The sequence below is a fragment of the Agelaius phoeniceus genome, chromosome 3, assembly GCF_051311805.1.
Source record: "Agelaius phoeniceus isolate bAgePho1 chromosome 3, bAgePho1.hap1, whole genome shotgun sequence".
NCBI classification, from domain to species: Eukaryota; Metazoa; Chordata; class Aves; order Passeriformes; family Icteridae; genus Agelaius; species Agelaius phoeniceus.
In genome coordinates, this window is record NC_135267.1 from 101,026,061 (window position 1) to 101,132,335 (window position 106,275).

At 45.8% G+C, this 106,275-nt stretch overlaps 1 protein-coding gene and 1 long non-coding RNA gene across 7 annotated transcripts; one reads left to right on the forward strand and one right to left on the reverse strand.

Annotated features, from left to right (window-relative positions):
* Window positions 1-11,520: 11,520 nt before the first annotated feature.
* On the forward strand, window positions 11,521-90,710 carry SERTAD2 (SERTA domain containing 2). Of its 6 annotated transcripts, none has more exons than XM_054630197.2 (3): window positions 11,523-11,816; window positions 68,211-68,368; window positions 85,229-90,710. In XM_054630197.2, the coding sequence occupies exon 3, from the start codon at window positions 85,233-85,235 to the stop codon at window positions 86,175-86,177; it is 945 nt and encodes a 314-aa protein (XP_054486172.1). In that variant the 5' UTR covers window positions 11,523-11,816; window positions 68,211-68,368; window positions 85,229-85,232; the 3' UTR covers window positions 86,178-90,710. The 6 variants fall into 6 exon arrangements, with proteins under 6 accessions (XP_077032099.1, XP_054486172.1, XP_077032098.1 ...); XM_077175983.1 differs by lacking the exon at window positions 11,523-11,816 and adding an exon at window positions 13,284-13,533; XM_077175984.1 differs by lacking the exon at window positions 68,211-68,368 and having other exon boundaries at window positions 11,521-11,816.
* LOC143693620 (uncharacterized) lies at window positions 85,407-92,932 on the reverse strand. The gene is made up of 2 exons (XR_013181516.1): window positions 92,599-92,932; window positions 85,407-86,452 (listed from the first exon to the last, which is right to left on the reverse strand). It is a non-coding gene; the product is annotated as an uncharacterized LOC143693620 (long non-coding RNA).
* Between the last annotated feature and the right edge of the window lie 13,343 nt (window positions 92,933-106,275).

The following is a 106,275-nucleotide window of genomic DNA, read 5'->3' on the forward strand; positions in this document are numbered from 1 at the left end:
CCCAGAGGCTGTGAGGGTTTGCCTCCCTCATCATTCCTTAGTCGATGACAGGATCATATGACAGGGATCCCAAATGCCTCGCTTCAGTGCCATCCAGAATTATAGCATCGCTTGCAGCATCCCAAAGATGGACTAACCAACTAATTATGGATTCATTGGGTCTTCAAGTGTAATACTTCCTTAGGTGACAAAGGTCCTTCAGGACATAGGACTCAATTGTGGCTTCTGGTCTTGTGTCAGTTGCTCTGACTTCTGATTTTGTGTCAGTTGCTTTGACTTCTGATTTTGTGTCAGGTGCTGGCTTTGAGGGTCCTTCCCCCAGATCATCATCATCGATCACTGCCTGATCGGTTTGGCTTGGGTGCTTCTTCCCCACTGTGACTGCTAGTGGCTTAGGCTCACTGTCTGGTTTAGCTACAGCTTGAGTAGGTGGGATGTTGGCTGCAGCCTGAGTGGCTGTGGTAGCTGCTGCTTTATCTCCCTGCCCCCCTGCCTCTATCTGCTGCCCTACTGTATCTAATAGTGTGCGATAAGCATAGGCCAGGTCCCAGTTTATTGCAATGAGCCTTTTCTCTTTAGAGACACCATGGCACTTCTCTTTCAGGTATTTCCCCACCTCAGCTGGGTTCTGAATTTGTTCACATGGAAAGTCCCAGACTATAGGGTCAGAAAACGCCTTCAGGGTTTGGCCCATATCCTCCCATTCACCACACCACTCAGGATTTTCCACACCTGGGTCTACTCCTGGGTCAGGGGTCTCATCAGCTCCTCTGGACATCTCAGCCCTCATTCTAGACAACCTGCAAATCCAATGGAGGAAGTCTACCAGACTAAATATCAGGAAGGTAAACTGAACATTCTCAAAAAGTGACGTAACAGATTCAAAGGAGAAGAAGGAAAGGAAAGGCTGGAAAGCCTCATCTCCTGTTCTGCCTCTGACAAACTGGGTGCAATTACTGATAAATCCCCAAAACATGCTGCTGGAACTGGGATGCAGGGTAGGACGAAGAAACCATAAACCATACAAATCTTGAACAGACTCCAGTACCTTTGTAAACTCCCTGTAAACCATTATCACCGAGCCCAGCACAATAGCTGTTTTAATCCATGCCCCTCTACTATAAAAGCTACCTATTAGGGACAATACTGGAGCTATTTCTGGATAAGAAAATAAACATAGGGACCAGAATGGTATTAAAACCTCAAAAACACCTAGGGACCAGAAACACATGAAGGCCTCCACCCAGAGAGACATTATGAATTCAAGCAACATGGCTACTGACTGCTTTTCTGTCCCAATACAGAGTAAGTACAACCAAAATACAGTCAGTACAGGTTTTTTCCACTTTCTCAAGCCACCCTCTAGGTGCCAAAAAATGTATTTGTCCTGGTTTAGGGCAAATTTGGGAGAAAATCTCCAAAGGAGTTCCTCTAGAAAGCAGATTCAAGTGGCCCCTCCCCCAACTGGTTCGCAAAAAGATTGCCTTGGAGAAAAGTGGAAAAAACCTGTTCTTTAACAGGCAAAGCATTCACCAGCACAAAAAATTCAACAATATTAAACAATAAAACCCCTTGCTGCTCTAAGAGAGATGACAAACTCAGAAAGTCCTTTCCATGGGCTGTAGCTCAGCTCACTCAGTCTCTGATCAGTCCCTCTGGTGCTGGAAATGCCGCGGCCCAGGCCCGGCCCGGTGGGCCACAGGTGCGAGGTGCCGGTGCTCTGCTGGTGTTCAGTCCAGAGCAGGTTTGAACAGGTCCAAAGAAAAGAGGAAAAACCACAGTCCAGGGAACTTCTCTGCCTCAGTTTTAGCTAGTTCAGCTAGCTAAAACTAACTGAAAGCAAAGGAGAGCTCTGTCCTGCCATCTGTCCATCTGCAGACAACACAGTCCAGGAGCAGGATGCGGGGGAGCGAGTGCAGCTCCTGATAACAAACTCCATGCTGCTTCTCTCCCCTCCTTCGATCTCAGAACCAGTCTTAAAGGTGCAAAATTTATTTCTGGGCTAAACAGACAAATGGGAATACAAGCATCATAAAGTCACCCCAGGACACTGGTAAACCTACTGGCTATTGAAATATCCTGAGAAAACTGCACCTCCTTCTGCAGAGGCTGTTCTTAGACAACTCCACACTGCTCCAGAGCTTCACCATCTTCAAGGAATTTAGGAAATTAGGATGCCTGAAGGGGTCCCAAGTTGCTGGGTGCAGAGTGATGTCACAGAGGGATGGTTCCTCCACTGGACATTGATGTGGCATTTTTGGGCCCCATGGAGACCCCCGAATCTGGGAGAAATCACCACCTTCCTTGGAATGGAGCACATCTCAATGCATTGGCTGATCAGAAAGACCTGTGTCTGCCTGCCTGTGACCTGGCATCTTCTGCTTAACAGGTGGATTTTTAGCAAATAGACCCATATAAGAAGAATTTGTCAGCAAGTTACTCTGCTTCTTTCCATTGGATTGTTGTGAGACCCTTCAACAATGTCCCATCATTAAGAATTTATTTTGGAAATGGGTGGAAAGCAGTGAGATTTGGCTAGTCCATCCTCATCCTTTTATCGGTGACATTGTGGGTCTCTGAAATTTAGAAAGTTAAGAAAAGATAAGGAAAACACCATTAACTGGGCTCCTTCAAATATATATCAAATTGCCTGCAAGTTTGCCAAACCTTCCAAGGAGGAATTAAGGAATACAAAAGAGATGGAGAAATGACTGATAAGAAGCAGGTCAGGTGCTCAGAAAATATAGCATTGTTGCAAAAACCAAAAACGAACATACAAATAAAAACAAACAAAAAAAAAGGGGGGTAAATAATTGGAGTCTTATTTTCATCAGAATAAAAATTCATCTCCATGATTATGCAAGCATTTTATACTGTCTTAGATACAAGGTCTGTGGAAGAATTGCTTTACCATAGCTTGCTGCTACAGAGCTGAGCAGGAGCTCAGGAAAGCAAGGGCCAGGTCCTCTATCACTCCAGTCCTGAAACTGGTTTAGACAGCAATGGTTTAAAAGGACCAGGCAGGAGCAGCAGCTTTATTTATGGGAGGGTTGTCTCCAGTGGTGTGGAGTGATGGTGACAGTGATGGGAAATTTGGGCTACAAATGCTCACTAGCATCCCTGAGACGTTTGCCTTTAGTCAGCTTTGAGAGCAGCATTTAAACCTGCAGAGGAGGGATCACTAACAGTGATGGCACTGAACCAGCCTGTGCATCTTGCCCACCTTTAGCTCCTCGTCTTCCTCCTCTGACCTTTTACTACGGGGAGGGGAAGAGTGAGCTGGACGAGCAAACAGCAGAGCAGGGCTTCAGAGACCCTCCCAACGTCCAAGTCAGGAGCGACATAGACCTTGAACACCCATTTATCCGAGCAAGGAGCATTCATCGGTGCCAACCCGGCAGTCGCGAGAGAACCAGAACACGCTTTGCAACACTCGGGCGAGGCGAGGCAGCTCGCAGGGACTCGTGGACCATTTCCCCCCTTTACTCCCCGAGCCTGCCTGCGGCAGACGGCGCTCAGCCCCTTTGCCCATCCCGGCCTCCCGCTGCCGGCTCCATCCCGGCCAAGCGCAGCTGCCGGGCTCGGGCCCCGCCGCAGCTCCCGCTCCGCTGGCGCGGCTGCAGCGCGGCGGGGCCGGGAGGGCCCTGGTGACGCACCCGATCGGTATTAGAAGACTTCACTGGCTATTTATAGGCCCCCACCGACCGCAGAAAGCTCTTGGCCTCGCTTTTTCTCCCTCCCTCCCTCCCTCTCGCTCACTGGCTTTAGCTCAGCACAGGAGGGGGAGCAAAGAAATGCTGTCAGTAAACCAGAGAGTCCAAGCGCGGCATTCCCAAGCACAGCAAAATTTCTGCCCCTCCGCTAGTGGATTCAGTCTGAACAAATTATTTCCAGCATGCTGGCCTTTCACTCTGGTGTCCTTTCCTCCTTTTCAGCATGGATTTCTTTCCCGTTTCGCTGCCTTTTTTTTTTTTTTTTTTTTTTTTTTTTTTTTTTTTTTTTTTTTTTCCCTCTCTCTCTGCGCAGTTTCACTTTCCAGTTCCTGGCATTGGCTTGGCTGTTCCTCAGCAGGGGTGGATACACACCAGAGACGGGGAGACCTCTCTGTTGAGCTTGGCAGATTTCCCCCGTTCCTGCCAGGAGCTTCCCTGTGTGTCTCTCTCAAACACCCAGGCTGAGCCCTGACCCTTATTTTGGCCCAGCATATCTGATGCTTTCCTGACTGCAGGGCCAGGCTTCAGCTCCCACGTTCACCCTCTGAAGGACAAACCCATGGGCCCCACCCTTGTCACCCACACATCTCTCCAGCCCCTGCCCTGTTCCTGTGCTGGTGGGTGAGTCAGTGAGGACTAAGCAGAGCTGTGGATGGAAATTGTACCTACACATCGACCCTGGGTGCTTCTTCAGCATGGATAACCACAGCAGTAAGTTTTAAAGTGCTGTTGTTGCAAAAGCACAGTCTGCTCCAGTCTGGGGCAGAGGTGGCATTTGGAAATGTGAGTTAAAAGTTCAGTACACCTGGATACGGGCAGTGAGGTAAAAACTATGCCTAGTGTCCACAGCAAAGGCACTGATGGAGAAGTGAAGCCACCTATAATCACTTCAGTGAAGTGAAAAATAGAGGTCACTGGAGGTGCACATCCATTCTTTTTTTACCAAAACAATGCTGATTTTCACAATATTTATTGTCAGAAGCATTTCTAACAGAAACACTCCCGGTCTGCATGCAGGCCCTCAGGTTTATAACAGAGGTAAGAGAGGATGACTGTGGGAATTAAATCTGGAGCAAGCTATTCTTCTGCTTTGTCAGTGAATTAACCATTGCCCCACCTGAGAGGCTCCGTTCCTTGCAGCTCCATCAGCACTTCAGGGCTAAAGCAATCAGGGAGCGGGGTGTCTTCTCAGTCTTATCCTTGAGTAAATCACTTTATCTCTCAGTTTTTGTATGGCACCCTGCTCCTTGCTTATCTCTGTGGACTTGCAGGCTCCAGGGCTCTCTCCCACTGCAGGGCAGGATGTCCAGCACCAAGGCTTGCAGAAACACTGGCAGACAAATAACAGGCCAGGGTCTTTCTCTTTGGAGAGAAATGGCACACCCAGCTGCAAACAGCTGGTCCCAAAATTAATGCATTATGCTTTTCAAATTTATTATTATTTGTAGTATTTACCATGTCCAGTTCTGGGCTCCTCAGTGTAAGAGACATTGAGCTCCTGGTCCAGCAGAAACAAAGGTGATCAAGGGACTGGAGCACCTCAGTTCTGAGGCTGGGGGAGCTGGGGCTGCTCAGCCTGGAGAAGAGACACTGGGAGGAACCTCATCCATGTCTGTCAGTGCCTGCAGGGAGGGGCCAGAGCATGGACCAGGCTCTGTCCAGAGGCAGTGGGACAATGGGGCAGGAACTGAGGCTCAGGAAGTTCCACCTGAACATGAGGAAGAGCTTCCCTGTGCAGTGCCCGAGCACTGGGACAGATTGGCCAGAGGCTGTGGAGTCTCCCTCGCTGGGGATTTTCCAGAAGTATCTGGACACACTCCTATGCCATGTGCTGTAGGACAACCCAGCCTGAGCAGGGAGTTTGGATCTGATCCCTGTGGTCCTCTCCTGACCCATTCTGTGATTCTGTAGCTCATCAAAATGAAGACACAGGAAATTCACTTGAACCTGGGGATGGTGTTTAACATTTGGCCACAGAACCAAGGGCATTCTTGACAAAAATTACTTTTTCTTGACAAGCTTGTCCCTTTGTAACTTTCTGATTCCATTTCTAAACCCTGATGTGAACGAGACTCTTGCTATAGTTGTCTTACAGCTGTGTCTTACTCATGACCAGGTCATCTGGGATGTGTGGGACTGAAAACTGAGTAAGAGAAAGGAAATTCTTATTCCTTCTATGCTGTTTCTTTAGAAGCTTCACAGAACTGTGTTTGCTGTGTCTGCCAAGGCGAGCAGGCTGCCAATGATCAAAAACAAGGGGATGGGAAAGGGATGGGAAGTGTTCTGGCAAAGGGAAAGCACCCCTTCTCACCTGACCATGCTGGAAGGTGCATGGTGTGGTACTGAAGAGTCATGTACCCCATTGACCCCTCTCCTCACACTACTTCTCTGCAGAGCTGAAAGCCTACAGAACCTTTTTCAGAGGCAAATCAGTACACATGGATTCCCCTTGCCACAAACGACAGCTGGGACACTTCATTTTTGCATCCTTCTCAACTTGGAGATGCTCTAGCCCTGAGAACTGCATGCTTACCCTGGAAATGTGGGATAAGCCAGTAAAATTTCAGGATGCCTCTGGAAGGCTGTTTTAAAAGCAGATCAGAAGCAACAGCCTGCACAGGAAAGTTTTGATTTATTCCTTAGTTCCTACTTCAGTTTTGGAGAGGCACATTTATAAACCACAAAAGCAAATTATCCCTCCACTGACAAAGACCCAACCTTGACCTTTCTGCAGCGCAATTAAAATGTAAAAGCATTTTTGCCATATGACTAGAATTGTTCCTTTCATTTACACCTCATTTTCTGCCAGCACCAATGTGTAAGGTGGTCATGACTCACAATAAATGTCTGGTAGTTCTCCTACAATAAAATCCTGATTTTGAGGAACTTCCAACTTGAGCTTGACAAAAACCTCTTAAGATGTAACTTACTCTTGAATTCAGCATCCTGGTCCACATACAGCTTTGTTTCCTCTGATTTTTGTGTGTGAAACTTTCTCACCAGGGGTATCTTAGAAGTAAATCTTGTTCTCATGGATCACACAAAAGCAATCCTGCTACAAGTACCTGATCCTTGGCATTTGACAGAGGAATGTGCTTGATTCACTGCTATCATTTATGGCATTTTTGCCAGTGCTGCAGTTGTGCCACTCCATTCCTAAGCATGAAAAACCACACAGGCTCTGCCTTGGATGGGCTGCAGTGAGATGACAACTGGTAATGCTGAGATGCTGCAGGTGGCACACATGGCTGGGCAAGTTTGCACACAAGCATTCATTAGGCATTTCAGAGCTCTACATAAAAGTTCTGCTAATTTCTACAATAAACCCGTGGGGGACAAACTCCATATTTAAATTGCAGTTCCAACTTTGGACTTAACACTATTGTATTTTAATATACTAAATGTCATGTGGCTTCTGGTAGTGGAATAATACAAGCAACTCAATGTGTTATGCATTCATGGATTAGGTTGTAAATGTTTGTAAACGAGGCAATAAAGCTGTATGAGCAGAAGCATTTAAAAGATAATAGTAGAGTAATTTGAGTTTTAAAATTATGGGAGAAGTTGGTGTTTGGCAGTGCTGTGTGGGGAGACAGACATTGGACAGCTGAAAACATTATAACCAATAGAATAACACAGTCCAAGGTGAAGAGCAGCTTACAATTGTGTATAAATGGCATGATTTAGGGATAAAACATTACAGATTTTTTTGCCTTTACAAAAAGGAGGGTCTGTTTTCTTGCAACAAGACCTCTGGATCTTCTCTCCTGGTTATTTGCAAAGTAAAGGGATCAGGAATGTGATGCTAAACTTTTTGACAATGAACATGAGCATGATTATGTGATGGTAGTAATGACATGAAACTTAAATCTCAATCTGTCAAACAAGACAAATTGTTTGTCCTATAATAAACCAATTACTTTTCACATAACTATTTGGAAAGACAAATGTCATTTAAAAAAAGCAGGCATATTACACTGGTATACCTTTGTTTCCAGTTCTACTTCACAGAGTAGTAGATCAGAAGCACCCAATATCAAAATGAAATTTATAAAATGGCAATTATCTCTGTTTCAGCACACAGTATTGTTATTTCTTTGCTAAATACAGCTGGTTTCCAAGAATCGATAAACTCATTGCAGCTGGACAATGTTTATAGGCCTGTGGCAGAGGATGGTTTCCAAAGGAATTTAAATATTGCAGGGAGTGGTTTTATATTCCAGGGCCCCAAGTTTGCTTTGTGATAGCAGTTTAGTTTCACTGTTGCTCAAGAAAGAAGCCCTCTGTTCAAGAGGGAAATGCAGAAGGTGTGAACAAATAAAATGTTCAGCTCTCCTTGCCTGGCACAGAGGACTAGGAATCAGGATGGCGGAAAAGGAGACAAGACTGGATAAACAGCAATGCTACAAATCCTGAACAAATCAGACACGTAATACTGGTATCCATTCCCAGAATATAAATTAACACCTGGTAAGATGACTGTGTTTTTGAGATAAAATTTTGCTTTCCATTAATACCCTCTAAAATGGGCTTAAAAATCTTTCCATAAACATTTCTATCCACTAATCTAATTGATGGGAAAGTGTTCAAAAAGTAAACATAGATGAAGGAAATTCACTGCTTTTATTCACTTGAAAGTGAGTATTTGCAGGTTTTTAAAGGTATTCCCTAAGGTCAATAACTAACTAAACAATCTTATTTTGTAAACAGCTGTGGTGCAGTAAAAAAGCCAGGCTCCAAAGGTCTTTGTGTGAAACTATCAACAAAATAATCTCAATTATGCTCAGAAGAACAAATATTTTTAGCAATTGTTCCCCTCAACATGATAGACACCTTCTGATGCTCCCTAGAAGATGTAGTTGAAAGTGAAGTTTATGTCAGCAGGGCACCTGCATGGGATCAAAGATTTCTGGCTGCTTGGGATGTGCATGGATGTGAGCAAGGAGGGGTCAGGCCATCTTGCCAGACCCTGAATTGATTCAGGTTTTGAAGCTTCAAACCCAGGAGCTTCAGGGGAATTACTCCCTGCTCACAAGGGTCCCTGGGACCTAGCCCAGCTTCAGGCACACTGCACACCTCAAGCAGACCTGCTTGCCCAAGCTCCTTCTGCTCCATGTTTTGTGGTTTGGTTCTCTCAGGTGAAGCCAGAGCCAAACCCATGACACACTTCCTGCAGTTTTACCCCACACCCAAATTACAGGGGGAGAGCTGCTGGATCTCCAAGCCAGGACACCAACTATCCCTGCAGAGCTGATCCTTGTCTACAAGGCCCCAGTTTAACTGTGAGCATTCCCAGTTTGGTAGAAATGCTGTAACTGCTAAGCCCAGTCTCGCTGAGGAGCAGCTTAGCTCTGTTCAGCTGAAGCAAGTGCAATCCTAAACAACCAAATGTGCAAAACCCAAACCAAACCACCTCAGACAGAAATCACCTTTGGCAGGCAGGCTGCATTTCCAAACTATTCTCCGTAGCTGTGAAATTGAGACTTTAAAAATAAAAGCCTTCATACAACTGCTGCTTCCCTGCCAGAGCTGGCCCTGAAAAAACCCTGCTGCATATTGGGAAAACTGCAGTGCCGTGATGATGTGAAACATTCCCTCGGCTGCTGTCTCTGAAGGGTGTGCAGAGCCCCTGTGCAAGGCTGTACAGCGGCACAGGATGAGTGCTTTTAGACTTCCACCAGCCACAAGCAATCGTGCCCAAACTCACCAGCTCAATTTCTGTGTCAACTCTGTCAGATTATTGCTGCTAAAGAAGGTACAGCTACCAAAACACAATTGTCTGCCCTGAGACTCCCACCCTTTTCAGCTCTTTGAAGAAGGGTATAGGTATATATATGGGGTTTTTTTTCATCTATCATTGAATGGTGAATGCTCTGTTCCTTCTTTTTGCCAAATTGCACAGGACCTGATGCAAAGCCCTCGTTAGTGCAGCATTCAGAAGTCTCCAAGCATGAGTCAGTGTGAGCACTGCTGAAGGCTGCAGAACCCTGAAACTATGTTAACCTCTTGCTAATGGCAAGGGGGGGTTGAAAGATGACAGATCCTAAATTCTCTGCTTTTGTTATCAATTCAAAGATGGGAGTCACCGATAAACATCCTTCATTATTCCCAACGATCAGTCGAAAAGAAAATCTTACCCCCACCATCTTTTTTTTCTTCCCTTTTTTATTCTGACAGGATGGCTTTAATGGTCTTATTTTCTTCCCCTTTCATATTAGAGCAATTTGTGTACTGTCCATCCTGGATTCTTGCAAGACACTATGGCAAGGATGGCAGAATGAGGCCTTAGATGCTAAGGCACAAATCAGAGAGCCTTCTTTTGGTGTATGGTTTAACAATTCCTGCTTCAAATGAGGAACTGTGAATTCTCCCTTCCAACTCCCTTGGATTTCAATAAAAGCAAGCAGGAAAATACTGTAACTAGTCCCACCATTTCTGAAGTGAAAAACATGAACAAATTATTGCAGGTTACCATTTTTCAGCTCTTCAATTACTGTGGATGTCAAAATAAGAAAAAAAAATCTGTATTTATAGCAGTCTGTTGATGGAACAAGTTTTTAAAGCAAACAATATTGTATTTTTTCAGCCTGTGAAAATGCCAATGTAGCCCTTATTCTGTTATCTCACTATCTTATAGAAATCTATCAGCTGTTTTGTGCTTTTACTGCAAAAAGCAGGTCTTAGTATAAGAGTTAGTATGTAGAGATGAAGAGGTGAAACACAATTTGAGTGTCATTTCCTTCACGGGAATTAAAATGTTGGTAAGGTTCCAGTATTTGTTGGAAACTCCTACTGGGCATTACTTCCTCCTCGTGCCCAAAATAAATTCCTCAAATATTAATCATTTCTGATAACAGCGTTGCTTTTTTACACCACTGTGGCTGCTCCAACCTGTCAATTCCCCCCTCAGCAGCAGGAGAGAGGAGTTGCTATTGCTCTCATTTTTTTTTCCATTCACCTGGTTAAATTCTGATACCGTACGGGATCCCGGGATGTGCTTTGTTCTCTAGAAACCTGTGACAATCAAAAAACAGCCGAGACCTCGAGCCGCGACACCTGTCAAACACAGGCAACAACCCGCAGCTCCCCACTTCCAGACGCCCGTGTCCCGAGGGAAGCCGAGGCTCTCCCAGCCCCTTCCCCAGGCTTTTCACCGCCGCCGGCGGGGCCTCCCCGGCTTCCCCCGGACCAGGCCCCGGCCCCGCTCTCCTTCCTCCCGCGGGAAACGACCTTGGCGGCGCCGGGGCCAGCCCCGATTCGCCCCGGCCGCCTCCCGCTCGGCAGGCGGCTCCGGGCCGAGCCCTTCCCCTCCCCGGGGTCTCGGAGGCGCCGGCCCTGCCTGGCCCCGCCGTGGTTCCGCCGCCCGCGGCCGCCGCCCCCGCTCCCTGCGTGACCATCTCCCCGCCGCGCCCCCGCGCGCTTCCCATTGGCCGCCCGCCCCACCAATCAACCCGACCCTCGCTGCCGATTGGCCGTCGACCGGGCCGGCGCGCGGGTCCCGCCCCACGGGGCTCCCCCCGGCCCTCCCCGGCACTTGGCGGCGGAGTGTCCTCAGAAGACTCGCAGGGCCGGAGGGGCCGCTCCGCTGCCGGCGGCCGGCCCGCGTTCCCATTGGCCACCCACCCTGCCAATCCGCCGGGCCGCGGTGCGCCGTTGGCTGCCGGGAGGGCGGGGGGCGGGGCGCTCCCCCCCGCCCCCGCCCGCGCGGTGCCGCCCTGTGACCAACTCCCGTGTGTGAGTCACGGCAGCGCCGTCAATGCCGTGTGCGGGCGGGCGGCGCTGCCTGGGCTGCCCCGGCCCCCCTCCCCCGGCACAGGGCTGGCGGGCCGCACTTGTCACCGTGTCACATCCTCCCCGCCGCCTGCCGACCCGGCTCGCCCTCCCCAGCTCGGCCGCCGCCCGGGGCCGCCGCGGCGGCATGGGATAGAGCCGGGCACAGCCGCCCCCGCTGCTGGTTTCACGTTGACCTCCCCGCGGTTTAAATCCTCCCCCGCGTGTCCCCCCCGCCGCCTCCTCGCCTCCCCCGCGGCCCCTCTCTCCGCCGAGCCCCCGCTCCCCCGGGCGCCTCCCTCGCCGGTCCTCGCCGCGGAGCCCCCGGAGCGGGTGAGTGCCGGGCACGGCCCTCCCGGGCTCGCTGAGGGGGCTGGGGGTGCGGGGGCGCGGGCCGGGGCAGCCCCGGGCCGTGCGGGGCGGCCCCCGACAACTGTTCCAAAGTTGGGGCATTTCCCTCCCGGCACAGCCTGGCGCTGCCCGCTCGGACTGCAAAAGAAGGGGAAAAAAAAAATTAGTGTAACCCCCCGGCGTCGTTGCCAACTTCTAGTGCGTGTCGTGCTGCCGGCGAATGTAATTTTGATTTTATTTTGGTTATTTTCCCCGCCCTGGTTGAGGCTGTGGTGATGGTTGACGTGCGGGTATCCCGAAAGCCGCCCGGGTCGAACAACCCCTCCATGCCGGGGTCTGGCCACTGTCCGTGCTGGAAAAGCGGGGAAAGGCACCTTTTGTATTTCTAGGTGCTCCATCCTCTCCCCACCCTGTCAGTGCTGGGTGTTTCGCTATTACCTGGGCTTTACTTGCCGTGGCAGGAACATGCGTGTTTGGAAGGGGGAAACCGTCCTCCGCAGCGGGGAGTTTTGGTGTTTTGGCTTGGTATTGGGAGCGCTTGATGTGAACTGGTTATATCTCTGTTTCACTGCTATTGATTTTCCTTTTCTTTTTTCTTTCCCCTCAATGTATTTTTAGAACATGAATGTGGTGTATGTTGTCGTGTGCTGTACGTACAGAGCAGCTAAAATAAAGCAGAGGCATGGAAAACCCCAGCAAATAGAGCAGTGCTTCCATGCACAGGGCATCCAAAGCCTCAGTACTCTGCCAGGTTTATTTATTAATGTTAATTGCTCGATCTTTGTAATTTATATCATAGGAAAACTAATTGCTGAATTGAAGGTTTACCAAACCTCACAGTGCTCCAAAATCATCTATCTCAGGCATCTGAAAAATAAATCCACTGAATTTTTGTTAAGAGGAAAGGCCAGCATCATTCTGGGAATCCTCCACATGAAGTTTCTTTTTCTAAAGGCAAGCACTCTTGTAAATAAGTCCTGATAAAGAATGGCTTTACTCAGTGAGCACTCAAGTGTATGCAGAAGGTCAGTGAATTTCTAGAGAAAATTAAATCTTCACTAAATCTTGTCTTGCTTTTATCTATAAATAGAGGGAGGGAAACAAAAATGAATCAGCTGTGGGATTAACATGAAATAGAACATCAGTCCTTTTCCCAAGGGGTAACTTGCCCAACATAACCTGAAAATTTCAGAAATTTTGCCTTTATGGGGAGGGGTCCTTCAATTGCATTCTGTTGAATCAGTATGAAGTGGGCTTGTTTCTCCTCTGGAACTGGCTTGGCACCAGTGTAACTTCATTAACAGAGCAGATTTGCATTAATGTGAGGAGCAATCCAGAAACTCACGTTTTGAGGAAGGCCCCTGTAGTAATGACGTGCCAAGTCGTGATTCCTCCCCTCATCAGACCCAATTACACCACCCTTACTCACTCTGAGTGGCACTTCACTGCGCAAGTGCTCCCTGCGATGCTTCTGTGACTACTTGTGTACTACAGTGCCAATCTGGGTGAGGTGGAGTGGCGCTTGTTTTTCTCATAACTATTTTATTCCCTTGCCTTGAAATGACAACGTGTTGGATAACTATTTTTTCCTTGGGCCACGAAGAAAACTTCTGAGGATTAAATGTAAATCTGCTTTGTTAAGTGACCTTACCAAAACCACCCTGTTCGAGACTTCTGTGCTGCCAAGTGAAACGGGCAGGTAAGTTTTCTGTGTGTTTAGCTTTCCCTTGTTTCTACAGCAAGTAGGAAAAAGATTGGTGGAAAATTAATTATCTTGTCCTGAAATTCGTCTGCGCCTGTGGGATTCCACACCTATATGCGGTGTTCAAGTTGGAGTTGTTTCTTACTTCCCCTCTGTCTCTAGAACCGCCCCCACCCCCCAAACATTCACATTGCATTGTTAAAGTGTTTGCTGTTGAAATCGCTGGCAGAAGGATCAGGCCCTCGGCTGGTTTTCTTAAAAGCAGTTGATAATGACTTGGATGTGATGTTGTAGAAAGATAATATTATCTGGTGTGTCCATAGCTCAGATCCACTGTTACTACAGTCTCAGAAGAAAGCTCTGTGTTAAGCAGCCTGTAAAGAAAGTGTCCAACAAAGCAGAATTGTCTTCTGCCTTTCTGTACTTATTTATAAATCTCTTGAAAGTTTGTTTGATACTCTTTCAGAACAAGACAAGATCCCTGCATGTTTGTTTCATGTTTTCACTTCCTCCTATGACTGTGTTCATTGCTAAGCCTTTGTGTCACTGATTGAGATGTTATTGTAATTAACATTAATTATGCAAACTAGATTGTTTTTAGAGGCTCTCCAACTCTGTATTGATACTGTCAACTTGTTTGTTTGTTGAACAAAAATCCACGCATTTCACTATTTTCAGAGGAAATAGATTAACCGATTCCAAGTAAATTTATGCATGGGAAACCATAGCAAAATCAAGTTATATTAGCTCAAATGGCACACTGAATCTTGATGGATGTGGTGAACCAAGTATGGCTGGATCTGAACTATCAAGGCAGGGCAAACAGGGGGAGCAGGAAAGGGGACTCTAGGTACAGTCATTCGGGGAGGGTGTTTACACTGCAGAGTTCCATTACATTTTTTCCAGATAGACAGTACTAGGATCAAATGGGCTGAATTTTGCCATCCCTAATTGAATGAAACTCTCACTAAAATATACTGGAGCTTCCTGCTTGAATTTTTTTGAGAAATGGAGAAAAATAGCAGAGTTTAATTCATTAATTATTTAGGATGTTTTTGATTTTAGACTTGGAGAAGATATTTTCCTTAAATTTGGTTTAGAAGGTGTTTCAGGGTTGTCTTTTTAAAATAAAAGCTTAATAAAAATATCTTTGAAATATACATCCCTGTAGCAAGGGTAACATTTTATAATTTTTTCACAATGTTAATTGTAGTGACATCCACAAAAGTCTCCATGTCTGATTCCGAATCACCCTCTTGAAACCCTTCTGAGCTGAGAAGGATTTTAGAATTTCTCCCTAGAAGTCAAAATTGTTGCAATATTTGCATGTTGTATTCTTGTGTACTCTTAGGAAGAAAAATAATAGAGGCAGGGAGAGTTTAAATGGGAATTGGTTGTTATGATATCACATCTGAAAATATATGCAGACTGGCAGATTATTCCCTGTCTTAAAAATCAAGTCTCTCTAACTTCTCATTTAAATAAGCAAAATTTGGTTTGCAGTTTGCTTTGGGTAATAAAAGAGATTTTTTTTTTTTTGTTTCTACTTTTGGTACAGTGGTCCTCTGGAAAGTTAGAAACAGCGCCCTGGGGCTCAGCGAAGTGGAGGGTGTATAATTATATGGGAAGGCTCCATAGCATCAGTGAATTAGCATTAGCAGCTGAGTGAGTTTGTTAAGTTGTAGAGATGGCATTATGGAAATCAATAAAATGCTGATTTCTTTTCCTTATTGCAGATTCCATGTTAAAAGGAAAATATGCTATTTGTTTGTCTGCCTTTCATGTAGGCTTGCCAAACCATTAGTTGATATGGAGAGGCAGGTTTTTCAGCTCTGGCAATCAGCAGTCAGGCTTGTTTTGTTTTGCTTTTTTAAAACTCTTTTAAATCTTTATTTATTAGATTGTCTTCCAGAAATCACACTAACATCTTGGCCTGCAAGTGGCTTCACGTGCGTCTGTTTGTCAGGAGAGCAAGAGGGAAGGTCACTTATTTTTCTTATGACATGCCCGTGTGGCATTGTCTGTTGTAGCCCAAATGCTCTGTGTGCCTGATATTCCTGTTTCTGCTTTAAATTAAGTTCTCCCAAGGATTTGGAGGATACTGATGCTGAAATCCACATTCAAAATAAAAGAGAGAGTGACCTTAACTATTTTCAGAGGTGTGTGTCAGGAGGAATGATATTAAGCACTGTAAGATGTATGATGTGCATTGGCCTTTATTTCTTTGTCTCAAAGCTTCTCCTGCTTTTATACCAGAGAGACAAGTACCCAGATCATTCATCACACTGAGCTCTTACAGAGACGTGACAGACCAGCAGCCTTATGTTGCATGCTGTGGAACATGTACAATGCATTAGGTTCTGATGATCTATATAAAACATTTTAATTGGGAGGAGCTGTAAATGGGAACGGCTGTCTTCTAATCCTAAAGGGCTTCACTTTTTCTTCTCTTCTTCCCGATTGAAATGAAACTCAAGTTCACCATCAAATTATTCTGTTTTAATGTAGCTGTATGCTATGACTCCTGATGAAATTGTTTATTTATTGCTGAGGTACAGTTTGGGGGGACCTCTCTGCCTTTGTGGTGGATTTGGTGGACTTTCTGGAGCTAAGAAGGTCCAACCCTGTGCCTTCTTCAAGGATGCTGCAGCGAGCATCTGTTCTGTGACATGTGAGCAGCCTGTGTAACAGAGTTCAGATATCACAAGGCTTGTGGAGCACATTCTTGTATGAAGAGATGCAGTCCAAAATGCTGGGTGTATGATGCAGGCAACACTAAAGATCAGCAACCTGGAAAATTAATACTGTGGTTCATGTTGACGTTTCAGAGGGAATTCTGATGGAGGTGTGGTCCCAGCAAAGGTAAACTCAGGGGTCCAGCAGCACAGATAAAATAGCAGCCTTACTCTTATCTCTTTGGTAACCCAAACCTGTTTGCTGATAACCTGGCAAAATTATGTTTATAGTCTCCCTATGCTTTGTTTCTGCTAATCTCTAATTAAGTAGATCTAGGGAAGGCCAGCATGGTGCTTTTAGTGCTCAACTACACCTTAGAAATGACACTCTGCTTTCTAATGATTACAAGCAGGTGAAGTGACAGGAAGGGCAGAGATGTTGGAGTAACGTGATCTGCAATTAAATTCCTGATTCTCTGAAATATTTACCCATAGCTGTAGTGATCCACAGTACTTCATATCTGACATTGGCCATGTGTGTCCAGATAAGGACTGTTAAAAAGCACAGAAATACGGGGGGGGGGGAAGAAAAAAAGATAAAGAGATCTTAGCTGAACCCGAACAAAACCTCTTTAGCTCCTACCATTTGAAATGGGGAGGAATCCCAAGAAATAACGAGGGTAAAGTCTCTCACAACTGCAAAATTACTGTAGTGATTGTGACTCTGAAAAAGCAGGTTCTAGATAGAGAAGGAATTGTAGTTACTCTGTGGTCTTGTCATAACCTTGCTAATATGGTTAAAGCATTAGTTCTGAAAACAAGTGCATTGAGACCTTGGAGTATTTTTCTTTAAAATGTACGAATCTATATTGATGTATTTTCTGTGGAGCAAAATAAAATACTGCTTGTTGGATTACCTAATTTCAATATTCTTATTAGAAAAAAGAATGCACCCTGATTTCCACCTGTCAGATGAAGTCAGATATTCCTGTGGATGCCTTTTTCTCTTTTATCTTTTTTTGTTTGTTTGTTTCCTTCTAAGAACCTTTTCATCATCTGCTTTCCTACTTTCTGTCCTACTGAATTCCTTTTTCATTGTTGCTTTGATTGCTTCTACTTCTTTCTGGATAATTTTTTTTTTCAATTTGTTATTGTTCCTTCTAGCCTTAATCAACTACCAATGTTGCTGCTTGCCTATAGAATCACAAGGTCCATGCTGAGGTGTGTCATGCCAATAGTATTTGGTGTTCTCTGTCCTCAGCAAGGAAAAGGTTTACCACTGCCGTCTTGTGAAGGGAGAGCCTGTTGGAGGGGTGACTTGAGTCGGTGCAGTCATCTGGGAGGAGCCAGGGCCACAGCCAGAAATTATACCCAGGTGTCATCAGCTTCCAGGCACGTGCCCTGTGCTGTAGCAAAGCAGGTTTTTTCTTCTTCTATCCTTTGCAGAGCTCACTATTTTTTTTTGTTAGTTTTTCTGCTTCTCTGTATTTGGCTGTCTTTTCTAGTTTTGTCTTTCCTCCTCTGTAATATGTAATAGCTACTAATGACCTCTCAAACTACATCACAGGAGTGTTAAGGCTAGTGTGTTTTCCCTCATCCTGTCTGGAATATTTGGCTGTTGGCAAAGAAATTGAGATCAGAATCCGGGTCTCTTTGAGTACCGTGCACCAAAAGTGTACGTACATGTGTTGAAGATACCAAAATACTGTTACAAAAAAATCAAACAAGATTTGTAAAGTTAAAAAAGCTAATACTTGTTTTGAGATGCAGTGTGAGAACTAAGGTATAAAATGATATAATGAATAAAGACAAAGATGGAGCCTTTTTCAGAGAACCTTTAAACTATTAAAACTTTTTAAAGGAGCACATCAGTTCTTCGCTGAACCTACTCAACTGAAGGAAGGTGAGCCATCCCCCTTCCTGTGGGAGGGAGCAAATCTAAAAGGAAACTTCCAGAACAGAGCTGAGGTCTTTAGGCCTGGTGGAGGTGATGGCTGTTGCCTGATGTCAAGTGAAGGAAGTAGTGGCAGATATGCAGTGGGAAAATGCCCAGGAACAGGCATTCAGCCAATCCAAGGAGGCTGTTTTAACTGTCCTTTGATTTGGAATATTTTTAATTTATTCTCTTTTCAGATATTTCAGTGCAAATTCTAGAAAAGGCAGTTTCTTGCTTTTCAGATTGGCAGATTTTTGTAGCGTGCCTATCTTGAAAATCCAAAAGAGGGAGGAGGTAAAAAAGTAAATCTCAGATACAGTTTTCTTCTGTTCCTCCTGCCATGTTCAAAATGATATCTCATCTTGTTCTTATCCTTGTTCAGAATAAAAGCTGTGATAATCCATTTCCTTTGCTGTGATAATCCCTTGCCCAAATGTCCTGGTAGCATAATTTGATTGCGGTGCTTGGACAGCTATCATATCACTCCTACAAAGCAACAGTAATAGTTGTTACAAACAACAATATAATCCAAGAAATCCAGAGTTAAAGTGCTTACAGCAGAGACTAATTGCATGCTAGAGAGTATTACTGTATCTTCCTGATTGATGTCCCTCATTGGCCAAGACAGACTTGCAGATGAGTTCTTAACATATTATTTAACAAGATGGTAGTGTTCTGTTTATAAATTGCTTGTTGTTGTGTTTTTTTTTTTTATTGCCCCTCCCCAGTGTGGGGTTCAGAACCTCCTTATTAGTTTTATGGGAAAGCTACAGATCCAGATTCCTTCTGGAACTATTGCAACGTGAGGGAACAAAGTGTAGGGAATTTTTCAAGAGCTACTAAAGTTGCCTGTGCTCCTTGCCCAAGGAAAGTTAAAGAGTCCTTATAATCGCTGGGGCTTTTTTGTGGTTTTTGTTTTATTTTTTATTTTTCCCTTGACTTTCTTTCCCACTTGAACCCTGATTCTGAAGGAGCTGGAGCAATTACCTAGCCTATCTTACATCTTCCCATTCAGAAGAGGATGGAGTGGGAAAGAAGGTCTGCATTGGACCTCAGATATTCTCTCTAGCCCCTTTGCCACCCCTAAGTCACACTATTTCAATCTGAAAAACAGCAGAGGAAAAATTCCTGCTTGAACACTTTTTCCTGGCTTTAATGAGAGATTTTTACAAAGAGAGGAAATAGTGTTGGTGAATGCATTTAGCACCCTTTAGGAAAGGGTCACCACCACAGGGATGCTGCTGAAAAAGGATGCCAAATCCTCCCAGACTCTCTACCAGACACTTTGAAAGGCTCCTATGAAATAAAGAAGCTATATAGCCAGTATGTATGTATATTTCTGGAGGTTATGCTGGATTTCTGCCATGCCACAAACCCTGATTAGAATAATTTATAATAAAAAGTGAGGCATGGATTCCAGAAATGGATAAAGTGATGGGGGAAAGAGAGAGGTGAGTAGCAGAGAAAGCAAATCTGGAGGTTTTCCTGGTCCATAGATGTACCCCAAAGTGTGGATTTACTGCCACTGTCTGTAGGAAGAAGCTACAGTCCCAATTTTTGATGTCAGAAATGACTGTTGTATGGTTGGCTTAATATACATACTATGCACTGCTGTTTGTTTATTTATTTATTTGCAGTCAGACTCGGGATATTTCAGGTACTTTCCAGGTGCTTACAGATAATTTCTGCTCCAAGGACTTCACAAATCAGAGAGGCCAGAGGAAAGTAAATGGGTGGGAATGGAGTGCTGAGCAGCAGAACGGGATTCTCAGGATGCAGGGCCCTTGAGAGCAGTGCAGGTGTGTGGCAGAGGTGCTGTGCAGCTAAGATGGGGAGGAGGATGCCTGCAGTGGCCTCCAGGAAAGAAACAGGCACTTGGTGTGTCTGGAAAAAAGAGAGATCCTTTTGCTTTTCTTCTGCATTGCAAGTCAGCCTGTGGTCAGTTCAGAGCTCCCAACTCCTGATCTCTCTCTTGGATCCTTTCCCCTGTATTTGTGATTGTATGATGTGGTGGCTTTGTAAGTGGAGTTATTCTGTCATGTTCTGTGCAGAGAAATGCTGTGAAAATGGAGAGCAGGTGACTGAGGCACAAAGGTGTGTGCATGCAATATGAGGCTTGACATGTCCAGAGGAGAAGTAGCATTGGGGTTTTGCACAAGCATTCTTTGGGGCACAAAGTGTCATCATCTTCAGTTCATTTTTTTTGCTGTGATTAAGGCCCTGAGCATGCCTGTAATGCAAAACAGAAAACATAAAGAAAATGTTTTCTCTTCAGCCATCATTCTAGCATGCTTATGTGTGTATGAATCATTCCTCCTCCATCTGGAAGGATGAGATGCAGAGCTCTTTTCTAAGGAGGTATCTAAAGTACATCCTCATAGCAGCCAGCAATTGGCATGACAAAAGGGTTATAGCAAGTGGCTGGCACTTTTCCCATCCATCTTGCCACTGGAAACATAATGCTTTTGCAATGTGCTTGTTCTTCAGGCACCCGTGTGCAGAGCCAGTCCTTGGGACATGCAAACGGAAAAGTTGCATGTTGTTTGCTTTTGTTTGTGGCACCTCCTCAGCAGCCCAAAAACAGGGAAGAGGAAATAACACTGATAAACTGTTTTCCTTGATTTAAGCATGATATGGAGTGAAAAGGAACAGTGGGGTACTCATGGAACATCCCCAGGTGTGGGAAGATGGGCAGCAAGGCATCTGGCACTGCCAGTGTAACATAAAGTGTGGGTGAAGACTTTGTTTTGCTTCTTACCTTGTATACTTTGCACAAAACAAGGAAAAATATAGTAGTGTTGAGTGCACAAGTAAAAAGGTTTGATTTTTAAAAATGTCATCTGTTGTTCATGTAAACTATCTTGTATGTATTTTGTCTTTCACTTGATTTGCAAGAAGGCCAAGGCCCTGAATCAATTAATTTAGTCTTAAGTGTTCCTGTGATGTCAAGAAAGGGTTTTACTGTGCTTTTTTTGGGTAGAGGAGTGTTTAATGTGGTGTCAGAACAGGCAGTAGATAGAAAGGCCTCTAAATCTCAGTGCCATGTTTTAACAACTCTATTCTTACCTTTCTCTTCTGCTGACCATGACTGGGAATGTCTTTGTCTTGCAAGCAGTGGCCAGCTCTGTATGTACTTCAAATGTAGAACCTGGCTGTTCTTCTGCTGAAGCTCTTTGGGACATTCTTGAAACTCAACAAATGCATGTCCGTGGGACTGGACATGTCTTTGCTGCTTCCTTCTTTTGCAGGGGGTTGGAGATGAGGTAGGAGCATCCAAGATTCATTGCCTGACCTCAGGTCTTTGGTGCAGTAATGAGCTTGTGTTCAGTTGTTCTCAGAGCTGGCACCAGTGGCCTTTCCACCCTGGGGAGTGCCTCTGCAGACAAGAAAAGCCTCTGTGCCCCCCATTCCTGCTCTGCTTTTTCACCAGTGTCTGTTCAGCAAGGCAGGCTCATTTTTGCTGCAGGAGCTGAGAGGATTTCTCCACCTCATGCAGGATAGTCTGAAGGTTTAGGGCACTGCTCCTGCAGGACCTCAGCTGACTTGGATCAGTGGGAATGGCAGGGAGGAAATCACCAGCCTGTCTTACTGGAGAGCACCAAGTCCTGTTGTGCTGCATGGAGAACGCAGGCTGCTTAGTGCCTTGTGTATGAAGCACTTCAGCTTTTTGAAGGACAGGTTCTTGCCTTAGTGTATGGATGGTGAAACTTCCTTTCTGCTGCTTTGCAAAGGGTGGGTTCAAGATGCAGCCCTGTTCTTGGCATCTCTTATGAGCTGACTCTACACAGTGATATGCTGACCTCAGGAGTTCAAAGTACTGTGCTCTTCCTTGGTATACTTTGGGTTTGGGGTAGAGGGAGATGGCTGGTGGGTCTGTAGGCTTTCTGCAGCAGGGCTCCTGTTCTGAGGTGAGAACAGCCATGCCCCTTTCCTTTGGAGCTGTTGTGACTGCAGGCAGGGACTTGAAACCCTCCCGTGCCACTGAAGCTGAACACTGTGTATCCCTGTCTGCTGCCTCCCAAAGTGCTTTTAGGGGGCTTCTCCGGATCAGGGATGTAAAATGTTTTAGAAAGCCATTCTGCCCTGGAGAGTGAAATACTCTAGCATATTAGGGCACACTGTTGGACTTTGTATCTGGAGAGAGCTTTTCTTTGACTATATCTCAAGCTTCTGTGTTTATCTTTTTTCAGATACATGATAGCCTAGAGAAGACCCTTCAGGCAGAGATGCTTTGTTACTTTCTTTGGCTTCATAATTGCTGTTTATAGTATAGTGTAATAAACACAATTAGCATTTTTGGCTTATTTCAGGGTGTTTGCTTGCATGTGAAAAGGATTGGATATGTTAACTCTGACATCTTTCTTACCTGTGCCTGAGATATGATCTGATTATGATCTTTCCTGATACATTACAGCTTTGGAAAGGAAGTAACACTCCCTATACTTTCAGAAACATTTCTGTAGCTTGATTCAGTATGCAGTACGTTGGTATCAGGGATGAGGGGTGTTATGTTCAGTCTCTTGCTTTGAAAACTGGCTTCTGGATCCTGTAGAGCACGGTCAGCAGGTGCGGGATGTTCACGTTGCACACTTCACCTGCAGTGTCCAGCTGGGACATGCTCCATGTGTATAAATTCAGTTTTGCTTTTCTCTGTGTCATGGGTCAGAGTTTACAGTCTGGGGACCCCTGAGGCAGAAGAATTGCTCTGCCATGTGTGTATGAGTACACTCAGCAGGTGTCGTTTGTCCTGTAGTGTTTGGTATTTTCTTGCCCAGGTCAGCTGTGGGGATTTCCACTAGTTGAGAGGCTGAAGACCAGGTTCCCATGAGCTAAATTGTGCCTAAGGCTCTGTGCTTGAAGGCCAGGAGTCAGATGGAAGGAAATAAAAGATACAGTGACTTAAGTGCAATTTAGGACATGTGAATCTGGCTCCTCCTCTCCTGAAATACCAGTGTGCCAGAAGCATCTGATGTAGGAAGCTGCTCGGAACAGGCCAAGCCAGTGACCATATTTCACTTTCCAAAGTATTTCTAAACATCCCAAACTAGACTTTGCACCTTTAACCATTTTGAATTCTCAAGGCAATCCCTTCAATGTTAGGCAGAGTAAAGAATCTGATCCAAGCAGCACTGCTGATTACTGGAAATGTCCTGACATCTCACTTTACCCTCTGGAGAGTAACTGGAGGGGTGGGGGAGAGGCCTGGAGCTCTCATGTGTTAGTACATGTGTTGTTTTCTGCCTCTGGGGATTTTTGTTGTTGTGCATTCTCTTGTTTGTCCATCTTACACAAAATCTGAAAGCTTGTGTTGCAGCTGTGGCCTAGAAAGAGCAGTCAATGCTCTGTTACCCATCAGCACCAGAGAGACCTGGTGATGAATGAGGGGGAATTTTGGGCTCTGGGACAGGGATGCTGAGGTTGCTTTGCAGCCTTCCATGCGTGCTGGGCTGTGGGGGACTGAGCCCTGTCAGACTTTGTGGCTGTGGCCACAAAGAGTGTGATCTCTCACTGTGATGGCCCTGGTAATCTCTGACTATCAGTCATCCTCTTCTCATTTGGAGGAACTTTGACTTAATGAGAGATCCATCAGCCTGAGTAACTTCTACTTGAAGATACTAAGCTCTGTGAGTACTGTAGAATATCGTATCCTAAGCTTTTGAGCCCTTCTGAGTGTAATGCAGTGCTGTTCTTGGAATGATTTGTTTCAACTATGGGGCCAGTTTAAATAGAACTATTGAAGTATATGTTGCTGTTCATCATACATCAAAAAGTGAAGTTCAGTGAATAATGAGTTACCACAGGGCACCACAATGAGATAAGAACTCATCATAGCTTTGCAATAAACGGCAATGTCATTAAAAGGAAAAAAAAAGAAGACTTTTTGTCTATAAGCTTAATTGGAAGAGCCAGGAATCTTGCGTGGAGATTTTTAGCATGCTGACCAACTGCAATATGTTGTAATAAGAGCAAATATATGTGTGCAGAGGGTGTCCAAGATTTTGATTGCTGCATGAGACACATGGCTTTGGGATATTTTCCTATGTATGCCTTTTGTGTAGATAAGTGACAGTACCTGATTTTTGGTCCTGGAGGGAAAATGTACACCCTTATTATTGAGCAGCTTTCCAAGATGCAGCAGTTATCATTAAAACTCAACAGTAGACCATGGAACTGAATTTGGCAGGTGGGGACTTTTTTTCCCCTTAAACTTAATGGCAATGACTTGCAATTTTGTCATGCTGTAGTTTTAAAGTGTACGAGGCACTTTGGCTCATTTATGTTCTCATTCAGGTTTCTAATGTGCACACAGAAGCAGCTACCCTCTGGGATTGCTGATAATATGGAATACAGTGAGGATGGCCAGCCCTTGGTGTGTACAGGGATATCAGGCACTCCCTCTTTCAATGAGTTTTGCAGCAAAGCCACTATGCTCCAATTTCCTTGTCTGCAGAATGTGGCCCCACCCTACAGTTTATAAAATATTTCAAATAAAAAAATTTAAGAGGAATGATGTGCAAGATTCATGTCACTTTTCATCCCTTTGTGGTGCTTACTTTAACTTATTGCTTTTAGCAAGTAGAATCACTGTACCACAGTGGTCTCAGGCACGGTTAAGCAGGACACCACGATCTGCCCATCTGCAGCAGCTCTTCTGGAAAGGTCTCATCCGCAGGAGCCCTTGTATGCTCTTAAGGATGAAATGCAATTGAGCATCTGGTGAAGTCTGCTCTATGGTAGCAATTAATTATAAATATATACCTGGGGATTTTTTAATCATTAGTCTTAAATTGATTATTTCCTACTAGTTGTAGGACTCTGAAGAACTGCTTTTTCTTCCATAAGAAAAAATACCTGTTTGGTGGGCAAATGCAATGCTACAGGGAAGATATGGAAACAATAATGCATGAAGAGCAGTGTGAGGAAAAAGACAACTTCCTGCTCTGTGGTGTTCCTGATTTTTTTTTCCCTAATTATATGGAGTTGGAAGAGTGAGCTGGTAGGATATGAATGTTGCCGTCCAATAATAAGAGTTGTGGTCATGGGTGCCATGCAAGCATGAAGCTTCAAGAGACTATGATGTGTCTTGGGGGACAGACCAGGAATAATTCAGGCCTGCATATGGCTTTCTCTGGTAGAAAGGTGAGTTAAGGGAATGTCAGCAAAGCTAGTGCCAAAGCTGGAATTGTGCTCCCTATTCCAGTTAAACCAATGTGTAAACAAACCAGTTCACTTGATGTTCCCATTAATTTGGACTGCTTACCTTTCCAGTTTTTCTAGCTTGTGATTTGAGCAGAATGAGCCAGTAGGAAAAATGACAGTCTGAAACCGGCTTGGCTTGTCTCTGGCTGTCCCCAGAAAGCCAGTTCCTTTTTTACCACCAAAATAGGGCCTGGCTCCATAGCTTTTGTTCAGGACACCTGAGACAGCAAGATCATCTGCCACTGCCTAGAAAAGGACAGCAAGGAAAAACTTTCAATCCTTTGCCAGCCCCTTCTGCATCTTTCTACCTGCTAAGGCCTTTCTCCACTGCGCAAATGGTGTAGCAGCTGTGGCTTGAAAATCCCTGGGGCTTTCCCCTCACCCTGGGATATTTGACTGTGTCCAGCCCTGGCACCTTTACAGGCACAGGCAGCAGAAGCTGTGTGTGGGGCCAGTGTCACTTCTGTGCCGAGCAGTGCTCTGCCTGTGCCTCCTTCCAGCACAGGCACACTGTACAAAGCAGGCTGGCCCCTGGGAAGACAGGTTGTGCCATTTTTCTGACTTGAGGCCTTCAGGCCTGTGATGACCTTGAGCCTCTTGTCCCTGAAGAAGGGAATACCATGAAGAAGCCTTTCCTTTTTAATGGAGAACCAAAACTTGGGTTACTGAGGGATCTGAGGGACCAGTTGAAGTAGGTTTTCGCACTGTGTGTGTGAGGGGGAATGGTAAGGAGAAGGAGATGGAGTACTCAGTACAGCATTTCGTTTGATTGTGTAACTCCAGTGTAGCATGCTCATGACGTGTGTTTCTGACTTCACCAAGAACCACTGAAGGTGCAAAGCCCCTCAGTGTCCTCTCTGTTCCAGGAAGTTCAGACAAGCTTCTGGCTAAGCATTCAATGAGTCCCTTTGGTGTTTTGATGCCTGTGGAAAGAATAGTTGGCAGTAGAACTAATTTTCTAGCTTTTGTTGCTGACTGTGACAAAAAAAAAGCTTTCTTGATCTGCAATGATGCCAAGGCTGTGTGCAGGCTGGAGAATGCAGCCAGTGGTCTTTCCCTGGTGCCTTGCATCTTTGGAAAGAGATTTTTTTTTGTGTTAAAGTAGACCATAACCTTCCATGGGATCTGGTTGAATTCAGAGGTCTGCAGCTGAGATCTGGGGGCTGCCTTCTGGTCAAGCTCACTTCACCATCCATTTTTAAATGGCTCTGCATGGGGCAGTAGTAGAGATTTTGATGTTCTGTATTCTCACACATCACTCCATGCTTTGGTATGCTGCCTGTGTATCAGTGGATACAGTTGGGATGTTTCCCTACTGAAAGTGTTTCCTTTTTTCCCTTGGTATTGCTAGAAGCCATTCTCAAATACTTTTGCCAGACAAAATAAAATCAAACCTGTGAATCCCAAACCCCAAGATTTACTGTAGGCTCTAGTGGGAGAAATGAAAGCAGATTGCAAACTCCCAGAAAGTTGTTTGAATATTCTGTGAGGAATACCACCTGAGAAAGGGGTATTCTTGCTTCTTCAGAGAGAATGAGAGATCAGCTGAGACCATTTTCTCTAGCCTTACGTAGCAGTGTAAAAAGAATTCATGGGAATTTTGTTTTTGACTAGTAAGCAAGTTGGGGAGTAGCAATAGAAGTTACTAGAGCCATGATTAACTGTGTTGCTTTCATCTTGTGGCTGAATCAAAACTGGATTGGTTTGACCTGAAACATGAAAAGTTTCTTTTGCTAACATTAAGATTTGCTAAAATCAAGATTTTGGCTAATCCTAAACGCAAGTATTTTATATTGTCTAAAGTCCTTTAGGTAAAGAGGGATTGAAAACAGTTTTCTAGTTTCAGGGAAACAAGAATCTCTATGGTTATTCACTGAATTCAAATTTATTTCAGTCCTCTTGAATCCACATTTTGCTGAATATAATCTGGGAGAGGGTCATGGAGCTGCAGTTCCCCCAGTGTCTCTCCTGTATCATGAGAATGAAATCACAACTGTTCAGCTCCCTTTTTCAAAGCAGTGCTGCACACATCTCTGTGATAGTCCTTCAGACCAAAAAACTTCCCAGCATTGATAACAGACAGACAAAACTGAAAGTCTGTCACAGTGAGAAACAGAGCTTTTTTTTCCCCCCAAAGAGCAGTGTGCATGTAGAAGGCAAGTGAAAATTATTCCCTAATGAAAAAGCAGTAAAATTGCTGAAGAGCACAGCTAAACAAAGGTCAAACTGCAGTCTGAATGGAGACAGAGGCTAAATCTATTTGCATACATACAGAGTGCAGTATAAAATGTAGGTAACCAGCCCAAGCAATGTTACCATGCATAGATAATACATATATGTGTAGGTATACTTTTTGAAAGCCTGTAGTCAGAACAGATTGCAAAGCACAGAATCCATGCAGGAGTTAAAAAATATGTAGCTGCAGAGCATAATAGCAAGGTCACCACAAAAACAGAGCATTTTTTCAAGAACAAAAGAAGACTATCAAGGAATAGTGGATTAAAGAAGTTGTGTGAGATACTGATACAGGTCCTGGCATTCCAGCAGTGCGTATGATCCATGCTGCATCCCACTTTTCCCTGAGATATGAAGGAAAAGGTGGAGGGGTAAAAGTAAGGGTTGACAATTCAATGTAGTTATCAAGCAAGTTATTAGCATATGGTTCTGGTGTACAGAAATAAATGTTATTTTGAACCGTTGTCTGTATACAGAAGGTCTGTATGAGGCCACGTTGAGAGTGTGGTTTCATGGGGAAGGTACAGAGATGAGGAGGCTTCCAAAAGAGGAAATCGTGTCTAGACTTCAAAATGCCAGTTCTCAGTTTTGTTTTAGGTGGTGATATCCTGTCTGGTATCTTTGAGGAGAAATAATTGAGAGGAAACAGTCAGTGACATGTAAGGAGGTGCTTTGTATAATTTCAGAGTGAAAGATCCTAAACTTTTATATTGAAAATTGTCACCAACCCTCAAAATTTGTCACACGAGAAAGGTAGCATGTATTTTATTGTCTGATAGAGTATCAATTAAATACCACTGGCCAGCAGTGATGGAAAGTGTTCTTGTGAAGGCTGTCTGAAAAGTCTTGACAAACTTGCATGCTGTAGTCAGTGTGCCTTCTTCATAAATTTTTATGTTAAAGGTTAAATATTTTGGCTTCTTTCATGTTTTAGCTGTCTTAGGGGTTGGAATGGTTATGCCAATTCTCAGCTTGGTGTTTTTATAGTTAACTTGATCTATAAGTAAAATATAGAACATTGGACCTACAGAGTAAAGTTCACTGTTTCTGATAGTTCAAATTAAGTTTCCCCTCTTTTGCATATTTTCTATGTGCACTGTACTTCTGATGTTGTGAGGGGGATCTCAAACTCAGTACTTCCCTAAACGAAGAGGAAAATAATTATTTATGTTGTTTGTGGTTAACCTACAGAGCAGTATTAATGGTCTGTAAAACCTCTTCAGATAATTGACTCAATAGAAACTTTTGAAAAATTATTTAAACTTGAAAGAAAAGTTCCATTGGAAGAGAGGACAAGATGGAGTTAAAATCATCAAGAGGGTGAGTTGGTGTGTAGGTGAAGATCCTTTTGTAATACATTCATGGGAAGTAAGAAGGCAGAGGAGTGTGTATTTAGGTGCTAAGGGGAAGAAGCCATTAAGTGGAACCAAAAATCTTCAGTACAGTTAATTCTTTCACCCAGCTAACAGTGGCAGTCCATGCTTCGATGCAAATACTGGAAACTTCACCTGAGGTGCCAATAATTGCTTTTTGTATTCCTCAAATTCAAATATGCTGGAGTGTTTTCCCAGGCAAAAATGACAGTGTGATACTTAAAACTTGAAACGGAATCTTACAGCCATTGAGATAATTATATTTGTGCCATATAAAAGTTGTGCTTGAAAGCAGGATTTGATGCTATTGTGTAATGTGTTCCTTTACAGAGAATAGCGTAAATTAATAAAAAATTATGAAAAAATCACACAGGGTTGGATTTTTTTTTTCCTCTGGACTATTAATGATTTTGAATGTTTTGATACAGAAAATTCAATTAAGTAATTGTACTTATACCTGAGCCAGGGTTTTCATAGTCTTAGAAGTGGAAGGCAATGAAGTTTCTCTGAAAGCTTATATATAGTCCTTGTAAAACTTGGCTATTTCTTCTGTTCTGTCAAGTATTTAAATTTTCACCTCAATCCTTTTAAGGATGGACAGGCATTAGGGTTTTTTAAAATTATTTCACTGTGTAAACTTCTTTGCAGGGATTTTGCAGGGATTTTTTAGGGGTATCCTAAGCTTTTAATTATGTTTTCATCCATACTGTGATAGTTCTTACAAGAAAACTGGCAGCATTTCCCTCTCTGTGCTTCTCTATTTCTCAGAGAAGATGAAGTGCCGTATTTTTTTTCTGTCATTGTTTTTATTTCTGGTATCTGAGTGGAAAATAAAAGCCAGTGTCTTTTCCCCACGTTTGTGTGTGCCCACAAGCAGACACGCGCGCACACTCTTCGCGTGCACGCAAGCACACACAAGGAATTCTCGCTTGTGTGCAGCCAAAAGAGGCTGGACCCGGCTGTCTTCAGCTCAGTGGAAATTGGCACCGTCCCATCTCCAGTAAACAACAGCCTGACGTCAGCTCTCGCTGCGGTGATAGCAGCAGAACTTGAGAGATTTTTCAACTGGCCGAGCTGTTGAAAGGCTATCGCTGGGTTTGATAATCTCTGGCTGCACTTGAGAGGATTTGGTGCAAAGGTGGGGGGAGAAATGGTTGGTTAATGACAGAAATAATAGAGCAATTCCTGATAACTTCATACGGGGTGGAGAGGTGATTTTTAAGTCTTACACCAGAGGGTATTTTGATTCCCAGCTCATCAGCTGCAGTCGTTCTCTTCAGGTTCTGAAATCCTGGCTGCTCTGTAGAATTCACATTTGTGCCCTGTTGGAAGTTGGAGCACAATTAAAGTGCTGTGGAACAGTCAATCAAGCAGATGATGAAATTTGACTTTTCTAATGTGTTGAATTAAGCACTTTTATTATGATTTCAATTCCTGATGTTTGCTTTATTCAGTTGTAGATGAGTTCAAAGAACCTGAGCCTGGCAATGCTAAGATTTTTGCTGGTTTCTGTATATTCCATTTCTATTAGTAGGATATAAGTCATCGAGGCCCCACATTGTGGCCACAACACCCAGAAAAGGTTTACTGAAAGATACTTGATTATTCATCATTATCAAATTGAGCTAGAATAAAGGGACCATTTTGTGGTACTGGTTTCAGATAAGGATTCAGAAAAGTGCCTGTTTTCCTGAAGTGCTGCAAGCTCCTTGACTGCAAAGTTAGTGAAGACTCTTGCATTTCTGAAACAGAGCCACTATGACTTAAATTTAATTACAGCTGCTTCTCCTCATAACAGAACAGTTGAAAGAGACTTTTCTATTGTTCAGTACTACCGCTGAAAACACATTTCCATTATGAACTTAGAGTTCTCCTATGCCAAAATCAACAGTTAAAAATGAATGGTTTGCTCTGGTAACAGGAAAAACAAACATGAAAATCATTGTGTTGTGTGACAGAAAATCAGAATGTTAAAGTAAAAGAAGTTGATAAACCTACAAGAATAACTATCTGATGGGCTGTTCTTGAATCAGGGACACTTCCAAGCTAGTATTTCAAGGACATAAATAATAGTGCATCAACTTCTGCTTTGTTTCTTGTATGGCTGCAAAGATAGCAAAAAGTTCATGTTCCATTTAGGTCCTGTCACCGGGGATTTAAGAGTTTTGTGAAACCCTGGAAAGGAATGTGAATATCTGCCAATATTAACATTTTCTAATGTACACATTTTTACATCTGCTTTTAGGGTACATTCAGACTAGGTTAATCATAAAGTCTGTCTTAGCAGGGAGGGACAAGAATGCAAGAGGGGAAGAAAAATTGGACTCTTTCTAGGACTATGTCTGCCCTATTAGCAGTTTTTGAGCCTTTTGACCAAATTTGATGGGGATGCACAAGTCTCAAAAGTTCACAGCTTCTGTGAAAGTGGGCAAGAAAGCGAGGACCTACACTTCTTGGTGAATTCATAGTCACTGAATATCTCAGAATGATACAACTGGGATTGCTGATCTTGCAGAGGGGAAGGAACGGGTGAGCAATGGGTCTTTAAAAACCAGGGAAGTCCTGGATTTCTGTGAGTCTGAGTGTCCTTGGAGACTCATGTGGCTACTTGACATCCTGTCCCCAGAGGGGCTGGCATGTGGCAGGGCCTGACTGTGCTTGATTTATGAGAAAAGCCCAGGACAATTTTAGACCAAAAGCCAAGCTGTCAGAAAGCTTGTGGTTGAGAGCTTGCAGTAGCAGAATAGTTGACAGCTCAGGTAAGGAATTTGTTCAAAAGAAGTTGGCTGGAGCAAAACTCTCAGACTTCCTACACTTCAGGGCCAACATGCAACTCCAGGATCACAGCTTTGGCCCTGTGCAAATGTAAACTTGCCAGCATGTAGGAGAAGGGCAGACCTCTTCAGCTGTCCTTCCTAGGCAGGTGTGACTCAGGCTGGGCACCATGACCTGTATACAAACTTGGGAACAGGTTGAGTTAGGTCTGTTTATGACCTCTTTCCTTCTCTGTGGTGGTAGGCTCTGAGACAATGTCTTCCCTGCAACCTGCCTCCTTTTCTGGGCTTGTGCCTGCAGAGGGAAAACTGGGACTTGTAGCCCTGTGAAATTTTTACAGTGGCTGTAGCTGAGCAGTGGTCTCATCCTAGGTCACTTCAGCAGTACTGAGTACTTATCACAACCCTGAGCAGAACTTCCCCTTCCAAAAACCAAACCAGCAGCTCACAAGGGTAGTTAATCTCTCAGCTGCAGCCTCCCTGAAGATGTTAGACCATAACTGGGAGGAGATGTGCAGTAGGAAAGGTCCTTTATGTTGTTGTTTTGGGGTTTTTTCTCCTTGCTTTCTTTTACTGTCTTTCATCTCATTTAACCAGCCTGCTAGTGCTCTAAATGGGGATATGAGGGGCTGGGAAAGGTCTCTACTCTTCTCTCTGCCTCCAAGTGGGTAACACTTGCATTTGCTGGCCGGGTAAGAGTTAGCCAGAACTGCTCACACTAGCCTTGACCTAACCCAGAAGCCAGAGACATGTTGTAGCATGTTTCCTCTTGCTGGAAACCTGCAGAATGGCCTTTGGGATTCTCAGCCCTGCTTGTCTCTGCATATAACAAAGTCTACTGGATGGCTGCTGAGGTTATGGTTCACTCTGTATCAAGAAAAGTTACATTTGGCTTTAGAGTGGGTAGGTATCCAATAATACACATTTATAATCAGTTTAAAAAGATCTTGAATTTGCTTTTGGTTTTATGGAAAAAACTGTTAAAGGGCTCCCAAATAGGCTGGTTTGCTATCAAGATGTGATTTTGGAATGGCTTTGTCATGCATCTTGAAAGGAATTATCCTATCCCAAAGATTCAGAAATACCTTGTGGTTAGCCCCTTCAAAATAACATGTCAAGGCTTCTAAAGAAATTATGCTGAGGGCGTCCTTTTGCTCTTAGATGATTTTGGATCCTTGAGGTTGATATTTTCAAGATTTTTGTTTAACATAAAGGGCTAAAAAATTGAAAAAAAAAGTAGTAAAGCTGAAGTTCTTTTCTAGTGGCTTCTCAGTACTTGGAAATGTTACATGCTCCTGCCTTTGCTCTTCTGTGTTCCTCCAATGTTACAACTTTTCTGAATAGTAAGGAATCATTATAAAGATAGCTCTTCCCCATGCTTGATCACAGTGTGAGATGCAATGCACAAATAGCTCTGGGCAAGACTGAGGGAGGGAGGATTCTTACCAGCCTCAGCCACTGGAGTCTTGCAAGAGCTGCTCCCAAACCTGTTCTGTGTCTGCTACAGCACACACATTAGTGACTTTAATGAGGCAGAGGGTAGTCCCCAGTAAATTTTGGGGATTTGGGGTTTTCTTGTTTAAGACACTTCTACAAAGTGAAGGAGCAAAATAACTTTGCAACTCGCACTGACTTTATCTAAACTCAAAAAAACCAAGAACGTTTTCCAGGCATGGTTTCCCACCTTGGTCATGTCCTCACATCTTACTGTATAAAACTGTATATATGTTCAGCTGAAGAGACCAAAAAGAGCAAAGGGAGGCACAGTGATCCTGTTTCACAGATTAGAGATGGCCACCATAGCTTGCTCCTTCCTTTTTTTATCCTCTCTAATTATTTCTCTATTTTTTTATTTTTATATTTTATTTTTATATTTTTATATTTTTATTTATTTTTATATTTTATTTTTATCTATTATTTCTCCTTTTTTTTATCCTCTCTAATTATTTCTCCCTAGTGGGCAGGGAGTCCTTTGGAGTGTGTGATGCCTTCGCATCCTCCCTTGTTCATGTCTCATTGAACGTGAGACCCATCCCACCCAGAGGGATCCCTAAGTTCCCCACAGACTTTTCGTCAGACTGGAAAGGTTCTCCTTCTTGTTTGGTCATTTTAAGGGTGGTGTCAAGCACAGGAAATTTACTGATTTCTTCTTGTTGGCAATGCCATGCCAGCCCACTATGGAGGAAGAAATCAAGAAAACCAGAGCAGAGGGTGGGGTAGACTGATGAGCAGGAGAATTTGGACTTTTATGGATCTACACTGAGCAGAACAGGGATTTGTGTGCTATTTGGACAGTTGGGTAAAATGCACAGCCCTCTGTTCAGCTCCATGGTACTGCTGTTCCCTGTTGAGGCCCCCCACTTTTACCTGTGCAAATTCCTTGTGGATTTTTTGTCACCTGAAATAAAATACCGTGATTGGAGGGGGGGGGGGGGGAACCACAAAAAAACCCATTAAAAAACCCCGAAAACCACACCCAAACACACATTAAAAAAAAGTTCTTGCAACTGAAATGTCTGTTTCTACCACTAAAAGCTCAGTTTTCTCATTACTACAATAACGTGTTGATTTGAAATGTCTGAGTGGCTTTAATTATAATACTGATTTTATTTTCCTTTTTGGTAGCAATAATAGTCAAGCAATGGCATGCCGACAAAGACAGCTTTGAAGGAGCAGCAATGCTGAGAGGTGCCGTCCTGCTCCCTCCCCCCCCGCCCCATCTCCCAACTCCTGACAAAGAAAACAAGTCGCTGCCTCTTCAAGACTTTTCTTGTCCTTTCTGTTCGTGACAGGCGTAAGTGTTAGTAACATCTGCTGGCCCGAGCTCGCTTCCTCCTGCTGTGCCGGGCTCTGGCAGGGCCGTGCAGAGGAGCCAGGAGCCTGTGCCAAGCACGGAGCGTGGTTTGCCGAGCCAGCGCTGAACGCAGCCGAGCTGTGCCTGCAATCGCCGGGCACGGGCTCCGTGCACCTGGCAGGGTCTGCCCGGCCCCTCCTGCCTTCTCCGGCCCCAGCTCTCACAAGTGGAAGGCGTGCTGGCTTTTGCTCCTTGTGGATAATGAATGTTATTTTAAGTAAAATAGCCAAGGGGGATAAACAGATCAACATGTGAATCTGATCACATCTTCTATGAGCTTTGACTTAGAAAGTTACTATAAGTTAGACGTTACAGAGAATGCTTTTCTTTCACAATTTATTCTTTAACTTGTTTCTGCCTTTCAACAATGTTCTGTGGTTCACTAGGTGGTGGGGGTTTTAGTGTTTTTTTCGCCTTTACTGTCAGATTTCCTTGGTAGCGGCAGTATTTTCCAGAGCAACCTGGAGGGAAAGTATATGTGTGTATAATTTCACAGGGACATAGAATCTGTAAAGGCAGATGCAGACCCTGCTTTATTTTGTAATTATTTGCTTCAGAGTTGGGTAGCTTTCCCTTTGGATAAAATGGACAAAAAGTATTTGGGTTTTGCTTTTTTAAAGTAAGGCATAGAGTTTATCTCTTAAGACTGGTTGGTTGAATACTTTTAATTTTTTTTCATCAAATTAAAAAAAAAAAGAATTAAAGGAATATGTGGAGATTTGGTCTATTTCCTGTCACGTGTGAGGTCAATGGGGAAAATTATGTGCATCTAAGAGTAAAATTTATCTCAGACTTGTCAGTTCCTAACAAGTTGTGATCTTGCTTCTTGCTCTTAGGTTGGCAGTAATGTGATGCTGTGCTTCAGATCTGTTTTTTGGGGGATGGACGGGGAGTTCCTGAGACTATTTTATGTGCCATTTCCTGATGTGAGAATTTTTGAAGACTCTTGTAATGATTTATCTAGATATTTTCTTCTAACAACATCGAAAGGCAGCCTGAAGTTGCACTATCCTATACTTCACTCCAATCAGCCTTATAGAATAATCTAGTTGTTTCTTCTTCTGAGTACACAAAGAGTGTGTGTGGCAATGATCCTGGAGCCTGCAGGCAGCTGCAACAGAAAAGGACTTCCGTGGTTTGCTTTTGCTTTCTCTTCCTGTCTCCTCCATTTTCATATATGTTTTTTAGAAGGCTGAGTTTCTGATAGACTACCTAGTGCAAGACCAGGGGAAAGTGAAACTGTGTTTTGGGGCTTGTTTTGTTCTTTTGGTTTTCATATAGTGTTCTATCAAAAGCACTGTTCTGTAATATTACAAACAACCCAGTGGATGGAAAAATTAAAGATGTCAGTCAATAAAAATTAAAATCTGAACTTTATCTGTAGGAAATACTAATGAGAGAGAAGCTGAGTATGTCTCCCCATCAGCCCTGCCCCCTGCAAAATGCCAAGCATCATCACTCTGGCATCATTTAGAAGTAACTTTGTAGTACTTCTAAGTAGCTGAAAGTGAAAATATTAGAAATCAGGTTGATGATACAGTTTCTTTTCAAATGCTTTCTTTAAATGTTTAATACTGTGTCCCTGAGGAAGTCCCATTATTAAAGCTGCGTGACTCTGAAATCACCTTGACTCTGCGGGGGCGATAGTTGAGAGTTCTGGGGATTTTCCTCATCTGACTCTCAGAGTTCCCTCTTGTTGTAAGGATTTAAAAGATTTTTTGTGAAATGTGTCCCTCTCAGAGTTTGTATCCTCTCCAGTCAAGCCAAATTGACAGGGGTGGCCAGAATTATCCCATGTACACTAGGTGTATAAACCAAATCGTGTTCTTAACTGAGACTAGGGGTTGCTGTAAACTTCTCCCAAAGGATTTTGGGGCTTGTTCACAAACAAACACTGAAGAGGAGTTTTAGTGCTTTCCAGGCACCTTTCTCCCCATGTGGCATTAATAAAACTAACAAAAATTACTCAAGAGTGCATACTTCAAATATATTCAGTGACAGAGACCCTAACACACTTTGCCCTGCGAATACTTGTAGAGGGGAGCTGTTCCTCTCTCCTCTGCCACAGCCTGGTGTGGGGTAGGACGTGGCAGCTGTGTCAGTGTTGGCAGCATACGAGGCATTGGGATGAACAGTGGGAGAATTTCACTATGTCCTGTAGAAACAGTTAAGAACTTAACCTGAAACAGGAGCTGATAAAGACATGAGAGTTTAGCAATTGGCTGGTTGGGAAGTTTCATTTCTCTGCAGAGTGCAGACTGTTGGTTATTGGCTGATTTTTTCTCTCCTGAGTTACAAAAACTTGCTCATTCTTTACTTCAACGTTCCCTACTCCAGGTTTGGTTATAGGGCAGGCAGTGAGCCAAGGCATGGGGTGTGCAGGGTGAGGTACAGGGTGCTCTGCTTTATCCTCTCCTCTATGGATAATGTGGTAGCAGCTTTGAAAGCGGAACTGTGTGTGTTGTCTAAGGGCATGTGAGGCTGTGAGGTGCCATGCTGCAGATCTGCACAGCAGCTTCCCTGGGGATAGGCAGTCCATGAGAGAGCAGAGCTGTGCTGCTACATCACTACTAGCTGGAGTATCTGCAGCACTTGGATCTTTCCCCGGGGGCCTCTCCTTTGCGTATTAACCCAATCTGACCCTGCTTGCCTTGCAGGAACTGCCTAGATCACAGCTAAAGGGGGTATGGCTGTAGGCATGGAAATGTAAGGTCTGACACTGATGGTATCAATGAGCAGGAAGCCTTACACTGCTCTATGTGTTCTTAATGAATGCTGAAGCAAAAATATTCATGCATTTCTTTTTTCATCTGTTACTGGTACAGCATGTTTAATAGCTTTTTGAAAACTGTGTGATGAAGAAGAAAGGCCTTAACTAAAGCATTTACAAAGCATTCTTCTTAATCTGTGTGGACATAAATATGGGCAGAATACCCTTACAGGTTTCTGACTGGGTCATTCAGCCTTAAATTGAAGTAACCTCATTCAGGGGGGATCCAAGGAGCTCAAACCTTGAATTTTTTTTCTTGCCATGGTTGCTGATGATTTTTATACTGTTAGCAAGACTTCTGGTGGATGATATACCAAAAAGCTTGCAGTGGCAAAAATTACTGATGAATTTAGTGAAGGAAAGCAGTGTGCATGGAGGTTCCAAGGAGAAGAGGATGTCTTTGGATTTTTGTTATTTCAGCTTGAGCTTTGGTGTGCAGTTTGTCTGGTCCTTTGAGCTGCCACTCTCTGACAGTGAATTCACATTCAAATTTCAGCTTTTTTTCAGTTGATTTGATGTTGCCTAACAGGTTGAATTTTTTACTTACTTATGGTCAGACAGTGCTGATGGGTTTAGGAGGGCTGATTTTGGAGTAAAACTCCAAGTGTAAAGGGACTTTTTGTGTTTCAGTATACATGAGCACAGAAATACTTTTAGTGACATGTGTTCCTTCTAGAAGCACATGCTCTTCTCAAAGCTTTGGGCTTGGTTGGTTGAATATACCAAAACCACTTTCTCTTCTGTTTTCCTCTTTCTGTTCCAGAAACTGGTCAAAGATCTGTTTGATTTCAGGTTTTCTTTTTAATAAAATTTTTAATGGACAGATTTCAGGAGTGGTTTGAAAGGAGTCTGACATAGAAATTAGGCATAAATGTCACAAAATTCAGTATCTCTGCATGATTTCAAATCTAAACCACAAAAAACTGAGATTTGCTTTCAGATTTGAAGACAACTCAAACTGCAAAGCAAGGCAAAAAGAAAGTCTGGTACTTCTAATGCTGCTGAAGTTCATGCAGTTTTTGAAGCCACTAGCTACTAAAACATGCTAATTACTCCATGGAGATGATAATGTTTTTGGGACGTCAGCTGAACAGTTGGCATGAAACCTGGGCTCTGAAAAGTCAGCTGCTGCTGACTGTGATGGAGTCAGTGTCACCTGCTGACCCTTTTTTAAAAAAGGGTTTAGGCATGGTGTCTAAAGGGGGTGGAAGATGTTTTCCTTCCCATAACAGAAGATATGGGTGTGTGACTACAGGAGTTGCCACTGCCCAGAGGCAGAGACTTGGGGTAATTAAGCAGGAGCACAGACACCTAAAGAAGGAGAGAATTTCCAATAACTAGACATACAAAATTAAACCAAACTGGTGATTCTAGTTTCAGGTAGCGACTGTACTGGTTTTGCCTGGCAGAGACAGTGTACACAGGGAGTGTTAGGTTATAGTGCCCACAGTAGCTTTCCAAATACCACTCAGACAGCCACAATTGATTGATTTTGTGCCTCTAATTCTGACTTCTTTTCATCAGTGGGAAAAACAGATTCCTCTAAGCCAAGGGGACCATACCCCACCATTTTGCAGTTGTAAATAGAGCTTGGTTCTCTCCAAACTTCATTGTGAGTTGTTGCAGTATGTGTGACTCATAGCCTAATGAAGCAGTCTCGAAAAGAATACAATCTCTGCATTAGTTGTGTTTTCACTAAGCATATCCAAGTATTTTCTATCTCTTGGAGAGTCAGATACATGGTTTTAAATCACCTGCCTGCCTGACTTTAGATTGCCAAACCATCGGTGATATCTGTCATGAATGTGCAGGACTGGGTTGTCCTGTGAGCATGCTGGATGGCTGCTTTGGAAGGAGAATTTCTGTCAAAAAGTACCTGCACTTAAATGTTAATTGGGCTTTCATTTCTTAGATGTGCATATCTATGTAAGTGTATGAGAAAAAACAGCTATGGAAAGTAATCTTATGGTTCTCTATGTGGGTATAATGGAGGAAGGAAGCTTTTTTTTTATTATTATTATATTTTTAAAATTTATTTTGCTTAGTAGAATAATGTAAGGAGGTTCAGCCCTGTGTTTTCAGTGAATAACTACTTGGTAGTGAAATGAAGTAATGAAAAAACATCCAGTTTTTGGGGATACTGTGCATGTGAAATAGAACATTTTTGCATACTGAGTAGGATGCTCCAAGGCATGTGTAGTCTTTGAGGCTTTTTTTGTTCCTTTTACATATGGGCCATGGTGAAAAGTCAGACCTGCTATAGGTAAAATTTCCATTTGTGATCCTCTTGCTTCTAACCTTATTGAGCTCCCAGATGTGCTAACTTGCCCCTTTGAGTCTCTGTGTGTAGTGCAGAGCTGTTTATGCATCTCACACTCGTGTTTGCTCACAAAAGCCATCTGATGCCCACAGAGGTGTCTTTCCAGGCCAAGGCGCTCTTAAATAGAAGACCCAATTTTGATTGTTTGGTACCTAGAGTTTTATGACCACAAACTGTTGAGAGAATATTGATAACTTTCGAGACTTTAATTCCTTTGAATTATCTTGAGTTTGGATGTGTTTGCTTTATTTCTTGTCTATGTTATATCAACATCCATCTTATCTCTGCTGCTCCGAATTTGTCATTATTATGCTATGCTAACACCTTTAGTTGGCTTCTGAAGCTGCCTTGTGTTGCTTTTGCATTTATTGGCTTCTTCAGAGGGGAGAACTTTTTGATTAGTACTTAACCTACTCAATAGCATAGGTACTTTGCAGAATAATTTTTTTTATAAATTCCCCCAAAACAGGTGTCTTCATGTGGACTGGAATACAGGAGAGGGAGAGCAGGGGGTGTGTGGGATGGGAAGACAAATCAGGAGACCTGAGCTGAGTGCCCAGCCTTTAAACATTCCCTTTGCTCTCTTGCATTTGCTGTTTAATTCCTGAGGATTGCATTTCCTTTTCCCATCCCTCTGACATATCTGTTTAGCTTGTAAGATGCCTGGCACAGGGCTGTGTGTCCAGACATGGATGTGTGTGCAGAGCCGAACCCCCATGAATCTCCGGGTTCAAGAGGAGGACAGCAGCAACAGCGTTGCCATCCTGGAGCTGCAGTGGTTGTATTCCCATCCTGGGAGCTCCTGTACTCGAGGCTGCTTGTCTCTAGGTAACTCCTCAGTGTAGGAACAAGAAAGTCACACTCCTCTGCAAGCTGCGGCAGCACATCCTGGGAGCACTGTGCCACATCCAGCCCTCTCCTTCCTGGGGCTCCCTGATCCCCTCAGCCCCCGTTACCCACACACCGTTTGGGGGAGTAGTGCTGGTTACCTGAGAGCCCCAAACTCCAGGAACCAGACCCACCTAGGTGATTCCTCTGTCTCTCCTTCTCTGGGGGGTTTTGGGGATTTGCTGGCCTGTCTGCAGGTGTTAAAGGCTTCGCTATTTCACCTCTGTCTTGCTACATTTTCCCCTGAAAGTGGAGTAGCACTGCAGCTGCCTCTGGCTTGGGCTGGTGTTGCCTGAGTGCCGCTGTGAGGTCTCCTGGGCCTCGCCATCTCTGGGCGAACTACCTCTGTCATAGTTATCTGCTGTAGCTGCCTTACAGCTACAGGATGCTTTTTTTCCTTCCCTTCCTCCTGCATCCTTCTTACCTTTACTGGGTAGCTAGCGTAGGTGTTCTCTGGAGTGGGTGCTTTCCTCTGTTCCCTCGCTACCAAGCGCCCCTCACATGATAGCAGACCTCACCCAGAGCCAGGCTGCTGCAATCGCAGCGCGGCTCAGCTGGCAGCGCTCCCGACTCTCCGGAGCTGGCAACTGTCCTCTTTTCTTTGAGCTCCGATAGCGGGAGCAGATCAGCGCTGGGAGCAGCCGGAGCACTGCTTTATGGGCCTTTACTCCTGTATACCTCCGGTTTTCCACAAATCTTGCCAAGTGAGTTTCCTGATTGTGGGCTATGTCATTCGCTATGCTCCCCTTCCCTGCCCCCACCCATTTCCTGACATCACTTTAGATCCGGCTCTAGCACTGGTCCGGTTCTGCTGGAGCACTCCACCCTGGACTTCCGAATGCAGTAAATCTTTCTGGCCAGGAGAGTCATACGGTGTGTGGAGCATGAAAAGCTACAAAGCTTTGACAAGCTTAGGAAAGAAATCCTCAAAAAATGAGGGAGAGTATTGAACTCCTTTTTTTTTTTCTCTCTTCTCTCCCCCCGCCCCATACTGTGTTGCCTTGATTTGGTGAGTTTGCTCTACCCTAAACAAAAATAAATAAACAAACAAAAACTTTAAATTTGTCTCTACTGCATTTCCTGCAGCAATTTTGAAATTATCTGGCATAAAGGAATAAATAAAGTACATTCTCATTTCCTTCAGTCTCTTTGGGGTGTCTTTCTAGGCTATCACTATCGTCATCTTCCGGAATACCATGGGTACTGTTTAGTTTACCAGTTCTTACACCATCTGGCCTCAGAGATTGGAGTTGGTCATTCTGGGGCTAAAACTGACCAAATCAAGATTTGCAGTGCTGTGATTGTGAATAACCTCTTGGCAATTTTGCTGCCATATACCTTACTAAAAAAAGCTTTTTTATTAATGAGGAAAGTGTTGGAGCCCCCACTGGCATTATGACTAGATATTTTTCTGCTGGAGGTCCCTAGGTTCCAGGATTTCCTCAAATTCCTGGCATTTGGGCTTGTCCCATTTGCTACTGATTCAAATCTCAAACAGCAAACACAGACTAGGTTTTGTACTTTTTTTGTCTTTTGTGTCAGCACTGGGAGTAAATGGACACGTCAAATTTTGAGATTGCTTTTCCCAGTGTAAAGTCAAAAGTCTTTCCACCTGCATAAAAGGGGGAGGGATCAGATGGACTTGAGTCCATCTGAGGTGTGTTCATAACAACATGCTCCTCTTCTAAAGAAAACTAATTTCTTTAAACAGTGGGCAATTGATGGAATTTATAGCCCAGTATGTTTTGCTGCAGGATTAATAAGCAGTGTCCTGTAGGACAGCTGCAATTTGCTGCCCTAAAACACTGCTTGGGATCAAAGTGCCCTTCTGCCATATTGCCCATGAGCAATATGTGGTGACCAGAACTTGGGTGTGAAATGTCTTCAACTCCTTTTTTCCAGGTCAGTTGTCTGAGGCAAATACAGCCACCCCTTCTGCCTATCTCTGCCTCCTCGCCTTTAGCCACAGTTGAATTTTTGCTCACTTTGTATCCGTCTAAAGATATTTGCCATCATAGTGTAGTGTAAAAGCCCTGGAGAGAAACAATGTCTGATGGAAATGATGTCTTGTGTGGACTGAAATCGCTTTGATGAATACTATAGAAAGAGTGATGCTTGCTGGTGAAAGTTTTTAGGGGAACCTGTCTTTTTCTTGCAGGAGATGTCACAGTTCTGCTGGATGCTGCACCATCATGATCAGGAAAATGCTCCTTTTCACTTTTGCCTCACTGAGGCTTTTGCACTTTTTTTTTTTAATCAGCTGCAGTGATCTCCTTTGCTCTGGGTTAAATAGCAGGATGGCACTTGATCTGAATTATTTTTATTAAGTCCTGTGGCAGAGCACAGTGGTTCATCATGAGCAGAGCATATTTGCATGACATCCCCAACAACTTTGTCTTCCATACTTTATTGTGACTCTCAAGTTACTCCTGGGGAAATTCCAGGGACTGGACATTGTGGGGTGCAATGTCACAAACGCTCTAGGACCAGTTTGTGTCTACAGTGGTCAATTCCTGTGTGTCCTCCCCAGAAGTGACACACAGTGGGGATTTTTCTGCTGTGGGTGCTGATTACACTTGCAAATGATACTGACATGGGAGGAGCTCTGAGTTTTCTTGAGAACAGGGTTAGAATATAAAATCTTGACCAAGTGGAGAAATCACTTGGAAAAAATAAGAGGTTATTCAGAAAAGGACAAGCACAAAGTTGTTAACTTTAGGTGGGAATAATGGGCTGCCCAGACCCAGAATGGGAGATGACTGGCTGAGCAGCAGCTCTGCAGAGGGGGGATGGAGTTGATGGTGGATTCCAGGCTGACTGTGAGTCACCGGCCTCATACAGTTGTGAAAAAGGCAAACTGAGGTTTATAACCAAAAGGGTACAGCAATCCTTCCACTCAGCTCAGCTTGGTGAGGTCTCAGCTGGAGTCTTGAACCAGTTTTCTGCTCACAGCCTTTAAAAACAGCAAAACAACTCAAAAGTGGGTCAAAAAAAAAAAAAAAAAAAGGAAAATAGCATGAATGGATGATTTAGCAGACATGACCTATACAGAGATGTAAGTATTGGGGTTGCTCAGTCCATGGAAGAAAAAAGTGAGGGGATGGATGAACATGTTAGCACCTGTAAAATGTGGGAAGGAATAAGCTGTTTATCATATATTTCAGGGAGAGGACTGTGTACTTGAGTCTTGTGGGAGCTTTGTGCAGAGCAGTCCCGGTGACAGGCTGTCACCAGAAATCCACGGGAGCCTCTTTTTAGCAAATGTATTTATCTGGAACTGTTTCTGTGGCAATGGCCCTTCTTCTCTCCTGCTTTGTGATGGCCAAGCCTGAGAAACACATGGTGGGAAGGGAGCCTGTGCTTCCCATTGCAGGAGAGCTGGCTCTGGCCTAGTGAGTGGAAGAGAGCAGGGCAGCTGCAGAGCTGTCCTGCACCTCCGATGGATGCCATCATGGCAAAGCTCACCCTGTGCCTCCGTGCTGAGGAGGCAGCGCCTTCGTGTCTGGGTAGGACCCCACAAGTGCTTGGTCAGAGGTGTGCTCTGACATCAGGCAATGTGATTTTTTGGCTGCTGGTGTAGGGAAGTTGAACATATATGCATTTGGCTTGCATGGAGAGGCCAGTCTTTTTCCTCTCTAAGGCAGGAGGCAGGAGAGGTGACCAGGGTAAAAGCAGGAATGTGGCTTTAGACTCACTGCAGGACTTGGTGGTCCTGCAGGGGCACCAGCTATCAGCTCTCAGGATAACTCAGATCCATCCCAACAGATGTCCCTTTAGCACCAGCAGCCAAAACATTGTGGTTGTGTTGTCCTGAGGGGTTTGTTCTCATCTTAAGGGAGATTTCTGTCTTGGTGATGGGCTTGCTCTGCTCCATCATGTAGCAGCTATTGCAGCAAAGCAATATTAGGAAGTAAGATTTTAGCTGTCTTCCATGTGATTAGTCCTGCTTGAGGGAGGGGGAAGGGCCTCACACTCCCTATTAATCATTTCTTCTTCCCTCCTCCCATCTGCTCAGCGATTCTCTTGCTCTTGCATACACCACTAATATTTGATCACTTTTATTTCTCTCGGATTCTCTGACTCCCTCCCTGTCCTTGTTGGTTCTTTCTTGAATCTCTGCCCTCTTTGCTCCCACATTCTTGCAGAGATGCTACTCAATGACCTAATTTTCTTCCCTAGCTTCCTTAAAAAAAATTAAAAAGGAAAAAAAAAAAGAAAGAAAAAATACTCTGAAGTTCCTCATTCCCTTCTCCATGGACATTACGCCTTTTCCCAGCAGTCAGCACCTTCAGCCAGAGTTGTAGAGCATGTGTGGGCAGTGCCTGTTTCCCTCCTCCTCCTCTTTGGGCCCTCCCCAGAGGGTGCAAGCCTGACTCCTCCTCCTCCTCCTTCTCTTCCAGCTGCTTTCACTAGCCTCCTAGCTCTTCTTGGCAGTGAGGAGCCTGGACATCTGTAGAAGCAGCTGGAAGCAAGATGGAGAGCCAATATCCTGCAGCTCATCACATCTCTACAAACCTCAGCTCAGGAACAAACTGCTTAATTTGCTGCGTTTTTGTACCCTTTTAGTTCGCAACGCACACTGCTCGTTCCTCACGATCCCAGCAAAGCTCCAGCTTTATTGATACACGTCATGGCACGGCTATAGCCTGTTGTTTTAGAAATATTGTCACCAATCTGTGAATCAGAAGAAGAAGGCAAAGTTAAGCTTTGTTTCCACTTGGATTTTCAGCACTACCTGCCATTAGCATCATATGGTTCCACAGACAGTAGTTAATCCTGTGTTAGTAAAATTTGACCTCTGTCAAACAAGCAGCAGTACCACAAATTCATAGTCCTGAGAACACAGCAAAAGTGGTTTTTGCTGGTTCTCTGTCACTTCCCCTCCTGATTTACATCAAAACCTTCCTGCCAGGATGACTGTGATATTCTGAAAGGTGACAGTCATCCTTCCCTGTAAACCCTGGAAGGCAGCGTTAAACCGAGCTCCGCAGGGCTGAAGGAGCAAAAGGAGGGGCAGGATCCCTGTGCCATTCCTGTGGAGGTGGGAGAAGCTGGCGGGGGCTGGGAGCTGCAGCATTTTGCAGCAGGGCGTTCGGGGATGGGCCCCCGAAGGGAAGCTCGCAGCCGCGGTGCCGTGAAAAGCCTCGCAGCGTGTTACATGATGCAAGCTCCTTGGCAAGTGCTGTAATTGTGTCACTGAAATGGCTGAGCCACAATGCTTAGGGAAAGGTTTTTCCTGGTGAGCCTGCGAGCGCACTGTTCCCTTCCCTGGTGCACGAGAGCGGTCTGGGAAGGCCAGGGATACCACAGAGTGCTGAGAGAGCTCGTGTTTGGGGAAGGGTTCCTGTGCTCTGTTTCGGATTTGAAATGTGCCAATTTGTGGCTGAGAGCACGTAACAAGAGATATAACTAGACAGATGCCTTAAAAATATTTTTCAAATTACTTGGAAATGAGTGTGACGATTACGGACACCATTTTCATAAAGCTTTCAGCCCAGCATCCTGTTTTACTTTCATGACAAACTGCAGTTATGCACAAAAACAGCTACTGGAGTTTTTAATATCTTGCTCCCTCAGCAGTAGCTGTTTGCTTTCAAATGCCATTATTTGCACCCAGAGCCGTTGGAGCACAGAGGTGCAAAGTAAAGGGATTTGCTTTAGAAATCAGGCTTTAGGCTTGGTTTGGGGTCAGTCTTCAAACCACCAGCTCTGACATGGCTGGCAGTGCTTTGCAGCGTGGGTGCCCATAGGTACAGGTGGGTGCACAGAACCTGCATATGGTGTTGTCTGGTGTCTAAGTCCAGTATAAAGCAAATACCATTTGCAAGTAGCCCTAATATGTCGTATTTTTTTCCCCCTGTCTCTAAACCTTTGCTGTGAAACAGAGCTCTCATATTTTCCATTCCTAATTCAAGAGCTGGAGGGATTGCTAAAGCCAGGTATCAAGTTACAGGAGAAAGAGTGAAGACATTTGGTTGCAGCTTCATTGGCTCACACAGTGTATACACCCAAGCAAACATTTTCATCAGCCCCCATGTCTCTGTTAAAACTCTAAGGAAAGTCATCTTTTCTCTAGGTCTGTCCTTGGGAAGGACACTGTCTGCAAGGAAAGTTCCTTTCAATAGAGGAGTTTGAAGGCTGGAAACAGGAGGAAGGAAAAACCCTGTAATGATCAAAAAGCATCTCGTCCATAGTACAGGAAATGTGTTCCTACTCATCTGAACTACCAAAATAAGGCAAACCAACAAGTTTCAACAATAACAATGTTCAAATTAAAAAAATCCTTTGAATGGGTAATGTGTGTAGCTTAAAATGTGACTCAGCCAGGAATTGTTACTATTTCTGGTACTGTTTTAGTTTTTAAGCATAGTCTACTTCAGATATTTGGCATGTCCTTAGTTGTGATAGGAGGCTGATTAGAGGTGGTGACTAAATATCCTTTATGGGCTGACTAATTCAAGCTTGGATCATTTTTGCTGAAATTGAGATTTGATACTCTCCAGGTTAGACATGAACTTGAGTGAACAATGCAGTGTGTAAAAGAAAGCCAAACCCCTGTTGTTTTTTTTTTTTTGCCTTCTTGTTATTACCTCCTATCTAGCATTTCATTTCTTGTTGGGGTTTTCAAGACCATGTTTCTTTTTCCTCAGACAGAACCTCTTCTCTGTGTTAGGATGCTTGCTTCAAACTTTCAGCTGCTTCTGTTTGATTCTTAGAGTGGTGGTGTGTGTTTGGCTGTTTCCTCAGTAGTTTGTCCCACCAGAAGAGCCTTCTCACATCCTCTTTTCCTTTCCTATGTATTCTCTTGGTCTTTCCCCTGTGTGCTGGTTTTCCTTTTGCTGATCTCCATGTGTTAGTCCTTTTTGTTGCTCATTTGCACTTGTCTGGCTGGGAATGATTTGCAGCAAGCTCTTCTGTTTCCCCAACATGCCTTTCCTTTGGTAAAGCTGATGGGAAATGCTGTATTTCCCCCTTCCCTCCTCCCTCTGCCCCCTTCCTCTCCTGCTTCCTTTGCTTGTACAGCGAAATGAAAAGCACTTAATAAAAAGGACTTTGGGTAAAAGAGGAGCAGAACAAACTTCAGTTATTTCCCTGTGTGTGTTTTCTACTGTTTGCCTGTGCCTGCAAACAGGCCCTCAGCTTTTGAAGCTGCATATTTTTGGGAATCAGTAGAGAGATTAATTTTGGGCAGGGTAGTAGTGGACTGACATTTGATTTCCTTATTTAAGTGTGACTGTTATCCATATGCTGGAGACCACACGTGACTTACAGCATCCACTCTCTGCGCTTCCTCAGTTTTTCTGCCCAACCTTCAGTTCACATTTTGTTGGCTACCCTTGCAGTGAAAAGAAGTAGAAATTGTCTTCTTTCCCACTGAAAGTTTAGGTTAAAATTAAAACACATACAAAGCTGCAGAAGCTCTGGGACTCGTCTCCTATAACCCAAAGGCTGCCTTTGAGGGTAGCCCTGGGGGCTTTTCAGAGAGCTGGAAAGGGGAAATTTCAGTGTTGTATACAAGGATTTTGCTTCTTGCTGCCCATGTGGCAGTTGTGAAGGTGTTCCTAAACTGTAGTAGTTGTCAGTGTGTGTTTGCTATACTGAGATACTCCATGAACCCTAAATGTGAAGCATGCTGAGATCAGAGGAGAACCATAAATGAATCTGTATTTTCTGTCTTTATTTTTTCCAGTTTGGTGGACAGTGATTTGTTGTGTGTGCTGCTTGTGTACCATGTTGCATGAACAAAGAGAGTCCATGCAATATGAAAGACACAAATAGAATTAAAACTGTCAAGTTCTTCCCCTCCTGCCACTTTTCCAGGCTGTTTTTTTTCCTGTGTGGGCTGTGTGTTGTTTGCGTGCTTCCGCTGCTGCTCAGTGAAACACACAGCACTTCTGGAGAACAGACAAAACAAAATTAGGTGCTTTGTTGTTGCCCATATGCCCAAAACTAAGGATAAGAAAAGACTCATCCCTTCTCACGGTGTGACTCCTAGGAATGGTTCTGTGCAGGGCCAGGAGTTGGACTTCACAATCCTTGTGAGTCCCTTCCAGCTCAACAGATTTTGTGATTCTGTCCCTCATCACAGACCTTCAGTGCAAGCAGTAGGAGTTTGAAGAAGTTGGCTGAAAACCTGAAGGGAGTCCAAGGTCCCCTTACACTTGTGTAATTCCTGGTGGGAGCAGTGTGATGTAACACTGAGCAGAGTCACTGTGCTAATGTACCTTTGGACCTGGGCAAGAGGAAGAAAAGCTGTGAGACAGCCTCTTGTCAGGAGCTTCTCCCTGCAGTCCAGATTCCTGAAAGACAGGTCACATCCTACCAGGCATGAGAGATGCTGAGTGAGGGTGTACAGCCTGTGGTCTGCAGGTCTGCAGACTGGATAGGTCCTTTGAGCCTTTGCCTATGAATACAGGAAGGACACACTATGGAAGGTCCTTTATGCAGATGCCTTCAATAGATGAGGAAAAAGAAAGCCCAAGTTATCTGCCTCCTCTTCCATCTTGCCCTTACAAATGCCTCCCATGGTTGCTAGCCCTTCTCTGGGAAGCACAACCCCCTTCCCTCTGAGGGACTGTGGACTGGAGGCTTGCTCTGGGGCACTCCAAAGAGGCAAATCACCTTTGAGAATAAGATAAGGCTATTTAGATCACACCTGCATGCCCTGCTGTGTACCCTGGTGCTCAGGAAAGGGTATTACTGGAGAGCTGTAACAGATGAAGCTCAGATGAGCAAAACCAGATGTCAAACATATTTTCTACCTATCCAAGCTGTCCCTTACTGTAATAGTGGCAGCAGGAGAAACTTTAAACCTTCTGCAAGTGAAAATGTAGCCCCAGACTTTGAATTGCTTGGTCAGCTGCTGTGTCAGATAGATGGTGTGGGATAGAAGCACACATCATCTTCTGTCAGCATGGGAGGCTCCCATAGCAAGGTGGACAGGATGCTTAGGGTGGGACAGCTTGGAAAGGCTCCCCAGAGATCAATCCCCATGTGCTCTTAGTCACTGCCTGTCCTTTACTCAGGCATGAGTTGCAGGCTGGGTGCTGTAGCTCACAGTCTGACCCCAGATGTGTGTTAATTATTTATTTTCCTCCACGTGCTGGCAGATGGTTGGAAGAAGAATCTGCCAAGCATAGTGCATGCTTGAGGGCAGTGATTTTGAGACACGTTGTTGAGATTATCTGATGTTTCACATTTTCTGTAATTTAGTTTGTGTGTGTGTGAAGGGAGTATTTAAAACTTGCAGACAATAGTTTGCTGGGTTGCAGGGAATGAAACCCCTAATGAATAGTCCATTGTTTACATCCATTTGAGGCTGTTTCTTTGCTGAATTAGTGCCATGAAACATAGCTGCAACTCTGTTGTTTTTAACTCCCCTCTCCTTACCCATCCCCCCTTCCTATTCCTTATGGTTGCTAAATCCTGCTGCTATCTTCTCTACACAAGTTTCCAGGCTTCCTACTCTCCTCTTGATTTTCTTCTGCTTAAACCTCTTGTCCAAACTGGGTCATCTTTTGCTTCTAGGATTTTCCCATCCTTGGCCTCTTGGATTCACACTTCAGTCCTTATTATTTTTATCCAGATGAATGTGGGGAAAGAAAAAAAAAAGCACCCGAACTGTTTTCTGCCATAATCAGGTCTAGATCTCCCTCTTTCCATTGCCTTTCCCTCCCCACTTCCTTGCTTTGGAGCTCTTTCTGTGCCAGTTTGCAGCTGTGTGTAGATATATAACTGTTTTATTTCATATTTACCTGCAAGCCCTCTGTCCAGTTTCTAGCTCCATTCAGGAGGCTTCCCCCCCTTGCTCTGTCAGCTCCACACTCTGATCTTTGTGCCTTCTTCTGGTGACCCCTACAATTTGAGGTAGCTCCATTTTCCCTGTCTTCAAACAGATAAGTGATCGGTTGGCAAAGCTGTAAGCTTTTTTTTCTGTACTCTGATTTGTGGATGGTCCTTTTTTTTGTGTGTGTTGCTAATTGATGCTATGTAGCTGTTTACCTGCATAATGCTGTGATTGCTCAGACTGATGCATACCACACTCTGGAACTGTTTCTTTTCTTTCCAACCCTGATTTATAGATAACTGGAAAAAGCAATTCTTGGCTGCCCTGTTTTGAAAACTGTTACACCACAGAAAAACTCATTACATGAACACAGCACCTGATATAAAGAAGCTCTCTTTGGTTTTCTGGTTTCCCCCATGAAAAAAAAGCTTCCCTTTATTATTGAAACAATAATTCCCCTCAAATTATATTTAAGGGATGTAGGGACCAAGGCTTGCCTGCTCGTCTAGGACTTCCTGGAAATTGGAACTGGGGATTTTTTAGTAATCAGTGGAGGGAATGGGGTATTTTGGAGAGGTTTTGTTTGTTTTCAGGATAGGCAGTGTGCACATGCCACATAATACAAACCCACCACATTTCTATCAGGCTTCTGTATAGCAGACGAAATGCTAGCAGAGGTATCTGCAAAGAATTCCCTGTGGATGAAGGTGTTGGTAGGGTTGGAAAGCCCCAAAGGTGTCAGGAAAGTAGGTACAGAACAACAGAGAGTCTCCTTTAATTAAAGGAGTGCTGTGCATGGAGCAAATCAAGTGCATTTGCTTCCCTTTTTTCACAACCTCAGTGGGATGCCCTCTGGACTGCAATGCTGTAAATTGAGGGCAATGCTGTAAATTTTGAAATACTGTTTGTTTGTGTAGGATGGTGCTGGTGTCCTTTTGGGTCAGCATAGCTGCTCTAAAATATGGCAAAATCATCAAGTGACAAGCAAACCAATGATTCTTCAGCCCAATGCCAAAGAAAATCCTGCAAGAGAGAATTAGCTGTGAAAATTTACCCTGTTGCTACGAAACTCATTTGGTTGCATATATCATGTCAGAGTTGAATGATTGAAGAAATACTCCAATTGGTAAATGAATATTTATGCTAGTTAAAGGACAGCTTATTCATGCATAAAACCTGAGACACCTGGTAGTGGTGTGGACAGGTTGTTTTTGAATGAATGTGCTTGTTGGAAGGCAGGGGAGGAGTGAAATGCCTTTGTGTCTTTAAAGTATTTCTCCTTTTGATGCCCTATACTGTTAAGGAAACCGGATTTTGGGGACATGTTAGTTCTGTTAGCAGCAAAAGTTTGTGCTTCCTACAGTGGGGATCCTTTCTCCTTCCTACTTCCACTCCAGATTGATGTTAAGATCCTGAGGCTGTGGGACTGCTTTTGTTTTGGCCTCTTACTTCCCTCTAAAAACACAGAGTCAATATGCATAATATGATCAATTCCTGATTTTTTTATAGCAATTTTCTCTTTTTCTCATCTCCATCACTAGACATTGCACATCCCTCCCAAACCAAACCCCTGTAGCCCAGAAATAGGTCACACCCCACCACCTGGACAGTAGTCATGGCTTGCGTCATTGCTTGGCGTGACGTTGGCGAGCACTCAGCGAGCAGGACCGGCTTCTTCAGGGAGCAGGATGTGAGAACACCCTTTGTGATTCCTCCAGATGGGCCTTGGGAGGTGATGGGGGAGAGGACTCTGTTTACACAGGGAGAAAATAAGGAGGAGGTATAAGCTAACATGATCAGCACACAGATTTTCTGCTGGTTGGTTTGGATGATTTATAGTGGTATACAGAGCTTTGTCGCCTTTAAGCTGACTTGTTCCACTGCTGGCCAGAGGTCAGCCCGTTGGCCTGTAAAAAATGAATTGTCGATGTCTGTGGCTTTTCCTGGTGGCCACAATCCTGGGGCTGTTGTCAGTCCTGCTGTTGAGCTCAACTGGGGGCTGGAGGGGGCTGTCCAGGATACTCGCTCAGCCTATTAGCAATGGTGAATTCGTTTTGGACATCCCTATAAAGTGTCCCTATGCAAGGCATATCCAAATCTCCTTTTTAGTTAGTGGGTAGAGGAGCAGCAGTGCCAGCGGTTGGACTGCCTGTGCTCAAAAATGTGATTTCTTGTTGCAGTGGTTACTTTGGGAAGCTCACAGGAAAGAAGCACACTTCCATTTTTCTTCAGATTTCAGTTGCTGCAAAAGGGTAGCTGCACAGCAGATAGGCACAATGGAATTAGCAGCAGAGGCTATCTACGAGCATGTGACCATTTTCGTACAACATGTACGTCGTGCATGAGAAATGCTGGGAACAAATTGTCATAGAAATGGAAAATACAGTTGGTCTGTTTTAGGCTGAGGCAAGAAATGAAGGCCCTATAGCCTGGAGAGATGTGTATGAATCTGCGTGGGGAAAATGCTCCTTAATTAGATGGCTTGACAGATCCTGTTTCTCCTGCTCCTTCCGCAGTTTGCAGCATTCAGTCTAGGAAACTCCTCCCAAACTCGCCCACCGCTGCCCTCACGGAAGGCCTGGCACACTCACCTGGAGTCCTCTGTGCCGTATGGCTGGACGTCACTGAGACCTGGATCATGACCTGTTTGGCTGGATGGACAGCTTCAGCCTGGGAGGGGAGCCCAGCACATCCCCTGCCCTCTGCACCCCGTGTTCTTTAATGCTCCTTCCCGGCAGCTGGCCGGGCTCTGTCCCACGGGGCCTGGCCGGGCGCTGGGGCTGTGCCAGGGGCCCTGTCCCCTCCTCCTGCACTGGGGAGCTTGCGGTGCTGCCATGCTGAGCGCTGCTGCTCTGAAAGTTGCTTAACAGATGATGCTTGACTCTATCTTGACAATACACCCTTTTCTTGAGAGAAATGAGAAATTTCAATTTCAGTCACTAGCCTGTTTTTCATTGACCTGTTTTAGTCAGCAAGTCATGGCTTTACTGTGCCAGTCTCTCAAACTGCCACTCATGAGCCTAACGAGACGGTGGAGCAAAACTCTTCTCCTCTGCAGAAAATGCAAGGAGAGAAGAGACAGTTTTACCCCAAATGTTAGAGGAGACTCAGTCAAATTAATGCTACAGTAAATGTAAAATATTTTTAATTTACAGAGTACTTTAGGCCCCAGTTGGGAGGTGGGTGGGGGAAGGATTTGGAGTGAAGTTAATAAACCTTATAAAACTTTTGACTGAATCTTTTATTCAGTGTTTGTATAACTCAGTTATCTGCTAGTTAATACCAGTATTTTTGATACCTCTCCAGAGCCAATACATGACAAACCTTCAGCCCTGTTGGGTATTTGTGCTACAGCATATTTAATAGCCATGACAACAATTCAACAATTGTATAGAAGCTTCCCCTCCCTGTCTGAGTGTTGCAGGCACCAGAGTGTCTCCATTGGAAAACCCCTAAACATACAGTTTCAGCCAAAACTGGCTTAATGATAGTCTACTGAGAGCTTGACAGGCGTTTTTTTTTCCTTTAAAAATAAAAAAGAAAAGGGGGCACTTTTTTCCCTTCCCCCCTCAATTTTTTTTCTTAACTTCTTCGCTGCTTTTGTGAAAGCTGCTGCTGTAAAACACAAGGCAAATTAAAAAAATAAATTGCTTTAAATTGCTTAACAGGCTTGATGAGACAAAGCCTGGTGTGTTGGAGTGGCTGCAGGGAGCTCTGCGGCTGCTTTTGTATGATTTCAGAGGTGAATTTAGATGGCTGGAAGATAGATGGGTGCCAGATGCAGTTTGACACAGATTCCGGCAGCTGCTCCTGCGCGAGGTTTCATTAGTGGTGAGTTAGCGAGCAGCAGAGTGCCGGCGAGGCCCCCAACGCTGTGCTGACAGCAAGAGCACTGAAACAATACAATATTCGCTAAGTGATTTTAATCTGGGAGATTAAATGACACCCAGTTGGTTTCCCGACTTAGAAAGCCAGCACAGTATAAAGCTGTTCATGGCACTCACTCTACCCGGGCCCTTGTCACATACATTTCCATTGAGAGTGCTTTCCCGAGCCCCTCACCCTGAAATGGGAAGAGAAGGGTTGATTTTGTGTTGCAGACATATTTTTCCATCCTCACTGTATAATGTGCTTTTAACTACAACAGGAAACATTGGCCTCACTTCAGCAAATGCTTACATTGGACCGAAGTGCTCGCGTGCGCCTGCTAAGCACAGGCGAAACTGTTTGAAAGATTAGGGCCACGGTCTGTAAAGTGAACGGCTTCCTTTTTAATAGATGGGCAAGTCCCAAAATCAGGAAGCAGTTGGTATTTACAGGCTTGGGCAATTGGGTTTGGTTTTAAATAAACCAGTGTACTACAATGGATGACTTGATAGAAATGGTGGAGGAGCTGCTGTTCTCCAGGAAGATGGAATTTTATTTGTGGAGGAACACTAAAGATTAGGACTTGGTGAAGGGAGGGAAAATGTAATTGAACTTATTTGCAACACAACCCAGGCTGACTTCAAGGTTCTTCTAGGGGGACTTTAATGGGCTGTATTTTGGGAACCCTCACTGTGGCACATTTACTGTGTGGTTATTCAGACTTTCTGTATTTTTTGTGTATCTCTAATTGCTTCAGCAAGTAAATCCTTGACTAGGAAAAAAAAAGGTTTTCTCCTCTGATAGATGGGGGAAAATATGTAGGGAAGCAAGCAAACAAGATCTTTCTTTCACATGTGCCACCTGAATTTTGCCTTTACATATTTAACTGCTGATGTCGAACTACTCTGTTCACTTTGAGTCATTTGCTATCCTCACAGTAAACAGACAAACTAGCCTTTTTTTTTTTCCTTCAGTAAATATGCGAGTTGGATGTGTATAGGCTGCTGTCTTTGGATCTCAACTGTTGTTTGTAACATTTCTGCATGTTACAATTCTGTTTCTAGATGCCTTTGGTAAATACCCCATGCATGGCTTCAATTAAGCTTTCTATATTGAGAAGGTATGCCTTAATTTATCAGGTTAAAGATATCTCTGTTACATCAATTTGTTCACAGTGTGTTGTGACCTAATCAACTAGGGATGTAAGCCATTTCATGAGGAGTAATTACTCAACAACAAAAAATGTCTCTCTTTCCTAATAGCTGTGAGTGAGTTGGCTAATTGGAATTCATTTTGGTAGTGGCAGGTCAGCAATCAGGAGGTGGCTTTCCTGGCTGGCTTCTAGGTGGGAGGGAGAAGGCAGCAGCAGCAGAAACACAGAGCTGTGGTTTCCTCAGGTCACTGGGAGAGCTTCTCTCTGTTGGATCAGTGTCACATGTGCTGACATTGGGGTGTCCTCGTGATCCCCTTTACCACCAATGCTGTGACAGTTTGGTCAGAACCCTTTCCTGGATATTTTTGAGGGAAAGAATTCATGAGTGGGTTGGAAATGCCAGATCTTCTTTCAAGACTTGCATAAGAGTTCTGGTGTTGTTATTGTTAGTGGGGGCAGGGGTCTGCAGTGATGTGACACATCTCCATGGCCTGGCTAGGCCTTGGTCAGGAGATGATGTGAAGTTTAGGGGGTGATGGCTCATTATGTCTCTACTCAAATCAACTTATGACAGCAACTGAGCAATTTTTGCTTTCAGTGCTGCATCACTTAGGACCGTGAGCTGCCAGTCCTGCTAAGGGTGATGTGCAGAGGCATCTTCTAGATGACCCCACTGGTTGCTGTCCTGTTTTCCTACTTGATAGATCATTGAGGTGCATTCTGGTTTTTTCTTCAATTTTTTTCCTCCCCTCCTTGTCTTCAAACCTTGCTGAGAGGGAGGTGGAGAGGAAAATCCTCATGAATTAACATTATTTCCCTGGTGGGCTTTGCTGCCATTTTATCTAATTACGCCTGCTGTTTTCCAGATCACATTGTAAGCATTTGCATGAAGGGGCTTTCACTTACCTCCTCAAGTAAATTAAATAACAGCCCTTAGGCTGGGCTGACAGCATAATGCATTTTCATGTGGGAGATCAACAGCTCCCATACCTTGAGATGGGAAATGCTGAAATGACAGGGAAGCTCTGTGCTTTTGTCTCGAATTAGGGCAGCTAGACGGAGTTAGGGCCACTTTGAAAATGCCTGCTGCTGGCTCTTCTGGTGTGTAGGGATTGGCAGGAAGAGAGGGGCACATAGGAATCTGCAGAGGGCCACAAAGAATAGACTCACAAGGATCCACAAGCTACGTGCAAGATGTGCAGGAAAGCCAGGGAAAGCAAGCCTGTTGTCAGCAGGTTTGAATGCACCGCCCTATTGGAAAGCGTGAAGGGATCTGCAAACTGTGGAAGATTGGAAACCACAGACATAAAGCAAATGAGAGGTGTAGGCCCTGCCCTGAGGATGTTTACAGCATGACTTCGTGGATGAGGAAGGCTGGACTTGTGTGGAGAGCTCAGGAAATCAAAACACACGGCCTTGACTTTCATTTCCACAATAAGCCAACCCGTAGTTTCCCTGTGCTTCATTTCTTCAATTTGCAGAATGAGGCAGTGGCTCTTCTGCTGAAATGCTGAAATGACAGTCCGCTGCTTTCCTTGCCTGACCCGTTACTCCAAACAAGCATCCAGCCCCAGGAGTTATCCTCCTCCAGATGTTTCAGAGTTCCCAGAGCCCTTCATGATACCTGCCTCATGGGATGATCTGGTCCCTTCACAGTCATGTGTGTTACACATCAGAAATGTAGATCAGCCCTTCCCTGGCTGTGGTCACTCCTTCATTCCTTTGCTATAGTTGGGAGCTTCTGAGGAGGAGAATGGATCAGGAACAAATGACCATGAGGAAATGTGTTTCTTCTGCTCCTGATCAGCCCAGGCTCGTCCTGGCAGAAAAGAGGATGTTGATGGGAAGGCAGAGAGACAAACTCCACCTACCCCAGCCATTAGGCTTGGACAAGCCTTGGGTAGCTCAAAATTCTGGTGTGCTCTTGTATTCTTTCTGAAGTGGGGACATGCCAGCAAGCGGGCTGGTGAGCTGCATGGTCAAACTGAGTCAGCACTTGGGAGTGAGGAAGAGAAGGAGATGGACCTCTACAGCAGGTAGGGAATTTAATCCCTACTCTGCCTTGCTGATGTTGGTCATGAATGGGGGCCAGCAACAGGAGAGGCTGCTTAGCTTGGGAGGCTGTACGTGACTTAAACAAAGCTCCCACCACATAGATGTTTCACATAAAGGAAGAAAGGTGATATGTGTTCATTTAGTTCACTGTAACTCTGTGGTGACAGTGACCCTCGCAGTATTACACCTCTAATGTTGAAGTGCCTTCTAGCTTTTGCTGCTAATTCCTTTTATCCTGTGTCATTGGTTAGGGATTAAGGAAATCATGCAGATCACTAAGATCTGCTTGAAGGAGTCTTCAGTGACTTGCTTTTGTCTACCGATCTTTGCTGAAGGAATGTGATTTACTTGTTTTTCTTTAGAAAATCAAGCTTTCTGTTCCATCAAAACATAGTTCCAGGTTGAAGGTGGAGGAGAGCTAGAAGTGTTAGTGTGGTGGGTGTGTAAACACCTTTTAACTTATATGTTAAAGCATCTTGGCTCTTCCAAGTAACTAGAGAACTACTTTGTGATGCATTTCTCTGTCTGAGATGAATTTTGAATGCCAGCAAGATAATGAGATTTATCAAATAAAAAGCCTGTCTTTCACTTTGTTCAAGCTTGGCCTCATGCCTCAAATACATGGAGTTTAGCTCAGAAGCAGCTTGTAATTTGTATCACAAAACCACCGTGTGTAATTGGTGATGGATGGTGGCCACTGGGCTGCAAGGGGAGGTTTGCAGTGGGCCGTGCTGACGGCTCCCGCTGACATTTGCGCCTGGTCGAAGTGGCTGCAGGGGGCAGGGGACCAGCAAATGGTCACCAGGAGGCCTCTGTGGGAGAGGCTGAGGAGGTGTTTGCCTTCATCAATCAGGGATTCAGGTTTAATGTCAATCATTCTTTAGCATGAACTTGCAGGATGTTCACAATGCAAGACACAGTGCTGCTTTTAACGTGTATGGGGAGATGATTCAGGACTCATACAGCTGCTTCAGTGATCTGGTAGTATACATCCCATTATCATTATTCACTCACATTATTCACTGTTAGAAAGCTTTCTAACAATTCATGATATTTCTCAAGCTCTCATCCCCTCCTCTCTCTTTCTAAAAAAACTAATTTAATTTTATTATTATTATTATTCAGATTCCTGCTGTATACATCCCCCAAGCAGGTGGGAGGGGGAGTTGGTGGGTGATGACTTGGCTTTGTTGGAACTTCACTTAATGCAGGGTGGGGGCAGAGAAAATGAAGCTAAATTACGCAGATCCTGAAGGCACAGCTAGTGCACTGCATCACTTGTGAGCATGACTAGAACTGAAAATGAATCACAGCCTTGTTAGACACGGTATGTGTCAGTGCATGTGGGCAGAAATATCATTCAGCGAGAGAGAGAAAAAGACAGAGAGACTACATCTTTTAAAGTGTGCTGGTCCCACTGAAATCTCTGTAGTATTTAACCTAATGGGTGAGAGCTGGGAAACAGTGGGACAGTTGCTCTATGATACTTCACCGTGTCAATTTTTATTCCTTTTTGAAGGTTCAGAGTCTGCATTCAGAAGGAGTCTGCATTTGTCAGCAGTGACATCTATTTTCTAAACAAGAAAAGGTTATAATTGCAAGCTCAAGTTTGAACCCACTGCTGAGGACTTTAAAATACAACCACCCATTTGGGGCTAGGTTTGAATGTGGAGTTGCTTCAGCCTGTGTGTTCATTGTGCATTAGGAACCAAATGTGATTTGCTCTTTGTGTAAACTTTTGATGGTTGCATGTGCACACGAACACACAGTACACACACGTGCACACTGAGCCAGTTCACATATTCCAGAGACAAAAATCCAACCTGGAACTGTTACCCTGGTTCTTGCAGCTGTATAATTCAAACATTCTATTTCTAGAATGGAAATTGGTTTGCAGTTCAGTGTGACACAGCCACATCAGGTGATTTGTTGGAGGAATGCTGGAATCAGCTGGCCACTAAAACCTGCTATATCTCTGCTTGTGTTCCAGAAGATATTTGCCACAAGTGATAGCAACGTTCCTAAAGAAGCTCTACTACCTCCTGCAGAGACCTATCCATAGCAAGCAGCAGCCATCTTAAAATTCCCCCCTTGGCACACTAAAACCACACTTTTTCTAAGTGTGGAACCAACAGTGTATTCTTTAAGGGATTTTGGTTGTGCATTTTTGAATGTTGTGCTTGGTGCCTGTGCTCAATCATTGGCCTGTTATGTGTGATGTGTTGTATAATTTAAAAGCTGATGAGTCTAGGCACTAGCCAGAGTTTTTAATAAGTGGCTGGAGATGTGTGTTTTCTCCTCTATCCCCCTCCCACAGACCAGGTGCTTTGTACTTTCTGAACATGCAGTGGTTTTTGAACATTGTGAAGGATGTAAACTGCAGCTGAGAACACAATAGTGCACCTCCCCTGGCCAAAAAAAAAAAAAAAAGAAGAAAAAAGGATCAAAACTCCACCATCAGTAGCTTTCTTAAATCCTAGTCATCATGTGGCATTCCTAGAATGTCCATACTTACTAAATGAAAGAGGGAAAATAGGGATAGCTTGTGATTTTCTGACTCTTAACAGGACTTTTCTGGGAGGAAGGCAAGGAAGGGATCCGTACTTGTGACAAGTTAAAAATAATTTTTAATTACTTAGAGTAAGAACATGTTCTGAAAAGTAAAGATTTTGGACTTAATGTGCATGGAACAAAAGGCCGTTGTGAGCTCTGTACGAGAGTTGCTGTGAGTTTGTATTCTGCCCTTTTTTTTCTGTGGGAGTTATTTCCTGTTGTTGACTAGAGTTCTTTATTTAGAACCACCTAGCTACTGAATGACGGCTCGCTTGCAAGAAGAAAAAGTGTGATTAAAACTTGCTAAGGCTTATTCCAAGATCTCCCTACTTCCATTTATTTAAGGGGAATCTTTGCTAAATGAAAGAAAGTGAAGTTCAAAACAACAAATGCATTTCCTTCTCATTATTGTGCCCACATCAGCTGTGGCAGCTAGCAAAAAGATCTTGGGAGCCTGAGGTCTTTCACCTGAACATCTCATGGAAGACAGTGTTTGTCTGACAGAGGTGATTTGGTTTGGGTTGTTCTGGTTTTAAAACTGAAACAAACCCATCAAACGCCAGGCCTCCCTTTTTGCTGGCAGGAGTAATGCACTGATGTTCTTGGGGGCAGCTCTTTCTATGAACCTCACAGGTTGAGTAAGGAGTGGGCACTTGCACTTTCCCAGCTGCTCAGAGAAGGAAGAGTTTCTTTGAAGAGCATTGCCAGCAAAAAGAAGTTTCTGTATGCTGACCTGCTTGGCAATAGTATTTGGGTATCTGTGTGGAGTCAAATTATCAGCAATTTGACAGCTGCCTAACTTCTTTTGCTCTTGTGGCAGGGTCTGAACATCCAGCAAGAGTACAGTAAAGTTAGCAGAAGAGCAGATTCTGAAGGAAAAAGAAAAAAGAAAAAGATTTAACATGAAGGTTAACTCTACTGTAGGTAATAGGTAAGCAAGCAAAGTAGCTGGGGTTTATTATGAATTTTTTGCTTAGCAGGAAACGTACTAGAAATGTCCCCTGAGTGTGGATGATTAGAAAATGCATTGGGGCATGAGTGATAGCAGATGGACAACCATCCCTCCTTGGCTTGGCTGGCCCCTTGCTGTGAGCCTCTGGCAGAGGGTGCCTCTTTCTGCTCAGCTCTTGCAAAGAGTCTGGTGCCTCTCTCTGCAGTAGCTGGGACTGGCTGCTCTGGCTGGGCAGGGACTTCACTCGGCAGGCGGGAGTTACGGCTCAGTCGTTAGCACCTTCCCTTTTACAAATGAATCCTATAGAAACTGGTTTGCAAAGTTGAACCTCTGTAGGAAAGTGATCTCTGTGAAAGAGAGGGGGGTTTGGGAGCCTTCTGCCCATCCCACGTGTGCTGGGAAAGTTTGTGGCTGGGAGAAGAAGCAGGGAAAGCCTCAGTGATACACCTCGTGTTATTTTCCTCTCCTGCTGCTGTGCAGTGGTCAAACGAGGGACTCAGTAGCAGCACCATCAACGGGAATGCAGCTCTTCCTCCTTGTTTCTTGGGTCCATTCTTTTCCCTTGACTTGTTTCCCTCTGTACTCCAATTGTGCCTCTGTTTTGCCCCCTCGCCACGGTTCAAATAAAAATAAAAGGAGTCAATTATTACTGTTTGAGCTACCTGCTTATGGCTGTCACAGAAAACCACCATAGTTTATGCCACATGCAGCACCTTCTTTCCTACCTCCATGCCATCCCTGCTCAGGACATCTCTTTTTTTTTTTTTTCTTTTTTTTTTTCATGCTATTTTCGTTTGCACCCCTGGAAATGTCCACACGTGCTATGTCCTATGGGTGTGACCAGGCAGGAGAGCTGCTTCTCTCCTCTTCCAGACCCTTTCCACATTTCAAGGACATTAGCACCCCGGAATCGCTGTGGGAGGAAGAAAGAGACCATTAAGAGGTGTGAAAGGAAGGGGACTCTGATGATAAATGGTGGATTTTCAGCTTTTTTTCCTTTGTCCTGTTGGTAGGACCTAAATGCTGGGTGGGTTTGCAATGATTTAGTGTTTCATCCTTGCTTGGGAATACTAATTAGGTGTAAACCTCTTTTAGCCTTTGGCTAATGGTCACTATAAATGAACAGCTTCCTTTAAAGTGAAAGAACATAAAAAAAAGGTTAGAGAAGAACCTAAATTAATTTGTGCAGTTCTCTTTTTCTTCAGAAAGATAAAATGGATTTCTGACGGTTACAGGGTGGTTTTAGGTAAAGAAATGCAGACATCACCCACGGTCTGTTTACCTGCATATGCAGTATGAGCTTCTGCTGACTCTTAGCCGTGCTAGCACTGGGGAATGTAGAAAGACAAAATGAATCATTACCACAGGCATAGTCACTAAAAGCATCTGATGTGCTCATTCAGTCTTTTTTTTTTTAATCTCCTCTTTGCACATAATCTAAGGAGTTACACATTTTGTGAAGGGTTAAAACAGAAAGATTTGTGCATTCACTGCATTGACTCAATGAGTTCAGTTCTGTATGAACTTCAATAATTTGTAGAGGAACAGAATGGCAGTGGGAGTTAATGCTGCTACATTTGATGTTCTTGTGCTAGGTTTTCTGCCAGCTCCTTTTTTTTTTTCTTCCTCTTCTGAATTTGGCCCTACAGATTCAACTTCTGTTTTATTGGGGTTTGTTGGTTTTGGCTTTTTGCTTTTTTTTAAAAGAAGTGGTGTAGGTCACTCACCGTTTATTTAAAATTAGACCCTCAGAAACCTCTGTCTGAAAGGAGTGCAGATAAACATCGTCTGTAAAGAATTTTGCACCTGGGACAGTCAGAGAAAGAATTTATCACTGCAAATTGGAATTACTTTGAAAGTGCCTCTATCTTGGTAAGCATTCTTTGAATCTAGAGGCTCTAAGGAGCTGCAGAAACTAGTTTTAAACAATAGGCCCAAGCCCCCAAATCTGCATAGGATCATTAATGTGCTTTACAGGTTGTATTCCAGCCAGCAAAAGCAGCTATAGGTGAGTGCATTCATTTGGATGTCCATGTATTAACTCATGTTTTCATATAAATAAGGATTGAGATAGCTTGTTGTTTGGTTGGTTTTTGTTTTGGTTTGTTTTTTTTCTGGTAATGCATCTGAGCACAAACACGTTTAACTCCAGTGACATGGTTTAAGTCCTGCTTAACATTAAAATGCTGTGCAACATCCTACATCAGCATTGTAGCCACAACACCATTTCCATTGTGCCCTCCCAGTCTCAAACTTCTTGTAACTGTTATATAATGCTTTAATGCAGCAAATCTGAGCAGGAATATCCACTTCTAGAAGCCTCTGGTCACCCCACTGGTGGCCCCATTTGGTCTCTCAAGCCTTTGGCATCTGAGCAGGGTTGAGCAGCTGCCTATGCACCCAGGCCTCTTTCCAACCTGCCTATGCACCCAGGCCTCTTTCAGGTTTCAAGGGTGTTTAGGGGCATCTGTGCTCCAGAAATGTATGGCTCCATGGAGAGCTTTGTAGGAGTAGCTTTGCTTCAGGAGAGGGCTGTAGTGTGTGCAGCACTCAGGGTAAGGCAGAGCAGTAGAGCTGTTCTCCCCTGGTGAACCAGGAGCAGGTGGTCCCTCAGCATTGGGGATGTGGTGGGGACCTTTGTGCTGAAGTGTGTGTGGCTTGCATGTTTGACAGCCCCACGTTGTTAAGATTTTCAGGCTCATGTTGGGTTTGTGCTCAAGGCTGGTGGGTGGCCCAAAGGCTTCTGGCTTGATTGCAGTGACATCTGTTTACACCAGTGGTTAATTAGGCCTGAAGACTGGCCATCTCTATTTTTCTCCACCGTTTCTGTGTTTTTTCTTGATTAGAAGTATTCCCTCCTTAGCTCTAAAACAGAAGCTTTGGTTTTATCTGCAGATTTTTTTCCTCTTGATCCACTGGCCCTGGTATGAGATGAATATCAGGACATCAGCGTAGCCTCTCTTCAAAAAAGTAACCAAGTGTTCCAGAAAAGAATGACTTGTGCTTTTGATAGAGACTGCAGAGTGAGCATTGAAAGGGAAAGAAAAGCAGCCTGAAATTGTTTAAAACTCAGCTCAGTGCAGAGTACAATTCACTGTGTTACAAGAAGCAGGATTGGAAAGGAGAGACTGTTTTAGGAGCCTGTGTGCCATACAGGCAGTGCCAGTGTGAACAGTCTGGCCTGGGCCAGGAATGAAGCACATCTTGCAAGGGATGCAGCCTGAATAGGATTTGGAAAGGAACACAGAGTTTTATTAAAAGGCTGAAAGATGTAAGGAGATACACAGTGATGGTAGGCAGCCAGAACCTCTGTCAGAGGACAGTCTTTCAGCTGGAGCAAAGATGATGCACACCAACAGTCTCCAGAGGACTGGGAGTGCACAGGGAATTACAGAGGGAGGGAGTCATCTCCCTGCATGGGGAATGCAGCAAAACCTCCTCTGACTAAGCCAGCTAATGCACACTGCTTCTTTTTTTCTTTCCTGATAATCCTGTTCCATAATATTTCCTTAATAATTTAGTATGTGAGGAGTAGCCCTTCTGAAAAACATCTAAATCACCAAATCTTACATTCAGATGAAATCTTGCTACCCCTGTCGTTTGCACGCACTCGGGATTTTTATTTGGTGTGGATATTTGAGAGTTATCCTGGAGTTAAGAGTTGGGTTCTTTCCCTTAATTACTTAATGAATTTACCATGTGGCACAACCCTTGGTACTGCCAAGCAATAGCTTCCTATTACTAGACTGTACAGGCCTGATCCTGCATTACCAAAGCCAAAAGCAGTATTTGGGAACCAACATTTTCATCAAAATCTGTAGGAAGCTTAGAATAACTATACAAAAGGGGTTAGTTGCACTCAGAATATTGATTCATGATCTCCCTCGTTTTTTGCATGGCTGTTCATTTTACCCAAAGAAGATCAACTGCCCAACTGGACATATAATATATGATACTGCATTAAAACTAAGGCTGCACTTGGTCATACTCATTAATTAAACTGATTTCTCCTGTAGGGTTTTTTTTTCCTAGAGAACTAACCGAGAATAATAATTAAGCACGTTATGCATTCTAGGGAACGGTGTTTCTCCTACTGCCACAAATACATTAAAGGACAAAAATATAAACTAAAGGAGAAAATGAAGGGGGGAAAAAGAGCTAAAACTGGAGTGACATGAGTGGATCATCATGGTTTTTACTGACTCCTGTGCTTTAGGACACATGGGACAGCCGTGTTAGAGTTGTAACAGCAGAAAATAAGAAAAAGCCATTGAAATCCCAAGGAAAGCTGCCCAGCTCCCAGGTGCAGCTCCTTGCCTGCTTGTGTACAGGTGCAGGCTGAAGTAATGCAGCACCTCAGTTTTTTACTGAGGAACTTGTTTTTTATTTGTGGCTGAGCCTCTCACATGAGAAGGGTCCTACTCCTGGAGGTCAGTGCTGAGCCTGAAGAGAGCCTGCACAAGGTGTGAGCAGTGTTTCACCGTGCCTTTGCTTGCAGCATGCTTTCTCCTTACCCAGGAGAGCCTCGCTGCTCAGGTGGAACAAGCAGCTCTGCTGTAGGCAGGCCCTTTGTCTAGCTTCTCCCAAGGTACCATTGCTGAGGGGGTCTTTATTTGCAAAAAGTTGTCTGCTCTGGGAGGCAGTATTTGGTGTTTGCCTGCCAGCTTCTGCATGCACCAAAACAAAGACATCCAGGGAGAAAATGAAGTTGTGTTGAACAATTACCTGATGAAATCTCATAGTATTCATATGTATTGCAATCAGAAAGGAAAAGGCCAAAGATGCAATTAGAAGCATAGGAAGCAATTCACTCCCTCTATTTTTGAAATATGCAAGGGATGCCAACATTCCAGCACAAACTTTGCCACTCTTTCCTAATTAGCATCCGTATTGATGGGCAGATTACCTGGCAGTCTGTAGTGTTTCTAATGAATTGATTTATGAAGTCCAGTGTCTGTTTCCCCATTCCCAATGTTTGATTTCTGTTTGTTCATTTATTACCTTGTTCATTTATTTATCTTCAATGCAGGGGTGGGTTTTGAATTATTTTTGTGAGACCTGGCCTCAATCAGACAGGCATTGACCATCCTTGCTCAAAGACAGGGCTGCACTCAGACTGTGCCTGTAGCCCACATCAGGTCGGTGCTGCTGCAGAAAGACACAGCTCAGCTCCTTCTCTTTTACTGTGTCATCTTCACATGTGAGCAGCTCAAGGGCCTCTGTCAAGGCTACAACTGCACAGCTAAACCTGTGTTACTACTCCCTGGGAAGCCCATACATACATGGTTCTGAAATGGGATGCATTTTGGGTGGCTCCTCCTTGCAGACGCTCAGACTATTCCCCCTCCTGCTCCCGCAGGCTCTGGAAACCTCTGCCGACACACTTCCTAGCACGGCATTTTGTGGCTCCATTGCAGGCTGCTTCTCCGTGCTTACTGAAGTGCTCAGGCAAACTGCATTTGGGTCTTGCAGACACCCTCTGGTAAGGCTTCTCCAGAGCTGCAGAGCAGAGTTTCTTGGCCAGAAAGGTCTCCCTCAATCAGGTGTGAGGCCATGTGAGGAGCAGGCAGCCGCGGGATTATTCTCCTTGCCTAGCCCAACCTCGTCCCGCCGCGCTGGAGCCTGTGCTGTGCACGAAGCACAGGAAGGAGCTGTATTCATATCGATTCGTATCGTGACCTATGCTCAGCTGGGAGTGCTTCTGAGTGTGGATGCAGGTTGTACTAGTTGTGTTCAGAGGCACAATCTGAGTTACAGCGTGACTGTAAACTCCTGCCAAGAAAGACTCGGGAGAGTTACAGTAGGAAACAGAAGGGGCGGTGAGCTTTTTCTTATGCTGGTGTAAAACTGGAGCAACCGAGCGAAGTCAGAAGCGTTTAAAACTCGAATGACACAGGCTCAGGCTTTTTACTGCCGACTGTATCATGGCAAGGGCTGTGCGCATCGGGCTGGAGCCCAGCTGCTTATTTAGCAAATGTTTGTGGTTCTGCCTCTGGTGCCGGTGATAGCGTGCACACACCCAGGCACGGGCACTGTAAACCTGCTGCGGACTTTGAGCTCCGGAAGGCAGGCGCTGCTCGGCTGGGCGCATCCACGGCGCAATTGCGCAAGGCCAGATCCCGCTGAGTTACAAATCTGGTGTAAAGGAGGGTGGAATGGGGCCCCGAAATTCAGTGAATCTGGCATGCAAAAAAAAAAAAAAAAAACCAACAAAAAAACACAACAACAACAAAAACCAAACAACCTAGCCAACAATGTGCAAGTAGTACAAATATTCTGTGTGGCTTTTGAGTAGGCAGAAGCCCACTGAACAGGTATCACTCAGGCCCTAAAGAAGATGAACCTTTTCCTTTTATTTAGTGATTTTGTTGTGGTAATTTAGTGATTTTGAAGCTGGTAATTTCAGGGAGAGACTAGTTTCCCCAGGCAGAGGGACCAAATTTCAGTGCCTTGCTGCTGGAAAGTATCCAGCCAGGGAGATTCTGGTTTTAATGTTTGCCAGCTCCTGGGCAATTCGCAAATCACTCGTCAAAATCTAGTAAATGGCTCGTGAATTGCTTTGCAGATTGGTCTAGGGCTAACTCTGTGCCACAGATAAGGGAGGAGAGAGCTTGGATCTCCTCAAAGGAATAGCACGGGTGGAAAGGGAAAGGTGTGCTGAGGCCTCCAAACCTGCAAAATAAAACGTCAGTTTTTAGGTCTGATGTCCTTTCTTTTATTTTTAGTGAGTTCAGCAGAGTGCTCAAGTGCCAGTCCTGGCGTTTTAACATCAAGGTGATGGGGCCTTTTCAATTCTAATTTTAAGAATCCATAAAATCAGCAGCTAGTCTCCTTTTATTTTGGCAGATTCACTGTTTTAATGGTTTGGTGTTGTTTTTCCTTTGTGAATTTTTGTCAGATACAGTTTCCAGAGCAAGGAAACCTTTCTTCTAAAGGTATCCTTTTCCTTTTCGGTTTTCTAACTGCAAATGGAACTTAGTTTCTAGTAAGACTATCATCTTGATTGATCACAAATCATTACAGACCGTTTTGAGCATAATACCTAAAAGAGTCGTGGTATTAATGACTAATAATCGCCTTTATATTAGGTCTTAAAGCTTTATTGTCCCGAAGTACAACCGGTTTAGTGGAACATGAAAGGCCGGAACGATCCGAGATGCCTGCTGGGGCTACAGCCAAAACTGTGAGGTGTTTGAATCGCCTTTAACAGCGCCGGCTGGGATTACAGCCCCTTTCAAAACTCAGTCATTGAGGTGACTTAAAATAATCATCTTCTTTCCAGATAGCGCCTGGTGCCGAGCGCTTCCCTCCTTCCCCCAAGTCTTCGCGCGCTCGAACATCTCCGTTTGGCCTCATTTTTGTGCTTCGGTGGTATCTGCACAGCCCAAATTAGCAGCGAGGATTCCACGGACGGGGGCCGCCGCCTCCCTCGGCTCCCAGGTGAGGTCCCGGGGCGGGGGGCGGCCGGCAGCGCCCCGGGCTTTCTCCGCATCCTCCCCTCGCCCCTGCTGTGCTTGGCCGGGCCGGGGGCTGACCGGAGGTGCGGGGGGGAGAATTTTGGGTTGTACCGGGACAACGCAGGGCCAGCCCCACGCGGGGAGCAGGGCTGGCAGAGCCCCGTGCCCCGGCCGGGTCCCCGCCACCGGATAGCAGGGATACTTGTCATATTTGCGGTCGGGGCGCGCTGGCACCCGCCTTTGTGCCGGCCCGGCGCTCCCCGGGGAAGCCGCGGCGGCGGCGGGGGCCGGGGCACGCGTGGGCAGCGCGGGGAGCCGGAGCGGGGGAGGAGGAGGAGGGGGAGGAGGAGGAGCAGGAGCAGCGGCAGCAGCCGCGGGGGTTGGGGGGGCGGGGGAGGAGGGCCGGGGCCGAGGCGGAGCTTTGACGCGGGCCGGAGGGTGAGGAGCTCGCCGGAGCCGCCCCTGTCGTCAGTGCTGGCGGCAAGTGCTGGGAGCCGGGGCTGGTGGTGCCTCCTCCTTCTCCTCCTCCTCCTCCATTGTATAATGCTGCGTGATCGCAGCCGCCGGGGCAGAGCGGAGGCTTAAATCCTCACGCCGCCTGCTCCTGCCTCCTCCTCTTTTCCTCCTCCTCCTCCTCCTTTCCTCCTCCTCCGCATCCCACCCGGCCCCTCCCCGGAGCGGCGCGGCGAGGAGCGACATATGGAGCTGCTCTAGGGCGAGAGTTTCCGACCTCCCCCTCTCCATGCTTTAGTTCTCAGGTGGAGCTGCATGTGGTGAGTGGGGCTGGGGGGCTGCGGGGCATCGGGGGGGGGGGGGGGGCGGGGGGCGGCGACACTCCTCCACCCCCTCTGGCTTTGCGAGTCATCAGGGCTTGTTATATCTCTACCTTTAAATTGGTGCCCGGGCAGAGGAGCCCGGGGTGGGGATCCTTCCCGTCTCCTCCGGGGTGGGGGGGTTCGTGCTGAGATGAGCAGAGGAGGGAGAGCGGCGAAGTTGACCTTAAAATACGCCCCCCTCCCCCGCCGGTGCGGGGGGATCCCGAGCCGAAGCAGGTGCGGGTAGCTGGAATGTACTTTTCTATCGAGGTGGCTGTTCCGGCCCCGGTAGCGCGGCCGGTTGTGCTCTCCGGAGCCGGGCTCCCTCCGACGCCAGGAAAGCCGCGCCACCCCGGTAAGTTCGCGTGTGCGCCGGGGAGCCCCTGGAGCCGGGGGCTGCAGCCCGGCTCCGTTCCCCTAGCAAGAGCGGGGGATTCGGGGAACCCCGAGAAGTGCGTCCTGTAGTGCCGAGGGAGCTAAAAGGGCCTGGGGGAGACTTTCACTCCGCTGTAGCAAAGCTGACATATGGCTGGGCAGGACCCGGCTGGCCCCGCTGCCCGGCCCTTTTCAGGGGTTGGTGTTAGGGCTGGGGATTAGCCTGTCTTTTCCCTGAGCAATAGCGCGCATGGGTCTTCCTTGGGAGCACCGCCAGCGCGGAGAGACAGAGGCGTCTGGGGGGAAATTTGTGAGTAAGGAGGTTCATCTTTTGGAAGCGACGGCAAAAATGTATATTTATTAGGATTTTCTTCGGGGTGGATCAACACTTGAAGAAAAATCCTTTTACGGTGCCACTTTGATTTAGAGCGTTGGCTGCTTTACTCACATCAGGATCTGGAAAAATAAGTTATTCCTAAGCATGAAAATAGAAGTACAGTTACCTGCTGTCATTTCTTGCATTTTGTGAAACACAGCTGGAAAAGCCAGGGCCACTTTAGTTGGAAATCTATGGAGAGGCTTGTGTGCTGTCCAGTGGGCCCCTCGGTGGCTGATTTACAGCTGTGGGTCAGCTGCTGGTGTAAAATAAAGCGAATCTGCCCATTTTATCTCCATCCGGGGGGGGCTGTCAGCTTCTCCAGCCGAACTTCAGTGCAGCACGCCAGAGCTGTTCCGTGTGGCAGCGTGTGCTCAGACACATCCAAGGCTCTCGGGAGCAGGGAAATCCAGGCTTTTTTCATCTGGTGCCTGGTGCAGTCATCAGGGTGACTCTCGCTGCCCGCCAGTGAGTGCTGGATTTTGCCACTCTAGAATGCACTATTGCTCAAACAACGGTGGGAGAGGACTTGGGTGCCCCAAACACCAGTTTTATATTTGTGTCTCACAAATGAATGAGCACTTGCAATGTGTGTGACTTCAAACAACGCTTTCTTAATTCTGATAATTTTAGGCATGCATCTGCACAAGTGAAGGTTCCTGTGTCTTATGGACTTCTCACAGGGTACAAAATTGACAGAGGCACTTCAGTTTGCATCTAAGGGCACAGGAAGCTTTCACGTGGTAAAACAAGCTATAAAAATGAATTGTGTTTTCAAGTAATTGCTATAGAAATTAACCAACTGATTTAGCAGTGTAAATTGAAAGTAGCCCTTTCTGGCTGAAGTTAAAATGCATGCCTTTGACATAATAGGATGGCATCTTTGGGCTCTGATTTAACATAATGAGCCAGGTGGTGGTAGAGAGAGGAGGAGGATTAGGAGTTTGTGCTGCTGGACAGGTACCCAAGAGCGTGTCCTTCGGAATACTTCCATTGTTCAGGCAAGTATTGCAGCATCCAATGTAACAGCTCTAGATAGTTCTCCTCTCGTGACTGATCCTGCTTCCATTTAAGTTGGTAGCAGCAACCACCCACTCCTTTTCTGCAGGAACTGGATTGGACTGCTGAACAAACGAAGCTAGACTTTGTGCATATTAAAATGCTGCTTTGATTTTTGTGTCAAGCTGATTTCTTTTTCTCTGAAGCTGATTGGAAACAAACAAAAAGAAACTTGATAGCCATAGGTCCTTCAGGTTTTGTCTTAAAGAGCATTAAATACATCTGTAGGTGCTGATTTATTAAGAGTTGTAATTGTGTTCCTTTATACACCTGTTCTTTTTTAATGGGAAAGATGAAATAAAGAGTTTCACAGGGGAAATAATAACATAAATATACCAAGTGCTCAAATTGTCTGCCTGAGAGGCATCAAGGACTTTGAGATAATGTCCTAATAGCAAGGAGACACTCAAACTTCATATTCAAAATTTATTTTTTTAGCTTCCATGAAGTACAGCAGATTTTATGCAGTATCTAGTTTGAAGGATTTTGTCATCATTCACACAAGCTGCTTTTTGTTTTTCAATAAATATTTCATTGGGAAAACATTTTTTTTAGGAACTCTTGACTTTTTTCACACTGATGTAAAGCACTCCTGGCACAGTTCATCTCTGGCAGTGCTAACACTAGACAGATGATCCAAAGTATTTGTGACTATTTTTGCTTTTATGTAACATCTTAAAAGTGTAATCTGTCAAACAAGGAGAAGGCAGTACTTTGAAAGTGCGAGTAGTCTTCTGGTGATCTACTTCTTATAAGGGCCAGGTAGCAAGAGAGACACCTCCTTTTAACTCAGCTCTGTAGTGTAACTGGCTCACAAGGAGACAGCTCCAGTTGCAGTGGTTCCTAAACATGCACACGAATCAGTGCCAGAAATAGCAGCTTTCAGTTACCAAGTCCAAAGATCAGGAGTGTTTCAAAGGAGAGAGCAAGGTCCAGCTTCAATGTAAGCAAGTTGGCACTAAGCAGAGATCTTTAGTCTTGATGAATCTTTTGCTAATTAGTGGTTTGTGGAAGATGAAATTTGCCAATCTGAGCACAGTGCTCATTTTCTTCAGGGGTGTATAATTGCATGTTTTCTGCCACTTCTTTTGATTTCTAAACTTTCATCAGTCAGAGAAACTGTTGTCATGAAGAGGTGCATGTTTTCTGTAAATGGAGAGAGACTCTCAACATGCGTTAGTTCTTTAATTCTTTTATAAACAGAGTCAATTTTTGTGTTTGCTGTAGTGGAGGCTTCAGGTTTGTTCAGCATTACTAATGCAAACACTATAACAAAAATAAGATAACAATGCTCGGCTGTTCAACACGAGTGGGGAGGGCAAGGCCTGTAAATGCTGTGCTAACGTTGCTCCTGGGTGTGCTGAAGTGTAGCCCAAACTGAGGTCCAAAGCAAACGTGTGGCTGGGAGACAGCAGAGTTTTAGTGGGAGAAACAGGCTTGTGTGTGTCACAGCAGGGTCCCTGCCCTGTCTCTTGGCTGTGTGGGTATTAAGCTCTGTGTCACTGTGCAGAGTAGAAACTGCACTGCCACCACGTCTGCCTCCCCGATGGCTCCTGGTGAGTGTGTCAGATGCTGGCTGTCATTGCTGAGCGGCCAGGAGGAGCTGTGAAGATGTGCTGGCTGGGACATTCCTCCAGCACAAAGGGGATTTTCGGGGTGGGGAAGGCCTGATTCAATGGGCATTTCCAAGGGAGAGTTGGGGCAATCTCCAGGGGTGATGGGTGCAGCCTCACAGCCTTCAGAAAGGGCTTTAAGCTGTGACTAGGGGTGGGAAGGCTTGAAAGGACCAAAGAAACTATCAAGTCACCAGAGAGCAAGTTTTTGGTTTTCATGTGTCTCTTCTTTGAGGGTGGAGGCTCATCTAGCTCAGGTGAGACAGCAACCACCACCACATCAGAGTGACACTGGATTCAGGCTGCTGTAGTGAAATTAAAACCATGCTCAGAGCCCTGCCTTAGGCAAAGTCAGACCACTGTTCTTCAAGTGAGGGGCCACGTTTGGTACCCTCCTCAGCTTGGTGCATAAAATCAGAGGTATTGCCATAGAATGTCTGAAGTTCCCAACCTGTATAACATGATCAGTGTTTTGAGTACCACTGGTTTTAAATTTCTCCTTAATATCACAAATTTCACCTTAATATCACCCTGGAATTGAGTTTTAAGTGGCATTGAATGACATGGCTCTCAGTCTGTGTAATTATTAGGAGCCAAAACCTGTTTACTTTGCTTTCACACCAGTATGGTGTGAAAGCAAATAAACAGTTTGTTTTCAGTGAAGTTAGAATAAAAATTGAATTCTTGATATAGAATACAGAGAGAAGAGTTCAAACATGTGTTGTTTTCTTTTCATGTAATTTTGAAAACTGGGTAGTATATGGAAGTAGCAGAAAAAAGAAGTTCCCTTTTTCAAGGAGTCCTGAATTGGTGGAAAGATCTAAACTTGCCCTAATACTTCCTCAGATGTAACAATTAAAACTTTTTCTTGATCCCAGGTTTTCCACCCTGGAAACCCTTGTACTGCTTGAACCACACTCACCTTTAATGGAAATGTAACAAGTATTGGCTGTTTTCATACAGTTTCTTGTAGTAGCCTCTAACATTAGTCTTAAAAAACCCTCCTGTTGTGCCAGGCAGGCAATAAGGTTGAGTGAACTGTGCTATAGCAAGAACCACCCATGATTGGAGGTAAACTATGCGGATATATGTTGGGGTGGAGATTGAAAGGAGCGTGGAGGGCATATTTGAAGCAGACTGTGCAACTGCTATAGCAGGTCTGACTAGTTTGAGATGCCTAAAGGCAGCTTTGTCTTAACTTCAGGTAGCTGCAAAATGAAGTTTTAAGTCCTAATTCAGAAATACATCATCATCATCTTCCGGTGCCTCCACAAACTTTACTTTTCATGTGTTTTTACAGGCACTCTTTCTCCCTTGGAAAAAAGCCTTTAGTAGGTACACATCCACGTGCATGCATATAATTTGCATATTTTTCAAATATACATTTCATCAAGATAGGAGACTAGCGTTTGTGTGCAAACCACAGTGTTTTTTTTGAACAGTGGTGGTTACATTTTGCTTTCTCACTGCTCTGAGGGCCTTGTGTGAGACAAGCCACTCTATTTCAGCACTTCTGGCACGGCCTGATTTGCTGTGGGTCAGGTCTCGTGCCTGCTCCTGGCTCTGTCGGAGCAGTGCCCTCAGCTCCAGGAGCCTGTGCTGTGGTCACAGGGATTTTGGCCAGGGTACTTCCATGTTGGCTGTCCCAGGGGTCCAATAACCTGCTTGGGTTACCCTGCTGGGACCTGGCTCCCCCTTTGCCCCTCCTGTTCCATCTGCTTGGCGAAATTGGCTCTTCTGAACAACCCTTCCACTTTCCTTCCCTAACTAAAGTGTTCCACAAATAGCCTGTGAATGAATAGAAGAGAGAGAATATTTTCTCTGTGAGTGACACACAGTGTCAAGCTTCCTGTCGCTGCTCTACTTCCCCTTGCTGGCAGGGGCACACACGTGATGTGTGTGTGCTTGGATGAGGACTTTAATTGTGGGGAAAATCAGTATAATATTATCATGGGTGAGGTGAGTGGGTTGTGCCTGACTGAATATGAAATAAAGTTTCAGGCATTTAGTTGCCAGAGCTGTACTCCTTCTGTATTTTCTGCTCTTGATTTCCAAATTTTCTAAACTAAAATTTAGTTTGTGGTTATTTCTTCTATGTTAGTTAACCTGTCCTAACCATGCTTCAAAACACAAACTTAATACAGATATGTGTTGTCAAAAGATGCTGTTAAAAGTGTGCTTTCATATAAGTTTTAATTATTTACTTGAAAATGTCTAAATTACTCCACATAGAAGAGACGTGGGTCCCATGGTGGCTGTTTTAAAGAACATCTCTTTGGTGTAGTACTTTTTGTTGTGAAATCAAGCAGGTGCCACGAAAAATGGAATCTCTTTTGTCTCTAACTCATAGCTATTACAGTTTGAGAATAGCTCAAGGTTGGCCAAAGTTCCCTTTAGTCAGTTTTCAGAAGGATCCTTTGTAGGACATGGAAACACATGTTGTATTTCAACAAATGCATGAGCTTTAGTGCACTGGAGTGAAAGGCCAGCAGTTAGCATCTTATCCAACATCATTTAACACCATCTGAGCAAACTTTCCTGTCAAATTTTAATTATGTTTTAAAAATTTGTTTTGTTTTCACTGGTGGTGGAGAAACATCCAACAGCTTTTTCACCTCTATAAGAGGAGCTTGCAGGGTGAGTGGATTCTTTTTCATAGAATGTATTTGTTTGCAGGGTTGTGTTCCTTTCATTTAAGTAAAAATGTTGAAAACAACTCATGTGCTGTTTAAGCTACTTCAAAAAATGTCAGAGAAACACCTTTCTTTTCTCCTAACTCTCAGTAGCGCAAAACTGGTTAGCAAATAAAATTTGCAGGCCAGAAACTAAAATGACTTGTCATTGCTGGGATTTGTATGATGCATTTGCAGTATATATTTCTTCAGAGGATTTTTTTTTTCCTTTCTCCTCTTCTTCTCTCCTGCCATTTGCTGCTTTTCAGTTTGACTGTGATAATTTATTCAACACTGTTTTCAGAGCAATAACCTACTTTTTGGCAAACCATTCAGTTCTTTCAATAGTGTGGGGTCTCCCCCCTCCATGTGTTTATTAAGGGTCTATGACAAGGGGGAAAAACAAGGTATCTTTGGGGAGAAGATGCTACGATAGGATTCAAACAAAGTAATTATACATAGGTGAGAAAAACTCCTTTATTATACATGAAGGGGTCTCGTCTCTCATGGGTGCACACACAATTCTCATTAACCTTTGCAGGAATTGCACAGGTCCAGTGGAGATGGGTGTACAGTGCTCAGTCCCTGCTCACACTAAAAATAAAAGGCAGCCTGTGCCACGTGCATGCCAATAGAGATGTCGTGTACAACACACCACAACGTCGCCGTCATCCATTGTTCTGTGCGCCCGTGCAGGGGAGGAGGGGTGCACAGCCGGGCTGGCTATTTCATCATTCTCCCTTAGAGCCTGACCAGTAGCATCTTGTCATTACAGACGTGTAATTTTAGCAGTGAAAAAAGTGTGTGTGTGTGTGTTTCCCAGCCTGTGTCACTTTCTGGTAGCTGTTCTAGGTCTTTCAGATGATTGTTTTGAATTTCATTTACAAGCGAGGTGTCTCTTTTTAGACAGCACTTGAGCTGTGCCGGTGCCTGCTGGCTCTGCAGTGGGAAGGAATGGAAGGCAGTCTTTGCTGAACTGGGCCCTGGAGCAGTACACAGCCATCTTAATTGCTGCTGCTCCACCTCTTGAGGAGATGGCTCTGGTTCTCCCAGCACAGAGTTGTGTGCACTGGCTCCAGCATGGCTCCTTGCCCACTGACACAGGAATTCATGGTGTCGTGGTGCTGTCTGTGGTGTGGGACCAGCACCTCCTGCTTCCATGCAAGGAGGCCCCGAGTGCTGCACTTGGGGGAAGAAACAGTGGTGTGGAGCAGGAAGAGCTTCTGGGCTGATCCCAGGGAGGCTTGTGTGTAGAAGCTCTTGCATTAGATGCCAATGCGCCCATATTTTTTTGGGTACCAACAAGCAGAGTCTGCTGAATCAGCTAATCACATAGTAAAGTCAGGGGATCTGGCCCAGTGCTCTGCCTGGTTTGCTTTACTGCAGCTCTGATTTCCTGCTGCTGATGCCCAGGTGTGTAAAGCAGCTCCTGGTCCTTCAGCAGATTGCTGAGCCCATGTGTTCACAGCACAGTAGAACTCAATTCACACTTGGCAGGCCTGGCTGCTTCTTTAACATTTTCACATGGAGACCCAAATTTCAAAACAGCCTCAGCCTGGCTCTTTTTGGTGTCTCTTTGAAGCACAGAGCCCAGGTAAGCTGAAGCCCAGGGAAGGAGGCTCCTGGTGGTGGCTCAGACACTGTTGTGAGCAGACCGCATGTGCAGCCATCCTGGGAAAGGATGTAGAGGAGATTTGGCACAGAGGTGACCTGAGATAAGGGCAGCTTTACCATCTCCTGGAAAATCTCTCTCCTCTCAGTAGGTAGCCCTAACAAAGCATCTCCTGGTAGTGGGAAGGGGGGACAGCTCCACCCTGATCTGACTCAGAGCTGGTGGCTGGTGGTCAGCAGGCCAGTGAAGGGCTGTGGCAGGGTTTGCAGTCATGGACAGTGTGATTCCTAAAGCTTTCAGTTAAGGATGAGACCAAAAAAGGGCAGGCTGGGGGCTTGTTTGCATCTTCTGGGCACTGTTTTATAAGGAAGCACACGGGAAGTCCTGTCTAAAGCAGAACATGTGAGGATTGACATTTTGGCATTGAGATCTTTGAGTCAGAAATTAGTTTCTGCTGGGCAATCCAAACCTGTTCTGCTTTTTTCCAGTAAAGACCACTGCCTGCCTGTATGTGAATGTTAAATAAATGTTTTTCAACCCTGGTGTGTTACCCTGATATATTCTCCCTCTTGCTTTGCACTGAAGAGGAGTTGTCAGAGTTGCACAGGGCTTTTGCTCTTGCCTTCAGCCTCACAGTGGTTTGCAGTGTGCCTTGCTGGCTTTCCATGCTCAGAACCTGTGCGGTCTTGTCCACTTTCTGGTTCTGCCAGGGCAGCCTTTAATGCTTTAACAAGCTAACAAGTGCTCCTCTGATTTAAACTTGCATTAACTTCTGCTACCCTGATAGAATTCCTAATATTATAAACACCCTTAATAACATGGCTATAATCTAGAAAACCTGCTGTCCTTTTTCCAAACAATTACTTAATGAGGCAGTAATTTATTCTAAGCTATATTTATTGGAGCCCATTCCAGCTTTATCAGACGTACTCTGGTTGGATGTGTGCAGTTAGTCAAAAACATTAAAACTGCTCCACTTCTTCCAGGGGAACATGTTACATTTAGCAAACTGACAGCATTAGAAACTGTTTCCAATTTAATAGAAGCATATGTTTCCTGCAAGGCTTAACACGCTGCAGAGTCAGAGATTGCCTTCGACTGCGGCTTTGCCTTTTTTTAGCGTGGTGAAAAGGAGCTGCAAACTGAAGGCAGAAGTGGAGTTTGTGTTTTTGGTTGTTTTGCAGAGATCCTTCTAGCAGGGCTTCGGCGGGCTGCAAGTTTAAGAAACTCTCAAGAAAGTGGTGTGGGCGGTGCACACAGAGCTCTCGCTCCAAATGCAGTTTCTGATCATGAACAAACAGCAAGAGCTTGCTTTGCCCTCTGGGCCTCAAATAGTACAGTATGCAACAAGGGAGAGCAGGCAAGGCACGAGGATGGAAACAGTAGGATCAGATTACAGTTTCAAAATATCGCTGGAACACGTTGGCTGGCGTTACACTATTGACTAGCTTTATAATTGCATTGCTTATTTGCTAGGGAAGGCTTCACCTTACTTTCTGATTAACATGGACACTCCTTTGGGGACCTGGGGACTCCGGGCTCGGGGTATCAAAGGCAAACCCCGTGAGACCTGCACGACTTCAGATGCTTCTCAAATGAGAGTCTGAGCTTCCTCTGTTGTCTCCTGTTTGCCAGAGGTTTCCTTACACAGCCCCTATTGAAGTTCTACTTAGAATAGCCTCTAACAGTTACCCACTATGGTTTTCCTTCTTATTTTGATTTTAACGGGAGAGGAGAAAAGACCCCTGTCACTCAGCTTGCTAGCTGCTTCTTGCTCAGTCTTCACTCTGTGTTTCTGCAGGGAGAGAGAAGCTGCCTTTCTTGCTAAATGCAGGAATGGGGTGCTGAGGAGCTTTACTTGCTTCTCTGTTTCTTCTGGAAGAGCTGAGGTTTACCCATCCACCACAGGAGATGGGGAAGAGTTAGGTCCCTGTAAAATATGTGTGAGAAATACCTGCCACTTAGAATTACTGCTGGCACTGACAGCCTTGCAGTGAAGGCTTGCAAACATAAAAACAATCCCCTGTACTCTCTGGAAGCAGAGAGCTGCCCAGGAGGCCAATTTTTTTATATACTCTAAAGGAGAGTTTTGTAAGTGCTTATTAAACCTCACTCAGTTAAAAAAAAAATAAAAATTAAAAAGGGCAGCCAGAATTAATGTAAAATGTGTCAGGGAAAACAAACTGTAAATACAGAATGTCTGAGCACTGGCCTGGAGAGGACAGAAACCCCTGCACAGCTCCATTCCCTCTACCTCTCTTCGGGGGTTGTGGGATTTGTTTCCTAACTCACATGTGGCATGAGACGACACAATTCTTACCAGGCAGTGTTGTCAGGAGTCCTCTTTAGCCAGGCAACATGGATGCAGTACACTCCAACATGTAAAAAGTGCATCAGATCCTGAGAAAGCAGCCTTGCAGGGAAAAAAAAAAAAAATAAAATTGAAGAAGACTCCCCCCCCTCCCCCCCAGCCCCCATCCGAGCTGGTCGGTTCACACCCTGCAGGCCAGCTGCAGCACAGCACAGGCAGCGTGGCCGTGCAGCTCTGCATGGAACAGGCTGTCCCAGCGCTGGGGATGCTGCCGTGCCAGGCTTTAAACACTCTGGTGTCAGCAGATGAAATCCCCAAGGAGGGGCCATTTCCACCCAGCTCTGGCTGCTGCCTGTGAAAGTCCATGTTGCTTGTTTGCTCCAGCCCTGGAGTTAAACCTCAACACCTGGGCTGCTCAGTTTTCCCCCTTGTTTTGAGCAAGGCTGGGAGAACCTGCCAGGTTTTTACTGGCCTTGCCCTCTGCTTTTCCTTTGTAACTCTGACTGGGAGGAGGGTGCCAATGCTCTCAGATGTCTGTGCTTCCACCTGCTGGGGCAGGTTTGCTGTGCTTTGCCAGGATCCTGCAGGCCAAGGAGCATCCTTCTGTAGTGGGTGAGCCCATGGTCCTGCCCCAAGGGATCTTCTACAGATGTGTCCATTCTCTCTCTCTGCTGTGGCCTTTGGGATGTGGAAACAGGGACACTGAGAGAAAGGTTTACTGGTTTGCCTCCCTAGCTCTAGGGGACAGATACTTTGACGTTGTGGAGACTGGTTACAAGTTCAGGTGGTCCCTCAGGCTGGGTCCAGCAGCACTGAAATACCTCACAGCAGCTCAACCTGCCTCTGTTAGCTCAGAGGATCTTGCCCTTGTCTTGCCAGTTGAACCCAGATGGCATAAAAGGCCTTTTTATTTTGGTCCTGCAGCTATCTGTGCCAAATCCTCATTCTGCTGAAGTCACTAACAAAACACCCATTGACTAGCATTGAGCCAGGATACAACCAATGGACCCCTCAAGGATGAGGAGTGAAGGGTGGAGAAGAGGAAAATTGTATTTCATGTGCCAGAAGTGACACAGAAAGCACTTCCATAATTCACCGGGTAGGTTCTTTGAGAAAACCTGGTGAGGGTCACTTACATCTGAGGTTTGTGAACTTTGGGGAATGAAGTGTACAAATTCAGTGCTCTTATTGCACTCTGGGGGCTCTTATGGGGGAGCTTTTGTGTTGTGGGGTTTTGTTGGGTTTTTCCATGCACATGTGTGAAGTAGCATTTTATTTTAATTCCCCCAAGTTGCCTTTTTCTTTCTCTCTCCTTTTTCACTCCCCTGTGGTTTGAATTGCCTAAGACTTCAGAAAGTAGCTGGTCCTGCTTTAAACTCCTCTTCTCACACAACCCCTGTGGTTCACACCTGTGTTTCAGTGTTTGGCTGCCTGGAGGGAAATGGTTGCCTGTGGACTCGGGGATTTTGATGCTTTTACCTTTTTGAGCAACATGGTGTTTGTTCTAAAAGTAACCTCAACTCTAATAAGCCAATTATTTATAATTTATAATATGCTGTTCATCCTCTACACTGACAGAGGGGGTGGTGTAAATCTGTGAGTGGAAATGTGACTTCTTAAAAACCCTTTTCTGCTGTTCCTCCCGATGTTCAGTTCCTCCTTCTTTTTTTCTTTATTCTCCTTCCTGTCTGTCTCGATGAGCAGGGAGGGCCTAGTGGATTGTAGAATTGATTTCCGAGATCAGCTTTCGGTCTTGAGAGGTATTTTAAACTTAATTGTTAAAAGTCTTTGAGAATTAAAATTACAGGTTTTTTGTTGAACAAAATCACTTTTCCTCTCAATTTTTACATATGTGGTGCTTTTCTATGCCAAAGTGCAAATTATTAAAGACTTCAGAAATAATCTGGCAGTGTTGAAGTGTCCAAAGCACAATCAATAAACACCGCGCTCCTCTCACAGTCTACACATCCCTCTGTCCTCCGGAGAGCGAAGGATTCATCACTGGGTGGGCTCAGAAACACAGGCATCGTACGAGCTCTTCTGTCATACATCGGTGAGGGCTGACTCCGGAGAACCTTCCACTCCAGGCTGATTATCTCTTCTACTGAACCCCAACTGCTTTTTTCTCCAGCTCTGTCTGAAGAGCATGCATAGCCAATAAAAGGAAGCTAAATGACACACAAATGAGGGGAAAAAATATACTACTTTTGTTTTTCAATTAAGAAAAGACAGCTCCCAAACAATGCGCCTCTGGCACTGAGGCGCGTGCAATCGCCCTAAATGGGCAAAAAAGCAAGTAGTATCTTTGTCAGCAACAATGGTCTAGCTTTTGGTTCTGGGTCTTCCAGAGCTGGAGCCAACTGGTAGATAATGTTAGGGAAGATCTCCAAGTAACTCCCCCTGCCCCAATCCCCAGAAAGATGCAGCTTTTCCATTGTCTTTCTTCAGCTTTCTGGTTCCACATACCTAAGAAACATTGAAAACTCACTTGCAGACCAAAACCCTGCAACACCCTTTATTACAACAGCAACAACAACAACAAAGTGACGTCCAGTCTCAACTCTTAACACCCAGCCTCAAAATTATGTTTAGCAAATGGATGAAAGTGCAGCAGAATTACATCTGGCTGAGGTTGCTGCTCAGCCAAAGTAGATGCATGAAAGACCTTCCATGAGCATTACCCTTTATTTCTGCCTATGCAGTGCCACATTTGGATGGGTTGGTGTTGTCTGGCTGCCCTTGTCACAGCTGTATGGCTTGGTTGGACAGCTCTCTTTTGACACCTGGGATGGTGCAGGTTTGTCTCTTTTTGTACTGATCTTTGGTCAAGCTGATCTTTTAAGTTTGGCATTTTCATTTTCCCAGCAGGAGGTTTGGCTGGAAAGGCTAGAAGCAAAGTTTTTGAGATGAACAGAATTGATTGAGATCAAATGCTGGTGTTGTACAGCATCCTTTTTTTTTTTTTTTAATGTTATTCTTTATCTTAAGACATACAACACTGATCCCTTTAATGCAGGCATGAAAGTGATTGGTTGAAGGAGGGAAGAGATGGTTTGAACTGTAAAGAACAAGCAGACAACATTGTCTTAAGCTTTGATGGTCGGACACTATGAAATTCCTTTTTGAAGAGCCAGAGAAAGGCTTCCAAGCCCCCAAGTATGTCTGATTTTACCAACTCTATCAGCTGGTCTAAAAAGATATCACCTCCTTGCTTCGCTTGGCATGAATGAAGTGATTTATGGAAACTGGAGGAAAACATTCTTTACAATTCCCATTGGCACACCAGAGGAGAACTGGATAAAATAAAACTTTATAAAGCCAAGAGTCTAGCAGTGCCCTCTTCTTGGTGGAATAAAGCCCTCTTCTTGGTGGAATAAAGCCTCCATGCTTAGGCTGACATCCTGCTTTGGTGCCTCAGGGGTTAAACCCTCTTCAGAGAGTATTAGTGGGGAAAAAGGAAACTGAAAGCTGTGCTGAAAAGCTAGTAGGTGAGCCTGGGAGTTGCCTGATCTATTTTATCTTTAAAAGGGCAAGCTCTGAATCAAGCAACATGAAGATGGAGTGAGATGTGAAAGCTTGACAGTCACACATACAGGAAATCTTGAATTATCTCTGAGCTTCCTGGAAAATGACGTAGTGAGGTTATCGTAGTATTTACTCAGTGATGATCCCACAGTTCTTACTGATCACCTTTAAATAAAGTGTTCACTACCAGCACCTCAGTCTTGGGTGGAAATGGGCTCGGTTGGGTTTGTTGGAAATGCTTGGCAGCGTCACCTGGCAATGATGAATAACTGAGCACAGGGAATGGAGCCTGGGCTGTTTTCTTTATCATGGGGGAAAAGGTTTGCTTTGTACAGGGAATGTTTTTATACATTCCTGGCAGAGGCTGACAAACTTCAAACTCTTCTAGTCCCCAAGCCATTTAAAAATGTCTTCTTTAAATAGAGCATTGTAGAAGGAGCACTGCTATGTCTTTAAGTCAGAGTCTGTCTTTTTTCAGGGGGAGGAGATATCAGGAAGGGATGGAAAGCTGCTCATCTCCTCCTAACCCCATGCTGCTTTAAGAACGTGCAGGAATTGGGCAGGGTTTTTAATTCTTGCTAGCCCCATGCTCCCTTTCTTGCTCTTATCTGTCTGAAGTGAAAGGAAGCGTGTCTGTTGTGAACACTGGAATAGCAAAGCCCCCTGCTCGCCCCCCAAACCCATGTGAACAGCTCCAGAGTAGTCCATGGAAGTGACACTAGGGAGCAGAGAAAAGCCAGACTTCGGCAGTAGTGCTAAATTTCAGAGGTTTTGTTCACCCGAGATTCCAGGCGCAGGAATTGCTGGTAGCTGGCCAAGGAGCTTGGATGGCAGCCTACCTGTTCCTCAGCTCTGCTCAGCCTGCTCCCTCCCCCCGCCTTTCTTTTTTTAATTGCATAATATGCTAGAAAATTATCTGGATTTAGGACTTATTTTTAACCAGAAGAGGCTCGCTTCACCCGATCTGGTTTTCAATTTACCACCCAGCAAATGCTCTCTGAAGCTCTGGTAGCACTGAAACCCTGACTTCTTTAGCCTCTTCCTTCTGCTTTCCAAGGGTCTCTTTGCTCTTAAATGTTTGTCAGTCATTTTTGGTGATGGTAAACTATGTTGTCTGTCTGCTGAACTGGTGTGCGACCATCAAACTGTGTTAGACCTGCCTGGTGCAGTTGTTTTGCAGGCACTAATCCTACTGGGTGGATTGGGAATTGTACTCAAATAAGGAAGGCAAATTTTGTCTCCCAGATGATAGCTGCATAATGTGAGAAGGGGTCTGGGGTAAAAATCTCTATGACCATTGCAACTTCTTTCTGGATACCTGTGGCTAGAAAGCCTCTTCCACTTTTTGGGGTTTTTTTAGTTTTTTTTTAGCGGTTTTTGTTTTTATTGTTGTTGTTGTTGGGTTGGGTTTTTTTTTTTCCGTCTTTAAAGAAGGCAGACTTCTTCATGCCAGAAGAATTTGTTAAACAGAGGGAAGGATACAAGAATGAACAGGGAGCTCCTTGTGATCATATTAAAAGAGTGAGCGGGTTAGAGCTCCAGCACCTCACCACTCTACCTGAGAAAATGAGGGAGCATAATGCTAGGTCATGCTACTGTCACAGCACAACAACTCCTTCATTCCTGTGTGTTTGGGGGGATCTTGGTGTCACAAAAATAATGGTGACAAAATGATGTTCGGACTGTGCTGTGTAGAGGAGCATTACCAGGCACTCTGAAACATCCTGGAAGAGATGGCACTGGGGACTGAACTGCCCTACTTAATCTTAGCTCAGAAATTATTTATAATGTGGGGCAAGTTTGGTAAAATCCCCTTTGTTTCCTTCAAAATCTGCCATCTGACCAGCAGCGGAGTGTAGTGCAGAGAGTGGTCTTGGGGATTAGAGTAAAAGACTTGACAGATCTTCTTCTTCATCTGTAATTTATCTAATTCTGAGTATAATAACTGCATTTCCTGCTCTGGTACTTTAGTCCTTAGCTAAATAAACCCATATGTGTATATCCTGGTGTACCAAAGGGCTGGTCTCCCAACCTCACTGGGGAAGTTTCTCTCAACGCACAATTGCTTGAGCCTCACTTCCCTTCCCCGGTGAACACACTTTTCAATAAAAAGAGGAAATTCATTGTGAGAACTTCAGTGCTTTACATTTTTATTCCCAGGCATAGCACTGCCTCAGTCAGGGAATGTAAGGAAACGTTCAGTACAGTGCCTGTGGCTTGTGCTCCTATGGACAGGTATTTGCTTAATGTAAGGAAGAGGAAATTTGCTGCCAGGCATGCCGGATCTTGACTATTATAGATGCTGTCTGAATTCCTGCTTGGAATTCACCAGCACAGCCATGCCTAAACATGGATAGACCAGAGCCCTGTGTTAGGGTGGCTGCTGCTTGCCCATCACGCTGCTGTGGGCCAAGGCTGACTTATTGATGGGGACAGATGTGCACCTGCTTTGCTGCCTTCATCAGTCTCCTCTCTTCCCTTGCAGATATATGTTGGGGAAAGGAGGAAAGCGGAAGTTTGACGAGCATGAAGATGGGTTGGAAGGCAAAGTGGTGTCTCCCACTGACGGTCCCTCTAAGGTGTCTTACACCTTACAGCGTCAGACTATCTTCAACATTTCCCTTATGAAACTTTATAACCACAGGCCATTAACCGAGCCAAGCTTGCAAAAGACAGTTTTAATTAACAACATGTTGAGGCGAATCCAGGAAGAACTCAAACAAGAAGGCAGCTTGAGGCCCATGTTTGTGGGCGCTTCGCAGCCTGCCGACCCTCTCAGCGACAACTTCCGCGAGGCGCAGCCGGCGTTCAGCCACCTGGCCTCGCCGCCCCTGCTCCCCGCCGACCTGGTAAGCACTATGCCCCTGGAGTCCTGCCTCACCCCGGCCTCCTTGCTCGAGGACGACACTTTTTGCACTTCCCCGGCTGTCCAGCACGATGGTCCGACGAAGCCACCACCTCCTGCTCTCCAGCCAGTAAAGGACAGCTTCTCCTCAGCCTTGGACGAAATCGAGGAGCTTTGTCCAGCACCTACCTCCGCAGAGGCAGTAGCAGCTGAACCGGCAGCCGACGACTCGAAAGCCCAGCCCAGCGAGTCCAACATCCACAAGCCCGAGGGCCTCCCGGAGAGCAGAACGGCTGAATCCAAACTCATGGACCCCCTGCCTGGCAACTTTGAGATAACAGCTTCCACAGGTTTCCTCACAGACTTGACCCTGGATGACATTCTGTTTGCTGACATTGATACGTCCATGTATGATTTTGACCCCTGCACGTCTGCCACGGGGGCTGCCTCAAAAATGGCTCCTGTCTCAGCAGATGAGCTCCTAAAAACTCTCGCTCCGTACAGCAGTCAACCAGTAACTCCAAATCAGCCTTTCAAAATGGATCTCACAGAACTGGATCACATCATGGAGGTGCTTGTTGGGTCTTAAAAATATTAGAAATATAGCAACTTTTTTTTTTGTCTTTTTTCTTTCTTTTTTTTTTTTTTTTTAATTTTAAGTACCAGTATATACACTTGGTAGTATTTCCATAGTCCCTCCCAGCCCCGATTCACAGCACTGTGCATGCATCCTTGCTTGCCTTTTTTGAAAAGAAAAGGATCACACTAGTTTTTGCTTCGAGCAGAGTTGGAGTGCCTTCATCCATGTATGACCACTTCTAATGTATTTTTTTTAAAGTGGTTCCTCAAGGAAGACCGAATATCCTGGTATAGGAAAGAATACGTATTGTAGACAATGTTATGTTATTACAAAAAAAAAAAAAAAAAAGAAAAAAAGGAAAAAAAAAGGTAAAAGCTAAGCACAAGGATTATGTTGGGGAAAGCTGTAAATTGCATGTGCATACTTGTCTATTTTTTCTATAAGTTTTATTGCAAGAGGTAAAAAATTTTATTATTTAGATAATCTCAATACCATTTTAGCCCTGTATAGGTTGACTTTAGCAATTCAGCCTTTTGGAGGCATTAACCTGCTCCTCTTTAAGTGTTGCATTTACATGGCTGTTTAGAAACTGCTGCCCAAATTTATTTTATATTTTTGTACAGATTCTGCAGTTTATGGTATTGTTTTTTCTAAAAACAAATGCTGTTTATACACACAAAAAAAATAGCTATTTTGATAGGATTTGCTCACATAGTTCCTGCATAATTCAGATGTACAAGAACCACTTGTACTTTTATACAGAGTTGTAATGTTTTATATGTGTATGGTGCAAAGAGAAAATTGGATCAAATAAGCCTGCAGTCGGTTTCCCTGAATGCAAACAAAAAAAAAAAAGTGCTTTAAGAAAGGGCTGGGAGCTGCTTTTGCCGGAGTTTCACAAGTGTTTGCTCCCTGCTGTACCCACTGCGCACTACTGTGATTCCTGAAACTTAGAGCCATGTCCTTTCCAACACGTATGTGAAGCAGTTGGCAGGAAACAGTTGTGGAACTTCACCCCCGGAGGTCCTGAGCGCTGCCGTGGCCGCAGCTCCCGCCCGCCTTGCCGGGCCCCATCCCGCCCCACGTGGAGCCTTAACCCGGCGGAGATCGGCACCTCCTGACCCGGAGCTCCTGGGAATGGTGAGGGGAGCGCCGTGCCCAGAGCCCCCGAGAGCCAGCCAGCCTCCCGTGGCACCTCCCTGACTGACGGGCGCGGGCAGAGAGCGGGGCTGGGAGCGGCCGCTCGCCCTTTCTTGGAGCATTTCTCCTCCCCTCTCCCACCTCACTGTGCTAAGTGCTGAAAAAGGCAGCTTCAGTATTACTGCAGTGAAGCTCATCTCGTACCTGCACTGGATGGACTTGCTTTAATATCCATTGCTGTCGAAACTGGAGCCAGTCGTGTGACATCACTTGGCATCTCGTATAGAGTTGGGTTCTTGTATCAACTGCGTTACCTGCTTTACACTTTATAGACCCGTTTTACAAGGAATATACAGACACAGCTTTCTATGCATGGTCCCCTCCCTGTAACACCTGAGAAGTCTTCTTACTGCACCAATAGCTTTTTTTTTTTCCTGAGTTCGTTGTGGTGTACATTTAATTTAAAAAGAAAAAAATGTTTGCAATGTATCATGCCTATTGCTGAAGTTGCTATGGCATTTTAGTTTTCCAATGGTACTTTAGTTGTTGAGTGCCGGTTACAACCTGTATTGTTGACATGCCTATGGCTTCTTTAGGAATAACTTTTATATTTATTTAAGAAATTTTAAATTATGTTTTACGTCATTTGGCAATATTCAGTCGATTCTGCTCCCTTCTTGCCATGGATGAAATTGGGTCTTGCCTGCCTTTTGAAGAGGCGGCTTTTTGTAAATTGGCACTTTAAAGCAGGCCATATATATTTATTAGTATATAGATAGATGTAACGTAGGTATGCACACAGACACAGGATGAGAGCAAATACATTTTTGCAATGAAGGAACTCCTAATGGAAATGAAATGCATCATGTACAGCTGCAAAAGGCGCTTCTGGCTCCCAGCTCATCTGTCAGGGAGAGACAGGGCTGGGGGAGGAGGGGGGCACTAGCCCAGGGGCGTGGGTTTGCTTTCTTCTTTTTCCCAAGCTGAGCTCCGTGAAGCACTGGGGTGCTGATGGATTTGCAGTCACTACACAGACTAACAAGAAAGGAGGTTATGCTTCAAACGGAGAACCATTGACCAAGTGTAGCTTTAGGGACCAGGGGAAGGGAGGGTGGGGAAGGGGGGGACAGCTCCAGCTCCACCCAGCCCTTGTTCCACAGCAGTCCTCAGCCCTTGCAGGAGAACTCATGGCCTTTCTGTCCCTGCACCTCGAGTACTTGGGAACACAATCCTGCACAAACCTGGAACAGCACCAGTCTCACTTGGTAACTTGGTAGGCACTTGCCTTACCATTGTTAAAAACTGATTTGCAGGATGCTGGAGTCACCTGTTTTTTGGGATTACTTAAGTATTTACACCTGCATAAATATCACCTGCTAGGCAAAAGCTCCCATCAGTGCCCTTCTCAGAGACCTGTGCTGTTCAGGGGAGTCAGCTGAAGTGAAGTTTTTGTACCCAGAGAGCAGGAGCCAAGCTCCAAATCCAACCTGCCACTTGGGCAGTGTCTGTGGCTCCTTGGTGCTGAAGCACATGTCCTGGGGCAGAATCCCTGCAGGAATCCCACAGGACAGAAACATACTTGATTTGTGGGACTCAGCAGAAGATTGGGAAGGCTGCTGCAGGCCTGGGTCGAAGGGCTGAGCTGTGGCTTTCCCCCTGCCCAGTCACTGACTTGTCTCCAGCTGGGCCTGTGCTGTGGTCCCAACAGCAGCCAAGCATGGAATTTCTCTGAGACCTACACCAGGGATGGAGATTGACATTAACGTGCAATGAAGTGACAAGATGGGAGCAGAATAAGAGGGCTTTGGATTTGAAGTGATTTTTTTTTCTTAAATTATTTATTCTTTTTTTTTTCTTCTGTAAATATATTTATTTTATTGTGAAGCTAACAACATCTGGATTGTAACATGTACAGAATGTATGGTAGGAATGTATCCTCTTGTAGGAATGTAAATCTGTATGAAAAAGGGTATGGGAGTCAGATTCAGAAAGAATTAATTGAGTTCCAGTCAGGATATGCATGGATCACAGGATTATTTTTTCCCTACACTCTTTTTCTCATATGGGTCTGGTTGTTTGAAATATGCAAAAAAAGGTATGGAGGAGGGACAGGGTTATGTTCAAAATTAGTTCTAATCAGGCTCCCACCCCCCACTGGCTGCTTGAGAGGGGCCTCCCTTGGCACGCTACTGGAATCTGCCACTGAAGGCAGGAGCAAATGCAGTCATCTCCATCGTGCTGGCCTGGGAAAGGTTTAGAAAAGATGGTTTTTCCCCTTATTTTTTAAACACGCATGGGGGGCCCAGCAGAATTCCCTGGGGCCGGACGCCCTAGAAAGGGGCAGGATGTTCCCCCGGAGTTGTGCCAGAGCCGCGTCCTTGCCCGGAGCTGGGGCCGGGCGGGACATCCAGTACAGCCCAAAGCCCGGCCCTGTGTCCGGCCAGCCCGGCGCGTCCCCACCGCCCTGGGAGCAAGGGAAGGGGAGCATCCCTGTTGGAGAGAGCGGCCTCGCAGCGCCGTCTGTGCGGGCATCGCTCCGGCACCGCCTGCAGCCCGCCCGGGAGCAACGCCGCCAGGAGCAATCACTCACTGTCAGGAGAGATTCGGACCTTGCGCGAGGTAATTCGGATTTTCCTCAACGCCGTGTGGTAAGAGCCTGGGTTATTTAAAACTGATAATTTTGAATCCAAAGTTTACACTTTATTACTATTAATTTCAGTATATAGCAATGGGTCCTGTCTGACAAATGGTTTAATTCATTCTGGCATGTTTTGAACTTTTTGTTCTTGTTACAGGGTTTCTTTTGGTTTGGTTTTGTTCTTTTTTTTCCTCCCCCAACCCCCCCAATCAGGCTTCAGTATCCTGCTTCTGTGCAAGTTGCTTTCAATATTCTATTAATTAACGAGACTGAACATTTTAAAATAAATTAGTTATTTTTAAGCACTTTTTTCTTTTTCTGAAAATAAGCCTAATGCAAGTTCTGGAACCTCTTTAAAAACACAAATTTCAGATAAAATCCCAGCCTCAACTTCTATCTAGTTCTGAGTGTATTCCATACTAGTGCCTGCAAAGGCCAAGATTCTGGAAAAGGTGTAAATAGTGTGACATGTTCAGTGCATGGTTGTTTGAACAGGGCTTGTTATTGTCAAAAAAAAAAGAAAAAAAGAAAAAAAAAGGAAAAAAAAAAAGAAAAAAAAAGAAAAAAGGCTGTATTTCCCCTTCCCCTCCCACAGACCTTAGAGCTGTGCCTTTTCTATGCAATATTACAGACATCTGAAACCAGATTACTGTATTCACATGTAGGTATGGGCTGTAATCAAAAAAACAATTGGACAAATGTACATGGAAATGAGCAGTCTTACTTTTGTAGTTTTATATTATACAATAAACAATTAAAATAAATTCTGGCTTTGTTCTTTCCCTCCACGAATGAGGGCAGTCAGAGGAAGAAGACAAGACCCCATGAGGGCTGCAGGAGGAGGGGTGGGAGGTGTTCGCCCGCGGGAGGTGGCAAGGGACAGGGGCGGGACAGCCCGGTCTGACCCCATTGCACCTGACAGAACAAGGGAAACATCGCCTTGTGCGGGGCCTGCTCCTGCTGCGAGGCTTTTGTCCTCCCCGGCACAGAGAGGTGCCCGTGGTGGCCGTTCCTGGCCTGCGTGTGCCGAGGGATGCTCAGGGCTGGGGCGGCTTCCCAGGGAGCGGGACTCGCCCGCTGCCAATGCACGGAATGCCCCGTCCTTCAGGCCATCAAATCCCAGCAGGAAACATCTGACACCTTTATCCGCCGCTTCGTTTATCAGTGCCCTCCTCCCCTCCCCACTCCTCCAGGTGCCTGGTGTTTGCTTTCAGGGCCAGCCGGGAGGGAGATCTCGCCCCTGCCTTTGGCTCCCTCCAGCCTCTTGCGGCCCCGGAGCGCCCTGGGCTGGCCCCGGCAGCGGGCTCAGCTCATGAGTCACCCCCTGCGCACGCCTCGCCCGCCTCCCACACCCGCGGGAGCACGCCTGCTCCATTTTGGATTTCCAGAGACCCGAGAGCCAGCGGGAGGAGCAGCGAGCTGTGCCCGTCCCGCCCGCAGCATCGCGGCTGCGGGGTGCGGGGAGCTGGCTCGGGTTACGGCGCAGCGCCCCGGGCCCGGCACCCGCTGCCGCCCGGGGACAATGGCTGCGGGGACACGGGGCGCAAAGAAAGGAGAAGTGGGAGAATTAAAGCCGGCCCCGGGGCTGGATTTCTGTCTGCTCAGCAAGCGCTGCTCTCGCAGGGGTGAAGCGCAGCCGGCGCGAACCCTTCCCCGGGGGCTCGGCTCCAGTACGGGCACGGCCGGGTCCTGGTGCGCTGATCCGGGGCAGGGCCGGCGGAGATGCCGCTGTTGCACTCGCGAAGCCGTCCCGGTTTTGTTGCCACCTACCTTTTGAGAGTTTTTTCCCTCACTTGTGACTTGTCAGTGAGAGCTGCCTCCAGCGCAGAACACCCGGGCTGCGCACAGGGCCCTTCTTCCCCCTCCTGAGGTGGGCAGCTTCCCACCCACTCCAACCCTCCAACTTCCCACCTCAGCGAGGGCAGACCATTGCTCTGGGCTTTCAAGCTGCATCTCCCCGCAGTGTCTGCCCCGACCCGAGGGCAGCTCCAGGCATCTGCCCACAGGCAGCCCTTGCTCCGAGCCGCCGTGCAGGCAGCAGAAGGAAGGGGCGCCAGGCTGGAGTTCGGCACAGGCTGGATGAGGCTCAGGTCCGAGGTATCTCACACCAACACCACAGTGGAGGGGTGAGGCACTCACGTTGTTTCTCGAGGTGACAGGGTTCTGTCACCTGGGAACCGAAGGACACTCCCTCCCTCCCTGCCCCTTTCCTGCCACTGTGCCCCAGGAGTGGCATTTCCACAGCACAGGGCAGTGGCTCGTTTCAGCAGCACTGACCCAGGTCTGCATCCAGCTCTGCAGATGCTCAGTATCACAAGTGAGGGCAGTGGCTCCGTGGCTATCGAGAGCCACACCAAGCTCCTCTCTGGGCCTGAGTGGAAGATCAGAGAGCTGAGGCCACCAGCTTTCAGGGACCTCGCTCAAGTATATGCTGTGTGGGCAGAAAGACACCCAAACACTGAGGCAAGGAGGGGATGCAAAAGCGCCCTTGTACACCACGCTGCAGGTGGCCTCAGCCAGGAGGGGTAACGCTCCCTGCCTCCAACCTGCACATCCATGTGGGACACGTGTTCCTCCAGCACTGGCATTAGCAGCCAGCCCTGCTCATGCAGCACAGCCAGCTTCCCTGGACCACACGCATCTCGTACTCACCAGAGGAAACCCAGCAGGGAAAAATCGTTGGAGAATGAAATCCCCTCCTGCCACAGGCAGTGCTCCATAGAGCTGCTGTGAACCACAGCAAACTCATCAGCTGAGACAGGTCTGCTGGGATGCTGGCTCCATGGCTGAGCTGTGCAAGGAGCTGCTTCTCCTGGCTCCCCCTGCCCCTTTCCACCTCACCCCTCTCCTCTGGGCTCCTTGCCCCCAGCTCCCATTTGTCTTCATCACCGGTGGCTGCAGGCTCCTCTCTCTGCCTGGTCCTTGCATGCATCATCTGCCTCCTCTCCAGGCAGCTCCCTCCTTCCACAGCTCCCCTCCCTTTTGAAGAAACTGCCTTAGCAACTGGCAGCAGGCCAGCAAGATCATGGGTTTTCCCTCCCACCCTTCCTTCTCCTCCAAAGAACAAGGTGGCCAGGGAGGGGGAAGGAGCCATGAGGCCTCATGTGCAGCAGCCACAGGGGTTCTGCGTGCAGGGGGCTGGGCACACCCACATCCTCATCCTCCAGCACTCCAGGTGTGCCAGGTGCTCTGGGGTCAGCAGCAGGGAAGGTTCCTTTTAGTCCTCTGTCTCTGTTCCTTTTTCAACCAACATGTTTTCCCCAAAAACCAGCTGATTCCCCCCCAACCATCTCCAGATCTAGAGATCTGCCAGGGGAAGGCACAGAAAGAGCAGCTTCCAAATAGCCCATTTCTGCCAGGATTTCCTTCCATTCTTTTGGCCCTGCCTTCCCCACCTCATGCTACTCTCCCTGGACGATTTCCTCTCCTGTTTCCTCTCCTTTTCCCCCTGTTCACTGGGCTTCCTTCCCCTCACCCTGTTCCTCCCTTTGCTTTCTCTCCTTCACACAGTTTGGCCTTCAGTACTTGCCCCTTTCCTGATGTGAGCAGGGATGTCATGGATTGTGTGCTTGTGCCAAGTTCTGCATTTACTAGAGAAGGTGAGGAAAAAGAGAAAAGAAAATGCCTCAAACCCCTGGAAGCTTGCTAGAAGACAATACTCAGGTAGGGTAACACTGCTCTTGCTTTCCTCGCACTCTGCTTTACTGTTTGCATGGAGAAAGGATTATTTGGGCTCCTCCAAAGGGACTTTACTTCCTAGCTGGCAGTAAACCCTAACCCTAACCCTTTGGCACAGCTAATCTGGCCAGCCTGCTCCTTCCTGGGGTGGGGGGGGTCTGCTGGGGCAGGAGGCACAGAGGGATAAACCCACCTCCCCCCAGCCCTGATGGCAGAAAAAAGCAGCTGCCACCACCCTTTCCCTGCCTGCCAGGGGTTAATATCGTGGCAGCCAAAGTGGCACCTTAGTTCAACCAAAGGTTTCCACCTAAATCCTTCAAAAGTGTCACATGAAGTGGTCTGCATTGCTTGCCCTCCCTGCTGTTTGGTGGGAAAACCTGGTGAAGCACATCTGCCTAGTATAACCTTAATTAAGGGATGTAAGGGAGAAAGGAGATCCCACTGGGAAAATCCAGAGGCACCACAAACCCAGGGGCTGTGGATGAGGGGGGCTTTGAGTGCTGACTGGTTTAGCAGCAGCATTTCCATGTGATGCCTGGCAGCTGGCTCAGGACACAAATGGAAGGGGGGCTCCATTTCCAGCCAGTTTAAAGCCCAGCCCTCTGCTCCTGCACCTCTTTCTCCAGCCAGAAGTGCAAAGAAGCTGCTTCTGCCACCCTGAATGGGACTGAGGGTCACCTCAGCCACTGTCTTCTCTAGCCTCAAGCTAACACTCCAGTTCCAGGGATGAGGAACACCTCTTCTCAGTTTGGAGAACATCCCTCCTGAATGTAACTCCATTTTTGAAGCACCAGAGCATCCTGCCTCCCTTTGGTGGCTGTGGGGACACAGCTTCAGGCTACACCATGGTTTGAGGAGGGTCTGGTGAGCTGAGCTGCCAGACTTTGGCTTTCACTGGATGAAAGCAAGAGCAGGGTCTGGGCCCAGATCATGTTCCCCAGGAGGAAATGTGTACAATTGGAAGCAGCAGTGATGCTCAAAAACCACACGGGCTGGCCAGTGCAGCCCAGAGGCAATCCAGCTCCAGCAGCAGGACTTGGTCCCAGCTGTGGAGCTTACATCTAAGGAAAGGCTGGGGGGGTCAGGAGAGGAGTAGCTCAGCTCCAGGGTGAGAAAAGCCTTTCAGGGTTACCTGTGGATCCACGTGGCCTCTGCAGACAGCAGCTGCTCTGTCTCCAACCCTTGGATGCTGTGACACAGGGGCACCAGGGACACAGCCCCAAGCTGGCTGTGTTCCAACAGTGTCACCTCACATTCCTTGGAGCAGCCCCTCTCACTGAGGACCCTTGGAGCACTCAGATAGGGAGGGAGAACTGCACTGTGCTGCTCTGGGAACCAGGCTGCTCGTGCCTTGGAAAGGAAAAGAATTCAGGGAAACAACAGGGCAGGGGGGCTGGGGAAGAGCTGAGCTTGCAGTTTGCTCTTTTTGCCCTCTCAGATGCAGCTCTGCCAGATCAGCAAAGCCACCCCCATTTGGGTGACAGCCCTGTTTGGATGATACCCCAAAGACACACAGCAACAGCAACAAACAGAGCAGAATTTCTAAGCAGAGTTCAGGACACCCCCTCCATCCCTCTCCTGCTACAGATGACCCCAAACATGGTGGGGCCTCACCGGTCTCATGGCTTATTACTGACTACAAACTGAATTCTGGATGGCTTCCTTTATCCAGCCCAAGTGAAGAACTCCGATGCAACAACAACAACAACAAAAAAAATAAATCACCTCATCACCTCTGCCACTCAATTTGGGTTATTAAAAAGCCTTGACTTAGTGGGTTAGGGATAACCAGCACACCCAGAATCACTTGCAGAGAGGAGCACAACCATGATTTGTACACACATGGTGTGTCACAGGGGCTCTGGGGATGGCAGCGATGCAGACGGCAGCCACAGCACGGCCCCAAAACCAGACACTGCAGCAGCAAAGCAAGGGCCCAAAGGTGCATGGTGAACCATCCACTAGGAATTGGTTCAACCAGTCTGGAGTCCCACACATGAAAGCAAGGACAACCCAGGACTGTGTCATCCCAGGCAAAGCCGTGGGGGAAAAAGGGAGAGAAACATGCTGGGCAGGAGGGATGACTCTTCGATGTGGCCCTGGGGATGAGGTTGGAAAGGTGGCAAGTCCCAGCTTGTTCCCTCCTGCCAGAAACTCCTATTCCTGCCTGCCCTCCCACGCCCTGTGCTCCTGATGTGACCTTCCTCCCAGCTCAGCCACCGCGCAGCCGCTCCCAGGCAGTTCCCCGTGGGGAGCAGAGGGGCAGGGGATGGATGAGGTGAGCAAGGCTGGGGAAGGAGAAGGGCTCCAGGGGCTCAGGACTTGCCAAACAGAAGCATCCCTTAGAAGGGATGGGAGGAAAACCAACCTTCCCACAGTTGATGGGCTGCTCCTGGGGGACAGCAAATCCACATGGCTCTGACTTCATTTCGCACCCGGACCTGGGGCAGGGGAAGTGCTCTCCAAAGTTATGGATGAAAAAAATGTAATTTAAAAACAAAGCGTAGTCCTCTCCAAGACATCCTAGCCTGGCTGGTGCTTGCCAGGCTCAGAGCAGGCACAGTGTCTCCAGCCTGCCCAGCACCCCTGCCCAGGCAAGTCCAGCTTTGGCACCAGCTCTGGGTGCCAGAACGTGCCCAGCTGGCTGGGAAGGGCTCCCTGGGACAGTGGCACCGAGGGAAAACTGCAGCCTCAGGAACACACACACACTGAGCCTGCTCTCTTGTGCTGCTCTAAATGCTTCACTGCTTCAAGGGAGAGGCATCAAGATTTAAGCCTAAATTAAGATTTAAGATAAACAGCAGGGACAAACCCATTTGGCCTGGCCCCTTCCTCTCCAGCAGACCTGCAATCTGTACCAGGTGAGCAGGGCCCAACCATTTCTGGTTATGGTGCCTGTTCTAAAGCAACTGATCTAAACCTCGGTGAAACAGGCAAATTTGGCCCTGCTGTTCCAGAACACCCTGTGCCATCTGCAGATGATTCTTTACTCAGAGAGAATGTGCCCTGACGAACAGAGTTAAACAACCCAATAGCTTAGTGTAATATATAATTTATCACCCAGAGTAACCGTAAGAAAAGCACATTTTAAATGTGGGGTTTGATTGTGGTTAACCCTGAAATTAGGGACTTTTCTTGATTACTGCACTCCTCTTTTTGAAGCACAGCTACCCCCCAAAGCCAAGCTCAACTCTGCTGCTTTAAACCCAGCTCCTAACCCCTGCTCCTCACACAGCCTTTAGCAGGAAACAGGTCCTGCAGCAGTACCTTTGGGCCAGCAAAGGCAACACCTGCCATGGAGAAGAAGAGTTAAAAACACTTTGTAAAATTCTGCCTCCTTGTTAAGCCAAGGGAGCAAATCCAGGCACTCCTGGTTTAGTGTCTCACAGCACCCCGAGCAGCAGAATAATTTACCAACATATGAACGGAGGGCTTAGGGGCAGCTGCACCACATAAACAGTCACGGTGGGGCTCTGAAGTTTCTGTCAGGATATGGGATATAAAGCTGGGTGAATAACTGATTTCTCGGTTCACTGGCAACCCTGAAAAAAGTTTCAAAAGAAAAAAAAAATTCATTTGGGGTCGACTGAAACAAATGTTTTGCTTTGACTTTTCAGCCCCTTTAACAAAAGTTAGCTCCAAAGATCATTCCAAATGAAAAGTTGCTTCAAATAGGAAAATCTCAACGCCTTTTACTCAGAAAAGGCTGAAACAAAATAGGTTTGTTTCTTTTCTAGCTAGGAAAAAAAAATGTGGCAAATCAAAACAACTCGTTTTCATTTTGCCAAAATTTGCCTTTTTTGCTCAAGATTTTACCCAGCTCCAGCACAACCAATTTACACATGCAATAACTTAAAGAGAGACACTACTAATCCTGATGGAATACAAGTTTGGTTTGTTAAAAAAAAAAAAACAAAACAAACAACAACACTGAAATGTCCTGAAACTGAAACCCAACAGAAAGTAAGCTCAAAACCACTAAGCTTTTCTTGGCTCAGCTAGAGAATCTTATTAAGTCTCTGAATCATAGAGCCACAGATTTGGGATGTTGTGAAAATTAAATTAGTCTTACTTATTATTAGCAAGGCAAGAAAGGAACCAGGAGATTAGGATGCAGCAAGTGGCATTGTGAGCCAACTTTTCAGCGTGTCCCTGCCTTTCTCCTGCAAACCCACAATTAGCTCCGTGGTGGTTTTAATCTCGGGCTGCAGGTTCCTGACTCTCCCCTCAACCTAATGCAAATCCAGGATTTAATGCCACGCCACAGTGAGATTCTCATTTCACTCCCTGCCTTGTTTCATTTGGAGCCTCTGCTTGTCTGTGCTCTGTAGGTGCATCCTGCCCCACGGCTGCAAACATTTAAGATCCAGGGAAAGCAGGAGTTAAAGCCTTGGGATAGTGGAGGAAAGGCACCCATCCATATGGACTTCCAGAGAGCACAAGTGGGATGACCTCACCCCTCTCCTGTTTGGCCTTTTTCATTGGGAGTTTAATATTGGAGTTTGCTGGCTGCTGGATGGCTCTGATGCCTTGGGGGACAGAGGCTGGCCAGCTGGGACAGGAACACTATGGGACCAGAAACAGAGATGGGATTTATCCAGATTTATTCATGCTTTCATTCAGGATTCAATTGCTTCACGTGCCAGGGAAGAAGTGGGAGCAAGGCACTTTGTTTTTCTAACTGCTGTACTTTTAAATTAAGGCAGGCCATAGCACAGCTCGCCTTCGTAATTCACAGCTTCCAGACATCCCACCACACTCCTCAGTGGAAAGAAAGCAAAGAGCAGATATTCCAAATGCCTCACCCAAGCCTGGGTTTTAAACAGTAGGAAAAAAAAATAAACCTGGTTTTCATATGTCATAAAGAGACAAAGACAGGCAGTGACAGTTTGCTGGAAATTGTTTTAACAGATCACAACTCAAAGTGGCTTTAAACCCACAGAAATCCTTGGAAGGTAAAAAAACCCATCCAAAGAAGAATGTGGACCATCTCAAATCACCACTACAGTATGAAACCATAGCCTTCCTGAGGGCAAACTCCAAAGCAATATTTAATGAGCCAATACTTCCATTTATCATGAGCTCATTTGAATACCAGAGTCCCTACATAATAAATCAGACCTGCCTGCAGTGTTATTATTATTGTTTTGTTTTAACAGCCCCTTTAATCCCCAAACAGCTGGCTATCAGCACAGCAGGGCTGGGGGTGAGCAGCTGGGCAGCACAGCACCTCTGGTCCCTCAGGCCAGGGGCTTGCAGCAGGTGAGGTGGGAAGGGCTGTCCTGCTTTCCCAGCCTCAGCTCTCCCAGGACACAGTACTCACACCAGAGAGGAACCAGACATCTCCAACCCTGCTCAGAGCAAAAAGGAGCTGAAAGCCCTCCTGGCTGGAGGTGGGTTTTAGCCCTGCACACTGGGAGTGGGAGCCCAGGGAGTTCCAGCACTGACTGCACAGCTCCAGCCACCGCTTCTGTCCTTCAGCCAAGGACAGCAGCTCCTCATCCCTTCCCTCTCCAGGGCACAGCACCCCACCAAACAGGCAGGCTTTGCACAGGGGCTTCCCAGCCTGACTTAAAGAATAAGCAAGGTTGGTTCTGTGCAGAAGAGCATGGAAAGCTGGAGTTCCTGCAGCCTCTGCAGTCCTAGGCCACACCTCTGGAAGAGACAAGCTGCAGGGAACTCCCAGCACACACATTCCTGTCCCTTGCACTTACTCCTGGTTTCACATCTCCTCTGGTGTGCCAGGTGAACAGAAGGATGAACCAGATTTGCTCCAAATCTCCCCTCAGAGCCTTTTGGGAGAGAGCTTTTCCCTTGTCAGAGGTCTCCAGCCCAAGGTGAGCACATGCAGCCTGCCAGGATGGAGCAGAGCCCAGAGACTCACTCATTCCTTGGAAAACTGCAGGCCCTCAGAGCACCAGGGACCCAATACCACCAGGTGAAGCCTACAGGAGATGGGATGTGGTGCCACTTCCAGCAGAGAACAAGGAGCTGGGGCTCTGTAAGCACCCTGATCACTGCTGCAGCACTGAAGATGAGCAGCTCCCATGTGCACTGTGCTCATGAGACACAGCTGGATCATCCCAAACAACACCCAGCACCTCTCAGGATAATTCCAACTGCAGGAAAGGCCTCCCTGTATCAATCATGTGTGTGTATAATCATATATAACTGTGTATGGTAATTATCCAAAATCAGCTCCTCACAGCAAACTCTAGACAGGGAAAATGGTCTGGGCTGCATAAATGACACAAAAAAGCAAATGTAAATCCCTATTATGTGACACTTGAGTTGAAGTGTTTGGCTAGAGAGTGCAGCCTTGAGTTCATCAGCCCCTCCTGTGAGCAGCTCCAAACAGGCAGCAAACATCACATTGAGACTGCAGCATCTTTCCTGACCCTGGCATCTCCCTCTGCAGGGAAAAGACACCTCTAACTCTGGGGCTGCACTTCTGCAGCTACAACAGCAACTGCAGCCTTAAAATTCACGTTTGTGAGTTACTTCCTTTCCCACGTGCCAGTTTGTTTTGCAGGAGAAGAGCAAGGCCTCCCTCTGTCTCGCTTTCCTCTTTTCCAGGGGCAGCTCTGTTTTTGGGGAGCTCAGGGCAGCAGTGGGGGCTGCAGTGCTCTGTCAGGCAGGAGGGAGAGCCAAGCCCTGTTGAAAGTGGAGCAGGATCTCCCTTGTGGTCCTGCCAGCGTTCCCTGCCCGCCTCCACCTGTTTGGGTTGCCGAGAAGAAACCAGAGTCGATTATCAGGCCGGCTGCTTTGTCAGGTGCTGCTTTGATGTAAACTCAGCCACGATCAGATGTGCTGATGGCAGCAAACAGCCAAAGAGAACCGAACTGCCCTGCACAGTGACCTGCAGAGATTAGAGCCAGCGGGGCTGTGGACAAATCACGGAGATTAAACGTGAACAAGCTGAGAAGTCTTGGGAGAAGCACCCAGGGAGGCAAAAATAAGCAATGCAGAGAGAAAGCAGGAAAACGAGGTAGACCAAGGATTGACTAGACCCTACTAATGCATAAATCAAAGCCCTTCCCCACCCCTTGATACTTCAGCCTTGTCCAAATGCTCCTGCTCCCCTTGCTGCAGGCTAGCTGGCTGACAGAAACCCTGAGTGCACCTTTGGTGCATTCTGCCTGTCACAGGCATCACTGCAGAAACAACTCAGCCCTCACAGGGGGGAAAAAACAGGCTTCCCCCACCCACCCCTTTCTTTTATCCTTTTTTCCTTTTTCAAAAATTTGTGGAGAGCTGGTGACCTTTTGCCAGGGTAGAGGACAAGGCCAGAAAGTCCCATGCCCACATCTAAGGTGAAGCAATGCAGCTTCCCTTCCTGCAAATCTGTCCCTGCCTGCAGCTCAGCTGCATTTTGCAAGGTTTCTTTAAAATTTGTAGAGTAGGACTCTGCTTTTGAAGGTGGAAACATTTAATTTGGGGCAGTATAGCACATCATTGCATTAAATATTTTTTTTTTCATTTTTTATCTGTTGCTCGTGGCGATGTTCTGCCACTGCAAGCTCTCAGATTTGAGGACCATTTCCCATTTAGAGACCACTCAGCAATGTGCCAGGTGGCAGATATGGGTATTGAGACACCCAAATTCATGGGGAAAACCAGAGAGCACCAGAGAAAAGCATTTTTTTCACTGATCAACCTTTCTGCAGCTAAATGAGGCCTGATGCCTTATTACAGGCACATCTACCCTTGGAATCCAAGTTGCAGACACCAATCTCTGTGTCCATCAAAAAGGGAATTTCTCCAGCAACAGCAGCAGAACTGTAAAATTCCTCCTGCAAACACACTGAAATTCCCCTTGCCACTGCACAACATGGCTCTTCTCACCACCACGTGCAAACCAGGGCAGCCACATGGTGCTCACACTTGCAAACACGAGGGGGAATTTTCAGCCCTGCTGGCCAGAAGTGGCAGAGTAAGAGCAAGATGTCATGGAGGCAGATTTCTGCACACCAGGCCTATTATTTGCTAATGAGATTTCAGCTGTGATCCTCCCAACTCAAAGCAAACCCCAGGGATCAGTAGAGTCAGGAATTTGTTGTCAGCATGTCCTGGACTCTCTCCCCTCATGCTGTGGTGCCAGGCTGGCCTGGGCAGTGCTGCCCTCACCAGGGATCTCTCTCTACCTGCTCCCAGCCTCACGGGAAAGTGGCTTTCAGGAAGAGATGGAAATTGAAATGCACACACTGCAACATTCCAGCAGTGTCCTGAGACAGCTTCACCTCCACAGTGCCAGCCTGGTCCTCCAGTGCACTGCACAAACACAGGGAATGAACAGGAGCCTGTGCCAGCTGCAATGGTCCCACAAGCTGGGAAGGACCAAACTCCCCACCTCCTCAGCCATGGACTCAGGAGAATTGGCTCAGGCTGCCTCCTGAATGAAAGAACAGCTTTCCTAAGGACTCAGCTCACACTGCCAGCCTGCTAAGGAGCTGCACTGACTGGAAACCAAAAGGACAGCTGTTTGTTCCTCCCTTTCCACCCTGCTTCCTCCTCCCCAGCCAAAGGAGGGGGAAAGTTGCCAGAAGAGACTTCATCTAGGTGCCATGGATAGAGAGAAAGAGATAGGACACCCCTTCAAACTGGAAAAGGGGAGAAAATGTTCCTGTAGGAGCACAAAGCAGCCACACAACTGCTCCTTTTGCCATTGTCAGAGGGAGGCAGCTCAGTCCAAGGGAGAGCGGAGTAACCTGCAAGAGTCTGAACAGCTGCAGAACACCCCACCAGCTGCACTTGGATTCTTAACTCGCTTCACCATCAACTCAGTGACAAAAGGCTTTAGTGCTCCTAATGAAAATACAGTCCCTGCACCAGTAAAATCACACAGCCCTGAAAAAAAGCCCCTTTTGGTAGTAGAATTCATGTGCAAACAGGTTTCAGGTCCAAGTTGCTGAGATTGGGACAAAATGTTTGATACCTGGGGCTGGAGACAGGAGAGGAAAGGGAGGATTTGAAGGTGTTTGGGGGACACTTCATGACTGCTTTTGATTTGTTTCCAAAATATCCATGTTTTCTACTTGTGCTAATGCTCCCTGTAGTTTAAAAGGCAAAATGTGATCCAAAAATGCCTTATGGGTCCTGAGCCAGCCTTTGCATTTTTGAAAGTGCCTGTCAGGTACTTTCTGCTCTGAATTCCTGTGGAAGGTGGCCCCACATCCTTCTCCAAGACTGTTGTGAGCATCTGAAGTGCTTTAGGAAGAGATTCAGCAAATCTTGTTGCTTTCTCTTCTGTAAACTTCTTGGACTGGTGAGCATAAAGGAGTAAAAAAAAACCCAAACCAGTGGTCCAGCTACTCATGGAGTGTCTGCACACAGCTGCCAGTGTTGACTTGCTCTTTCCAGTCAGTCTCCTCACACACTTCTTTTCCTCAGCTGAAGAAGACATGAAAAACCAGCTCCAACCACAGCAAAAATTACAATTCAGACAGTATCACAGCCCTGCAGACATGAGTGACAGCCCAGAGGACACTAGAAAATTGAGCATTAGACAGAGAACATAGAACACAAAACTAGAACATTAGACAGAGACAGTTCTGCCATGACCACACACATGCCTTCTGCACATCCCACTGTACCTCAATCTGCTCCTCTGATCACAGAGCTGTCCACTGGCTTTGGAAAGACATGTTGGGATAAAGTTGTGTGGCACGAGCAGCAGGACTGCCCTCCTTTCCCCTGTGTTGCTGTGGCCAAGACTAGTTGCTCCCTCAAGCAAAAGGGGAGACCCTTACTAGGGGTTCTTTGGGCTACTTACACCAACAGGCTGCAGCTGACAATTAGCAATGTGGATCTAGCATGGGAGAGGCCAATTTGTCTGCCCATTTATCACTGGAGCTGGAGTCTGTAACAGACAAACCCCCCAGTGTGGCACAAGGCGCTGTATCCACGCCAGCAAACGTGCTTGGGGTGGGATGGGCTCTTCCCCCCAAGGGACAAGTCCAGAGGGTTCAGTCCTGTGCAGAGCCAGGCCAGCCCAGTGTGGGTCATGAGGATGGAGCTGAACACCACTGAGGTCTTTGGGGTTGGAACTGCAGCAAGGTTTGGGGTGCCCACAGACCATGGCATGGGACCCCAGCTCCCCTGACAGCTGCTTTTCCTACAAGGTGTCCTGCTCAGCAGCTGGAAGCCAGCCAACACTGTGAGGTCTGATCCAAAGAACTTGCTTTTCTCCCCTTGTGCAGTGCCTCCTGAAGACCAGCTCAGATAAGGCAACACTTTCTGCTGTTTGTAAGATAAAGACAGTCTTGAAAACCACACCTGGCCTCAGTAAACTGCCTTCACTGCAATTCTGTGCTGAGGGAAACAAACACCGAGTGTTTAATCACTTAAAGAGTCTAAAACCAACTGAGACACGTTTCACTGGAAAAGCAAAACTGAAAGCACACATGTGGCTGCTGAGCTGAGCCTGCCCCTTGGCTTCCCCTCCCTCTCCAGGTAACTTCATTGCTTTAAATATGGAAGGTGAGGCTCACACCATGGCCGCAATCCCAGCAGGGAACCTTCTCCTATTTTGGGGATTTGCTTGCTGGAGCTGGTGTGAACCATGCAAACACCACGACCTGCCCATGCACCAGCACTAAGAAACCCTGATGAGCAAAGTGAGCAAAGATCACTCACAGCAGCTCCATGACAGTAGGTGGAGCAAATGCCACCTGGGCACACAACCAGTGAGGGCACAGGTGACAGCCCAGAAGAATCCCTCAGGGAACACAGCCCAACCTGATGCCTCAGATCAGCATATTGCACACACAGGGTACGTATTCTAAACATACAAAACTATGCCAAAAGGATCATTAAGCATATGGAAAGAAAGCCAGAAGAATCATTAAGGATGTTTAGACAAACATTAAAAATATGTACAATACCCTAGTTTGACTCTCCTTTGAATTATTTTGTTTCCCACGGGACCTCAGTGTCTTTTATTTATTTATAGGAGAAATATTTTTTTGCCCCTTCATATTCTAGAAGTAGTCCCAAGCCTTACTTGAGGCCCACAATCCAATTACTATATGGGGCACAGCACAAGGAACCTCTGCAGGTATGTGCCAGGTCAGCAGGGTCCTGACAGAATCACTGGACCTGCAGAGGAAGACTCAGAGACCCTAAACTAGGAAAAATACTTTTCCTTGGTGAGAATATAGTGAATCCAGACATGAGACAGTCAGAATCCCCCTCTGCCTTTGAGATGTGAGACCTGTGCCAGCTGAGTCCTTCTCAGGTATTGCTGACAGAGTTGCTCTTTGTAACCTGTCTGTAACACAGGGTTAACAACATAGATTACATTTTAAAGTACAGGTTGACAAGGTGAAAACAAGAGCTCCATCAGTTTTGGATGCATCACATGTGAACCTGACTCCCAGTGCCACAGAGCCATGATTGAGTATCAAACAAGCAAAGCTCCTAACTGCTTAAATACATCCCAGAGAAATTAGCATTTCTGCACATTCCAGTCAGGCAACCCATACTGGGTACCAAATGACAGAAGTGCACAAGTGACCTCCTGCAAAAAAAGCTGGCATGGCCAGCTGCTTCCAGCCAGGAGAGCATCACACTCCACTGCGCCTTCTCTGCAATTTCCACCCAGGCCACCCCTTCCCTTCAGCCACAGGAAGCAGGGGCCCTTCAGTGAAGTTTCACTGCACCCTGCTGATTCAATCTGCACAGGGCACAAGGCAAGGATCAGGTGAGGACAGGAGGATAAGTAAGCAACAACTGTCACATTGCAGACACATGACAGGACTGAAGCTGCAGCTGCAAATCCACAGCAGAGTTTTGCTTTGGAGGATTTGATTTTATACCTACAATGAGGAACTATAATGTACCTCCTTATCTAAAAATAACTTTTGAAAAAGGTCTTCTCACATCTGGACTTGTATCAATGCTACGACAGGCACCAGCAGCTGCATTTACACCCTCAGTCTGCAGTCCAGCTCTCTACCAACAATAACTGACAGCAACGGGGGGGCTGTGGCAATGCAGCTCCCACGCACCCCATGGCTGTGACACATTTCTTCTGCAGAACAGGAACTCAGACCCTTGCAGCTCCAAGGCTCACTTCCAGATTTTGGAGGAAAGCAGCCAGTGGGCACAGTGTGTGCACCTGTAATCCAGCCCAGGCATTCCCTTCTCTCCAAATGCTCCTGCTCTCCTCATGCTTGTATCCCACTTTCTCCACCATCTGCTCTTCCTACAGCTATCCCAGCTGCATATACTCTAGTACTGCTTCACCTTCCTATTTCTTCTTCTGCTGAGCTCTTGCTTTGTGTTTTCTTCCAGCTCCTTCTCCAACTGTTTGTAGGCCTCTGAATTTAAATGTGTTTCTTCCCATCTCCTTTCACATTCCAGGCTCTCTGGAAGGAGCAGACCAGGCTGCTGCTGCCTTTAATGGCTATGCTCTTCGGTAGAGGCCAGAAGACAAAAAACTTCTCCGATTGTGTAGCAGACACTTCTAGCAGGTACTATGCAATTATTAGATGACCTATGCTTTTATAAATTATATTCAAGTCTATTTTGCAACTATCCTGTATTTTCAAAATGCTCTGAAATTTACAAGATAAATATACAGAGTTGCAGAACTGGCACAAAATGTAAATGGCTGGACCAAATGGCTGGATCTCACATGCACTGAGCTAC

What these genes read in the sequence shown, in the direction of transcription:
- SERTAD2 (XM_077175984.1), top strand. Translation starts at nt 85,233, where the DNA reads ATGTTGGGGAAAGGAGGAAAGCGGAAGTTTGACGAGCATGAAGATGGG.